Source organism: Triticum aestivum, chromosome 2A, assembly GCF_018294505.1.
Source record: "Triticum aestivum cultivar Chinese Spring chromosome 2A, IWGSC CS RefSeq v2.1, whole genome shotgun sequence".
Lineage (NCBI taxonomy): Eukaryota > Viridiplantae > Streptophyta > Magnoliopsida > Poales > Poaceae > Triticum > Triticum aestivum.
The window spans coordinates 177,409,407-177,553,585 of NC_057797.1; positions in this window are offsets into that span (position 1 = coordinate 177,409,407).

Genomic DNA, 144,179 nt, shown 5'->3' on the forward strand with positions numbered 1-144,179 from the left:
AACACTTTCACAAGTGCGGCACCCCGAACTTATAGCATTATATGCATCAGCTCCATATCATGTCTTTGGTCAAATGTTGGGTTTGCCCGGCTCCTATGTTTTGTTACCTTACGTTCTGCTCTATCGGCTAAGGTAGCGCCAGGAGAACTACTGCGATTGTGCCCCGGTTCTGCTGGGCTAAGCACCTCAGTAGAGAAAGCTAAAAATGACTGTCATGATAAGGCGAGAGACTGGTCGCTATTCGGCGAGGTTTCGAGTCCCTAAAGACTTATGCCGCTTAGAGCGAGGAGCCGTTCCTGTCCGGCTTAAAGGCGTGTATCGCGCCCCGAATTCGGCCTTCCGAATACCAGGGGCTTTGCCAAAATTTAAAATTATAGAATTCTATGGCTAAGTGAGAGTGATAAAGCATTATTAGTCCGGTTGCCTTGTTCGCTGTGCTGAGCACCTCCCTCGAAGGACCCAACAATGGGAACAAAAGTGCTCAGGTTTATCCCGAACACCCCAGCACTTGCAGCATGGGGGCAGAAGTCGAGGACTAGCCATCTCTCAGATTGGATAAACAGCCAAACACAAGGTAATATTTTAAATTCAAACAAGCGTTGCATAGCGCATATGAAACAAGTTTTCATCATACAGGATCACACGAGCAAGTTTACTCAAATATTACATCCTTTGAACATTCGTCCGCTACAAGACGGGCACCCTTCAGGACATGCTCATAATAAATTTCGGGGGTGCGATGCTCCTTGCCCTGCGGCGGTCCCTCCTTGATCAGCTTCACGTTGTCTAGCTTGGCCCATTGCACCTTCACGCGGGAGAAAGCCCGGCGTGCACCTTCGATGCCGACAGACCGCTTGACGACCTCCAGTCGTGGGCAGGCGTCCACAAGCCGCCTCACCAGGCCGAAGTAGCTGTTCGGAAGGGCGTCACCAGGCCACATCCAGACTATAAAGCCCTACATGGCCTTTTCGGCCGCTTTGTGTAGCCCGACCAGCTGTTTCAGCTGGTCGCTCATAGGCACCGGGTGTTCGGTCCCAGTATATTGAGACCAGAACAACTTCTTCGTTGAGCTTCCCTCCTCGGCCTAGTAAAACTGTGCGGCATCCGACACGCTGCGGGGCAAATCTGCGAATGCTCCTGGAGAGCTCCGGATTCGGGTAAGTAATAGGTAATTTACTTTCACATGCTTGCTTTGCATATAGAATGCCTTACCCGCCGCTATTTTCTTCATCGCGTCAATCTTCTGGAGGGCCTTTTTGGCTTCGGCCTTAGCACTTTTCGCGCTCTCGAGGGCCATGACAAGCTCAGACTCTCGCGTCTTCGAGTCAAGCTCCAACGCCTCGTGCTTCGTCACAAGAGCTTGGAGCTCTTGTTGCACCTCGCCCACCCGAGCCTCTTGCCTTTCCTGCTCGGTGCGCTCCTTGGCCGCTTTATCTTCAGCCTTGGACAATGCTTGCTTTAGGATCGCCACTTCGGTCGTGGCCCCTGGCAAATATACAATGATCCTATCATTTTGCAATCGCATCTTCTTTTATATATATATACATATCTATAGACAGGGTATTACTTACCCTTGTTCTCCTCAAGCTGCCTCTTGGCAAGGCCGAGCTCTTTCTTGGACCCCTCGAGGTCCTGCTTCAGTGCGCCGGATGCCAGCAGCGAAGCCTGCATATGCATATTGACATACTTATATTAGACTCCTGCGATGTTGTTTGATCCTCTGTTCGGCTTTTCTTTGTGAACACCGAACAGAGCATCAGGGGCTACTGTCTATGCGGTAATATTTTTCCTATATTTTAAACACTTACCTCAAAGCCTGTTAGAAGGCTGGCACAGGCTTCAGTCAATTCACTCTTGGCGGACTGAACCTTCTGGACCACCACACTCATAATAGTACGGTGCTCCTCGTCGATGGAAGCGTTGCGAAGCGCTCCCAGCAGATTGTCCGGCGCCTCTGGATGGACAGAGGTCACCGGCACATGCGTCTCGCCCCTCTTGGAAGGAGGCCGCCTGCCCGAGTCCGGAACCACTGGAGGTTCCGGCGCGGTGTTCGGCTGAGGGCCGAACTCGGAGCCCTCAGGGCCTTGTCCCCTCTACTCCCGGAGTCCGGAAGGTCGCCTTGAGGCGCCTCCGGGACTGTCTCCTCTTGACCCGGTGCCTCTCGAGACAGCACCTTGGCGTCGTCCGCAGGGCAAGGGGAGGTGGCGGTCAGAAGCAGATCGCTATTCATATCCGACGAGCCCAGGGAGCCGTCCGATGATACATCGATACGGGCTCGTGGCGGCCTGCATAATCATGTTCGGCGTTAGGGAAAGCAGTGCGACAAAGGAATGCTATGAGTTACTCTGGTATCCGAATACTTACGACCTCCCCAAGGGCTTGGCCCTGGGCAACCACTCGTCTTCGCCTTCAACGGCGGCGGTGGAACTGTCCGGAAGGAGAGTCCTTCCCTTCTTGGACCCTTCGCCCCCCCCCCCGGTTGGGGCGGCCTTCCTTTTCTTGTCTCCCCCGCCTGGAGGGGGAGCATCTTCTTCTTCCTCCTCGTCTTCAAGGGAGGAGTGTGCCGTAGAGTCATCAGACGGTGAGTCCGATGACGCCTGGTGTCGGGAACTCTTTCGGGTTCCCTTGGCCTTCTTGGTCTTCTCCGGCACCGTATAAGGAGCCGGAGTCAGCATCTTCGCCAGGAGAGCGTTTGTTGGGCCTTCGGGCAAAGGAGCCGGACAGTCGATCTGTCCGGCCGTCTCCTGCCAGTCCTGTCAAAGGTATGGGAGCTTAGATCCCGCATAGAGTCAAACTATGGAAAACAAGTATCCTGTGAGAGGTAAAATAGCTTACCACGCTGGCTTGGCGCTTCGCGCAGAATCCCTCGGTAGTGGGAGGGGGAACCTCGACACTCTTGAATAGCACCTTCCAGGCATCTTCATGAGTTGTGTCGAAGAGCTTGTTCAGAGTTCGGTGTTGGTCCGGGTCGAACTCCCACAAGTTGAAAGCCAGTTGTTGGCACGGGAGGATCCGGCGGATGAGCATGACCTGGACCACGTTGACAAGTTTGAGCTTCTTGTTCACCATGTTTTGAATACATGTTTGGAGTCCGGTCAGCTCTCCCGAACTACCCCAGGACAGGCCCTTCTCTTGCCAGGAGGTGAGCCGCGTGGGGAAGCCAGATCGGAACTCGGGGCCGCTGCCCATTTAGGGTCGCGCGGCTCGGTGATGTAGAACCACCCCGATTGCCACCCCTTTATGGTCTCCACGAAGGGGCCCTCGAGCCATGTGACGTTGGGCATCTTGCCCACCATGGCGCCTCCGCACTCCGCCTGACGGCCGCTCACTATCTTCGGCTTGACGTTGAAGGTCTTTAGCCATAAGCCGAAGTGGGGCTTGATGCGGAGGAAGGCCTCGCAAACGACGATAAACGCCTAGATGTTGAGGATGAAGCTCGGGGACAGATTGTGGAAATCCAGGCCGTAGTAGAACATGAGCCCCCGGACGAATGTGTGGAGAGGGAATCCCAGTCCACGGAGGAAGTGGGTAAGGAACACTACCCTCTCATGGGGCCTGGGGGTGGGGATGAGCTTCCCCTCATCTGGGAGCCGGTGCGCGATGTCGTCGGGCAGGTATCCGGCTCTCCTCAGCTTCTTGATGTGTCCCTCCGTGATGGAGGAGACCATCCACCTGCCTCCCGCTCCGGACATGATTGGAGAAGGTCGAGGTGGGAAATGCAGACTTGGGCGCTGGAGCTCGAGTGTGCGAAAGTGGATGAGCGAAGGAGGAAGAAGGCATGAATGAAAAGGTGAATCCTTGTCCCTTTATATGGGCGGCCGAAACTATGCGCCCCCACTAGCCTGGTAAAACTCGCTCATCCCCCAAGCGCCGTAATTGATGGCGCGGTTGGGTTACCCACGCCCGTATTGATGAGAATCCCATGATAAGGGGACACGATCTCTGCTTTGACAAGACGTGTCAAAAAACTGCCTCACGTTATGGGCGGGGCTAGTTAAAGGAAACGGTTCGAATAATCACCAGGCCATGACATAATGTCGTGTTGCCAAGACGTGTCAGCAGATTAGATTTGTGGAAGTATTATTCTCTCTACAGTGGTATGTGGAACTTATTTTGCAGGGTCGGACACTATACTTGTATTCAAATTCCTCTGTGATGTATTCGGAGGAGGAACCCGCCTTGCAATGCCGAAAACAATACTGCGCGCCGGACTCATCGTCATTGAAAGCCTGGTTTAGGGGCTACTGAGGGAGTCCTGGATTAGGGGGTCTCCGGACAGCCGGACTATATCCTTTGACCGGACTATTGAACTATGAAGATACATGATTAAAGACTTCGTCTCGTGTCCGGATGGGACTCTACTTGGCGTGGAAGGCAAGCTAGGCAGTATGGATATGTATATCTCCTCTTTTGTAACCAACCTTCTGTAACCCTAGCCCTCTCCGGTGTCTATATAAACCGGAGGGTTTTAGTCCGTAGGACAACATACAATCATACCATAGGCTAGCTTCTAGGGTTTAGCCTCTCTGATCACGTGGTAGATCTACTCTTGTACTACTCATATCATCAATATTAATCAAGCAGGACGTAGGGTTTTACCTCCATCAAGAGGGCCCGAACCTGGGTAAAACTTCATGTCCCCTACCTCCTATTACCATCCGCCTAGACGCACAGTTCGGGACCCCCTACCCGAGATCCGCCGGTTTTGACACCGACATGTGATCGATTCCCCCTCCGGCAGATCTCCAGAAAAGGCCCCAAGATGGGATCTCATGGGTACAGAAGGTTGCCGCGGTGGAAAAGTGGTTTCGTGGCTCTCTGTGATGTTTCTAGGGTATAACAGTGTATATAAGCGAAAGAAGTACGTAGGTTGAGCTACGAGGGGCCCACGAGGGTGGGGGCGCGCCTACCCCCCTGGGCGTGCCCTCCTGCCTCGTGGCCATCTCGTGGAGTTCCAGACTTCGACTCCAAGTCTTCTGGATTGTTTTTGGTCCAAGAAAGATCATCGCGAAGGTTTCATTCCGCTTGGACTCCGTTTGGTATTCCTTTTCTGCGAAACTCTAAAATAGGCAAAAAAACAGAAACTGATACTGGGCCTTCGGTTAATAAGTTAGTCCCAAAAATAATATAAAAGAGCATATTAAAGCCCATTAAACATCCAAACCTTATAATATAATAGCATGGAACAGTAAAAAAAATTATAGATACGTTGAAGACGTATCAAGCATCCCCAAGCTTAATTCCTGCTCGTCCTCGAGTAGGTAAATGATAAAAACAGAATTTTTGATGTGGAATGCTACCTATCATAATTATCAATGTAATTTTCTTTATTGTGGCATGAATGTTCATATCCGAAAGATTCAAAACAAAAGTTTAATATTGACATAAAAATAATAATACTTCAAGCATACTAATAAAACAATCATGTCTTCTCAAAATAACATGGCCAAAGAAAGCTATCCCTACAAAATCATATAGTCTGGCTATGCTCTATCTTCATCACACAAAATATTGAAGTCATGCACGACCCCGATGACAAGACAAGCAACTATTTCATACTTTTGATGTTCTCAAACTTTTTCAATCTTCACGCAATACATGAGCGTGAGCCATGGACATAACACTATAGATGGACTAGAATGGTGGTTGTGGAGAAGACAAAAAGAAGAAGATAGTCTCACATCAACTAGGCGTATCGATGGCTATGGAGATTCCCATCAATAGATATCAATGTGAGTGAGTAGGGATTGCCATGCAACGGATGCACTAGAGCTATAAGTGTATGGAAGCTCAAAAAGAAACTAAGTGGGTGTGCATCCAACTCGCTTGCTCACGAAGACCTAGGGAATTTTGAGGAAGCTCATCATTGGAATATACAAGCCAAGTTCTATAATGAAAGATTCCACTAGTATATGAAAGTGACAACATAGGAGACTCTCTATCATGAAGATCATGGTGCTACTTTTAAGCACAAGTGTGGAAAAAGGATAGTAGCATTGCCCCTTCTCTCTTTTTCTCTCAATTTTTTTATTTGGGCCTTTCTCCCTTTTTATGGCCTCTTTTTTTGTCCAGAGTCTCATCCCGACTTGTGGGGGAATCATAGTCTCCATCATCCTTTCCTCACATGGGACAATGCTCTAATAATGATGACCATCACACTTTTATTTACTTACAACTCAAGAAATACAACTCGATACTTGGAACAAAATATGACTCTATGTGAATGACTCCGGTGGTGTACCAGGATGTGCAATGAATCAAGAGTGACATGTATGAAATAATTATGAAGGTGGCGTTGCCACAAATACGATGTCAACTACATGATCATGAAAGAAATATGACAATGATGGAGCGTGTCATAATAAACGGAACGGTGGAAAGTTGCATGGCAATATATCTTGGAATGGCTATGGAAATGCCATAATAGGTAGGTATGGTAGCTGTCTTGAGGAAGGTAAATGGTGGGTTTATGGCACCGGTGAAAGTTGCGCGATACTAGAGAGGCTAGCAACGGTGGAAGGGTGAGAGCGCGTATGATCCATGGACTCAACATTAGTCATGAAGAACTCACATACTTGTTGCAAAAATCTATTAGTTATCAAAAAGAAGTACTACGCGCATGCTCCTAGGGGGATATATTGATAGGAGAAGACCATCGCTCGTCCCCAACTGCCACTCATAAGGAAGACAATCAAAAAATAAATCATGCTCCGACTTCATCACATAACGGTTCACCATACATGCATGCTACGGGAATCACAAACTTCAACACAAGTATCTCTCAAATTCACAACTACTCAACTAGCATGACTCTAATATCACCATCTTCATATCTCAAAACAATCATAAGGAATCAAACTTCTCATAGTATTCAATGCACTTTATATGAAAGTTTTTATTATACCCATCTTGGATGCCCATCATATTAGGACTAATTTTATAGCCAAAGCATATTACCATGATGTTCTAAAAGACTCTCAAAATAATATAAGTGAAGCATGAGAGATCAATAATTTCTATAAAATAAGACCACCACCATGCTCTAAAAAGGTATAAGTGAAGCACTAGAGCAAAATTATCTAGCTCAAAAGAAAAAGTGAAGCACACAGAGTATTCTAATAAATTCCGATTCATGTGTGTCTCTCCCAAAAGGTGTGTACAGCAAGGATGATTGTGGTAAACTAAAAAGCAAAGACTCAAATCATACAAGATGCTCCAAGCAAAACACATATCATGTGGTGAATAAAAATATAGCCTCAAGTGAAGTTACCGATAGACGAAGACGAAAGAGGGGATGCCTTCCGGGGCATCCCCAAGCTTAGGCTTTTGGTTGTCCTTGAATTTTACCTTGGGGTGCCTTGGGAATCCCCAAGATTAGTCTCTTGCCACTCCTTATTCCAAAATCCATCAAATCTTCACCCAAAAACTTGAAAACTTCACAACACAAAACTTCAACAGAAAATCTCATGGGCTCCGTTAGTATAAGCAAATAAACCACCACTTTAAGGTATTGTAATGAACTCATTCTTTATTTATATTGGTGTTAAACCTACTGTATTCCGACTTCTCTATGGTTCATACCCCCCGATACTAATCATAGATTCATCAAAATAAGCAAACAACACACAAAAACAGAATCTGTCAAAAATAGAACAGTCTGTAGCAATCTGTAACTTTCAAATACTTATGTAACTCCAAAAATTCTGAAAAATTAGGACGACCAGGAAAAAAAGTATATTGATCTACTACAGGTAGAATTGGTATTTTACCGCTCTCTGGTAAAAAATGATAATTATTTTCGTGAGCGCATACTTTCTGTTTTTATCAGCAAGATCAAACAACAATCACCCAAGAAGATCCTAAAGGCTTTACTTGGCACAGACACTAATTAAAACATAAAAAATACAATCATAACAGAAGCTAGATGAATTATTTATTACTAAACAGGAACAAAAAGCAAAGAACAAAAAAAATTGGGTTGCCTCCCAACAAGCGCTGTCATTTAACGCCCCTAGCTAGGCATAAAAACAAGAATAGATCTAGGTATTGCCATCTTTGATATGCAATTCATAAGTGACTCTCATAATAGATTCATAAGGCAATTTCATTTTTTCCTAGGAAAGTATTCTATGCCTTTCCTTGACGGAAATTGGAATATAATATTTCCTACTTTCAGGTCAATAATTGCACCAATCGTTCTAAGGAAAGGCCTACCAAGAATAATATGACATGTAGGATTGCAATCTATATCAAGAACAATGAAATATACGAGCACATAATTCCTATTTGCAACAATAAGAACATCATTAATACTTCCCATAGGTTTCTTAATGGTGGAATCTGCAAGATGCAATTTTAAAGAACAATCATCAAATTCACGGAAACCTAGCACATCACACAAAGTTTTTGGAATCGTGGAAACACTAGCACCCAAATCAAGCATATCATTCATAATCTTTAATCTTAATTTTAATATTAGGTTCCCACTCATCATAAAGTTTTCAAGGGATAGAAACTTCTAGTTCATGTTTTTCTTCATAGGATTGCATGAAAGCATCAACGATATGTTTAGTAAAAGCTTTATTTTGATTATAAGCATGAGGAGAATTTAACACGGATTGCAACAAGGAAATACAATCTATCAAAGAGAAATTATCATAATTAAATTTCTTGAAATCCAAAATAGTGAGTTCATTGCTATGTAAAGTTTTGACCTCTTCAATCCCACTTTTATTAATTTTTGCATCAAGATGTAAAAACTCCAAATCATTGGGACACCTTTTAATTAAAGTTGACTCATCTCCAGTCCCATCTTTATCAAGATTCATATTGGAAAACAAAGATTTAATAGGATTCACATCAATCACTTTTAGATCGTCATCATTATTATCATGAAAACTAGAAGAACACGCTTTCACAAGGCAATCTTTTTTAGCACGCATCCTAGCGGTTCTTTCTTTGCACTCATCAATGGAAATTCTCATGGCTCTGAGAGACTCATTAATGTCATGCTTAGGTGGAATAGATCTAAGTTTCAAAGAATCAACATCAAGGAAAATTCTATCCACGTTCCTAGCCAACTCATCAATCTTAAGCAATTTTTCTTCAACCAAAGCATTGAAATTCTTTTGCGAACTCATAAATTCTTTAACACTAGTCTCAAAATCAGAGGGCATATTATTAAAATTTCCATAAGATTTGTTGTAGGAATTACCATAATTATTAGAGGAATTACTAGGAAACGGCCTAGAATTAAAGTTTCCTCTATACGCGTTGTTACCAAAATTGTTCCTACCAACAAAATTCATATCCATAGATTCATTATTATTCTCAATTAAAGTGGACAAGGGCATATCATTAGGATCAGAAGAAACACTTTTATTAGCAAATAATTTCATAAGTTCATCCATCTTTCCACTCAAAACATTAATCTCTTCAATCGCATGAACTTTTTTACTAGTGGATCCCTCGGTGTGCCATTGAGAATAATTAACCATAATATTATCTAGGAGTTTAGTAGCTTATCCTAAAGTGATTTTCATAAAATTGCCTCCCGCGGCCGAATCTAAAAAATTTCTAGAAGCAAAATTCAATTCGGCATAAAAAATTTGTATAATCATCCACAAATTCAAACCATGTGTAGGAAAATTACGTATCATTAATTTCATCCTCTCCCAAGCTTTTGCAACATGCTCATGATCAAGTTGCTTAAAATTCATAATATCGTTCCTAAGAGAGATGATCTTAGCGGGAGGAAAATACTTAGAGATAAAAGCATCTTTGCACTTATTCCATGAATCAATATGATTTTTAGGGAAAGAAGAGAACTAAGTTTTAGCACGATCTCTAAGCGAAAACGGAAATAGCTTCAATTTAACAATATCATTATCCACATCTTTCTTCTTTTGCATATCACACAAATCAACAAAGTTGTTTACATGGGTAGCGGCATCTTCACTAGGAAGGCCAAAAAATTGATCTTTCATAACAAGATTCAACAAACCTGTATTAATTTCACAAGATTCAACATCGGTAGTAGGAGCAATCGGAGTGCTAATAAAATCATTGTTGTTGGTATTGGAAAAGTCACACAATTTAGTATTATCTTGACCCATTGTGACAAACAATCTATCCAACACACAAGCACACAAGAAGCAAGCGAAAAGAAACGAATGGAAAAGGGGCGAAGAAAAGGCAAAGGTTTTCGAAAATCATTTTAGAAGTCGGGGGAGAGGAAAATGAGAGGCGAATGGCAAATAATGTAATGCGATGGAGAAGAGTTTATGATGGGTACGTGGTATGTCTTGACTTGGCGTAGATCTCCCCGGCAACGGCGCCAGAAATCCTTCTTGCTGTCTCTTGAGCATACGTTGGTTTTCCCTTGAAGAGGAAAGGTTGATGCAGCAAAGCAGCATAAGTATTTCCCTCAGTTTTGAGAACCAAGGTATCAATCCAGTAGGAGACAATGCACAAGTCACCTAGTACCTGCACAAGCAATCAAGAACCTTGCAACCAACGCGATAAAGGGGTTGTCAATCCCTTCATGGTCACTCGCAAAAGTGAGATCTAATAAAGATAGTAAAGTAAATATTTTTTGGTATTTTTGTAGTATAGATTGGAAAGTAAAGATTGCAAAATAGTAAACGAGATGCGATGTAAATAAAAGAGATGCAATATAATAATAAATAGACCCGAGGGTCATAGGTTTCGCAAGTGGCTTCTCTCAAGATAGCATGTATTATGGTGGGTGAACAAATTACTGCTGATCAATTGATAGAAAAGTGAATAGTTATGAAGATATCTAAGGCAATGATCATGAATATAGGAATCACATCCGTGTCAAGTAGATCGAAACGATTCCGCATCTACTACTATTACTCCACACATCGACCGCTACCAGCATGCATCTAGAGTATTAAGTTCATAAGAACAGAGTAACGCATTAAGCAAGATGACATGATGTAGAGGGATAAACTCAAGCAATATGATATAAACCCCATCTTTTTATCCTCGATGGCAACTAAACAATACGTGTCTTGCTGCTCCTACTGTCATTGGGAAAGGACACCACAAGATTGAACCCAAACCTAAGCACTTCTCCCATTGCAAGAAAGATCAATCTAGTAGGCCAAACTAAACAGATAATTCGAAGAGACTTGCAAAGATATCAAATCATGCATATAAGAATTCAGAGAAGAAACAAATAATATTCATAGATAATCTTGTTCATAAACCCACAATTTATCGGATCTCGGCAAACACACCGCAAAAGAGTATTACATCGAATAGATCTCCAAGAACATCGAGGAGAACTTTGTATTGAGAATCAAAGAGAGAGAAGAAGCCATCTAGCTAATAACTATGGACCCTAAAGTCTGTGGTAAACTACTCACGCTTCATCGACAAGGCAATGGTGTTGATGTAGAAGCCCTCCGTGATCAATTCCCCCTCCGACAGATCGCTGGGAAAGGCCCCAAGATGGGATCTCATGGGTACAGAAGGTTGCGGCGGTGGAAAAGTGGTTTCGTGGCTCTCTGTGATGTTTCTAGGGTATAAGAGTATATATAGGTGAAAGAAGTACGTCAGTGGAGCTATGAAGGGCCCACGAGGGTGGGGGGTGCGCCTACCCCCTGGGCGCGCCCTCCTGCCTTGCGGCCGCCTCGTGGAGTTCCAGAGTTTGACTCCAAGTCTTCTGGATTGCTTTCGGTCCAAGAAAGATCATCACAAAGGTTTCATTCTGTTTGGACTCCGTTTGGTATTCCTTTTCTGCGAAACTCTAAAATAGGCAAAAAAACAGAAACTGATACTGGGCCTTCGGTTAATAAGTTAGTCCCAAAAAATAATATAAAAGAGCATATTAAAGCCCATTAAACATCCAAAACAGATAATATAATAGCATGGAACAATCAAAAATTATAGATACGTTGGAGATGTATCATCTAGCATTTGTTTAAATTCAAACACAGGATCACCTTTAGATGGAGGAGGACCTCCTAGAGTTTCAATAGGCAAATTGCGTTTAAGTAGAGGACGTTGTTCAAAGAAAATCTGATCTATTTCTTTCTTTCATGCATATGTAGATCATTTTCATGGTCTAGCAAATATTGTTCTAGTGGATCAGTAGGAGGCACAACAATAGAAGCAAGACCAATTATTTCATCCTTACTAGGCAATTATTTTTCATGAAACTTTCTACTAAACTTGGAAAAATTAAACTCATGAGACTCATCACCAAAACTAACACCGACAGTTTGTTTCTCATAATCTATCCTAGTATTAACAGTGTTCAAGAAAGGTCTACCAAAGATAATGGGGCAAAAGTCATCTTGTGGGGAACCAAGAACAAGAAAATCAGTAGGGTATTTTATTTTCCTACACAAGACTTCAACACCTCTAACAATCCCAATCGGTGATATAGTGTCTCTATTAGCAAGTTTAATAGTAACATCTATGTCTTCTATCTCTGCGGGTGCTATGTCATTCATAATTTCTTGATATAAGGAAAAGGTAATAGCACTCACGCTAGCACCTATGTCACATAAACTATGATAACAGTGATCTCCTATTTTAGCTGAAATAAGGGGCATGGCAACAACAGGTCTATGTTTATCCTTTTTATCAGGTTTGGCAAATCTAGCAGCTTCTTCACACAAGTAAATAACATGCACATCTACATTTTCTTCCAAGAGATCCTTAACCATAACAACACTAGGTTCTACTTTAATTTGTTCATCAGGTTTAGGTATTCTAATATAACTTTTGTTGACCACAGTTGAAACTTTATCATGTTCCTTTATCCTAACAGGGAAAGGTGGTTTCTCAATATAAGTAGTAGGAACAACTGGATCAACATTTTAAAGTATAGTTTCTTCTTTAGCTAATACCGGTTCTTCAATTTCTTCTTTTAATAGGTGGGTGATGTTTAAACCACTTCTCTTTAGGGAGATCAACATGAGTAGCAAATGATTCACAAAAGGAGGCTACTATCTCAGAGTCAAGTCCGTATTTAGTGCTAAACTTTTTTAAAGCATCGGCATTCATAAAAGATTTAACACAATCATACTTAAGCTTAATACCTGACTCTTTACCTTCATCGAGTTCCCAATCTTCAGAGCTGCATTTAATTCTTTCCAAAAGATCCCACCGGAATTCAATAGTCTTCTTAATAAAAGAACTAGCACAAGAAGTATCAAGCATGGATCGATCATTATGAGAAAGCCGAGCATAAAAATTTTGGATAATAATTTATCTTGAGAGCTCATGATTGGGGCATGAATATAACATTGACTTAAGCCTCCCCAAGCTAGAGTGATACTTTCTCCTTCACGAGGACAAAACTTGTATATGTAATTCCGATCACGATGAACTAGATGCATGGGATAATTTTTTTTGGTGGAACTCCAATTTCAATCGATTCCAATTCCAAGATCCAATATCATCACATAGCCTATACCATGCCAATGCTTTTCCCTTCAAAGATAAAGGGAAAACCTTCTTCTAAACATCATCTTCGGGTAAACCTGCAAGCTTGAACAATCCATAAATTTGTTCCACATATATCAAGTGCATATCAGGATATTCGGTTCCATCTCCTGCATAAGGATTAGCTAGCAGTTGTTCTATCATACCCGAAGGAAATTCATATTAAATATTTTAAGTAGGTGCAGTATGTTGAGCGGTAGCTAATTGTGGTTCCAGTCGAGATGAAGCTACCCTGAACAAACCCCTCAAAGGATTGTTTTCCATAGTAACAAGTGACAGTAAATTTCAGCACACTATATAAATATTGCCTTACCAAATTCCACTTACCAAAGGCGCTTCACTCCCCGGCAACGGAGCCAGAAAATAGCCTTGATGACCCACAAGTATAGGGGGATCAATTGTAGCTCCTTTCGATAAGTAAGAGTGTCGAACCCAATGAGGAGCAGAAGGAAGTGACAAGCGGTTTTCAGCAAGGTAATGTCTGGAAGTGCTGAAATTGTAAGTAACAGAGTAGTTTGATAGCAAGATAATTTGTAACGAGCAAGTAATGATAATAGTAGAGAAATTGCAGCAAGGTAGCCCAATCCTTTTGAGGCAAAGGACAGGCCAAAACGGTCTATTATAATAGGCAAAGCGTTCTTGAGGGTACACGGGAATTTTATCTAGTCACTTTCATCATGTTGATTCGATTCATGTTCGCTACTTTGATAATTTGATATGCGGGTGGACCGGTGCTTAGGTGCTATTCTTACTTGAACAAACCTCCTACTTATGATTAACCCCCTCGCAAGCATCCGCAACTACGAGAAAAGTATTAAGAATAAATTCTAACCATAGCATTAAACTTTTGGACCCAGTCGGTCCCTTACGGAATATCAAATAAACTAGGGTCTAAGCTTCTGTCACTCTCGAAACCCATAGTCTAATAACTACTCCACAATGCATTCCCTTAGGCCCAAATATGGTGAAATGTCATGTAGCCGTCGTTCACATGACACCACTAAGGGAATCACAACATTATGAATTACTGCACCTATAGTTCAACCACCTGATTGGAATTTGCCTTTTGAAATTATGTGTGATACTAGTGATTATGTTGTTGGTGTTGTTCTAGGACAAAGATTTGATAAGAAATTGAACGTTATTCATTATGCTAGTAAAACTCTAGACAGTGCTCAAAGAAATTATGCTACTACTGAAAAAGAATTCTTAGCAGTGGTGTTTCCTTGTGATAAGTTTAGACCTTATATTGTTGATTCCAAAGTAATTGTTCACACAGACTTGTTCGTTGGGTTCTCTTGTTACAAGAATTTGATTTGCATATTATTGTTGGGTTCTCTTGTTACAAGAATTTGATTTGCATATTATTGATTGAAAAGGAGTTGAGAACCCCGTAGCTGATAACTTGTCTAGGCTTGAAAATGTGCTTGATGACCCACTTCCTATTGATGATAGTTTTCCAAATGAGCAGTTAGCTACAATAAATGTTGCTAATGGTACTCCTTGGTATGCTGACTATGCTAATTACATTGTTGCTAAATATTTGCCACCTAGCTTTATGTATCAACAAAAGAAAAAATTCTTCTTTGATTTAAGACATTACTTTTGGGACAAGCCACATCTTTATAAACAAGGAGTAGATGGTATTATTAGACGTTGTGTACCTGAGCATGAACAGGGAAAAATCCTATGGAAATGTCACTCCAAAACTTATGGAGGACATCATGCTGGAGATAGAACTGCTCATAAGGTATTGCAATCTGGATTTTATTGGCCTACACTCTTCAAGCATGCCCGCAAATTTGTCTCTTCTTATGATGAATGCCAAATAATAGGTAATATCGGTAAGCGTCAAGAAATTTCTATGAATTATTCACTTGCTGTTGAACCTTTTGATGTTTGGGGATTTGATGACATGGGACATTTTCCTTCCTCTAATGGGTATACACATATTTTGGTTGCTGTTGATTATGTTACTAAATGAGCAGAAGCTATTCCAACTAGTAGTGCTGGTCACAACACCTCTATTAAAATGCTTTAGGAAGTTATTTTCCCAAGGTTTGGAGTCCCTAGATATTTAATGACTGGTGGTGGTTGAGGGAGTCCTAGATTAGGGGGTCTCCGGACAGCCGGACTGTTTGACTATGAAGGTACAAGATTGAAGACTTCGTCCCGTGTCCGGATGGGACTTTACTTGGCGTGGAAGGCAAGCTAGGCAATACGGATATGTATATCTCCTCATTTGTAACCGACCTTGTGGAACCCTAGCCCCCTCCAGTGTCTATATAAACCGGAGGGTTTTATTCCGTAGGACAACATACAATCATACCATAGGCTAGCTTCTAGGGTTTAGCCTCTCTGATCTCGTGCTAGATCAACTCTTGTAATACTAATATCATCAAGAACAATCTAGCAGGACATAGGGTTTTACCTCCATGAAGAGGGCCTGAACCTGGGTAAACATCATGTCCCCTACCTCCTATTACCATCCGCCTTAGACGCACAGTTCGGGACCCCCTACCCGAGATCCGCCGGTTTTGACACCGACATTGGTGCTTTCGTTGAGAGTTCCACTGTGTCGTCACCATAAGGCTTGATGGCTCCTTCGATCATCACTAGCGATGCGGACCAGGGTGAGGCTTTCCTCCCCGGACAGATCTTCATATTCGGCAGCTTTGCACTGCGGGCCAATTCGCTTGGCCATCTGGAGCAGATTGAGAGCTACGCCCCTGGCCATCAGGTCAGATTTGGAAACTTGAACTACACGGACGACATCCGCGGAGACTTGATCTTCGACGGATTCGGGCCCATGTCGGACGCGTCATACAGTATTGACGAGCATGACGTAGCTTTGCCGTTGGACAGTGTTCGAGAGATCGCATCCGCAGCTACTCCGTCCATCAATCTGGAGCAAGTTGCGCCACCCGAGAGCGCAGGGATGGACCCCGCCATGGAGGCCGCACTCTCAGTGGGATAGAGCCGGATACTGACTTCACCCCTTACGAGAGCTGAGGGAGTCCTGGATTAGGGGGTGTCCAGATAGCCGGACTATACCTTCAGTCGGACTCCTGGGCTATGAAGATACAAGATTGAAGACTTCGTCCCGTGTCCGGGAGGGACTTTCCTTGGCGTGGAAGGCAAGCTTGGTGATACGGATATGTAGATCTCCTACCATTGTAACCGACTTTGTGTAACCCTAACCCTCTCCGGTGTCTATATAAACCGGAGGGTTTTAGTCCGTAGGACAACATACAGAACAACAATCATACCATAGGCTAGCTTCTAGGGTTTAGCCTCTCCGATCTCGTGGTAGATCTACTCTTGTACTACCCATATCATCAATATTAATGAAGCAGGACGTAGGGTTTTACCTCCATCAAGAGGGCCCGAACCTGGGTAAAACTTCATGTCCCTTGACTCATGTTACCATCCGGCCTAGACGCACAGTTCGGGACCCCCTACCCAAGATCCGCCGGTTTTGACACCGACATTGGTGCTTTCATTGAGAGTTCCTCTATGTCGTCGCCATCAGGAAGGATGCCTCGCCCTGTCTTTAAAGACGGCACCGTTGCTAAGGGAGCTTTGGCTGTCGGCCAAACCCTCCGGCTAGGTGGTTTTCTTATGACCGCCTGTTCGGCTTCTGCGCCGACGATGACCTCTAGATCCATCGAAAACAATCTTCATGTCAGCTCAGAACTCGCCGAGCAATTAGATCCAATGGAGCTCTCCTCTATAAACGAGCTCTTGGATCGCATCACCGCCCTGGGAGTCGCTACGGATTACGACTAGATTGGGCCTAAACCCGATTTGAGAGAGATTAACTCTCCCCAAGTCACCCATCACGTTGCCGTGATAGAGGGACAATGCGGCGACCCTTCATCTATCTTAAGGACTAGCTACGTCCGGATTCCCGATCCCTCCAAGCCGGATACCCGCGGAGGGGAGGATATCACTCAAGACCTGAACTTAGAGCCAGGCGGCGGGCTGGATTCATTGGACAACATCCAGGAATCCAAATTTCCGAGTTCGGAAATTCCTCGGCCTCTGAGCCTCAGATTGGGTGAGGCTTCGGATTTAATTCCACCCACCCACCCGAACATAAGCGATCTATCCCAAATCAGGCAAGAGCCCGATGAAACAGTACATCATTACTGGGCAAGATTCCTCCTGGTTAGGAACAGGATAAGGGACTACCGCAAGGAAGACGCAATCTCAATCTTCTAAAATAATTGCATGGACAAGGGAATCCTCAACGCCATAAGTCGCCGTGATATTACACGCTTCGCTAACTTAGCGTCCATTGTACGAAAGTACTGTGCGATGGAAAGCGCCTGGAAAACCGAAATAAAATTTTGGGACGATCCGGCCCTGAATACAAACCCAGTCCGAAATAAAAGGGTGCATCATCGCCAGACACCCGGGTCAAACACCAAAAAGCAAAAACCCTCTACAGGGCATGGAACCGTACTGGAAGAATGGCTTAATGGACCCTGTAAAATTCACAGTGTAGAGGACGCCACACCAACTCACAGCCTTAGAGCATGTTGGATACTCCGGCAGGTGGCCAAAATTGGCGAAGATCTCCTAATTCCGGAGGCCACACAAAGCCATCCGAGAGACACCAATACGGTATTAACAGTCTTCGAGACTTTCGCATCAAATAATATGTGAAAAAGGACACTCTGCAGCCTTGCCGGAGTCTACCAAGTAGCAACAAACCCATGGAGTGACACGGCTATTACCTTTAACGCCAGTGATGAACCTAAATTCCGAACAGCCCGAGCACCAGCCGCATTGGTCGTCAGTCCAATAGTGGACGGCTTTCATCTTACCAAGGTACTCATGGACGGCGGCAGCGGATTGAACCTCATTTATGAGGAAACCCTTCAAAAAATGGAAATAGACTGGAACCGCATTGAGCGAAGCAGCGCAACCTTTAGAGGAATAATCCCCAATCGGGAAGCGTGCTATACAGGAAAAATCACACTAGATGTGGTGTTTGGCACGCCGGATAATTACAGGTCCGAAGAAGTCACGTTCCATGTGGCTCTGCGGGAAGCGTTTACAATCTTCCAAGCAATACCCCATTACGGGTACATGAAGCTCAAGATGCCCGGGCCTAACGGGATCATCACTCTCGCTAGTGATCCGGACATAGCACTCTGCGCCGAAAACAAGACAGCCGCACTGGCCCTCGAGGCACTATCCGAAGCCCTAGCGGCTGAGGAACTGACTGCGCTGCGCTCCATGGTGAATAGGGATGATGTGGTACTTGACAAAAGATCCAAGTCCACCTCCTTTAAACCGGCGGACAAAATAGTCAAATTCCAGGTCCATCCAACAGACCCCAATAAAACAGCTTCCATCGGGGCACAGTTAAACCCCGATATAGACGCCGCACTACGAGAGTTCCTACGAGAGAACTGGGACATTTTCGCCTGGCACCCTTCAGACATGCCAGGAATCCCACGCAGGCTGGCCGAGCACAGCTTAAATATCCTAAAAGGATTCAAACCTGTCAAACAAGCTCTTCGGCGTTTTTCCGAAAATAAGAGACAGGCCATGGGAGAGGAGCTAGCAAAGCTATTGGAGGCTGGATTCATCAGAGATATAAAACATCCGGACTGGCTAGCAAACCTGGTGATGGTACCAAAGAAGGACAAATCCTGGCGCCCGTGTGTTGATTTTAAAGACCTTAACAAGGCTTGCCCAAAGGATCCCTTCCCCCTCCCCCGCATCGATCAAATTATCGACGCTACCACAGGACACGATTCGTTGTGTTTCCTCGACGCATATTCCGGCTACCATCAAATCAAGATGGCAGAATCAGACCAAGCCGCAACGACATTTATCACACCATACGGCCCATTCTGCTTCAACACAATGCCCTTCGGGCTCAAAAATGCTGGCGCAACATATCAGCGCATGATTCAGACATGTCTGGCAAACCAGATCGGCAAAACAGTGGAGGCATATGTAGATGATGTAGTCGTCAAAACAAGACATGTCGAATCTCTAGTAGACGACTTGAGGCTCACATTTGATAACCTCCGAACATACGACATCAAGCTCAACCCGGAAAAATGCGTTTTCGGCGTCCTAGCCGGAAAGCTCTTGGGCTTCATTGTATTCGGTAGAGGAATTGAAGCAAATCCAGCCAAGATCCGAGCTCTGTCACAATTGGATATCCCAAAGGACCTCAAACAAATACAAAAGTTAACCGGATGGGTGGCGGCTCTAAGACGCTTTATCTCCCGCTTGGGAGAAAAGGCCCTACCCCTTTACCGCCTCCTTCGGCGCACCAAACACTTCGAATGGACGGATGCAGCCACGGCTGGACTCGATGAAATAAAAGCCATATTGGCAACAAACCCAGTCCTGGCCGCGCCAAACATTGGCGAACCAATGCTATTATACATTGCAGCAACACATCAGGTTGTAAGCGCAGTGCTCGTCGTCGAACGAGAAACAGACGGACACAAATTCCCCCTTCAAAAGCCGGTCTATTATGTGTCCACTGTCCTCACTCCGTGCAAATCACGGTACCCGCATTATCAAAAGATTGCTTACGCGATATTCATGGCATCCCGGAAGCTGTGACACTACTTTCAAGAGTGTTCAATAACAATAGCCTCGGAAGTACCACTTAACGATATTATAAACAACCGTGACGCAACGGGCCGGATTGCAAAATTGGCCATTGAGCTCCTCCCGTTCGACATAACTTATAAGCCACGACGAGCCATCAAGTCGCAAGTTTTGGCCGACTTCATCGCAGAATGGACGGAGGCCGAACTCCCTAAAGAGTACGACACATATTCAAATTGGATCATGCATTTCGACGGCTCCAAGATGTTGGCCGGACTAGGGGCTGGCATTGTTTTGATGTCGCCCACAGGAGACACAGTTCAATACGTACTCCAGATTATGTACACAGACTCCAACAATGCAGCCGAATATGAGGCCCTTTTACATGGTCTCCGGATGGCAGTATCCATGGGCATTCAACGCCTGGAGGTGCGCGGGGACTCGAACCTTGCAATATCCCAAATAAATGGAGACTTCGATGCCAAGGATCCAAAAATGGCAGCTTACCGCAACGCCATCCTAAAAATGTCAGCTCGGTTCGAAGGGCTTGAATTTCACCATATAGCCCGGGAAAATAATCAGGCGGCAGATGTCCTAGCACGCATCGGCGCAAAACACGATGTAGTCCCCCCCCAACATCTTCTTGGAAAGGCTGTTCAAGCCATCCATAGTATGGGAAGGGGAGCCGAACAATAACATCCCGGACCCAACCGCACTGCCCGACACCGAACATTCTGACACAATCGGAGGCTCTAGCAATGAAATAACACCTTCAGCCCACGTAATAATGGTCGTCATCGCCCCATGGACAGAACCATTCCTCGCCTACCTTACTAGGCAGGAACTCCCCGAGGACCAAAATGAGGCACGCTGCATAGTGCGGCGATCCAAAGCCTACAAAGTCCACGAGGGAGAGCTTTATAAGAAAAGCACTACCGGAGTCCTTCAAAGGTGCATCTCCAAAGAGGAAGGGCGGAACCTCCTGGCTGAAATTCATGCCGGACTCGGCGTTCATCACACTACAGCTCGGTCCCTTGTAAGCAAGGCCTTCCGTACATGCTTTTATTGGCCGATGGCCCGGGCAGACGCCCAGGACTTAGTCCAGCGATGCGTCGGTTGCCAGCTCTTTGCAAACCAAAGCCATATGCCACCCACCGCCCTCCAAACTATCCCCATCACTTGGCCCTTCACGGTCTGGGGGCTTGACATGGTTGGACCCCTTAAAGGCGGAACCCACAAGCAAAAATACTTACTGGTCATGGTGGATAAGTTCACCAAATGGATAGAAGCCAAGCATGTTAAGACGGCCGAATCCGGACCGGTGATAGACTTTATATCCGGGGTTGTACACCGTTACGGCGTCCCCCACAACATCATCACTGATAACGGCACGAACTTTACGACCGACGAGGTAAAACTCTGGTGCAAAAACATGGGCATCAAGCTCGATTATGCTTCCGTCTATCACCCACAAACTAACGGCCAGGTCGAACATGCAAATGGTCTTATCATGAGCGGCGTCAAACCCAGATTAGTGCGGTCCCTCAAGGAATCTAACACGCACTGGGTAGAGGAGCTCGACTCTGTACTCTGGGGGCTGTGGACCACGCCGAATCGCACCACCGGATACACACCATTCTTTATGGTGTACGACACAGAGGCAGTTTTGCCTTGCGACATAATTCATGACTCACCTCGAGTGCGCATGTACGAAGAAAGAGAAGCCGAGCTCGGTCGGCAGGACAGTTTGGACGCATTGGAGGAGGAGCGTGACGTGGCAAAAGCCCGTTCCGCATTCTATCAACAGCAGGCTCGAAGATACCAAAGCAGAGAAGTACGGGCCAAAAATTACAACGTTGGCTAATTAGTTCTACGCCTGCCGGACAAGAAAAAGGACAAACTCAAGCCCAAGTGGGAAGGTCCCTTCATAATTGACCAAGTCCTGACTGGTGGAGCGTACCGCCTGCGAGATGCATTGGATAACCGACTCGAGCCGAACCCATGGAACGCAGCCCGTCTCCGAAGATTCTATGCCTAACGCTTCCTCTGTCCATTTTTTATATACTGTCTGTCTTACATTTCTCTCCTTCTCCCCTTCCTTTCTCTTATAGCCTTTAAAGGCTCATCAAATGACGTGCTATTCGCACTCATTAAACCAGGGGGCTTCTTTTAACAGAAGCTTATTTATACGGGCTTCATGCCCAACACATGTGTTACACTTCCGCATGTACCTTTTATTTCACCACTATATGCATCAATATGACTTAAGTTTTGGCCAAGCTGGGTTGCCTGGCTCCTGTGCTTACCCCTACATTCCCGATTATTCGGCTAGGCGGTAAAGGGAGCACCTCTGCGATTGTTACTGCCGGATCAGCCGGATGTGTACCTCAGACTGGGTGAAGCCGAAAGCTAGCGTTCTTAAGGGAGTATTCGGTCGGTGACCTAAAAGATGATTTTTTTCACTTATTTATTTATGCGCCCCCAGATGCTTTTTCCGCGTCTTTTTCGCAGAATGGGCATGCACTTTAGGGCATGCCTCCCAGGGAAAGGAACCCCTAACGGAACTATTCTCCCTGGAAGATGTTTCTTACTAACCATGTAATATAACATAACTAGTCGGGCACTTGTCTATTCACGCACTAATGACCCCTACGCCTGGTCTCCATGCATTCCCCAGTTCTTATATAACCGCATGGGACTTCGGACACACTCCGGACTGTCAGGTCCCAAGGCTGAAGCGAAAAGGTTGGCCATGACAAATGATCTACAATCCGGCTAGAAGGCATTATAAATGTCAATTAAATTACATAGTCATTCTGACTGATTGTATTCCTCTTCAATACCATCTAACAGGCTGTCTAATTTACAGTCCTGCTAGGAATACTTTGCAGCCAATTCTACTTGGCCATATACTAAGCTTACAGGGATCTCCTTCCCATCGGGCCCCACAGGACCGACCTCGGCCATGTGGTTGGGGTCAGCCTTTGTGTACCGCGTCTTCACCATGGCCCAGGCCTCCCTAGCGCCTTGACGGCAGGCCGATATCTTCCACAATCGGAAGCGCCGCTGTGCTCCCTTTAGCTTCTCCACATGCTCTCCAAGACCTTCGGGCATGGAAATGGATGGTCACAAGGCCTGGGCGACGACTTGCGTCGCCTGCTGAACTCGCTCGAGCAGTTGCGAAAGCTCGGGAAGAAGTTCATCCGTAGAACCGGGCATCTCCTCTGCAGGATGACCTGTTAGCACACCTACAGACATTACTCTGTTAGTCGACTTCCCCGCCGAACTTTTTTTTCAAAGGTTCGTTCAAGCACTTACTAAATATGCCGCGCCGAAGCCGCTGATTCTCCTTAACGGAGTCTGACAGCTGGGCACGAACATCTTTCAGGTCGACGCCCAGCTTGGTGTTGGCATCTTGGAGATCGTTCTTCTCCCGCCTCACCTTTGTCAGCACCTTTTCCCCAACCTTCAGCTGGCGTAGGAGTTGTTGCCTTTCCGGACTCAATCCGGCGCCATCTGCAATTTCATTTGTCAGATTATCACCCATGCCGTGCTTCACAAAATACTTATCTTTCGAAGTGTATATTACCAGAGGGGGTCTCCTTGGGCTGCCCTGCCGCGGCTAGTGCGGCCTCAAGTTGGGCTTTGCACTCTTCCAGCTCCTGCGACAGTAGGGAATTCTTTTCTGTAAGAACCTGCATAACATATGATCCTTAAATCAGTTATTCTAACTGTTTCAAGTCTCGAGGGCTACTGGTATATATATATAATTACCAAAATTTTCTTACCCGTATGTCTTTTACATATTGCTCCGTGGCTCTGGCTAGACCATTTTGAGCAGCACGGAGGTACGCATCTCCCGAATTGAAGGCATCTAATGCCTCTCGGGAGAAACAAGCGTCGCGAAGAATTGTCCGGCGACGCCTGTGGTTCATGGCACTCTCCACCTCAGAGTTGGTGGCAGACAACCTGTCCACATCGTCCGTCGGAGGAGCGTCCGGTGCGCGCCTTGTGTTCGCCTCCGCCTCCAGACCAGGCTTTGGAGCCTGGCTGGTGGAGGCGCGATTGGCAGCCTCTCCGGATATAGTCCGGCGAGGTCTCTTTGTCCTGAAGAGGGCACGAGTGTTAACATGCCTTGAAGGTATAACACCTAGGATAAGGGGGCGCGCCATACCTTTGCGCTGATGTCTCGGTCCGGACTGCACCTCTTTTCTGCCCACGGGGCCCTACGGCCCCTCGTTGGCTTGTCACCGCAGGTTCGGCCTCTCGTCTCAAAAACCTCCCCTGCAAAGCTTGGTTGTAATCAGGAAACTGAAAAACACGAGAGGGCGGACCCCTATTCGGGGTACTGGGACTTCGATCTCAGTTACCTGGGAGGCCAGGATTATCCCGGGGTAATCGGCCGTAATGGCCACCAAGGCGTTGTCCTTGCTCAATTGATGGAACACTCCATCAATCAGCTCCACAGATAAGTCTGGATCCTCTTGAGAGGCCGGGTCGAGGGACCGTCCTGGGTCCTCGGGTTGTGGAGGAGGGCTGTTTATTTCTTTAACAGCCTGGTGCAGTTCCTGCGTTAAAGTCGTTAGACTGAATATTTAACAATGGGAATATAAAACGGATGGGCAAGTAAACCACTTACCTAGCTTGGGGGATTGTACATAGAAAATCCACCCTGCGGGTTGACACGGAGAAATTCCTCCTCTTCTCCCTTGTACAAAGCGGACAAGGTCTTTGTTAGGGCCGCAGCCGAATCCGGTCCCTTATGGCCATAGCGGGTGGCATCGTCCTCCCCGTTGAAATCCCACATGGGGTGGCCTCTGTACTGTAGCGGCTGCACCCCTCGCATGATGCATGCGGCCATGACCCCAATCATGGTCAGTCCGAAATGAGCTAACAATCTTATCCAACTCATCAGGTAACAGACGTCCTTGTCACTTTCCCTCTGAGGGCTCCGTGGACGCCAACTTAGGCGCTTCTTTAGTGGAGCACTATCGAACTCAGGGAGGCTGATCCGGTCAGGATCCGGCAGCAGGACGTCCTCTATGTAAAACCATTTCGAAGGCCAGTCCTCAGACGCCTTCTTTGGGGTTCCGGATAGATATCCGGTCCCGGCGATGCGCCACACTTCGGCTCCGCCCACTTGATATATCGACCCCTTCTGAGAGCGGGGCACAAGGCAGAATAGCTCTTTCCACAGCCCGAAATGAGCCTCAACACCCAAAAACAGCTCGCAGAGGGCTACGAAGCCCGCGATATGCAATACGGAGGCAGGCGTAAGATTGTGTAGCTGGAGGCCATAGAACTCCAGGAGCCCCCAGAGAAACGGATGGATTGGAAATCTGAGCCCTCTTATTAAATAAGGGACGAGGCATACACGCTCTCCTTTGGAGGGGTTAGGGGCACTCTCCGCTTGCTCTCCGCCATTATAGATGGCAAGACCGGCTCGAACCGGGACCATATAGGCCGGGGGGAGAAATCCCTTTGTCTGGAGCGTCACTAGCTCGCTATGCGGGATGGAGCATCTCTCCCAATATCCAGGCTGAGGGCTGGAAGGGCGAAAGGAGGAGTTGCGACGGCTGGCCATGGTGGTATGGACCTTTGTCGGATGCGCTCTGATGAACACTCGCGAAGGGGAGAAGGTGTGGTTTGGATCTAAATCCTCATCCCCTTAAATGGGCGGTTCATTTACGCGGCTAGGGGTGTGGATGTAAAAACACTCAGACTTTTCATATTCATTTGACACGTGGGAGACGACCATTGTTGGGCGTAGAAGCCGAGGAGCGCAACATTTACAAGAAACCGGACTTTATTCGACAGGTACACGGAATTTGAAGGAGAACCCGCCTTGCAATGCCGAAGACAATCTGCGCGCCGGACTCATCGTCATTGAAGCCTGGTTCGGGGGCTACTGAGGGAGTCCTGGATTAGGGAGTGTCCAGATGGCCGGACTATACCTTCAGCCGGACTCCTGGGCTATGAAGATACAAGATTGAAGACTTCGTCCCGTGTCCGGGAGGGACTTTCCTTGGCGTGGAAGGCAAGCTTGGCGATACGGATATGTAGATCTCCTACCATTGTAACCGACTTTGTGTAACCCTAACCCTCTCCGGTGTCTATATAAACCGGAGGGTTTTAGTCTGTAGGACAACATATAGAACAACAATCATACCATAGGCTAGCTTCTAGGGTTTACCCTCTCCGATCTCGTGGTAGATCTACTCTTGTACTACCCATATCATCAATATTAATCAAGCAGGACGTAGGGTTTTACCTCCATCAAGAGGGCCCGAACCTGGGTAAAACTTCGTGTCCCTTGCCTCCTATTACCATCCGGCCTAGACGCACAGTTCGGGACCCCCTACCCGAGATCCGCCAGTTTTGACACCGACAAGAGCCGTGTCGCTGAACCACTGGATTTATCTCCGGCCACGGACTCCGAGCCGCTCATATTCGTGCCCGTCGAGTCCGACTGGGTGCCGATCATGGAGTTCACCTTCGTGGACATCTTTCAGCACTCACCCATCGGGGATGTGCTAAATTCATTAAGGTCACTCTCCCTGTCAGGAGAACCTTGGCCGAACTACATCCGGCTAGAATGGGATGCGGACGACAAAGAAATTCGCTGCCCACCCACCACCCACTTAGTAGCCACTGTTTACGACTTAACCGACATGCTCGACTTCGACTCCGGAGACATCAACGGTATGGACGACGATGCAGGAGACGAACCGGAACCACCGCCCACAGGGCGCTGGACCGCTACTTCATCACATGACATATACATGGTGGACACCCCCAAGGAATCCAATGGCGATGAGAAAGCGGAGGATGACCCCTCCAAGAAGCAACCCAAGCGCCGACGTCAGCGGCACCGCTCTAAGTCCCGCCATAGCAAAAACAACGATAATAATAGTCCACGCGACTCTGGAAGAGACGACAACTGCACCACCCTAGTGACAGAAAATGATCAAGATGCAAACTACAAACATAGTACGGATCCAACGTCCGAACACGATGACGCCAAAGATAAGCCTCATCAATACCCGTCTAGGGAAGAAAACAGTCCGGACGAAGATGCACCCATCATCCCAGAAACACACTTGGATCAAGAGAACCTCCGCAGAAGGCTTACTGCCACAACGAGAAGCCTGAAGAAACAGAAGCAAAGGCTCAAGGTCGCACAAGATACGCTCAACATCAAGTGGAACAAAGTAACAAAGTATGGTGGAAGTTACCATCCAAATAGCTATCCAAAGCACAAGCTATTACCAGAATTCGACGATGAGGCCTTAGAGCCCATACAGCCGAAAAGTGATACGGCCAACCGGCCGGATCCACCACCCTGTGAACGCGATAGACCGGCTAACAAAGTCACGCATAAGTCAACACACGTTCTACATGAGAACTTGCATCAAAAATCCGGCGCGACCAGATCTATCTATGGATCTAGGAAGCGCGCTACGATACACAACCAACAACGAATACTACAACCGTTCGAACACTATGGCGCATCCCAATACAGGGGTGCCGCACACCCACTATGTTTCACCGATGAGGTGCTGGATCGCGAATTCCCAGAGGGATTCAAACCGGTGAACATAGAGGCGTACGACGAAACCACAGACCCGAGAGTCTGGATAGAGGACTTCATCCTCCATATTCATATGGCTCGTGGAGATGATCTCCATGCCATTAAATACTTGCCCCTCAAGCTTAATGGGCCAGCTAGGCACTGGCTGAAAAGCCTCCCCAAAAACTCAATTGGAAGTTGGGAGGAGCTCGAGGATGTTTTCCGGGCCAATTTTCAAGGGACTTATGTCTGACCCCCGGATGCAGACGATTTAAGTCATATAATCCAACAGTTCGGAGAGTCCACCCGAAAGCTTTGGAACAGGTTCCTCACCAAGAAGAACCAAATAGTTGACTGTCCGGACACCGAAGCCTTAGCAGCTTTTAAACACAGCGTCCGAGATGAATGGCTCGCCAGACACCTCGGTCAAGAAAAACCGAGAACAATGGCAGCCCTAACAAGCCTCATGACCCGCTTTTGTGCGGGCGAGGACAGCTGGTTGGCCCGTAGCAGCACCAGCGACCCAAGCACATCCAAAGTAAGGGATGGAAATGGTAAACCACGACACAACAAAAGCAAGCGTCGAAATAAAGAAGGTAGCCCAGATAACACGGCGGTAAACGCCGGATTCAGGGGCTCCCGACCAGGTGAGCGCAAAAAGCCTTTCAAAGGCAGCAGAGAAGGACAATCTGGCCTGAACAAAATTCTTGACAAACTCTGTTAGATTCATGGCACCCCAGACAAACCTGCAAATCATACCCATAGAGAATGTTGGGTTTTCAAGCAGGCCGGTAAGCTAAACGCCGAACACAAAGGGGAAGAGTCACCAAGCAAAGACGAGGATGAACCTTGCCAGCAAAGCGCCGGAGGACAAAAAAAGTTCCCACCAGAGGTTAAAAAAGTAAATGTGATCCATGTGACAAAGAGGAGAAGCAATCACGCACTCCGATGCACACGCGCCATAGAGCCCGTCACCCCTAGGTCCAACCCCTGGTTGGCCCACCCGATCACTTTTGATTGTAGGGATCACGATACACATATCCGGCGTGAAGGACTGACAGCCTTGTTGTTAGACCCAATAATAAATGGGTACCATTTCACAAGGGTCCTCATGGACGGTGGCAGTGATCTAAATCTGATATATCAGGACACAGTCCACAAAATGGGGATAGACCCGACACAAATAAGCCACAGTAATACTACCTTCAAGGGAGTAATACCAGACCAAGAGGCCCACTGCACGGGCTCTCTACTACTAGATGTGGTATTAGGTTCTCCCGATAACTTCCGAAGTGAAACGTTAACTTTTCACATCACTCCATTCCGAAGTGATTTTCAAGCACTACTTGGAAGGGCGGCTTTCGCTCGTTTTAACGCAATACCGCATTATGCTTTTCTCAAGCTCAAGATGCCCGGTCCACGAGGCGTCATTACAGTTAGCGGAAACACCAACCGTTCTTTACGTATGGAAGAGGACGCGGCGACTCTAACAGCCGCACACTAGACGGCCTCACCAACCAGAAAAAATGGCAGGTCGTCAAGACCACAGACACGGTTAGACGAGTCCGGCGTTCCATCATACATGCATGAGATTGGTTTTCGAACCCTCATAAAACGATACCAGGGGCTTCCCACGTGTAATCAGGGCCAGCCCGGCTCAACTAGGCCTCTCTGGAATTTTGATAATTCATTCTTCTTTTTGGCACGACAACTTTCACCTAAGCTCTTTCCTTTTACAGGTGACAATCGTGCTACACCCGTCCAGGACATGGCACAACGGAGACACAGGCGCAGATGTGCAGCAGGGACCCGCCCAAAGGTTCCTTTTTAGATTAAGGCCCTGCGTAAACCTTTTTTACTGTCTCTTGTTGCTCACATCCTCCGGATACTCCACACAACCGAGAATGCCGGCGTTATTGGCATGTGGCCACGCCAGGATTTTGCACGCACCTGCACACATGGGGTTTCTTATAAAGGGCATTGTTTAGCCCGATATATGTTATAAAGACCGAACACCTTAGGGAGTGTTCCGCGTCGCGAGTTTGGCCCTATATGCATCAGCTTCGAATCATGTCTTTGGTCAAATGTTGGGTTTGCCCAGCTCCCACTTTTTGGTACCTTACGTTCCATTATATCTGCTAAGGTAGCACTGGGAGAACTACTGCGATTGTGCCCTGGTTCATCCGGATAACCACCTCAATAGAGAAAGCCGAAAACTGACTGTCATGATATAGCGAGAGACTGGTCAACCACTTGATGACTAATCGGAATCTTTGGGATTCCTCCGCATTAAAGAAGGGCCGTTTCCCGGTCATGTACGTACGCGCCCCGTATTCGGACGAGCGCAGAAGTACCAGGGGCTATATAGTAGCCCCACTGTCAAACTCCTCTGGCTAAGTGAAAGTGTTAAAGCAATATAGTCTGATTGACTCATTCACTACGCTATCACCTCCTTAACGGACCAAGACGTTAGATCAAGTGTGGATATGCATCTTTTGTGAACACCCCCGCATTATATGCGTGGGGGCGGAAGCCGACGATTGCAAACTTTTAGGTTATATACATATATACATAAACGGTCGCATAGGAGGCAACATAGTACTTCCGGGAAAAAGTATAAATGCAGCCTTGATTAATTCAGAAAAACATTGTTTGTACAATGGGACTACATGTCACTGGAAAAAAAATTCTTTGAGCACTGAGCCTCTATCGAACGAGCGCCTTCAAGGACTTCTTCAAAGTAGTGCTCGGTAGCCAATCGGCCTATGGCCGAACCCTGTGCCGCAACAGTGGTGGCCTCCATCTCCGCCCAGTATGTTTTGACACGGGCAAGGGCCATCCACGCATCTTCTATGCACGCTGATCTCTTTACAGCATCGATGTGTGGCACATCATCAAGGAATTGTTGCACTAAGCTAAAGTAGCTATTCGGCCTTGGCCCTCCCGGCCACAGGTGATCCACAACGGACCTCATGGCAAGTCCGGACAACCTATGGAGCTCGGCCCAACCGGTCAATCGCTCATTCAGCAGCAGCGGACGGACTGGAGCGTGAAATTGTGACCAGAACAGCTTTTCCACTTCGGGACCTTTCTGATCCTTGAAGTACTCGGCTGCATCAGTAGCACTTGCAGCCAAATCCATGTACGCGTCCGCAGAACTCCATAGCCGAGCCAGAGGAGCATACTTCGGATCTCCGAACTTAGCCTGCAACAAGAAGGGCTTCCCAGACACGATATCTGCAGCTTGATTCAGCTCCTCCTTCGTCGCTCTAATTTTGGAGCGGGCTTCCTTGGCAGCCACCCGGGCCTTCTCTAGGTCCGTCGCCTTCGCCCAGTTTTCTTCTTCAAGAAGCCGGTAACGGTCAGCAGCATCTTTTAACTCTCCAACCATCTTGGCTATTTTTTCCTTGCTCTCGCAATGCACGGCCTATTCGGCCGTTAACTCTTCGGCCACCTTTAAAGCGGCCGCATTGCTACTCCTTGCTTGCTCCTTGGCTTGGGCAAGCTCCACCGAAGGGTCTCCACGGTGGCAGCTCCATCTGCAGTCACAACATATTAAAGATACTGACATCATGCTGCTCTTATTATGTGACAATCACCAGAAAAATCACTCACCCTGTGCCTCGTCAAGCCGCTTGTTGACAAGCACGATGTCGGCATCTGCCACATCTAGTTGCCGCTTTAGTTCGGCAAACCCATCAGTCCGGCTAGCCACCGGAGCTTCAACCACCTGCACCTAAAGGCGGTCTGGTTATTACCTGGAACTATGATCCTCTGTTTGTCTCCATTCTCGACGACAACCAGAGTCTCAGGGGCTACTATCTGCACGGGCATACCTAACGTATGCGGTACTGTCAAAGGCATATATTATTTCATGTACCTCAAAGCCTTTCAGCAGATTCATAAAAGCTCCGTGCAAACCGCTTTCAGCGGAGGAAATCCTTTCAATTACCATACCCATTAGCGTACGATGCGCTTACGAGATGACAGCTTGCCCCAGAAGATCCTTCAGCGCATCCGACCGCACACTGTACGGACCCTTTTTGTTGCTCTCCTCAGGAGCCGGATACTGGGGATGCCGGGCAGCCAAAGGGTTACCCTCTGGCCCTAGTGGATTCGGAGATACCCTTCGCGACGACACTTTGAGGTCGCCTGCTTCTTGAGCTGGGGAGTCCGGGGGAGGCGTTTCGCTCTCCATCATCTCCGGAAGAAGATCCCCCGAAGATGAACTCTATCGAGAAGGGCTGCGATCCGGACTACAATTTATAAGCATCGGTTATTGTCTTCGGGAGTAAGGTAGGATATCTTCACTATTAAGTACTTTTTGATTACTTACACCTTGGTAGAGGGCTGATCCCCGCACGGACATTGTGTGGCAAGAATACCCTCCTAGGCAGGACCCCCTGGCGGAGATTTCTTCTCCCGTTTGGAAACCTTAGTTTCCAGATCTTCAGAGGTAGTCCTCTTCCTTCCCTGGGGAGAGAGAATGTCAGATTCTTCCCCTTGGTTATCCTCCCTCGCGGAGGCGCTCATTCCCTCGATTGGAATAGGTAGCGATGGAGGCCCGCTTTCGCTCTCTTTATTCCCCCCTTCATATTCCTTTGAGGGCACTAGACAAGGTGCTGGCTTGAGCATCTTTTCCAGCACCGGATTGTCCAAGCCCTCAGGAAGGGGGGACGAACACCAGATCATCTTTGCCTTTGTTATCCAGTCCTGGTCAAAGAGCGATTCTTCAGAATGATGTCATGATAAATAAAAGGATAGTGTGTTTGGCCATGGGATTACTTACTTGGGCAGCGGGGCGGTTGCAGCTCAGGCCCACATCCTCGGTAGTGTCCGGACACTCTATTTGGGGTCCGAAGAATGATTTGTACATCTCCTCGTGCGTCATGCCAAGGAAATGCTGAATAGTACGTGGTCCTTCCGGGTTGAATTCCCAGATGCGGAGGGGCCAGCGTTTGCAAGGCTGGACTCGACGAACCAGCATAACTTGCATTACCATAACAAGACTGAAATCTCCCTCGAAGAGATCTTGGATACAGCTCTGCAGTATTGGCACGTCCTTGGCTGGACCCCAGCATAGCCCCCTGCTGATCCATGACATCAGTTGTGGTGGGGGGCCCGAGCGAAAGGTGGGGGCAGCTACCCATTTGGCACTTCAGGGAGCTGTGACGTAAAACCACTCCCATTGCCACAATTCGGACACCTCTAGAAAGGAACCCTTTGGCCATGGAGCGTCAGCAATTTTGCTTATTAAAGCACCTCCGCACGCTACTTACTGCCCCTCGACCGTCTTCGGCTTCACATCGAAGGTCTTCAGCCATAGGCCGAAGTGAGGGGTAATGCAGAGGAAGGCCTCACATACGGCAATAAATGATGAGATGTGAAGAAGGGAATCCGGGGCCAGATCGTGAAAATCCATCCCATAATAGAACATAAGACCCCTAACAAAGGGACCCAGAGCGAGGCCTAGTCCTCGGAGGAAGTGGGTGATGAACACAAGGCTCTCATTGGGTTCGGGAGTAGGGACGACCTGCCCTCAGGCGGGCAGCCTATGCGAAATTTCGGCGGTCAGATATCTGGCCTCCCTCAACTTCTTGATGTCCTCCTCCATGATGGAGGAAGGCATCCATCGGCCTTGAAGGCTGGATCCGGACATGATTGAAGGTCCGAAGCACCTGACCTGAGCTTTGGGTGTTCGAACTCGAGGCGGGGGAAGGATTCGATTGAGCGTGGGAGGGAAAAAAGAAAAAGCCTTGTCCCACTATAAAGGGGGTGAATATCAGGCATCCTCCTCGTGGCCGTTTGAGACTTACCTAAGATCTAGGAGTCATACCAACATGCACGGTTGGGTTACCCACGTTTGTATTGATGAGAATCCCGTGATAAGGGGAACATGATCTCTGCTTTGACGAGACGTGTGAAGGAAACCGCCTCGCGTTATGTGCGGGGCTGGTTGAAGAAAAATGGTTCAAATGATGACCGGGCCATGGCGTGATGTCATGCTGTCAAAACGTGTTAGCAGATTAGATTTGTGGAAATATTATTCTCTCTACGGTGGTATGTGGAACTTATTTTGCAGGGTCAGACACTGTCCTTGTATTCAAACTCTTCTGTGGTGTATTCGGAGGAGGAACCCGCCTTGCAATGCCGAAGACAACACTGCGCGCCAGACTCATCGTCATTGAAGCCTGGTTGAGGGGCTACTGAGGGAGTCCTGGATTAGGGGGTCTCTGGACAGCCGGACTATATCCTTTGGCCAGACTGTTGGACTATGAAGATACAAGATTGAAGACTTTGTCCTGTGTCTGGATGGGAAATTACTTGGCGTGGAAGGCAAGCTAGGCAATACGGATATGTATATCTCCTCCTTTGTAACCGACCTTGTGTAACCCTAGCCCCCTCCGGTGTCTATATAAACCGGAGGGTTTTAGTCCATAGGACAACATACAATCATACCATAGGCTAGCTTTGTAACGCCCTCGATGCGGCTATAGCTCCCACGTGTTGAGGCACGACTTAGAGGCATAACCGCATTGAAAGCAATGTCGCAAGTTAGGCAATCTTCACAACATCCCAAGTAATATAGATAATAAAAGGGGAGATACATAGTTGGCTTACACTCGCCACGTCAAACAAAGTACATAAATAGCATTACATCAGCCAAACACTCATGGCCCGACTATGGCGCCAAAATGAAAGATAAACCCAACATGCGACACGGTCCCGATCACCCCAACTGGGCACCACTACTGATCATCAGGGAAAGACACGTAGTATCGGCGTGAGTCCTTGTCGAACTCCCACTTGAGCTCAAGCGCGTCATCTGGAGCAGAATCATCAGGCCCTGCATCTGGTTTGGAAGTAATCTGTGAGCCACAGGGACTCAGCAATCTCGCACCCTCGCGATTAAGACTATTTAAGCTTAATAGGTAAGGCAAGGCAATTATGTGGAGCTGCAACAAGCGACTAGCATATATGGTGGCTATCCTGTTCGCAAAAGAGAGCAACAAGAGGAGGCAAAGCGCGAGCGAGTAACTAGAGGGCATCATGCGGCAAGCATTACTCCAACACCGTGTTCACTTCCCGGACTCCGCCGAGAAGAGACCATCACGGTAACTCACACAGTTGATTCATTTTAATTAAGTTAAGGTTCAAGTTATCTACAACCGGACATTAACAAATTCCCATCTGCCCATAACCGCGGGCACGGCTTTCAAAAGTTCAAATCCCTGCAGGGGAGTCCCAACTTAGCCCATGACAAGCTCTCACGGTCAACGAAGGAATAGACCTTCTCACGAGATATTCCGATCAGACTCGGTATCCTGGTTCTACAAGACACATCGACAAGTTAAAACAAATCCAGCAACACCGCCTGAATGTGCCAACAAATCCCGATAGGAGCTGCACATATCTCGTTCTCAGGGCACACTCAGATGAGCTCTCCATACAACTAAAACCAAACCTCGAGTTTCCCCGAGGGGGTGCTGCACAGGACTCTAGTTTGGACCAACACTCAGAGGAGCACTGGCCCGGGGGGGTTTAAATAAGATGACCCTCGGGCTCCGGAAACCCAAGGGAAAAAGAGGCTAGGTGGCAAATGGTAAAACCAAGGTTGGGCATTGCTGGAAAAGCTTTAAATCAAGGCGAACTATCAAGGGGTTCCCATTATCACCCAACCGCGTAAGGAACGCAAAAATCCGGGAACATAACACCGATATGATGGAAACTAGGGAGGCAAGAGTGGAACAAAACACTAGGCGAGAGGCCGAGCCTTCCACCCTTTACCAAGTATATAGATGCGTTAAGATAACAAGGCAATATAATGATATCCCAACAAGTAAATAATGTTCCAACAAGGAACAGTCTCCAATCTTCGCCTGCAACTAGCAACGCTATAAGAGGGGCTGAGCAAAGCGGTAACATAGCCAATCAACGGTTTGCTAGGACATGGTGGGTTAGAGGTTTGACATGGCAATTTGGGAGGCATGATAAGCAAGTGGTAGGCATCGTAGCATAGGCATAGCAAAAGAGCGAGCATCTAGCAAAGCAAAGATAGTAGTGATTTCGAGGGTATGATCATCTTGCCTGCAAAGTTGTCAAAGTTGACTGGATCCTTGAAAGCAAACTCAACGGGCTCCTCGTTAGCGAACTCGTCTCTCGGCTCTACCCAAACAAGACAAACAAACAACAAGGACACAATCAACCACGTGCAAAGCTCAAACAATATGATGCAAGGATGGTATGCTATGCGGGATGCGATATGTGATGCGTATGCAATATTTGACAAGGAATGAATGAACCTGGCCTCAACTTGGAAATCCAAGTGTGCCACTGGAAAGGTGAGATGAAATCTCTTGAAAACGATATAAAGAACGCCGGAAACGGAGTTACGGTTTGGAAATGGCAAGCAAATCAAATATGACACCGGTCTGCGATTTACAGCAAGTAGTCACCTAAATGCAACAAGATGAACATGCTACAGCACTCAAACATGGCAACAAAATACATGGAAGGTATCCACTCATGATGCTTAACAAAATAGTAACACTGTGCTACGGCCAATTCATCCATTAACAGGCTCAAACAAGCATGGCAAAAATGCATTTGGTAAACAGATTTCAGACTTGGTGAAAATAACACTTGTCTGGAATTTCAGATCAGGTAGCACACTTTGGAGCATGAAAACTATATGCTACATGACCTGAACATGGAAAAGTAAAGCTTGGCATAGAGCTACTCAAAGAGCTTAACAAAAGTCCCTTAGTGACCTTGAGCAAAAAGGGATCAGAACATACATTTGCAAGCATGTGAACATGACAAAAACATAATTAGTTCTCAGACTTAGTGAAAAACTGGAGCATGCAAAAACAGATATCAAGTAGGCATTTTTACGAGCTCGATGCACTCACTACAGAGCAAGTCATGACAATCTAAGCATACACCCATCAAGAATACACAAAATACAAGCTAGACATGGCAAGAACAATAACATAACATGCACGGATCAACTACAACATCCTTGGCAAAATCGCTAACAAGTAGACAATCTGCCCAGATTCACGAAATGACAAAAGTAGAGCTCGATTGACTCAAGCTAGGGTGCTCCATAATTGCAAACAAAGACATGGATGGATAGAGCACTACAATATTAACAAAACATCCTTACTGATCATCCTCAAAAGAGGCACGGATCACTAGGAAACAACATGAACATATGGCATAATGAGATAAACAGTCCAAGGACTTAGTGGAAATGCTAAGTCCCTGAAATCAGCATTAACGAACGCCCCACTTTGCAAGCTTGTGCTAGTCACCACACACGTCACAAAAATACATGGGTTGCACCTCTGGATAGATGGCAAAACATATAACAAAACTCATGTAGAGCTCAGGGGCATAGCATGCACACAATAATCATGGCAAAAATGACAAATATCTAATTGGAGCAGCAGATCTGACAATTATCTCAAATAGCATTCTTCCAATAGCATTTCGGGCATCAAGATGAACTCAAATGAAAATGATGCAATGAGGTGAAATGATGTGCTCTATGGTACGAACATTTTGATATGCTAAACGTCCAAAACGGAGCTACAGAGAGAGAGTTACGATGCTGTGAAATATGTAAAAAAAATATAGAGGAGAGGGGGAAAGTCAACCGCGCGAGATCTAGGGTTCCCCGGCACGTGAACCGAGGCGAGTCCGGCGACCACTGTAGCTCTGGCGAGCTCGATGGAGCGGCGGGAGGTGAGGGAGAGGTAGATCCGGCCTCTCCCGCCCGGATCCGGTGGCGGGGAGGGCTCCGGACACCGCGGGGATGCGAGGAGGCACGGGGGCTGCCGGCATCGCGGTGCTCCGGCGAAAGGGCGGCGAGCTCGTGGCAATGGCGCGCGGCGGCCGGTGTGGTGGCGGCGGGGCGCGTCGCCGGCGTGCGGACGGAGGAGGGAGAGGCGCGGGCGCGCTGTAGCAACCGGGCCGCGGGGGCTTCTCGCGGGCCTCGGCGGGCCTCGGGCGGCGCGGCGATGTGGGGACCGACCCAGGACGCGTGGCGGCCAGCGATTGGTCGGCGGCGGCGGGCGGACGCGTCCGGCTCCGTCCGGACGTGTCCGGTGGCGGCGGAGACGTTTTTTTAGGGTTTGGAAGGGGAGATCCAGAATTTGGAGGAGGGGGTCTTTATATAGAGGTAGAGGGAGCTAGGAGAGTCCAAATGAGGTGCGGTTTTCGGCCACGCGATCATGATCAAACGCTCTAGATGATGGAGAGGGTTTTGGTGGGTTTTGGGCCAACTTGGAGGGGTGTTGGGCTGCAACACACACAAGGCCTTTTCGGTCCCTCGGTTAACCATTGGAGCATCAAACGAAGTCCAAATGGTAGGAAACTTGACAGGCGGTCTACCGGTAGTAAACCAAGGCCGCTTGGCAAGTCTCGGTCCAATCCAGAAATGTTTAATCCCCACACACGAAAGAAAGGTAGAAATGACCACCGGAGGAGAACGGAGCGCCAGAATGCAAAACGGACAACGGGGAAAATGCTCGAATGCATGAGATGAACACGTATGCAAATGCAATGCACATGATGACATGATATGAGATGCATGACAACGGCAACAACACACGGAGACAAAAACCCGAACCCGAGAAAATGAAATGACTTAACGCCGGAAACGGCAAGAGTTGGAGTACATATTGGGTAAATCATATTCGGGGTGTTACAAGCTTCTAGGGTTTAGCCTCTCTGATCTCGTGGTAGATCAACTCTTGTAATACTCATATCATCAAGAACAATCAAGCAGGACGTAGGGTTTTACCTCCATCAAGAGGGCCCGAACCTGGGTAAACATCGTATCCGCTGCCTCCTGTTACCATCCGCCTTAGACGCACAGTTCGGGACCCCCTACCCGAGATCCGCCGGTTTTTGCACTGACACTAGTTCACACTTTATTAATGGTGCTTTCCGTAGAATGCTTGCCAAGTATGATGTTAACCATAGAATTGCATCACCCTATCATCCTCAGTCTGGTGGTTAAGTTGAACTTAGAAGTAGAGAAATAAAATTAATTTTGCAAAAGGTTGTTAATAGGTCCAGGAAGAATTGGTCTAAGAAATTAGATGATGCACTTTGAGATTATACAACAGCTTATAAAAATCCTATGGGTATGTCTCCTTATAAAATGGTTTAAGGAAAAGCTTGTCATTTGCCTCTTGAGTTAGAACATAAAGCATACTGGGCAGTTAAAGAACTCAATTATGATTTCAGACTTGCCGGTGAAAAGAGGTTATTTGATATAAGCTCATCAGATGAATGGAGAACCTAAGCATATGAAAATGCAAAGTTATTCAAAGAAAAAGTTAAAAGATGACATGACAGAAGAAGTCAAAAGCGTGAGTTTAAAGTCGGAGAATATGTTCTTTTGTACAACTCTCGCCTCAGATTCTTTGCAGGAAAACTCCTCTCCAAATGGGAAGGCCCTTATGTCATTGAGGAGGTTTACCGGTCCGGTGCCATCAAAATAAATAATTCCGAAGGTACTAACCCGAAGGTTTACAATGAGCAACGAATAAAGCATTATATCTCAGGTACCCCTATTAATGTTGAAAGCAATGTTATCCAAACTTTGACACCGGAAGAATACATAAAAGAGTTCTTCCAGAACACTCCAGAATTGTCAAAATAAGAAGGTACGTAATGCGATAAGCAAACGGACTCCGAAAAATCTGCAAAAATATGTTTCATCAGTTTTGGAATATTTTAAAAAATTTGAGATAAAGAAACTTCCAGGAAGCATCCCTTGGTGGGCACAATACCCCACGGCGCGCTCGGCATGCCTGGCGCGCCCAGGTGGGTTGTACCCACTTGGGACACCTCTCGTACTCTATTTTTATTCCATGTACTTACCCTGCAAGATTGAAAATTTATAAATACTTACGGACCTGTTAACCACCGCATCATACACACAAATGTGTACGATCAAGATCAGGGACTCACGGGAAGATATCACAACACAACTCTACAAATAAAATAAGTCATACAAGCATCATATTACAAGCCAGGGGCCTCGAAGGCTCGAATACAAGAGCTCGATCATAGACGAGTCAGCGGAAGCAACAATATCTGAGTACAGACATAAGTTAAACAAGTTTGCCTTAAGAAGGCTAGCACAAACTGGGATACAGATCGAAAGAGGCGCAGGCCTCCTGCCTGGGATCCTCCTAAACTACTCCTGGTCACCGTTAGCGGGCTGCACGTAGTAGTAGGCACCTCCAGTGTAGTAGTAGTCATCGTCGACGGTGGCGTCTGGCTCCTGGGCTCCATCGTCTGGTCGCAACAACCGGGTATAGGAAGGGGGAAAAGGGGGAGCAAAGCAACCGTGAGTACTCATCCAAAGTACTCGCAAGCAAGGAGCTACACTACATATGTATGCATTGGTATCAAATGGAATAAGGCTATCATATGTGGACTGAACTGCAGAAAGCCGGAATAAGAGGGGGATAGCTAGTCCTATCGAAGACTACGCTTCTGGCCACCTCCATCTTGCAGCATGTAGAAGAGAGCAGAAGGTAAGTTCACCAAGTAACATCGTGTAGCATAATCCTACCCGGCGATCCTCTCCTCGTCGCCCTATTAGAGAGCGACCACCGGGTTGTATTTGGCACTTGGAAGGGTGTGTTTTATTAAGTATCCGGTTCTAGTTGTCATAAGGTCAAGGTACAACTCCAAGTCGTCCTGTTACCAAAGATCACGACTATTCGAATAGATTAACTTCCCTGCAGGGGTGCACCACATAACCCAACACGCTCGACATCATTTGGCCGGACACACTTTCCTGGGTCATGCCCAGCCTTGGAAGATCAACACGTTGTAGCCCTACCTAGGCACAACAGAGAGGTCAGCACGCCGGTCTAAATACTATGGCGCAGGGGTATGGGCCCATCGCCCATTGCACACCTACACGTTGTGAGGGCGGCCAGAAGCAGAACTAGCCCCCTTAATACAAGAGCAGGCTTACGTTCCAATCCGGCGCGCGTCGCTCAGTCGCTGACGTCACGAAGGCTTCGGCTGATACCATGACGTCGAGTGCCCATAACTGTCCCCGCGTAGATGGTAAGTGCGTATAGGCCAGTGGCCAGACTCAAATCAAATACCAAGATCTCGTTAAACGTGTTATCTTGAAATAACCGCGAACGCCGACCAGGGCCAGGCCCACCTCTCTCCTAGGTGGTCTCAACCTGCCCTGTCGCTTCGCCACAAAGATCCACTCGCGGGTACTCCTACGAGCTGACCCATCTTTTAGTCATCAAATGTATCATGTATAAAGTATATAGTATATACCCGTGATCACCTCCCGAGTGATCACGGCCCGATAGCATAGCATGGCAGACGGACAAGAATGTAGGGCCACTGATGATAAACTAGCATCCTATACTAAGCATTAGGATTGCAGGTAAAGGTAACAACAGTAGTAGCAAGGACAAACTATGCATCAGGATAGGACTAACGGAAAGCAGTAACATGCTACACTACTCTAATGCAAGCAGTATAGAGGAGAGTAGGCGATATCTGGTGATCAAGGGGGGGGGGGCTTGCCTGGTTGCTCTGGCAAGAGAGAGGGGTCATCAACATCGTAGTCGTACTGGGTAGCAGCGGCGTCGGTCTCGGTGTCTAGCGAGAGAAGAGGGGGAAGAAACAATAAATATAATGCAAACAAATGCATGACGATGCATGACATGACAAAGCGTGATCCTAGGTGTGCCCTAACGCGGTACGAGGTGGTACCGGTGAAGGGGGGAAACATCTGGGAAAGTATTCCCGGTGTTTCGCATTTTCAGACAGATGAACCAGGGGGGAAAGTTGCGTGTTCGCTATGCTAGGGATGCGTGGCGGATGAACCGGCTGCGTATCCGGATTCGTCTCGTCGTTCTGAGCAACTTTCATGTTGAAAATAATTTAATCCAAGTTACGGATTAAAAGATATGATTTTCTAAAGATTTTATTAATTTCTGGAATTATTTTTAATTCGAAAATAATTGCTAAATTGCTAGGCGCACCCAGCATAGTGTACACAAAAGTGTACCCAGTGACTGACAGGTGGGCCAGAGGGACCCAGTTGACCAGTCAACGTTTGACTGGTCAACAGGGGTGGGACCCCCCTGTCATTGACTATTTTAGTTAATTAGGGTTTAGGTTAATTAGTTAGGCTTAATTAGTTATTTTAGTTTAATTAATCAAAATTAATTAAGTTAATTAATTCTTTAATTAATTAATTAATTAATTTTATTTTTATTGTTTTTTTCTTTTTTAAAAATACGTTCTGGGGTGGGGCCCCACATGTCATAGGGCCTGCGGGCCTTAGCGGTTGTGGAGTTAACGGGCGCCGGGCGTGGGCACTGCCCGAGCGGGCGACGGGCGTCGTGTGCAGGAGGTGCAGGCGCAACCCGAGTGAGGTAGTGGGTGCCGGGTCGTCGGGTCCGGGCGCACGGACAGTGGCACGGCTCGCCGGACGGCCGCAGCCGGCAGAGGTGATGTAGGGGCGGCGGCTTGCGCGGCGCAGGCGGCGAAGGGAGCAAGGCGGCACGCGCGTGCGTAGCGGGCACGCGCAGGAAGCAGCAACTGCGGCATGGGGCGAGGCGGGGCGATGGTCGGCGGCGGGAGCAGCGAGGCGCGACCGCGGGCGTGCAGCACTAGCGCAGGGCCGGCGGCGGAGCCGCGTGCGGCAGCAGCGGGGAAAAGGCGTAGGCGAGCGGGGCAAGGGAAAGCGAGGCCAGCGGCGAGGGGACGAGGCCACGACGAGGCGCGCGGGCACACTGGGAGGGTGCGGGGCGCGGCCGTGGCCACGGCAGAGAGGGGCGAGGCAGGGCACTCGCGGCGCATGGCGAGGCCTGCGCCATCGCGGGCGAGGGAGAGAGAGGAGGGGCGTGGGGGCGCGGCCGGAGATGGCGCGAGCGTGCACGGCGGTGGAGACCGGGGCGCGCGGTAACGCCGTGAGCGCGCGCGCGGGTTTTGCGGCGACGAGCGCGAGCGCGCAAGGGAGAGGGATGGAGCGAGGTGCGTGCTCACTGGGGCCGTAGGGGATGGGGCAACGGGGCGCGGGGAGGGGATGGGGACGACGCGCGGCGGGGAAGCAGGCCGGCGGAGAATTCCGGCGAGGCGAGCTTCGGGCGCGGCGGGGCACGACGTCGGTGGTTGTGGGGGGAGTGGGGGGGAGTGGATAAGGGGAGGGGAGGGGGTGGCCGGTTTGGCCAGGTGGGCTGAGGCCCAAGGAGGGGGGCTTGCGGCCTGCCGGGCCGAAGCCTAGGGGGCAGGGGGTTTTCTTTTTTTTTTCTTTTGTTGTTTTGTCTTTTCCCTTTTTCTTATATTTACTTTCTATTCTATTTTAATCCATTTTAAAAATTCTTAGGCACTTTATAAAAATGCGTTTATTACACCATAATTAAATATATGATTTATGGCACTACCGGAACATTTTTGTTTTAATTTTTGAAAACTTTTATTATTTAACTTTATTTAAAATTTGAATTTAACTCGATTTTGAACTAGCGATAGGTTAGCAACAGTAATTGTGGTGATGTGGCATGATTAGCGTTGGATTACTGTAGCACGATTATCCGGGTGTTACAAATCTCCTCCACTACAAGAAATCTCGTCCCGAGATTTAGGAGGTAGAAGGAAATAGTGCGGGGTATTCATCACGCAGGAGGTCCTTGCGTTCCCAAGTGGCTTCGTCTTCAGAGTGATTCGACCACTGGACTTTGAGGAACTTAATCGCCTTCTGACGTGTGCGGCGTTCAGCTTGGTCAAGAATGCGGACCGGATGCTCTTTATAGGAGAGGTCATGCTGCAATTCGAGCACTTCATGATCCACTGCTCGGATTGGATCCTTGAAGCAACGACGGAGTTGTGACACGTGGAACACATCGTGAACCTAGGAAAGGTTCGGCGGAAGTTCCAGTTGATATGCCACTTTTCCACGCCTTTCGAGAATAGTGAATGGGCCAATATAGCGAGGAGCTAGCTTGCTCTTGATCCCGAAGCGGTGAGCACCCTTCATTGGTGTAACTCGAAGATAAGGCTTTTCGCCAGGTTGACAAACCATGTCTTTGTGATGACGGTCATACTGACTCTTCTGACGTGACTGAGTAGTCTTGAGATTCTCGCGAATAATGCGGACTTGCTCTTCGGCCTGTTGGATAATATCCGGACCGAAGAGTGGACGTTCCCTAGTTTCTGACTAGTTCAGAGGGGTCCGACACTTTCGTCCATATAACACTTCGAAGGGGGACATCTTCAGACTAGCTTGATAGCTATTATTATAAGAGAACTCGGCATATGGAAGAGATTCCTCCCATTTCTTGCCGAAGGAAATTACACAAGCTCGAAGCATGTCTTCGAGAAGTTGGTTGACACGTTCAACTTGTCCTTGCGACCGAGGATGAAACGTCGTACTGAACGACAGATGAGTTCCCATAGCTTCTTGGAAACTTGCCCAAAATCTTGAAGTGAATAAGCTGCCACGGTCTGAACTGATAACCAGTGGAATACCGTGAAGTGAAACAATTCTGGCCATGTAGAGAGTAGCAAGCTGACTAGCAGTGATTGTCTCTTTGACCGCCAGAAAATGTGCAACTTTAGAAAGCCGGTCAATGACGACAAGAATAGCATCATTACCTTTCTACGATTTGGGAAATCCAGTGAAGAAGTCCATTTCAACATGGTCCCATTTCCATCCAGGAATAGAGATAGGTTGTAGAGTTCCAGCAGGCCTTTGATGCTCTGCTTTGATACGGCGGCAAGCGTCACACTCAGCAACATAACGAGCAATGTCCTGCTTCCTATTAGACCACCAGAATCTTTGACGAATATCCTGGTACATCTTTGTACTACCAGGATGAATAGACCAAGGCGTATCATGAGCTTCTTTCGTAACCTTTTTAGTCTGATCCAGGTTTTTCCTCGAACGTGGTACCACTAGGCGGCCTTTGAAGTACAAGGCGCCATCATCAGCGATAGATAAGAAGGAGGGCTTTCCTTCTGCTAGATGACGTTTAATCTTATGGACTTCAGAGTCATAACCTTGAATAGTCTTTATACCAGCTACGAGATCTGGTACGACAGCCAGGGTATTTAGAGAACCCTTAGTAACAACACGAAGATTCATCTTCTGAAACTCTAGGGGAGGGGGGCGAGTGCTCCAGGAGGAACAATATGAAGGTTCAGCTTTCTAAATTCTTTGACAAGCAAGGGCTGAACTTTGTGAACCTGGAGGTGATTGCAGTAAGACTTGCGGCTCAAGGCATCAACCATTACATTAGCCTTGCCGGGGGTATAGGATATACCCACATCAAAGTCTGCAACAGTCTCCATCCATCTTTGCTGACGGAGGTTCAGATCTGGCTGAGTAAACAGATACTTCAGACTTTGGTGGTCGGTGAAGATTTTGCAATGATTATCGAGAAGGTAATGTCGCCACTGCTTCAGTGCATGAATGACAGCAGCAAGCTCGAGGTCGTGAACTGGGTAGTTTTCTTCATGAGGGTGCAGTTGACGAGAGGCATAAGCAATCACTCTACGCTCTTGCATTAGGACACAGCCTAATCCTTGATGGGAAGCGTTGTAGTAAATGACAAAGTCCTTCTTAGTATCAGGTGGAGCAAGCACTGGGGCAGAAGTCAACTTGTCTTTGAGAGCCTGGAAACTTCCCTGACACTTGTCTGTCCAGTCGAACTTGACACCCTTATGCAATAGATTAGTCAAAGTCCTGGCAATCTTGGAGAAGTTCTCGACGAATCGACGGCAATAGCTGGCGAGACCGAGAAAACTTCGGACTTGCTTGACATTCTTCGGAGGAGTCCAATCGAGAATAGCCTGAACTCATTCAGGGTTGACGGCAATACCATCCTTGGAGATGACATGCCCAAGATAGGTTACTTTGGGGAGCCAGAATTCACACTTGGAATACTTAGCATACAGTTGATGCTCTCGAAGCACAAGACGAAGATGTTCAGCATGTTCTTCTTTGTTCTTGGAAAATACAAGGATATCATCTAGATAAACCACGACGAACTTGTCGAGGCAATCCATGAATATATAGTTCATCAGACGAGAGAAGGTGGCAGGAGCATTCGTTAAGCCGAATGACATGACGGTGTACTCGTATGATCCATACTGATTCACAAAGGCGGTTTTTGGGATGTCCTCTTCACGAACACGGATCTGGTGGTAAACCAACCTCAAGTCGAGTTTGGAGAACACTGATGAGCCAGCCAGTTGATCATAAAGATCATTGATCAGAGGAAGAGGATATTTATTCTGAATGGTAGCTTGGTTTATAGGACGGTAGTCTTGGACTAATCGGTTTGTCCCATCCTTCTTCTTAACAAAGAGAGAAGGTGCTCCCCAAGGAGAGCAACTTGGGCGAATGAAACCTTTGACAAGAGATTTGTCGATTTCGTCCTTAAGCTCAATGAGTTCATGCGGCGACATCTTGTAGGGTCGTTTGGCTATAGGGGTGGTGCCAGGTTTCAAGTCGATGATGAATTCTCCCTCAAAGTTCTTTTGGGAAGACGTCTTGGAATTCACGAACGACGGGAATGTTTTCAATGCCCTCGAGTGGTGCAGCATTCAACACATTCAAGGCATAAAGCCGTGCCTCAGCGTTCTGAACTAGATGAGCTTGGTAAGAAATTATTTCATCAGAAGGATGTAGCAGATGGACGACCTTAGTGGCGCAAACTATAGAAGCAGTATGCACTTTCAACCAATCCATTCCTAGAATGAGGTCGATGCTACAGGACTTCAGTATGACGGGAGAGGCAAGGAATTCCAAACCTTCGATTTCAACGGGGACGTCGTTGCAAATCATGGAGGTCCAACATTGGGCCGCGGGAGTGTGCACTAATAGCAAAGTGTTCATGTCCTCACATTTAATGTCGTGCAAGCATGCAAAATCTTCTGACATGAATGAATGCGATGCACCTATATCAAATAAAATAGATGCTGGTACTGAATTTACAAGAAGTATACCCATCACGGTAGCAGGCTGGTCTAGAACTTCATTGAGATCAACGTGGTTGGCATGAACACGACCATAAGACCTGGCATTGTTGTTGCGAGGATGGTTGCTTCCACGGCCAGCTTCGGGAAGGGCCAGTAGATTCCGATTCTGATTGCAATCCCTAGCACGGTGACCTGGTTGACCACACTTGTAGCACAAACCATTATTGGGAGTGGGAACAGCAGCTTGGGGTGGTGGAGCTGGGAGCCTTGGCTGCCTAGTTGGTGGAGGAGGCAGATGAGGTGCAGCTGGCTAGTACATGCTGTTGGGAATCCATATCTTACGCTTCTGCGAGGGCGGGCCTGAAGACGAGCCTGTGTCACGGTTGCGACTGTGAGAGCTCTGGTGTTCCTGCAGACCAGTTTCGGCATTGATGGCCTTGTTCACCAAGGTGGCGGAATCAGCAAAGTCATGCACTAGAAGTGCGAGCTTGATATTGAAGGAAATATGCCCTAGAGGCAATAATAAAGTTATTATTTATTTCCTTATATCATGATAAATGTTTATTATTCATGCTAGAATTGTATTAACGGGAAACATAATACATGTGTGAATACATAGACAAACAAAGTGTCACTAGTATGCCTCTACTTGACTAGCTTGTTGATCAAAGATGGTTATGTTTCCTAGCCATAGACATGAGTTGTCATTTGATTAACAGGATCACATCATTAGGAGAATGATGTGATTGACTTGACCCATTTCGTTAGCATAGCACTTGATCATTTAGTTTGTTGCTATTGCTTTCTTCATAACTTATACATGTTCCTATGACTATGAGATTATGCAACTCCCATTTACCGGAGGAACACTTTGTGTGCTACCAAACGTCACAACGCAACTGAGTGATTATAAAGGTGCTCTACAGGTGTCTCCGGAGGTATTTGTTGGGTTGGCATATTTCGAGATTAGGATTTGTCACTCCGATTGTCGGAGAGGTATCTCTAGGCCCTCTCGGTAATGCACATCACTCAAGCCTTGCAAGCATTGCAACTAATAAGTTAGTTGCGGGATGATGTATTACGGAACGAGTAAAGAGACTTGTCGGTAACGAGATTGAACTAGGTATTGAGATACCGACGATCGAATCTCAGGCAAGTAACATACCGATGACAAAGGGAACAACGTATGTTGTTATGCGGTCTGACCGATAAAGATCTTCGTAGAATATGTAGGAGCCAATATGAGCATCTAGGTTCTGCTATTGGTTATTGACCGGAGACATGTCTCGGTCATGTCTACATAGTTCTCGAACCCGTAGGGTCCGCACGCTTAAAGTTCGGTGATGATCGTAATTAGGGTTTTTGTGTTTTGATGTACCGAAGGTTGTTCGGAGTCCCGGGTGTGATCACGGACATGACGAGGAGTCTCGAAATGGTTGAGACATAAAGATTGATATATTGGAAGCCTATATTTGGATATCGGAAATGTTCCGGGTGAAATCGGGATTTTACCGGAGTGCCGGGGGGTTACCGGAACCCCCCCCGAGGGTTATTGGGCCTACATAGGCCATAAGGGAGAAGAGGAGGGCCGGCCAGGGCAGGCCGCGTGCCCCCTCCCCCCTAGTCCGAATAGGACAAGGAAGGGGGGAGGCGCCCCCCCTTTCCTCTTTCTCCCTTCCTCCTTCCTTTTCCAGCAAGGCAAGAGGAGGGAGTCCTACTCCCGGTTGGAGTAGGACTCCTCCAGGCGCACCCCTAGGGCCGGCCGCACCTCCCCCTCTCCCTCCTTTATATACTGAGGCAAGGGGGCACCCAATGACACACAAGTTGATCCTTGTGATCGTTCCTTAGCCGTGTGCGGTGCCCCCTTCCTCCATATTCCACCCCGGTCATATCGTAGCGGTGCTTAGGCGAAGCCCTGCGTCGATAGAACATAATCACCTTCATCTACGATTACTTCCTCTATGTTGTGTCAACGCTTCCGTTGCCAGTCTACGAGGGTACGTAGACAACACTCTCCCCTCTCGTTGCTATGCATCACCATGATCTTGCGTGTGCATAGGATTTTTTTTGAAATTACTACGTTACCCAACAGATATCAGCTTGAAGGCCATCAGGGAACTTCTCCTGTCTGCGTGCATCAGTTGCAATGTCCTCTTCAGCATAGCGAGACAAGTCCAAAAACTCCCGCTCATAAGCTTCAACAGTTTTGTTGCCTTGGGTGAGGTTGCGGAACTCACGCTTCTTCCGGTCCATGACTCCCTGAGGAATGAAGCGAGCACGGAAGGCAGCTTGGAAGTCTAGCCAGGTGATGATTGTTCCAACTGGCAGAGTACGCCTGTGGCTGTCCCACCATTGAGCTGCGGGTCCCTTCAGGAAGAAGGAAGCAAAGGTGACATAGCTGGCAGGGGCTACATCAGCAGACTCCATCTCATAGGTGATGTCACGGAGCCAGTCATCAGCATCCAGAGGCTGAGTTGAGTTGCGATACACAGTTGGGTTCAGGCGCATGAAATCCTACAGAGTTACTAGGGTTGGCTGTTGGTTCATATTGGGGCGAGGAAACTGAGCCATCATATTCTCCATGAACTGGCGATTCATCTCAAGCTATTGGATCATACCAGCCATGTACTCAGGCGGTGGTGGGGTGTTGCCACCACGACCACGACCACCTGGTCTAACCATCCTGCTAATATATAACAGGAGTAGTTTAGCATTTGAGAAATCGCGAGGACAAGAATCATTCATGATGAAACATGCATAATGAAAGGAACACGATAGATACTGCATAGTAGTTGGCACATCTTACCAAAGTGATCATGCATAGAGTTCGGCACACAGAGTTCAGTACACAGACTAAGAACATCGTAGGCGGCATGCAGGCTCGCGGTGAATGCATCTAACACTAACAAGCAAGCCTACATCAGTCCCAGGAGGAACTGTGGAGGTAGGTGTAGCCCGATAGCTGGTAGTGACGCGGAGGGAAGACCTCCACGCGAGTAGCCTGGGTTCTGGGGATACTCTGGTGCAGAACCCGATGTGCGGGTGGAAGGAGAGGACCAAGCGCGGGAGAGTAGCCTCCCACATCTGGCCAGCCGACGCCCTGGGGCATCACGGTCCTGACAGGGTAGATCGTAGAACGCGACAGATCACCAGATCGGATAGAGGGGTGTAACAGCGTCAGAGCACGATACAGGTGCTGACGGGTGGTGTACAACTCGTGGCGAAGAGCTCGGTTAGCTCTATCCAGCCCATCAGCATGCAGAACCAGGTTCTGATGGTAGAAGGGATCTCGGGTGACAGTGGAGTAGGCAGCAGTGTAGTATCCCTCCGCACCAACATCGGATGCGATAGCAATGTGCCTGAAGGGCGAGGTATCCAACTCATGATACTCTCCACGAAGACGTGTCAGAGCAGCATAAGCAGCATCGTGGACCGCCATATCGATAGTCACTCCAACACCATGAGCAGTGTGCAACACGGTAGTGGAGTCATACTCCCGAGAGTAGAGGTGGACGATGGCATGGTACTGCTCCTGGTTGAAGTCCTGATACTCCTCATAGACGGTGTACTCAGGGTGCAAGCGATAACCCAGATATGTCATCATCTCAACCAACACAACAGGTGATCCTGAGGCACCAATGGCCGTCGTGTGGCGCACGACCTGTCTTATGGGTTCCATCTGAAAACAAAGATGTTTCAAAGGAGTCAACTGATAGTGTGGATAATGTTCAATATACTACTCTAATGAATAGCTAGGGCTTATCCAACTTTGGGGTGAACGTGGTCACGGGATCCTAATGTTAGAGTTAGTAAAATCGTTTAACTCGAGTAGGAGAGAGTTCAAGTCCCAGAGTAAGGAGCAAGGAGTAAAAGATCCTAATACCACCCAGATGGCGACGTGGGCCCGTAAGGCACACAACCATGTTAGTAAAAGTTTTAGTAATGTCTAGACTCAACTTCGGCCAAGGAGTGTGGAAGGGGGATTCCTACAGGCAGTCGGCTCTGATACCAACTTGTGACGCCCCCGATTCAATCGTACACTAATCATACACGCAAATGTGTACGATCAAGATCAGGGACTCACGGGAAGATATCACAACACAACTCTACAAATAAAATAAGTCATACAAGCATCATATTACAAGCCAGGGGCCTCGAAGGCTCGAATACAAGAGCTCGATCATAGACGAGTCGGTGGAAGCAACAATATCTAAGTACAGACATAAGTTAAACAAGTTTTCCTTAAGAAGTCTAGCACAAACTGGGATACAGATCGAAAGAGGCGCAAGCCTCCTACCTGGGATCCTCCTAAACTACTCCTGGTCGCCGTCAGCGGGCTGCACGTAGTAGTAGGCACCTCCAGTGTAGTAGTAGTCGTCGTCGACGATGGAGTCTGGCTCCTAGGCTCCATCGTCTGGTTGCAACAACCGGGTATAGGAAGGGGGAAAAGGGGGAGCAAAGCAACCGTGAGTACTCATCCAAAGTACTCGCAAGAAAGGAGCTACACTACATATGTATGCATTGGTATCAAATGAAATAAGGCTATCATATGTGGACTGAATTGCAGAAAGCCGGAATAAGAGGGGGATAGCTAGTCCTATCAAAGACTATGCTTCTGGCCACCTCCATCTTGCATCATGTAGAAGAGAACAAAAGGTAAGTTCACCAAGTAACATCGTGTAGCATAATCCTGCCCGACGTTCCTCTCCTCGTCGCCCTGTTAGAGAGCGACCACCGGGTTGTATGTGGCACTTGGAAGGGTGTGTTTTATTAAGTATCCGATTCTAGTTATCATAAGGTCAAGGTACAACTCCAAGTCATCCTGTTACCGAAGATCACGGATATTCGAATAGATTAACTTCCCTGCAGGGGTGCACCACATAACCCAACACGCTCGATCCCATTTGGCCGGACACACTTTCCTGGGTCATGCCCGGCCTCGGAAGATCAACACGTCGCAGCCCTACCTAGGCACAACAGAGAGGTCAGCACACCGGTCTAAATCCTATGGCGCAGGGGTCTGGGCCCATCGCCCATTGCACACCTGCACGTTGCGAGGGCGGCCAGAAGAAGAACTAGCCCCCTTAATACCAGAGCAGGCTTACGTTCCAATCCGGCGCGCGCCGCTCAGTCGCTAATGTCACGAAGGCTTCGGCTGATACCACGACGTTGAGTGCCCATAACTGTCCCCACGTAGATGGTTAGTCCGTATAGGCCAGTGGCCAGACTCAGATCAAATACCAAGATCTCGTTAAACGTGTTATCTTGAAATAACCGCGAACGCCGACCAGGGCTAGGCCCACCTCTCTCCTAGGTGGTCTCAACCTACCCTTTCGCTTCGCCACAAAGATCCACTCGCGGGTACTCCTACGAGCTGACCCGTCTTTTAGTCATCACATGTATCATGTATAAAGTATATAGTATATACCCGTGATCACCTCCCGAGTGATCACGGCCCGATAGTATAGCAGGGCAGACGGACAAGAATGTAGGGCCACTGATGATAAACTAGCATCCTATACTAAGCATTAGGATTGCAGGTAAAGGTAACAACAGTAGTAGCAAGGACATGCTATGAATCAGGATAGGACTAACGGAAAGCAGTAACATTGTAACACCCCGGATGTAATTTACCTAATTTGTATTCCAACTCTTGTCGTTTCCGGCGCTAAGTTATTTTATTTTCCTCGGGTTCGGTTTTTTGTCTCCATGTGTTGTTGTCGTTGTCATGCATCTCATATCATGTCATCATGTGCATTGCATTTGCATACGTGTTCGTCTCATGCATCCGAGCATTTTCCCTGTTGTCCGTTTTGCATTCTGGTGCTCCTATTTCCTTCGGTGGTCCTTTCTACCTTCCTTTCGTGTGTGGGTGTTAAACATTTCCGGATTGGACCGAGACTTGCCAAGCGGCCTTGGTTTACTACCGGTAGACCGCCTGTCAAGTTTCGTACCATTTGGACTTCGTTTGATACTCCAACGGTTAACCGAGGGACCGAGAAGGCCTTGTGTGTGTTGCAGCCCAACACCCTTCCATTTCGGCCAAAACACACCAAAACCCTCTCCATCTTCTAGAGCGTTCGATCACGATCGCGTGGCCGAAAACTGCACCTCATTTGGACTCTCCTAGCTCCTCCTATGTCTATTTAAAGACCCACTCCCGAAATTTCGGATCTCTCCCCCGAAACCCTAGCCTCCGTCTTCCTCCGCGCGCCGGACAACGTCCGCCGACGCCGGACGTGTCCGACTTCCACCCCCGCCGCCACGTGGCACGCCCCCATTCGCCGCCGCCACACGCCCACATCGCCGCCGCTCCGGCCCGGGAGGCCCAGATCGGGCCCCCGAGGCCCAAATTGCCACCCGCCGCCGCCCGAGGCGTCCTCCCCGCCCGGCCGCCACATCGCCGCCCTTCGCCTCCAACTCCAGCGGCTCGTGCCGTCGCCGGTGGCCGCCGCACTTCTCGCCGGCCGGAGCCGCACCGGCCGCCTCCTCTCGCCGCCCCGGCACCCTCCTCGCCGCCGACGTCGCCTCCTCGCCTCCCCGCCCGGATCCGGGCCGCCCCGGCCTCCACCTCCTCCACGGCGACATCTCCGGCAAAGCCACGGCGATCCTCATCTTCTGTGTGCGAGATCTGGATCAGGTCAAACCCTAGGTTGACCCCGGGATATTTTTCTAAGTCATTTTTTTGCAATATTTTTATGCCATGTTCATCGCATCGTAACTCCGCATTCGTAGCTCCGATTTGCGCCTGTAGCATATCAAAATGTTCGTCTCTGAGAGTACATCATTTCATCTCCTTGCATCATTTTCATTTGAGCTCATCTTGATGCCCGAAATGCTGTTGGAAGAGAGCTATTTGAGTTAATTGTCAGATCTGCTGCACCAAATAGCTATTTGTCATTTTTGCCATGATTAATGTGTGCATGATATGCTCCTGAGCTCTACATGTGTTTTGTTATATGCTTTGCATCTTTATAGAGGTTCTATCCATGTATTTTTGTGATATGTGTGGTGACTAGCACAAGCTTGCAAAGTGGTGCATTCGTTAACGCTGATTTCAGGAACTTAGAATTTCTCTAAGTCCTTGATCTGTTTTTTATCAATATGACATATGTTCATGTTGTTTCCTAGTGATCCGTCCCTCTTATTACGATGATCAGGAAGGATGATTTGTTAATATCGTGGTGCTCTATCCATCCATGTCTTTTTTTGCAATTATGGAGCATCCTAGCTTGAGTCAATCGAGCTCTACTTTTGCTATTTCGTGAATCCTGGCAGATTGTCTACTTGTTAGCGATTTTACCGAGGATGTTGTTGTTGATCCGTGCATGCTATGTTGTTGTTCTTGCCATGTCTAGCTTATACAATGTGTTTTCTTGATGGGTGTGTGCTTAGTTTGTCATGCCTTGCTCTATAGAGAGTGCATCGAGCTCGTAAACATGCCTAATCGTTATCATATTTGCATGCTCAAGTTTTTCACAGTCTGTAATCTGATTATGTTTTTGCCATGTTCACATGCTTGCAATTGTACTTTCTGATCCCTTTTCGCTCAAGGTCACTAAGTCACTTTTGTTAAGCTCTTTTAGTAGCTCCATTCCATGCTTTACTTTGCCATGTTAAGTTCCTGTTGCATATAGTTTTCATGCTCCAAAGTGTGCTACCTGATCTGAAATTTCAGGCTTGTGTTAATTTCACCAAGTCTGAAACCTGTTTGTCATTTGCTCTTTTGCCATGCTTGTTTGAACCTGTTAATGGATGAATTGGCCGTAGCTCAGTGTTCATCTTTTGTCAAACTTTATGAGTGGATCCCTGCCATGTTTTTTTTTGCCATGTTTGAGTGCTGTAGCATAATTATCCCGATGCATTTAGATGGCTACTTGCTGTTTATCGCAGACCATTGCCATATTTGTTTTGCTTGCCATTTCCAAACCGTGTCTCCGATTCCGGTGTTCTTTATATCGATTTCAACAGAAATCACCTCACCTTTCCAGTGGCACTCTTGGATTTCCAAGTTGAGGCCCAGGTTCAATCATTCCTTGTCAATTCTTGCATATGCATCACATACCGCATCCCGCATAGCATACCATGTTTGCATCATATTTGCTTGAGCGTTGCACGTGGTTGATTGTGTTCCTTTTGATTGTTTGTCTTGTTTGGGTAGAGCCAGGAGTCGAGTTCGCTAACGAGGAGCCTGTTGAGTTTGCTTTCGAGGATCCAGTCATCTCTGACAACTTTGCAGGCAAGATGATCATACCCTCGAAATCACTTCTATCTTTGCTTTGCTAGATGCTCGCTCTTTTGCTATGCCTATGCTACGATGCCTACCACTTGCTTATCATGCCTCCCAAATTGCCTTGTCAAACCTCTAACCCACCATGTCCTAGCAAACCGTTGATTGGCTATGTTACCGCTTTGCTCAGCCCCTCTTATAGCGTCGCTAGTTGCAGGTGAAGATTGGAGATCGTTCCTTGTTGGAACATTATTTTCTTGTTGGGATATCATTATATAATCTTGTTATCTTAATGCATCTATATACTTGGTAAAGGGTGGAAGGCTCGGCCTTTTGCCTAGTGTTTTGTTCCACTCTTGCCGCCCTAGTTTCCGTCATATCGGTGTTATGTTCCCGAATTTTGCGTTCCTTACGCGGTTGGGTAATAATGGGAACCCCTTGACAAATTGCCTTGAATAAAACCCCTCCAGCAATGCCCAACCTTGGTTTTACCATTTGCCACCTAGCCTCTTTTTCCCTTGGGTTTCCGGAGCCCGAGGGTCATCTTATTTAAACCCCCCCCCCCCGGGCCAGTGCTCCTCTGAGTGTTGGTCCACCTCGTCAGCCGCCGGTGGCCACTAGGGGCAACTCTGGGCTGGCCTACCGGAAGTTTCGACAAACTGAGTGTGCCCTGAGAACGAGATATGTGTAGCTCCTATCGGGATTTGTCGGCACATTCGGGCGGTGTTGCTGGATTTGTTTTAACTTGTCGAAGTTGTCTTGTAGAACCGGGATGCCGAGTCTGATTGGAATGTCTCGGGAGAAGGTATATCCTTCGTTGACCGTGAGAGCTTGTGATGGGCTAAGTTGGGACTCCCCTGCATGAATTTGAACTTTCGAAAGCCGTGCCCGCAGTTATGGGCAGATGGGAATTTGTTAATGTCCGGTTGTAGATAACTTGAACCTTAACTTAATTAAAATGAATCAACTGCGTGTGTTATCGTGATGGTCTCTTCTCGGCGGAGTCCGGGAAGTGAACACAGTGTTGGAGTAATGTTTGGCGTAGGTTGTTCTATAGTTCTTCGTTCGTGCTTTGCCTCCTCTTCTCGCTCTCTTTTGCAAACAGGTTAGCCACCATATATGCTAGTCGCTTGCTGCAGCTCCACATATTTACTTTGCCTTACCTATACGCTTAAATAGTCTTGATCGCAAGGGTGCGAGATTGCTAAGTCCGCGTGGCTCACAGATTACTTCCAAACCAGATGCAGGGCCCGATGACTCTGTTCCAGATGATGCGCTTGAGCTCAAGTGGGAGTTCGACGAAGACTCACGCCGTTACTATGTGTCTTTCCCTGATGATCAGTAGTGGTGCCCAGTTGGGGCGATCAGGACCATGTCGCATGTTGGGGTTGATCTTTTATTTTGGCACCGTAGTCGGACCATGAGTGTATTGGTTGATGTAATGCTATTTATGTACTTTGTGTGACGTGGCGAGTGTAAGCCAACTATGTACATTTCCCCTTATTATGTATTACATGGGTTGTTGTGAAGATTACCTTACTTGCGACATTGCTTTCAATGCGGTTATGCCTCTAAGTCGTGCTTCGACACGTAGGAGATATAGCTGCATCGAGGGTGTTACAAGTTGGTATCAGAGCCTGCCCCGACCTTAGGAGCCCCATTGCTTGATCGAATTAGTGGACGAGTTTAGTCTAGAATTTTTTTTGAGTCATTTAGGATTTATATATCGGAGAGTTTAGGAATTCTTTTTACTCCCCAGTCCCCTCATCGCTCTGGTATGGCATCCTGATGTAGAGTATTGACTCTTCTCTTCTCAAATTTCACTAAAAAAAATTTAGGATCACACGGGTATCTTGGAATCGTTTCGATGGTTTTGTGACGAGAACATTGTTCTTGGTGCCTCCTGTCATTTAGGGGTTGTGGCAGTGTCCCAGGGAGTTGAGCTCCGAGGTGTTGTCGTCACAATTTTATCGTTGCAGTTCTGGAATACCTGAGTTTAGTTCGCCGACATCGAAAATCTCTTTTATGCAGTTGTTGGTGAGATAACCTCGACGCCACCCAGTATTGGGGCGGGAGTTCAGGAGTATTGCCATAACTTGTATAACGGATGCTTTTCGAAGGTTGAGGTAGATGATTTCTGAAGTTTTTCTCGGTTATGTGTTGAAGGATGGATACAGCTGGATGTAGGATTTGCTAGATTTGGGTGAGATATTATGCTTCCCCTGTATCCCCAACACCTGATTGCATAACCGGAAAGGTTCGGGAGTTTCATAGGTGGGAATTCTTGTAGCTCTAGCTCTTCTTCCACAGATATTTGGTTTGAGATTGGGTGATCTTTACCGAGTATTCGTTCTTGCTCCGTACCTTGTTGATTTATTCCTCTACCTAAATTCTAAGTGGCTTCTCAATTTATGGATATGTGACCATTTCAATTGGAATGCATTCGTTCATTTTGTTCGGATGTGAAGACTATATGTTGCAATTTGAACCCGCTTGATTCAGCTTCAATCTTATCTGTCAATGTGCTAATGGATGTCAACCTCTTCAGGATGGCTCCTCCAACGCGCACGACTCCGAATCCTCATCCGCCACCACCACCCCCTCCTCCGGAGGCATGGCAAGCTGTGATGGCCGCTGCCAATGCAAACACGCAGTTGATCATGCAAATTCTTCAAGAGCGCAATCAAGCGAACCAAGGCAATCAAGGCAACCAGGGCAACAATCAGAACCACTTTGCTACACTCAACCAGTTCCTTGCTAACCAGCCAAAGACCTTCAGCAATTGTGTTGAGGCAACTGATGCTGACGATTGGCTCGTGGACTTGTGCAAGAATTTCGAGTGCAGTAACGTCAGGCCTGAGGACTTTGTCAAGTTCGCTTCCTTCCAACTCAAAGACCAAGCTGCAGAATGGTTTCAGCAGTACAAAGATTCCAGAGGAGGCCGTATGATTACCTGGGATGAATTCCGTCAAGACTTCAAAGCTCATCATATTCCTCAGAGCGTGGTTGAAAGCAAGCGTGAGGAATTCCGCAACCTGAAGCAAGGCTCTATGTCTGTCTATGACTACAACAAGTTGTTTCAGAAGCTCGCCCGCTTTGCTAAGCAGGACGTCCCTGACGAGAAGAGCATGATATACCAGTTCAGGGGTGGTCTCAGAGAAGAAATCCAGCTAGCTCTTGTTCTCTTTGAGCCCTTGAGGTACGATGAGTTTTACAACATGGCATTGAAGCAAGAGGCGGCTCAACTAAAGTGTGATGCTTCCAAGAAGCGAGTCAGAGATGCTACTCCTTCTTCCTCTACTCAAGTGGCCAAGCAGCAGAAGTATTGGCTTCCTCCTCCTCCGTTCCATCAGCCGTATCAACAGAAGAGAAAAGGTGGCAGTGGATCTTCCCACCCACCCAACCCTGGCTTTCAGAACAAGACTTCGTCTCAAGCTTCAAGATCGAGTGCTCCCTATCACCGTCCGCTTTCAGAGGTCACGTGCAACAAGTGCCAACAGAAGGGTCACTATGCCAACAAATGCTTCAATCAGAGGCGTCTCCCTCCTCCTCCTCCTCCTGTGAGATCGGCAAGTACAGCTGTGGTCAAGCATAACCCCAAGCACGCCAAGGTCAACTTGATGAATGCAGCTCAGGCAGAGGACTCGTCAGATGTCATCATGGGTAACCTTCCTGTTAACGATGTTCCTACAAAAGTACTTTTTGACACTGGTGCATCACATTGTTTCATCTCGAGACCTTTTGCATCTAAGCATGAGTTGTCTTCTCAAGTTTTTCATAAACCGTTAGCAGTTGTCTCACCGGGTAAATGTTTGCTTGCTAACCACGAGGTCCCGGATATTTCTATCATGATGGGTGATTTTAAGTTTCTGGCTTCTCCAATGGTCCTTGGTAACTCGGATATTGATCTTATTCTTGGAATGGACTGGCTTTCTAAGCACAAGGCTCGGCTTGATTGTGCAGCCAGGCAGATTCAATTGACTCATTCGTTTGAGGATGTAATTGTCTTTGCCGCTCGGGATAATACCATCCGCCTGTTTTCTCTCAATGAGAAGGGTGAACTCGATGCCATCTCTCAAATTCCAGTCGTTTTCGAATATAAAGACGTCTTTCCAGAAGAGCTTCCAGGAATGCCTCCGCACCGGCCAGTTGAATTCGTCATCGATCTTGAGCCTGGCACGGAACCGGTTTGCAAACGTCCTTACAAGCTCGGACCTGAAGAGTTGAAGGAGCTGAAGAAGCAACTCGATATTCAAGAGCGAATGGGTCTTATCCAACCTAGTTCTTCTCCATGGGGTTGTGGAGTACTTTTGTGAAGAAGAAGGATGGAACGGACCGACTTTGTGTTGACTACCGTCCATTGAACAAGAAGACTATCAAGAACAAGTACCCACTTCCCAACATCAATGAGCTGTTCGAACAACTCAAAGGTGCCCAAGTATTCTCCAAGCTTGATCTCCGTATGGGTTATCACCAGATTCGAATCCGCGAGCAGGATATTCCCAAGACGGCTTTCAGAACAAGCTATGGTTCATACGAATACACTGTCATGTCTTTTGGCCTCGTCAACGCTCCTCCGACTTTCTCTTGCATGATGAACTTTATCTTCAACGCCTACACAAATGACTTTGTCTTGGTCTATCTCGACGACATTCTGGTCTTTTCGAAGAACAAGGAAGATCATGCCAAGCACTTGCGCTTGGTGCTCGATAAGCTCAGAGAACATCAGTTCTACGCCAAGTTCTCAAAGTGCGAGTTTTGGCTCGATGAGGTTCTTTATCTTGGGCATATCATCTCTGCCAAGGGCATTGCGGTGAATCCTGAGAAGGTGTCTGCAATTGTGAATTGGGAACCACCTCAGAACGTGAAGCAACTCCGCAGCTTCATTGGTCTCGCAAGCTACTGTCGAAGGTTCGTAGAGAACTTTTCAAAGATCGCGAAGCCTCTTTCAAACCTTCTCCAGAAGCACGTCAAGTATGTTTGGTCTCCGGAATGTGACATCGCTTTCAACACTTGAAAGAGAAATTGGTCACTGCTCCAGTTCTGACTCCTCCTGATGAATCCAAACCCTTCGAGGTCTTCTGCGATGCCTCTCTTCAAGGTCTTGGTGCAGTGTTGATGCAAGACAAGAAAGTTGTGGCTTATACCTCTCGCCAGTTGAAGCCCAACGAGAAGAACTACCCCACTCATGACCTCGAGTTGGCGGCAGTTGTGCATGCTCTTTTGACTTGGAGACATCTCTTATTGGGAAGAAAAGTGGACATCTTCACTGACCACAAGAGTCTCAAGTACATCTTCACTCAGCCTAATCTTAACCTCAGGCAGACTCATTGGGTCGAAATGATTCAAGAGTATAATCCGAGTATCGAGTATACTCCAGGCAAGGCCAATGTGATTGTTGACGCATTGAGCAGGAAGGCTTATTGCAATAGTCTAATTCTCAAGCCTTACCAACCCGAGCTTTGTGAAGCTTTCCGCAAACTCAATTTGCAAATTGTTCCTCAAGGTTTCCTCGCCAACCTTCAAGTCTCTCCTACTTTGGAAGACCAGATTCGCGAGGCTCAACTTCTTGATGCTATGGTGAAGAAGGTCAAGATTGGGATTGCCAAGAGTCAACCCAAGTACAAGTGCTACTGCCTTGATGACAAGGATACTCTCTTCTTCGAGAATCGTATTGTTGTGCCCAAAGGTGACCTTCGTAAAGTGATCATGAACGAGGCTCACAATTCACTCCTCTCCATCCACCCTGGGAGTACGAAGATGTATCAGGACCTCAAGCAGGCTTATTGGTGGACTCGAATGAAGCGAGAGATTGCTAAGTTCGTGAATGAATGTGATGTCTGCAGAAGAGTGAAGGCAGAATACCAAAGGCCAGCTGGTCTCCTCCAACCTCTTGCCATTCCAGAATGGAAGTTTGACCACATTGAGATGGACTTCGTGACTGGGTTTCCAAAGTCCAAGCATGGCAATGATGCTATATTCGTTGTCATCGACAAACTCACTAAAGTGGCTCATTTTCTACCTATCAAAGAGTCTATCACTGCAGCTCAATTGGCGGAGTTGTATACCTCTTGGATTGTCTCTCTGCACGGTATTCCACAGGTGATCTCCTTAGACCATGGCAGCATCTTTACCTCCAAGTTTTGGGAGTCTTTTCAGAAGGCCATGGGCACCAACATCCGCTTTAGCACAACTTTCCATCCTCAAAGTAGCGGTCAAGTCAAGCGTGTCAATCAGATTCTTGAAGATATGCTCAGGGCTTGTGTGATCTCCTTCGGTATGAAGTGGGAGGATTGTCTTCCATGTGCTGAATTCTCCTACAACAACAGTTTTCAAGCAAGTTCGGGCAAGGCCCCATTCGAAATTCTGTATGGCAGGAAGTGTCGTACTCCACTCAACTGGTCTGAAACCGGTGAACGTCAACTTCTCGGAAATGACTTAATCACAGAGGTAGAAGAGATGTGTAAAGTCATTCGTGATAACCTCAAAGCAGTGCAATCGCGCCAGAAGAGCTACTATGATAGTAAGCACCGTGATTTGGCTTTCGAGATTGGAGACCATGTTTACCTCCGCGTCTCTCCAATGAAAGGTACTTGTCGCTTCGGTATCAAAGGGAAGCTTGCCCCTAGATACGTGGGTCCTTTCAAAATCGTCAGCAGGAGAGGCGATCTCGCCTATCAACTCGAGCTTCCTTCAAACTTTGCAAATGTGCATGACGTGTTCCATGTCTCTCAGCTCCGCAAGTGCTTCAAGACTCCTGACCGCACCGTCAAATTCAAAGACATTGATCTCCAAGAAGATCTCTCTTATCATGAGCACCCCGTGGCTATTCTTGAAGAGACTGAACGCAAGACTCGCAATAAGTCAATCAAATTCCTCAAAGTCAAGTGGTCACGCCATTCCGACCGTGAAGCCACCTAGGAACGCGAGGATCACCTCCGTTCTGAGTACCCGGCGTTCTTGCAGTCCTAGATCTCGGGACGAGATCCTTTTGTAGTGGTGGAGTGTTGTAACACCTCGGATGTAATTTACCTAATTTGTATTCCAACTCTTGCCGTTTCCGGCGCTAAGTTATTTTATTTTCCTCGGGTTCGGGTTTTTGTCTCCTTGTGTTGTTGTCATTTTCATGCATCTCATATCATGTCATCACGTGCATTGCATTTGCATACATGTTCGTCTCATGCATCCGAGCATTTTCCCCGTTGTCCGTTTTGCATTCCGGCGCTCCTATATCCTCCGGTGGTCCTTTCTACCTTCCTTTTGTGTGTGGGGGTTAAACATTTCCGGATTGGACCGAGACTTGCCAAGCGGCCTTGGTTTACTACCGGTAGACTGCCTGTCAAGTTTCGTACCATTTGGACTTCGTTTGATACTCCAATGGTTAACCGAGGGACCGAGAAGGCCTCGTGTGTGTTGCAGCCCAACACCCTTCCATTTTGGCCAAAACCCACCAAAACCCTCTCCATCATCTAGAGCGTTCGATCATGATCGCGTGGCCGAAAACCGCACCTCATTTGGACTCTCCTAGCTCCTCCTATGTCTATTTAAAGACCCACTCCCGAAATTTCGGATCTCTCCCCCGAAACCCTAGCCTCCGTCTTCCTCCGCGCACCGGACAACGTCCACCGGCGACGTGTCCGACTTCCACCCCCGCCACCACGTGGCACACCCCCATTCGTCGCTGCCTCGCGCCCACATTGCCGCCGCTCCGGCCCGGGAGGCCCAGATCGGGCCCCCGAGGCCCACATCGCCACCCGCCGCCGCTCGAGGCGTCCTCCCCGCCCGGCCGCCACATCGCCGCCCTTCGCCTCCAACTCCGGCGGCCCGCGCCGCCCCGCACTGTCGTCGGCGGCCGCCGCATTTCTCGCCGGCCGGAGCCGCACCGGCCGCCTCCTCTCGCCGCCCCGACACCCTCCTTGCCGCCGACGTCGCCTCCTCGCCTCCCCGCCCGGATCCGCGCCGCCCCGGCCTCCACCTCCTCCACGGCGACGTCTCCGGCAAAGCCCCGGCGATCCTCGGCTTCCGTGCGCGAGATCTGGATCGGGTCAAACCCTAGGTTGACCCCGGGATATTTTTCTAAGTCATTTTTCTGCAGTATTTTATGCCATGTTCATCACGTCGTAACTCCTCATCCGTAGCTCCGATTTGCGCGCGTAGCATATCAAAATGTTCGTCTCTGAGAGTACATCATTTCATCTCATTGCATCATTTTCATTTGAGCTCATATTTATGCCCGAAATGCTGTTGGAAGATAGCTATTTGAGTTAATTGTCAGATTTGCTGCACCAAATAGCTATTCATTTTTGCCATGATTGATGTGTGCATGATATGCTTCTGAGCTCTACATGTGTTTTGTTATATGCTTTGCCATCTTTACAGAGGTGCTATCCTTGTATTTTTGTGATATGTTTGGTGACAAGCACAAGCTTGCAAAGTGGTGCATTCGTTAACGCTGATTTCAAGGACTTAGAATTTCTCTAAGTCCTTGATCTATTTTTTTATCAATATGCCATATGTTCATGTTGTTTCCTAGTGATCCGTGCCTCTTTTGAGGATGATCAGTAAGGATGATTTGTTAATATTGTGGTGATCTATCCATCCATGTCCTTGTTTGCAATTATGGAGCACCCTAGCTTGAGTCAATCGAGCTCTACTTTTGCTATTTCGTGAATCCTAGCAGATTGTCTACTTGTTAGCGATTTTGCCGAGGATGTTGTTGTTGATCCGTGCATGCTATGTTGTTGTTCTTGCCATGTCTAGCTTATACAATGTGTTTTCTTAATGGGTGTGTGCTTATTTTGTAATGCCTTGCTCTGTAAAGAGTGCATCGAGCTCGTAAACATGCCTAATCGTTATCATATCGCAGACCGTTGCCATATTTGTTTTGCTTGCCATTTCCAAACCGTGTCTCCGATTCCGGTGTTCTTTATATCGATTTCAACCAAAATCACCTCACCTTTCCAGTGGAACTCTTGGATTTCCAGGTTGAGGCCAGGTTCAATCATTCCTTGTCAATTCTTGCATATGCATCACATATCGCATCCCGCATAGCATACCATGTTTGCATCTTGTTGTTTGAGAATTGCACATGGTTGATTGTGTTCCTTTTGCTTGTTTGTCTTGGTTGGGTAGAGCCAGGAGACGAGTTCGCTAATGAGGAGCCCGTTGAGTTTGCTTTTGAGGATCCAGTCATCTCTGACAACTTTGCTGGCAAGATGATCATACCCTTGAAATCACTTCTATCTTTGCTTTGTTAGATGCTCACTCTTTTGCTATGCCTATGCTACGATGCCTACCACTTGCTTATCATGCCTCCCAAATTGCCTTGTCAAACCTCTAACCCACCATGTCCTAGCAAACCGTTGATTGGCTATGTTACCGCTTTGCTCAGCCCCTCTTATAGCGTTGCTAGTTGCAGGTGAAGATTGGAGATCCTTCCTTGTTGGAACATTATTTTCTTGTTGGGATATCATTATATAATCTTGTTGTCTTAATGCATCTATATACTTGGTAAAGGGTGGAAGGCTCGGCCTTTTGCCTAGTGTTTTGTTCCACTCTTGCCGCCCTAGTTTCCGTCATATCGGTGTTATGTTCCCGGATTTTGCGTTCCTTACGTGGGTGGGTAATAATGGGAACCCCTTGACAAATCGCCTTGAATAGAACTCCTCCACCAATGCCCAACCTTGGTTTTGCCATTTGCCACCTAGCCTCTTTTTCCCTTGGGTTTCCGGAGCCCGAGGGTCATCTTATTTAACCCCCCCCCCCATGCCAGTGCTCCTTTGAGTGTTGGTCCACCTCGTTAGCCGCCGGTGGCCACCAGGGGCAACTCTGGGCTGGCCTACCGAAAGTTTGGACAATCTGAGTGTGCCCTGAGAACGAGATATGTGCAGCTCCTATCGGGATTTGTCGGCACATTCGGGCGGTGTTGCTGGATTTGTTTTAACTTGTCGAAGTTGTCTTGTAGAACCGGGATGCCGAGTCTGATCGGAATGTCTCGGGAGAAGGTATATCCTTTGTTGACCGTGAGAACTTGTGATGGGCTAAGTTGGGACTCCCCTGCAGGGATTTGAACTTGCGAAAGCCGTGCCCGCGGTTATGGGCAGATGGGAATTTGTTAATGTCCGGTTGTAGATAACTTGAACCTTAACTTAATTAAAATGAATCAACTGCGTGTGTTACCGTGATGGTCTCTTCTCGGCGGAGTCCGGGAAGTGAACACGGTGTTGGAGTAATGTATGTCGTAGGTTGTTCTATAGTTCTTCGTTCGTGCTTTGCCTCCTCTTCTCGCTCTCTTTTGCGAATAGGTTAGCCACCATATATGCTAGTCGCTTGCTGCAGCTCCACATATTTACTTTCCCTTACCTATAAGCTTAAATAGTCTTAATTGCGAGGGTGCGAGATTGCTGAGTCCCCGTGGCTCATAGATTACTTCCAAACCAGATGCAGGGCCCGATGACTCCGTTCCAGATGATGCGCTTGAGCTCAAGTGGGAGTTCGACGAAGACTCATGCCGTTACTATGTGTCTTTCCCTGATGATCAGTAGTGGTGCCCAGTTGGGGCGATCGGGACCATGTCGCATGTTGGGGTTGATCTTTTATTTTGGTACCGTAGTCGGACCATGAGTGTATTGGTTGATGTAATGCTACTTATGTACTTTGTGTGACGTGGCGAGTGTAAGCCAACTATGTACCTTTCCCCTTATTATGTATTACATGGGTTGTTGTGAAGATTACCCTACTTGCGACATTGCTTTCAATGCGGTTATGCCTCTAAGTCGTTCATCGACACGTAGGAGATATAGCCGCATCGAGGGCGTTACAAACATGCTACACTACTCTAATGCAAGCAGTATAGAGGAGAGTAGGCGATATCTGGTGATCAAGGGGGGCTTGCCAGGTTGCTCTAGCAAGAGAGAGGGGTCGTCAACACCGTAGTCGTACTAGGTAGCAGCGGCGTCGGTCTCGGTGTCTAGCGAGAGAAGAGGGGGAAGAAACAATAAATATAATGCAAACAAATGCATAATGATGCATGGCATGACAAAGCGTGATGCTAGGTGTGCCCTAACACGGTACGAGGTGGTACCGGTGAAGGGGGGAAACATCCGGGAAAGTATTCCCGGTGTTTCGCGTTTTCGGACAGATCAACCAGGGGGGAAAGTTGTGTGTTCGCTATGCTAGGGATGCATGGCGGATGAATGGGCTACGTATCCGGATTTGTCTCGTCGTTCTGAGCGTGTTGAAAATAATTTAATCCGAGTTACAGATTAAAAGATATGATTTTCTAAAGATTTTTTAAATTTCTGGAATTATTTTTAATTCGAAAATAATTGCTAAATTGCTAGGCGCACCCAGCACAGTGTACACAAAAGTGTACCCAGTGACTGACAGGTGGGCTAGAGGGACCCAGTTGACCAGTCAACGTTTGACTGGTCAACAGGGGTGGGACCCCCCCTGTCATTGACTGTTTTAGTTAATTAGGGTTTAGGTTAATTAGTTAGGCTTAATTAGTTGTTTTAGTTTAATTAATCAAAATTAATTGAGTAAATTAATTCTTTAATTAATCAATTAATTATTTATTTTTATTTTTATTTTTATTATTTTTTTCTTTTTTTAAAACACGTTCTGGGGTGGGGCCCCACATGTCATAGGGCCCGCGGGCCTTAGCGGTTGTGGGGTTAACGGGCACCGGGCGTGGGCACTGCCCGAGCGAGCGCAGCGGGCCACGGGCGTCGTGTGCAGGGGGTGCGGGCGCAACCCGAGCGGGGTAGTGGGCGCCGGGTCGTCGGGTCCGGGTGCGCGAATAGTGGCACGGCTCGCCGGACGGGCGCAGCCGGAAGAGGTGATGCAGGGGCGGCGGCTTGCGCGGCGCAGGCGGCGAAGGGAGCAAGGCGGCGCGCGCGTGCGCAGCGGGCACGCGCAGGAAGCAACAGCTGTGGCATGGGGCGAGGTGGGGCGATGGTCGGCAGCGGGGCGCGGCCGCAGGCGTGCAGCACTAGCGCGGGGCCGGCGGTGGAGCCGCGTGCGGTAGCAGCGGGGGAATGGCGTAGGCGAGCGGGGCAGGGGAAAGCGAGGCCAGCGGCGAGGGGATGAGGCCACAACGGGGCGCGCGGGCACACAGGAAGGGCGCGGGGCGCCGCTGTAGCCGCAGCAGAGAGGGGTGCGGCGGGGCACATGCGGCGCACGGCGAGGCCCGCACCGTCGCGGGCGAGGGAGAGAGAGGAGGGGCGCGGGGATGCGGCCGGAGATGGCGCGGGCGTGCACTGCGGTGGAGACCGGGGCGCGCGGTGACGCGGTGAGCGCGTGCGCGGGGGTTGTGGCGACGAGCGCGAGCGCGCGAGGGAGAGGGAGGGAGCGAGGCGCATGCTCACTGGGGCCGTAGGGGACGGGGCAACGAGGCGCGGGGAGGGGATGGGGACGACGCGCGGCGGGGAAGCAGGCCGGCGTAGAAGTCCGGCGAGGCGAGCTCCGGGCGCGGCGGGGCGCGGCATCGGTGGTTGTGGGGGGGAGTCGGGGGAGGAGTGGATAAGGGGAGGGGGTGGCCGGTTGGGACTGGTGGGCTGAGGCCCAAGGAGGGGGGGGCTTGCGGCCTGCCAGGCCGAAGCCTAGGGGGCAGGGGGTTTTCTCTTTTTTTTCTTTTGTTGTTTTGTCTTTTCCCTTTTTCTTTTATTTATTTTCTATTCTGTTTTAATCCATTTTTAAAATTCTTAGGCACTTTATAAAAATGCGTTTATTACACCATAACTAAATATACGATTTATGGCACCGCGGGAACATTTTTGTTTTAATTTTTGAAAACTTTTATTATTTAACTTTATTTTAAAGTTGAATTTAACTCGATTTTGAACTAGCGATAGGTCAGCAACAGTAACTATGGTGATGTGGCATGATTAGCGTTGGATTACTGTAGCACGATTATCCGAGCGTTACAACGGAGGAGTCTTCTATTCTCTTTTCTTGCTGTTTTCTGACAGATCTATTGGACCACTGCCATGGAAATCCGAGGACAAGACCTCTCCTTCACCACCACCATTATCTTCACCACCAAAAGGGGAATTGAGTATTGGGTATGGGCACTCCCCTTGGCTTTCGCCAAGCATGGGGAGGTGTCCTGGTATTGTATCACCCCCACTACCCTTTTGCTTTTATTTATCTTAGTTCAATCTTTTGCTTTTAGATGAAATAAAGTTTAGTTCAATCCTTTCTTATTTGAAAGTTTGCTTAGTGATCTATCCTTGTAATCATGTGCAAGTTATATAATAAAGTTAGTTTTAGTTTTTGCTTTCTTTACTTTCATGTTGCAAATAAAGAGATAGTAAAGAAAAGAAACAAGAAAGAAGAAAATAAAGAAAGGATAGAGCTAATGAAAAGATTATATACTAATCCTATGGTAAGTGATAGCACCACATAAGGAAAAGTATAAGTAAGAAATTTTTTATTAGAGATTGACAAACATAGCATTAGTCAATGATGCAACTCATGAAAGAATTAATAAGGGAAGAGAAGATTCACATATAGATATACTATCCTAGAATATTTTTTTGTGATTGTGATCCCTCATCAAAATATTATATGCCAAAATTGTTGAAGTTGGACAAGGAAGACACCTTAATGGTTTATGTTTGTTTATATTCACAGAGAAGTCATATTGTCATAGATCCTTTAACATATGATGCTTGCCCCTATCTTTGCTAGCCAAAAATTATGTACTAAGTAGAGATACTACTTGTGCATCCAAAAACCCTTAAACCCAAATCTTTTTCAAGTGTCCACCAGACCTACCTAGGGATGGAACAAGATCCCTCAAGTAAGTTGTCATCGGTGCAAAAAGGCAATAAAAATTGCTTCTAAATATGTGAGATCTTTTAGTGGAAGAGAAAATTGAGCGTTGCGCGAACTTGGATGATAACGAATAAAAGCGACAGACTGCATAATAAAGTTTGTCATCTTAAGGGGCAATGTAACGTGGCATTCTTTTGCACTAAGGGGTTGAGCATGCAAACACATAAGCGCATGGCAACCTCTGCTTCCCTCTGCGAAGGGCCTATCTTTTACTTTTATGCAAAGAGTCAAAGTTTTTCTCTCTATTCCTTTTATTTTTCTCTTTTTGGCAAGCATCAAGTGGTGAGGAAAGATCTAGGCACATATGTCCAGTTGAATTAGATGGCATGAGTTATTAATGTTGGCATCACCCTTGAGGTGAGTATTTTGGGAGGCAAAATCATAAGCCCCTATCTTGCTATGTGTCTAGTTGAAACGTTTTGTTCATGAGTACAAGGTGAGTGTTAGCAATCATAGAAGACTATATGATGGTTGAGTATGTGGACTTGCTTTAAAGGCTCCAACATGTGAATCTTCCTGAAAAGATGATGAATTGTAGTTGCAAAGTTGACTGAGAACATGGTTTGTTGGTTTCTAATAGAGTTTTTGCTTTATACTTCGATTGTGTGATGAACTATTACTTATTCATGGGAAGTATATGATAAAAGTCCTATGTTTAATTTTGTTGTTGTTGTAATAATCAACATGATGCTTCTATGTCCGTATTTTGTTTTTATCGACATGTCCCTCTCAAAGCATGTGGACATGTTTTTCGATTTCAGTTTTCGCTTGAGGACAAGCGAGGTCTAAGCTTGGGGGAGCTGATACGTACATTTTGCATCATGTTTTCTTACTATTATTTACAATGTTTTTATCCATAATAATGCTTTTTGGAGTAATTCTAATGCCTTTTCTCTTATAATTTGCAATGAACACACCAAGAGGGAGAATTCCAGCAGCTGGAAATCTGGACCTGGAAAAGCTACTTCAGGCCACCTATTCTGCACAACTCCAAATGGGCTAAAACTTTACGGAGATTTTTTATGGAATATATAAGAAATATTGGAGCCAATAAGTACCAGAGGGGGGCTACCACGTGGGCACAACCCACCTGGGGACGCCAGCCCCCCTGGCGCCCCTTGGTGGGTTGTGGCCTCCTCGGCCCACCTCTAGTGCCCATCTTCTGGTATATAAGTGGTTTTGACCTAGAAAAAATCAAATAATACTTTTGGGACGGAGTGCCGCCGCTTCGAGGCGGAACTTGGGCAGGAGCAATTTTGCCCTCCGACGGAGCGATTCTGCCCGGGGAACTTCCCTCCCGAAGGGGGAAATCATCACATCATCATCACCAACAACTCTCCCATCTTGCGGAGGGCAATCTCCATCAACATATTCACCAGCACCATACCATCTCAAACCCTAGTTCATCTCTAATATTCAATCTTGTTACCGGAACTATAGATTGTTGGTAGGGGGTGACTAGTAGTGTTGATTACATCTTGTAGTTGATTACTATATGGTTTATTTGGTGGAAGATTATGTGTTCATATCCATTATGAATATTAATACCCCTCTGATCATGAGCATGTTTGTTCTTTGTGAGTAGTTACCTTTGTTCTTGAGGTCACGGGATAAATCATGTTGCAAGTAATCATGTGAATTTGATATGTGTTTGATATTTTGATAGTATGTATGTTGTGATTCCCTTAGTGGTGTCATGTGAACATCGACTACATGACACTTAACTATATTTGGGCCTAAGGGAATGCATTGTGGAGTAGTAAATAGATGGTGGGTTGTGAGAGTGACAGAAACTTAATCCCCTATTTATGCACTTCTTTGCAAGGGATCGATTGGATCCTAGAGTTTAATGCTATGGTTTGAATTTATTCTTAATACTTTTATCGTAGTTGCAGATGCTTGCGGAGGGTTAATCATAAGTAGGAGGTTTGTTCAAGTAAGAACAGCACCTAAGCACTGGTCCACCCACATATCAAATTATCAAAGTTGCGAACACAAATCAAACCAACATGATGAAAGTGACTAGATGAAATTCCCGTGTACCCTCAAGAATGCTTTGCTTATTATAAGAGACCGTTTTAGCCTGTCCTTTGCCTCAAAAGGATTGGGCTAACTTGCTGCATACTTGTTACTATTATCGTTACTTGCTCGTTACAAATTACCTTGCTATCAAACTACTCGCTACTTACAATTTCAGCACTTGTAGATGCTACCTTACTGAAAACTACTTGTCATTTCCTTCTGCTCCTCGTTGGGTTCGACACTCTTACTTATCGAAAAGAGCTAAAATTGATCCCCTATACTTGTGGGTCATCATTTATCCGCCTGCGTAGCCCTCAGTCTGTCCTCCAGCTGATCCGACGATCCTGCAGCCGTAAACAAAATAGTGTATATTTTAAAAAACATTGTTGGTGCAGAACCGTATTTTTTCGGACAGTGATTGACCTTACCATTTAGTGCCTTCTTGGACTTCTCCAGTTTGGCAGTGACAACAGTAAGCTTGGTCTGACATTCTTCAAGCTCCTTGGATAGCATGTCGTTTTTCTCCGTGAGTACCTGATAATACAATGATCCTTAAATCAGTTGGGCCAAACTATTTCAAGTCTCGGGGACTACTAGCACATGAGTCTTGCACCTACAAAAAGCGCTTACCCGCATATCCTTTGAAAGCTGGTGTGTGGCTCTAGCAAGCCCATCCCGAGTAGCTCGGATATATGCATCCGCAGAGTTGAGGGCATGGAACGCCTCTATGGTAAAACTGGGATCGCGCATGGCCTCTTTCCTCCGCCGTTGATTCATCGCACTCTCCACCTCGGAATTGGTGACGGATACATCATCCGAGTCCTCTTGGAGATGACAAGCCCGCATTTTACCCATATCAACCCTAGTCCTTACGGCAGGGTCCGGGGCCGGATTGGTCGATGCACGGCCGGCGAGGTCCCTGGATGTAGTCCGGCGTATGCTCTTCCTGCAAGATGTCCCAACGGAAAATGCCACAATCTGGTCTGTTCACCGGATGCGTATTAAGGACTATACCTCTTTGGTGAAGGAGGGGGCACAGTAGTATCTGGTGGGTTCTACGGTAGGGTGCGTCTACTGCAAATTAAAACTTTCCTACGCGCAGAACAACCAAGAACATGCTGCGGGAGATGGATCGTAGTTTGTTACCACTAGATGCGCAGTGCCGTGCAGCGGAAGAAGAGTTGGGGCAGCGCATCTGCGTGGATCGTGTCCTCCTCGTCCGATATCCCTCGTATAGTCGGTCGTCGGTTCCCACGTACAGTTTCGCTGAAAGCAGCGCAAGTGCACTGCCTCTAACGGTATCCGCGCGTGTAGGAGGAACGTCGTATGGTGGACTGCTAGGTCCGATCACACAACCAGTGGCAAGTGGATGTGTCTATTCGCAACACATGCAAACCCTAGTGACAGCGCCGAAGTGATCAATCCCGTGACTGTGCGGCACCTCCACTTTATATAGGCGTCCGTCGCAGGCTCAACACTTGGGCCTTGCACAGACCCTAAAGCCCATAAGTCTACTCGGCCACAATCTGAATACAACTCGGATCATATCCGACTAGTGTCCTCAGATCCGACCTCATAGGTTCCTTCCCTTAAGCACGCGACCTCTTAGGTTCAAGCCGGCTTGGTCGCAGTTCGGATCACCTCCGAACTGCACAGTTGGTAGCGGCCTCTAGCAAGGCATGCCGAACACCAAACATACTATGAAGCTGGTTAGGCGAACCTGTACATCATACTTCCATTCCTTTTGCCACATGATATATGTTGTCGGGCTCAAGGCGAGTCTGTCATCCTTGTGCTAGCCCGACCTCTTTCTCGTTCCAGTGATGCCGACCACAAACCAGATTATTTCATAATCCTTGTCGCATGGCCATGCTTATCCTGGTCGGATCACATGAGTGGCCCAGAGTATATCTCTCTTGATCGGAGGGGCAAATCCCATCTTGCTCGACCACGTCTCGCAGCATGGTTCTGGACAAACCCGAAACCTACCTTTATAACTACCCAGTTACGGAGTAGCGTTTGGTCGGCCCAAAGCAAGTCTTTCACCATCCCGAGTACATGCGTCAGCTCAGGTCTTAGGACATAGAACATATGTTGTACTCGAGACTCACAGATGACATATCATTGTGTCTCATAGTTGGGTTTGTCCGACTCGGACCTTATCTCGACTCGGATCCGACTACGTCGAATCCGACCAGATCCTTCCAAGTCCATATTATCCGGTTAGCATCCAATGCTCCATGGCTAGTAAGACCAAGCCATCGACCGTGTCATATGCTAGTCTAGTTGGCTGCGCGTCCACATAGCCCTTTCGACTAGGGACCTTTTAGGACAGTCATCATACAATGCATAGTCCCACAAACAAGTCACATACTTGCTGATACACATCATTGATAATGTCCAAGGACTATCTTTATTCATAAACACATAGGAAATATCAGCATACATGATTGCCTCTAGGGCATATCTCCAACAGTCTCACCATTGTCCTTTCTTTTTAAGGACTCACCCTGTGCAGGTGTCGCCTTCCTAGAAGGCACCTTCGATACAGCTCGGCGAGATGAACATCGCCCCTTCAGAGCATGAGACAGTGCGATGGGTGAGGTGCGATGAAAAAACTCTTTCAGATGAGACGTTGAGGGAGTCCTGGATTAGGGGGTCCTCGGATAGCCGGACTATATCCCTTGGCCGGACTGTTGGACTATGAAGATACAAGATTGAAGACTTCGTCCCGTGTCCGGGTGGGACTCTCCTTTGCGTGGAAGGCAAGCTTGGCCGTTCGGATATGTAGATCTCCTCCCTGGTAACCGACTTTGTGTAACCCTAGCCCCTCCGGTGTCTATATAAACCGGAGGGATTTAGTCCATAGGACAACAACAATCATACCATACGCTAGCTTCTAGGGTTTAGCCTCTCCGATCTCGTGGTAGATCAACTCTTGTAATACTCATATCATCAAGATCAATCAAGCAAGAAGTAGGGTATTACCTCCATCGATAGGGCCCGAACCTGGGTAAACATTATGTCCCCCGCCTCCTGTTACCATCCGCCTTAGACGCACAGTTCGGGACCCCCTACCCGAGATCCGCCGGTTTTGACACCGACATTGGTGCTTTCATTGAGAGTTCCACTGTGTCGTCGTCATAAGGCTTGATGGCTCCTTCGATCATTGGCAACGATGCGATCCAGGGTGAGGTTTTCCTCCCCGAACAGATCTTCGTATTCGGCGGCCTCGTACTGTGGGCCAACTCGCTCGGCCATCTGGAGCAGATCGAGAGCTACGCCCCTGGCCATCAGGTCAGGTTTGGAAGCTTGAACTATGCCGCCGACATCCGCGGAGACTTGATCTTCGACGGATTCGAACCCATGTCAGGTACGCCACACAGTCACGATGAGCATGATTTAGCTCTGCCATCGGACAGTGTTCGGGAGATCACACCTGTAACTACTCCCACCCTCAATCCAGAACAGATCGCGTCGTTCGAGGACGGGTGGATGGACCCCGCCACGGAGGCCGCACACTAAGCGGCGATAGAGCCGAATACTGACTTCACCTCCTATGGGACCTGTGTTGCCGGACACTCGGATTCATCCCCGGCCATAGACTCTGAACCGCTCGCATCTGTGCCCATCCAATCTGATTGGGCACCGATCATGGAGTTCACCTCCGCGGATATCTTTCAGCACTCGCCCCTAGGCGACGTGCTAAACTCATTACAGTCTCTCTCTCTCTTTGTCAGGAGACCCTTGGCCGAACTATGTCCGGCTCGAGTGGGAAGCGGACGACGAAGAAATTCGTTCCCCACCCACCACCCACTTAATAGCCACTGTCGATGACTTAACTGACATGCTTGATTTTGGCTCCGAAGACATCGACGGTATGGACGACGATGCGGGAAACGAACAGGAACCACCGCCTGTAGGGCACTGGACTGCCACTTCATCACATAATATATACATGGTGGATACACCCCAAGAAAATTATGACGAGGAACGGGAGGAAGCAGCAAAGGAAAATTCCCTCGAGAAGCAACCAAAGCGACGGCATAAGCGCCGCTCCAAATCCCGCCCCGACAAAAACAGCGATAATAGTGCAAGAAAGAGTAACACCCCGGTCGACCCCAAAGGAGACAACAACCACATGAACCCAGCGGTGGAGCAGGGTGAACCAACGGACGGCGAACATAGTACGGAGCTGCTGTCAGGTCACGACGACCCCGCATCAACCTGTCTCCAGAAACATGAATAGTCCAGACAACGATGCACACATCATCCCTGAAAGACACCTGGAACAAGAGAACCTTTATAAAAGGCTCATTGAAACCACGCGGAGCCTGAAGAAGCAGAAGCAAAGGCTTAATACCGTGCAGAATACACTCAACAGCAGATGGAATAAAGAGCTTGACACGGAAGAAAAGTACGGCGGTAATCACCACACAAAAAGCTATCCAAAGCGCAAGCTGTTTCCTGAATTCGACGATGAGGCCTTAGAGCCCACTCAGCTGGAAAATAAAACGGCCGATCAACCGGACTGGCCACCCCGTGGTCGCGACAGGGTGGCTAATGATGACGTACACAAGTCAGCACACGACCTACGTGAGAACCTACACAAAAAAGTCGGTTTGACCAGGTCCATTTACGGACCTCGGAAGCGCGTTTCGGCACAGAATCATCGCCGCCCAAATGACTATACTGATAGAATAATGGTTCGGAATCAAAACCGAACACTACAACCGTCAGACACACCCAAATACAGGGGTGTCGCGCACCCCTGTGCTTCACCGACGAGGTACTAGATCATGAACTCCGAGAAGGATTCAAACCCGTGAACATAGAGTCATACGATGGAACAACAGACCCTAGGGTCTGGATTGAGGATTTTATCCTTCACATCCACATGGCTCATGGAGACGATCTCTATGCCATCAAATACTTGCCCTTAAAGTTGAAAGGACCAGCTAGGCACTAGTTGAAAAGCCTCCCCGAAAACTCAATTGGAAGTTGGGAAGAGCTCGAGGACGCTTTCAGGGCTAATTTTGATGGGACCTATGTCCAACCTCCGGATGCAGACGATTTAAGTCACATAATTCAACAACCCGGAGAGTCAGCCTGAAAGCTTTGGAACAGATTCCTAACTAAGAAGAATCAAATTGTCGATTGCCTGGACGCCGAAGCCTTAGCGGCTTTCAAACATAGTGTCTGGGACAAATGGCTTGCCAGAAACCTCGGCTAGGAAAAACCAAGGACAATGGCAGCCCTAACAAGCTTTATGACCCGCTTTTGCGCGAGCGAGGATAGTTGGCTGGCCCGCAGCGGCACCAGCGACCCAAACACATCCGAAGTCAGGGATGGCAATGGAAAACCATGACGCAATAAAAGCAAGCTGATATGTCTCCAACGTATCTATAATTTTTGATTGTTCCATGCTATTATATTATCAACCTTGGATGTTTTATATGCATTATTATGCACTTTTATATTATTTTTGGGACTAACCTATTAACCCAGAGCCCAGTGCCAGCTTCTGTTTTTTCCTTGTTTTAGAATATCGCAGAAAAGAAAAATCAAATGGAATCCAATTGACCTGAAACTTCACGGAACTTATTTTTGGATCAGAAGAAGCCCAGAAGACTTGGAGTGCACGTCAGGGGATCAATGAGGAAGCCACGAGGCAGGGGGCACGCCCACCGCCCTGGGCGCGCATCCACCCTCGTGGCCCCCTGACGTACTTCTTCCGCCTATATATCTTCATATACCCTAAAACCATCGGGGAGCACAATAGATTGGGAGTTCTGCCGCCAGAAGCCTCCGTAGCCACCGAAAGCCAATCTAGACCTGTTTCGGCACCCTGCCGGAGGGGGAAATCCGTCTCCGGTGGCCATCTTCATCATCTCGGTGCTCTCCATGACGAGGAGGGAGTAGTTCTCCCTCAGGGCTAAGGTTATGTACCAGTAGCTATGTGTTTGATCTCTCTCTCTCTCGTGTTCTTGAGGTGATACGATCTTGATGTATCACGAGCTTTGCTATTATATTTGTATCCTATGATGTTTCTTCCCCCTCTACTCTCTTGTAATGGATTGAGTTTCCCCTTTGAAGTAATCTTATCAGATTGAGTCTTTAAAGATTTGAGAACACTTGATGTATGTCTTGCCATGCGTATCTGTGGTGACAATGGGATATCACGTGATTCACTTGATGTATGTTTTGGTGATCAACTTGCGGGTTCCGCCCATGAACCTATGCATAGGGGTTGGCACACGTTTTCGTCGTGATTCTCCGGTAGGAACTTTGGGGAACTCTTTGAGGTTCTATGTGTTGGTTGAATAGATGAATCTGAGATTCTGTGATGCATATCGTATAATCATACCCACGGATACTTGAGGTGAGATTGGAGTATCTAGGTGACATTAGGGTTTTGGTTGATTTGTGTCTTAAGGTGTTATTCTAGTATGAACTCCAGGGCTGTTTGTGACACTTATAGGAATAGCCCAACGGATTGATTGGAAAGAATAACTTTGAGGTGGTTTCGTACCCTACCATAATCTCTTTGTTTGTTCTCGGCTATTAGTTACTTTGGAGTGACTCTTTGTTGCATGTTGAGGGATAGTTATGTGATCCAATTATGATATTATTGTTGAGAGGACTTGCACTAGTGAAAGTATGAACCCTAGGCCTTGTTTCCTAGCATTGCAATACTGTTTACGCTCACTTTTATCATTAGTTACCTTTCTGTTTTTTATATTTTCAGATTACAAAAACTATTATCTACCATCCATATACCACTTGTATCACCATCTCTTCGCCGAACTAGTGCACCTATACAATTTACCATTGTATTGGGTGTGTTGGGGACACAAGAGACTCTTTGTTATTTGGTTGCAGGGTTGCTTGAGAGAGACCATATTCATCCTATGCCTCCTACGGATTGATAAACCTTAGGTCATCCACTTGAGGGAAATTTGCTATTGTCCTACAAACCTCTGCACTTGGAGGCCCAACAACGTCTACAAGAAGAAGGTTGTGTGGTAGACATCAAGCTCTTTTCTGGCGCCATTGCCGGGGAGGTGAGTGCGTGAAGGTATATCTTTAGATCTTGCAATCGTGTCTTTTAGTTTCTTGTTTTATCACTAGTTTAGTTTATAAAAGAAAACTATAAAAAAATGGAATTAAGTTTACCTCATATGCTTCATCTTTTTAATATCTTTCGTGAGTATGATGGAAAGGGAAATTGTGCCAAAGTGTTAGAAGAAGAATGCATTAAAATGTTTGGCACTAAATATTTGAATGATGAGCATGATTGCAATGTTGTTAGTATGAACTCCTTGAATATCCATGGTACTAATGATGATTGCACTAGTTATGATGAAAATGTCTCCTATAAACATGTCAATTTTTGTGGAGTACATTGGGTTTGCAAGTACACACTAAATAGGGAAGATAGATCTTGCAAGAGGCATAAGTATCTAGAAACTAAATTGTTGCAAGAAAGTCTTGATGATTGTGCTAAAGAATTCAATATTTTTCGCGCCCCTTGTGAACTTTGCAATGAACATGGTCATTTAAATCTCCAATGCAAAAAAATTTCATGACCGAATCGTATCCAAAAATTGTGATAATTTGATTACCCTTGAGCATCATAAAGAGCTTAGTCTTCTTTTGGGGTATGAGGAAATGAAACATATAACTGAGGGTATTCCAAAGTTTAATCTACATAGATTTCTTGATTTTGATCTAGAGAGGATTTATATGTATTTGTGCGGTGAATTGCATTGAAAATTCTTATATTGCCAATTACATAAAGAAAAGAAAAGAAATAGAAGATGAAGAGAATACTAATGAAAGGGAAGAGACTTCCCAATACCCTCCTATTATTTCTTATGATGAATCAGGTAACGAGGAGGAGCCTCCTATTCAACCAATCTCATTAATAAGGAGCTCGAAAAAGAGGATTGAACCCACACATGATGTGGTGAAGAAGAAGAAAAGAAAAAGAAAGAGAGGTAAAAAGATATCTCTCCCAAATAATGCTGCTCCTATTACTATTGTGCCTCATGAAAATATAATTGTGGAAGATAATGATACTTCTTATGATCTTTAAAATCTTTTTGGCACTTGCTTGGAAGAATATGATAATTTGCTATACTATTGGTGCTATCCATACTATTAATTATGAGAGTGATTATGCTTATGATATGAAAAGGCCCAAGCTTGGGGATGCTATGTTTGATGAAGATGATGTTTTTGAGAATATATTTGCTGCAATTAATGTTTGTCCCAAGCTTGGGGCTGCTACGTTTAATGAAGATGATATTTTTAGTCTCCCAAGTTTTGATCTGCAAATTTATAATGATGATAGCATTCCTCCTACCTATGATGATTATTGTGATGATACATATGCTATAAAAAGTAGTGATGATTATATTTATAAAACTTTTCATGATTATGATTACCCTTTTTCTGAACATTACTCTTTTAATGTGGAAACAATTTATAGTATTCAAGTCTCTTATGATACTCCCACTATCCCGAATGAGAAGAATTTTGCTTATATGGAGAGTAGTAAATTTTCTATGCTTGTAGACCATGAAAAGGATGCTTTATGTGATGTTTATATTGTTTAATTCATTCATGATGCTACTGAAAATTATCTTGAGGGAGTAACATATGCTTGTAGGAATTGCAATAATATCAAGTTTCCTCTATATGTGCTTAAAGTTTTAAAGTTATGCTTGTTCTGCCTTCCTATGCTAGTTGATTATTGTTCCCATAAGTTGTTTGCTCACAAAATCCCTATGCATAGGAAGTGGGTTAGACTTAAATGTATTAGCAATATTCTTCATGATGCACTCTTTATGTTTCAATTCTTATCTTTTATGTGAGCATCATTGAAATCATCATGCCTAGCTAGGGGCGTTAAACTATAGCGCTTGTTGGGAGGAAACCCAACTTTGTTTTTATTCCTCGCTTTTTGCTCCTGTTTAGTAATAAATAATTTATCTAGACTCTGTTATCATTGAGTTTTTCATGTTTTAATTAGTGTTTGCTCCAAGTAGAACCGTTGGAAAGACTTGGGGAAAGTCTTGTTGATCTTGCTGTAAAAAACAGAAACTTTAGCGCTCATGAGAATTGCTGCCATTTTTTATTGGAGAGTGATATTTAGTTAATTATTTTCGCATATGATTAATAGATAAATTACTAAGGTCCAGAAATTTATTTTAGAATTTTTGGGGTTCCAGATCTTTCGCTAGCTACAGATTACTACAGACTGTTCTGTTTTTGACAGATTCTGTTTTTCGTGTGTTGTTTGCTTATTTTGATGAATCTATGGCTAGTAAAAGAGTTTATAAACCATAGAGAAGTTGGAATAAAGTAGGTTTAACACAAATATAAATAAAGAATGAGTTCATTACAGTACCTTGAAGTGGTGTTTTGTTTTCTTTCGCTAACGGAGCTTACGAGTTTTCTGCTAAGTTTTGTCTTGTGAAGTTTTCAAGTTTTGGGTAAAGATTCGATGGATTATGGAATAAGGAGTGGCAAGAGCCTAAGCTTGGGGATGCCCAAGGCACCGCAAGGAAATATTCAAGGACAACCAAAAGCCTAAGCTTGGGGATGCCCCGGAAGGCATCCCCTCTTTCGTCTTCGTTCATCGGTAACTTTACTTGGAGCTATATTTTTATTCGCCACATGATATGTGTTTTGCTTGGAGCGTCATTTTATTTTATTTCGTTTTGCTTGCTGTTTGAATAAAATACCAAGATCTGAAATTCTTAAATGTTAGAGAGTCTTCATATAGTTGCATAATTATTCGACTACTCATTGAACTGCACTTATATCTTTCGGAGTAGGTTGTCATTTGCTCTAGTGCTTCACTTATATCTTTTTAGAGAACGGTGGTGGTTTTATTTTATAGAAATTAATGAACTCTCATGCTTCACTTATATCATTTTTATAGTCTTTAGAACAGCATGGTAGTTTGCTTTGGTTATGAAACTAGTCCTAATATGATGGGCATCCAAGAGGGATATAATAAAAACTATGAGAAGTTTGATACTTGATGATTGTTTTGAGATATGAGACGGTGATATTAGAGTCATGCTAGTTGAGTACTTGTGAATTTGAGAAATACTTGTGTTGAAGTTTGTGATTCCCGTAGCATGCACGTATGGTGAACCGTTATGTAATGAAGTTGGAGCATGATTTATTTATTGATTGTCTTCCTTATGAGTGGTGGTCGAGGACGAGCGATGGTCTTTTCCTACCAATCTATCCCCCTAGGAGCATGCGCGTAGTACTTTGTTTCGATAACTAATAGATTTTTGCATTAAGTATGTGAGTTCTTTATGACTAATGTTGAGTCCATGGATTATACGCACTCTCACCCTTCCACCGTTGCTAGTCTCTCTAGTACCGCGCAACTTTTGCCGGTACCATAAACCCACCATATACCTTCCTATTATGGCATTTCCATAGCCATTCCGAGATATATTGCCATGCAACTTTCCACTGTTCCGTTTATTATGACACGCTCCATCATTGTCATATTGCTATGCATGATCATGTAGTTGATATTGTATTTGTGGCAAAGCCGCCGTTCATAATTCTTTCATACATGTCACTCATGCATCATTGCACATCCCGGTACACTGCCGGAGGCTTTCATATAGAGTCATATTTTGTTCTAAGTATCGAGTTGTAATTGTCGAGTTGTAAGAAAATAAAAGTGTGATGATCATCATTATTGGAGCATTGTCCCAGTGAGGAAAGGATGATGGAGACTATGATTCCCCCACAAGTCGGGATGAGACTCCGGACGAAAATAAATAAATAAATAAAAGAGGCCAAAGAAGCCCAAATAAAAAAAGAAAAGAAAAGAGGCCATAAAAAAAGAGAAGGCCCAAATAAAAAAATAAAATGAGAGAAAAAGAGAGAAGGGACAATGCTACTATCCTTTTACCACACATGTGCTTCAAAGTAGCACCATGATCTTCATGATAGTCTCCTATGTTGTCACTTTCATATACTAGTGGGAATGTTTCATTGCATGTATATTCCAATGATGGGCTTCCTCAAAATGCCCTAGGTCTTCGTGAGCAAGCGAGTTGGATGCACACCCACTAGTTTCTTTTGTTGAGATTTCATACATTTATAGCTCTAGTGCATCTGTTGCATGGCAATCCCTACTCACTCACATTGATATCTATTGATGGACATCTCCATAGCCCGTTGATACGCCTAGTTGATGTGAGACTATCTTCTCCCTTTTTGTCTTCTCCACAACCACCATTCTATTCCACCTATAGTGATATGTCCATGGCTCACGCTCATGTATTGCGTGAAGGTCGAAAAAGTTTTGAAAATGTCAAAAGTATGAAAAAATTGCTTGGCTTGTCATCGGGGTTGTGCATGATTTAAATATTTTGTGTGGTGAAGATGGAGCATAACCAGACTATATGATTTTCTAGGGATAGCTTTCTTTGGCCATGTTATTTTGAGAAGACATGACTGCTTTGTTAGTATGCTGGAAGTATTATTATTTTTATGTCAATATTAAAATTTTGTCTTGAATCTTATGGATCTGAATATTCTTGCCACAATAAAGAGAATTACATGGATAAATATGTTAGGTAGCATTCCACATCAAAAGTTCTGTTTTTATCATTTACCTACTCGAGGACGAGCAGGAATTAAGCTTGGGGATGCTGATACGTCTCCAACGTATCTATAATTTTTGATTGTTACATGCTATTATATTGTCAACCTTGGATGTTTTATATGCATTATTATGCGCTTTTATATAATTTTTGGGACTAACCTATTAACCAAGAGCCCAGTGCCAGTTTCTATTTTTTCCTTGTTTTAGAATATCACAGAAAAGGAAAATCAAACGGAGTCCAATTGACCTGAAACTTCACGGAACTTATTTTTGGATCAGAAGAAGCCCAGAAGACTTGGAGTGTGCGTTAGGGGATCAACGAGGAAGCCACGAGGCAGGGGGGCACGCCCACCCCCCTGGGCGCGCCCTCCACCCTCGTGGGCCCCTCGTGCCCCCCTGACGTACTTCTTCCACCTATATATCTCCATATACCCTAAAACCATCGGGGAGCACAATAGATCGGGAGTTCCGCCGCCAGAAGCCTCCGTAGCCATCGAAAACCAATCTAGACCCGTTCGGGCACCCTGCCGGAGGGGGCAATCCCTATCCGGTGGCCATCTTCATCATCCCGGTGCTCTCCATGACAAGGAGGGAGTAGTTCTCCCTCGGGGCTGAGGGTATGTACCAGTAGCTATGTGTTTGATCTCTCTCTCTCTCTCTCTCTCTCTCTCGTGTTCTTGAGGTGATACGATCTTGATGTATCGTGAGCTTTGCTATTATATTTGGATCCTATGATGTTTCCTCCCCCCTCTACTCTCTTGTAATGGATTGAGTTTCCCCTTTGAAGTTATCTTATTGGATTGAGTCTTTAAAGATTTGAGAACACTTGATGTATGTCTTGACGTGCGTATCTGTGGTGACAATGGGGTATCATGTGATTCACTTGATGTATGTTTTGGTTTTCAACTTGCGGGTTCCGCCCATGAACCTATGCATAGGGGTTGGCAGACGTTTTCGTCGTGATTCTCCGGTAGGAACTTTGGGGCATTCTTTGAGGTTCTATGTGTTGGTTGAATAGATGAATCTGAGATTGTGTGATGCATATCGTATAATCATACCCACAGATACTTGAGGTGACATTGGAGTATCTAGGTGACATTATGGTTTTGGTTGATTTGTGTCTTAAGGTGTTATTCTAGTATGAACTCTAGGGCTGTTTGTGACACTTATAGGAATAGCCCAACGGATTGATTGGAAAGAATAACTTTGAGGTGGTTTCGTACCCTACCATAATCTCTTCGTTTGTTCTCTGGTATTAGTTACTTTGGAGTGACTCTTTGTTGCATGTTGAGGGATAGTTATGTGATCCAATTATGATATTATTGTTGAGAGGACTTGCACTAGTGAAAGTATGAACCCTAGGCCTTGTTTCCTAGCATTGCAATACTGTTTACGCTCACCTTTATCATTAGTTACCTTGCTGTTTTTATATTTTCAGATTACAAAAACTATTATCTACCATCCATATACCAGTTGTATCACCATCTCTTCGCCGAACTAGTGCACCTATACAATTGGGTGTGTTGGGGACACAAGAGACTCTTTGTTATTTGGTTGCAGGGTTGCTTGAGAGAGACCATCTTCATCCTACGCCTCCTACGAATTGATAAACCTTAGGTCATCCACTTGAGGGTAATTTGCTACTGTCCTACAAACTTCTGCACTTGGAGGCCCAACAACGTCTACAAGAAGAAGGTTGTGTAGTAGACATCACAAGCGTCGAAGCAACGAAGACAACCCAGACAACACGGCGGTAAACGCCGGATTCAGGGGCTCTCGACCCAGTCAACGGAAAAAGCCATTCAAAGGCAGTAGAGAAGGACCGTCCAGCCTAAACAAGATTCTGGATAGATTATGTCAGATTCACGACACCTCTGATAAACCTGCAAATCACGCCAACAGAGAATGCTGGGTCTTTAAGCAGGCCGGCAAGCTAAATGCCGAACATAAGGGGAGGGAGACACCAAGTGAAGACGAGGATGAGCCTCACCAACAAAACACTGGGGGACATAAAAAATTCCCACCAGAAGTCAAAACAGTGAACATGATTCACGTAACGAAGAGGAGGAGCACACGCGCGCTCCAAGACGTATGCACCGTAGAGCCTGTTACCCCCAAGTTCAACCCTTGGTCAACCTGCCCAATCACTTTTGATCGCAGGGATCACCCGACTAGTATCCGGCATGGAGGATCGGCTGCCTTGGTACTAGACCCAATAATTGACGGATACCATCTCACCCGAGTCCTTACGGATGGCGGTAGTAGTCTTAATCTGATATATCAAGACACAGTTCGCAAAATGGGGATAGACCCAACAAGAATCAGCCAAAGCAATACTACCTTTAAAGGAGTAGTACCAGGCCTAGAGGCCCGATGCACGGGCTCTATAGTACTAGAGGTTGTATTCGTTTCTCCCGACAACTTCCGAAGCGAAGAATTAACCTTCGACATCGCTCCATTCCGAAGCGGCTATCAAGCATGATACGTCTCCAACATATCTATAATTTTTTATTGCTCCATGCTATATTATCTACTGTTTTGGACATTATTGGGCTTTATTTTCCACTTTTATATTATTTTTGGGACTAACCTACTAACCGGAGGCCCAGTCTAGAATTGTTATTTTTGCCTATTTTAGGGTTTCGAAGAAAAGGAATATCAAACGGAGTCCAAACGGAATGAAACCTTCGGGAACATGATTTTCTCACCGAACATGATCCACGAGACTTGGACCCTACGTCAAGAAAAAAAGGAGGAGGACACGAGGTAGGGGGGCGCGCCTACCCCCCCCCCCCCAAGCGTGCCCTCCACCCTCGTGGGCCCCCTGTTGCTCCACCGACGTACTCCTTCCTCCTATATATATACCTACGTACCCCCAAACGGTCAGATACGGAGCCAAAACCCTAATTCCACCGCCATAACTTCCTGTATCCATGAGATCCCATCTTGGGGCCTGTTCCGGAGCTCCGCCGGAGGGGGTATCCATCATGGAGGGCTTCTACATCAACACCATAGCCTCTCCGATGAAGTGTGAGTAGTTTACCTCAGACCTTTGGGTCCATATTTATTAGCTAGATGGCTTCTTCTCTCTTTTTGGATCTCAATACAATGTTCTGCCCCTCTCTTGTGGAGAACTATTCGATGTAATCTTCTTTTTGCGGTGTGTTTGTTGAGATCGATGAATTGTGGGTTTATGATCAAGTCTATCTATGAAAAATATTTGAATCTTCTCTAAATTCTTTTATGTATGATTGGTTATCTTTGCAAGTCTATTCGAGTTATCAGTTTGGTTTGGCCTACTAGATTGATCTTTCTTGCAATGGGAGAAGTGCTTAGCTTTGGGTTCAATCTTGCGGTGTCCTTTCCCAGTGACAGTAGGGGCAGCAAGGCACGTATTGTATTGTTGCCATCGAGGATAACAAGATGGGTTTTTTATCATATTGCATGAATTTACCCCTCTACATCATGTCATCTTGCTTAAGGTGTTACTCTGTTTTCATTAACTTAATACTCTAGATGCATGCGGGATAGAGGTCGATGAGTGGAGTAATAGTAGTAGATGCAGGCACGAGTCGATCTACTTGCCTCGGATGTGATGCCTATATACATGATCATACCTAGATATTCTCATAACTATGCTCAATTCTGTCAATTGCTCAACAGTAATTCATTCACCCGCCGTAGAATACTTATGCTCTTGAGAGAAGCCACTACTGAAACCTATGGCCCCGGGTCTATCTTCATCATATTAATCTTCCAATACTTAGTTATTTCCTTTGCTTTTTACTTTGCCTTTATTTTACTTTGCATCTTTATCATAAAAATACCAAAAATATTAAATTATCATATCTATCAGATCTCACACTCGTAAGTGACCGTGAAGGGATTGACAACCCCTTATCGCGCTGGTTGCGAGCAGTTATTTGCTTTGTGCAGGTACTATGGGACGCGCGCACAACCTCCTACTAGATTCATACCTTGGTTCTCAAAAACTGAGGGAAATACTTACGCTACTTTGCTGCATCATCCTTTCCTCTTCGGGGAAATCCAATGCAGTGCTCAAGAGGTAGCAAGAAGAATTTCTGGCACCTTTTCCGGGGAGGTTCGTGCAAGTCAAGATTTGACTTCCAACAACGAGCCATTTCTGACATCTACACAAAAGTAAACATACCAAGTACCCATCACAATCCTTATCTCCCGCATTACATTATTTTTATTCCTTGCTTTTTGATACTGTTTAGTAATAAATAATTTATCTAGACTCTGTTTTGGTTGTGTTTTCGTGTTTAAATTAGTGTTTGTGCCAAGTAGAACCGTTGGGAAGACTTGGGGAAAGTCTTGTTGAACTTGCTATAAAAAACAGAAACTTTAGCGCTCACGAGAACTGCTGCCATTTTTATTTGGAAAGTGATATTTAGTTAATTCTTTTTGAAGATGATTAATAGATAAATTTCTCACGTCCAGAAATTTATTTTAGAATTTTTGGGGTTCCATATCTTGCGCTAGCTACAGATTACTACAGACTGTTCTGTTTTTGACAGATTCTGTTTTTCGTGTGTTGTTTGCTTATTTTGATGAATCTATGGCTAGTAAAATAGTTTATAAACCATAGAGAAGTTGGAATACAGTAGTTTTAACATCAATATAAATAAATAATGAGTTCATTACAGTACCTTGAAGTGGTATTTTGTCTTCTTTTGCTAACGGAGCTCACGAGATTTCCTACTTTAAGTTTTGTGTTGTGAAGTTTTCAAGTTTTGGGTAAAGATTTGATGGATTATGGAACAAGGAGTTGCAAGAGCCTAAGATTGGGGATGCCCATGGCACCCCCAAGATAATCTAAGGACACCTAAAAGCCAAAGCTTGGGGATGCCCCAGAAGGCATCCCCTCTTTCGTCTACATCTATCGGTAATTTTACTTGGAGCTATATTTTTATTCACCACATGATATGTGTTTTGCTTGGAGCGTCTTGTATTATTTGAGTCTTTATTTGTTAGTTTACCACAATCATCCTTGCTGTACACACCTTTTGAGAGAGCCATACATGATTTGGAATTTGTTAGAATACTCTATGTGCTTCTCTTATATCTTTTGAGTTATATAGTTTTGCTCTAGTACTTCACTTATATCTTTTAGAGCACGGTGGTGGATTTGTTTTTATAGAAACTATTGATCTCTCATGCTTCACTTAGATTATTTTGAGAGTCTTAAATAGCATGGTAATTTGCTTAAATAATCCTAATACGCTTGGTATTCAAGAATAGTCAAAACTTTCTTATGAGTGTGTTGAATACTATGAGAAGTTTGATGCTTGATAATTGTTTTGAGATATGAAGATGGTGATATTAAAGTTGTGCTAGTTCAGTAGTTGTGAATTTGAGAAATACTTGTGTTAAAGTTTGTGATTCCTGTAGCATGCACGTATGGTGAACCTTTATGTGATGAAGTCGGAGCATGATTTATTTATTGATTGTCTTCCTTATGAGTGGCGGTCGGGGACGAGCGATGGTCTTTTCCTACCAATCTATCCCCCAAGGAGCATGCGCGTAATACTTTGCTTTGATAACTTGTAGATTTTTGCAATAAGTATATGACTTCTTTATGACTAATGTTGAGTCCATGGATTATACGCACTCTCACCCTTCCACCATTGCTAGCCTCTCTAATATCGCGCACCTTTCGCAGGTATCATACACCCACCATATACCTTCCTCAAAACAGTCACCATACCTACCTATTATGGCATTTCCATAGATATTCCAAGATATATTGCCATGCAACTTTCCACCGTTCCGTTTATTATGACACACTCCATCATTGTCATATTGCTTAGCATGATCATGTAGTTGACATTGTATTTGTGGCAAAGCCACCATTCATAATTCTTTCATACATGTCACTCATGAGTCATTGCATATCCCGGTACACCACCGGAGGCATTCATATAGAGTCATTTTTTGTTCTAAGTATCGAGTTGTAATTGTTGAGTTGTAAGAAAATAAATGTGTGATGATCATCATTATTAGAGCATTGTCCCAAGTGAGGAAAGGATGATGAAGACCATGATTCCCCCACAAGTCGGGATGAGACTCCGAACGAAAAATTAAAAAGAAGGAAAGAAAAGAGGCCATAAAAAGGGAGAAAAGGCCCAAATAAAAAAATGAGAGAAAAAGAGAGAAGGGACAATGCTACTATCCTTTTACCACACTTGTGCTTCAAAGAAGCACCATGATATTCATAGTAGAGAGTCTCTCATTTCGTCAATTTCATATACTAGTGGGAATTTTACATTATAGAACTTGGCTTGTATATTCCAATGATGGGCTTCCTCAAATTGCCCTAGGTCTTCGTGACCAAGCAAGTTGGATGCACATCCACTTAGTTTCTTTTTTTGAGCTTTCATATACTTATAGCTCTAGTGCATTCGTTGCATGGCAATCCCTACTCACTCACATTGATATCTATTGATGGGCATCTCCATAGCCCATTGATATGCCTAGTTGATGTGAGACTATCTTCTCCCTTTTTGTCTTCTCCACAACCACCATTCTATTCCACCTATAGTGCTATATCCATGGCTCACGCTCATGTATTGCATGAAGATTGAAAAAGTTTTGAGAATGTCAAAAGTATGAAACAATTGCTTGGCTTGTCATCTGGGTTGTGCATGATTTAAATACTTTGTGTGGTGAAGATAGAGCATAGCCAGACTATATGATTTTGTAGGGATAACTTTCTTTGGCCATGTTATTTTGAGAAGACATGATTGCTTTGTTAGTATGCTTGAAGTATTATTATTTCTATGTCAATATGAAATTTTATCTTGAATCTTTCGGATATGAATATTCATACCACAATTAAGAAGAATTACATTAAAAATTATGCCAAGTAGCATTCCACATCAAAAATTCCGTTTTTATCATTTACCTACTCGAGGACGAGCAGGAATTAAGCTTGGGGATGCTTGATACGTCTCCAACGTATCTATAATTTTTTATTGCTCCATGCTATATTATCTACTGTTTTGGACATTATTGGGCTTTATTTTCCACTTTTATATTATTTTTGGGACTAACCTATTAACCGGAGGCCCAGCCCAGAATTGTTGTTTTTTGCCTATTTTAAGGTTTCCAAGAAAAGGAATATCAAACGGAGTCCAAACGGAATGAAACCTTCGGGAACGTGATTTTCTCACCGAACATGATCCAGGAGACTTGGACCCTATGTCAAGAAACAAAGGAGTAGGCCACGAGGTAGGGGGCGCCTACCCCCCCCCCCCTAAGGCGCGCCCTCCACCCACGTGGGCCCCCTGTTGCTCCACCGACATACTCCTTCCTCCTATATATACCTACGTACCCCCAAACGATCAGATACGGAGCCTGAGGGAGTCTCGGATTAGGGGGTCTCCGGACAGCCGGACTATATCCTTTGGCCGGATTGTTGGACTATGAAGATACAAGATTGAAGACTTCGTCCTGTGTCTGGATGGGACTCTACTTGGCGTGGAAGGCAAGCTAGCCAATACGGATATGTATATCTCCTCCTTTGTAACCGACCTTGTGTAACCCTAACCCCCTCCGGTGTCTATATAAACCGGAGGGTTTTAATCCGTAGGACAACATACAATCATACTATAGGCTAGCTTCTAGGGTTTAGCCTCTTCGATCTCGTGGTAGATCAACTCTTGTAACACCCATATTATCAAGTATAATCAAGCAGGACGTAGGGTTTTACCTCCATCGAGAGGGCCTGAACCTGGGTAAAACATCGTGTCCCCTGCCTCATGTTACCATCCGCCTTAGACGCACAGTTCGGGACCCCCTACCCAAGATGCGCCGGTTTTGACACCGACAGAGCCAAAACCCTAATTCCACCGCCGTAACTTCCTGTATCCACGAGATCCCATCTTGGGGCCTGTTCCGGAGCTCCGCCAGAGGGGGTATCCATCACGGAGGGCTTCTACATCAACACCATAGCCTCTCCGATGAAGTGTGAGTAGTTTACCTCAAACCTTTGGGTCCATAGTTATTAGCTAGATGGCTTCTTCTCTCTTTTTGGATCTCAATACAATGTTCTCCCCCTCTCTTGTGGAGAACTATTCGATGTATTCTTCTTTTTGCGGTGTGTTTGTTGAGACCGATGAATTGTCGGTTTATGATCAAGTCTATCTATGAACAATATTTGAATCTTCTCTGAATTCTTTTATGTATGATTGGTTATCTTTGCAAGTCTCTTCGAATTATCAGTTTGGTTTGGCCTACTAGATTGATCTTTCTTGCAATGGGAGAAGTGCTTAGCTTTGGGTTCAATCTTGCGGTGTCCTTTCCCAGTGACAGTAGGGGCGGCAAGGCACGTATTGTATTGTTGCCATCGAGGATAACAAGATGGTTTTTTTTATCATATTGCATGAATTTATCCCTCTACATCATGTCATCTTGCTTAAGGCGTTACTCTGTTTTCATTAACTTAATACTCTAGATGCATGCTGGATAGTGGTCGATGAGTGGAGTAATAGTAGTAGATGCAGGCAGGAGTCGGTCTACTTGTCTCGGACATGATGCCTATATACATGATCATACCTAGATATTCTCATAACTATGCTCAATTCTGTCAATTGCTCAACAGTAATTCGTTCACCCTCCGTAGAATACTTATGCTCTCGAGAGAAGCCACTAGTGAAACCTATGGCCCCCGGGTCTATCTTCATCATATTAATCTTCCAATACTTAGTTATTTCCTTTGCTTTTTACTTTGCCTTTATTTTACTTTGCATCTTTATGATAAAAATACCAAAAATATTATCTTATCATATCTATCAGATCTCACTCTCGTAAGTGACCGTGAAGGGATTGACAACCCCTTATCGCGTTGGTTGCGAGGAGTTATTTGCTTTGTGCAGGTACTAGGGGACGCACGCGCAACCTCCTACTGGATTGATACCTTGGTTCTCAAAAACTGAGGAAAATACTTACACTACTTTGCTGCATCATCCTTTCCTCTTTGGGGAAATCCAACACAGTGCTCAAGAGGTAGCAAAGCACTACTCGGAAGAACAGCCTTCGCTCATTTTAACGCAATACCGCATTACGCTTATCTTAAGCTCAAGATGCCCGGTCCACGTGGCATCATCATAGTTAGCGGAAACTCAGAGCGTTCCTTACATGCGGAGGAATGTACGGCGGCTTTCGCAGCCGAACACTGAACGACCCCTCCAACCAGAATAAATGATCGGTCGTCAAGACCGCGGACATGGCTAGACGAGTCCGGCACCCCCCTCGCTGTAACAGTTCAGATAAACCCGAGATTGGGTCGATGGATATACCCCCATAGGTGGCTCTAGGGGCTTCCCGCATGTAAAAAGGACTATAGTTCGGTTTGACCTTACTTAGGTTGAATTTCAATGGTCTGTTAATAATAACCAATTTTCCGCACGTAGGCTTTCACCTGGGTTTTTTCTCTCTTGCAGATGACAATCGTGCTACACCCTTCCAGGACACGGCACAACGGAGACACAGGCGCAGACGTGCAGCAGGGCCCCGCTCAAAGGTTTCTTTTTTAGATTAAGACCCTGTGTAAACCTTTCTCACTGTCTCTTGTTGCTTTACGCCCTCCGGATACTTAACACAACCGAGAGGGAAGCTGACGTTATTGGCATTTTCGCCACGTCAGACTAATGCACGTACCTGGAAATTCAGGGTTCATTATGAAGGGCTTTGCTCATCCTGGTATATGTTGTAAAGTCCGAATACCTTAGGGAGTGTTCGGTGTCGCGAGTTTGGCCTTATATGCATCAGCTCCGAATCATGTCTTTGGTCAAATGTTGGGTTTTCCCGGCTCCCGTGTTTTTCTACCTTACGTTCCGCTCTATCGGCTAAGGTGGCACCGGGAGAACTACTGCGATTGTGCCATGGTTCATCTGGGTGAGCACCTCAGTAGAGAAATCCGAAAACTGACTGTCATGATAAAGCGCAAGACTGGTCAACCACTCGATGACTCAGCGGAATCTTCGCGATTCCTCCACATTAACGAAGGACCGGTTTCCCGGTCATGTATGTACGTGCACCGTATTCGGATAAGCACGGAGGTACCAAGGGCTATATAGTAGCCCCACTCTCAAACTCCTATGGCTAAGTGAAAGTGTTAAAGCAATATAGTCTGATTGCCTTGTTCGCCGCGCTATCACCTCCTTCATGGACCAAGACGTTGGATCAAGTGTGAATACGTGCTTTTCCGAACACCCCGGCATTATGTGTGTGGGGGATGAAGCCGACGACTGCAAACTTTCATGTTATATACATACATAAAACGGCCGCACAGGAGGCATCATAATACTTTCAAGCAAAAGTATAAACATAGCCTTTATAATTCAAAGAATATTGTTTTTACAATTGGGACACATGTCACTCGAACATGATACTCTTCGAGCACTGCACCTCTATTAACAGAGCGCCTTCTAGGACTTCTCCTAAATAGTACTCGGTCGAGACCTGGCCTACGGCCGGACCCTGGGTGGCAATAGCGGTAGCATCCATCTCTGCCCAACATGTCTTAACACGGGCAAGAGCCATCCGCGCACCCTCTATGCACGCTGACCTCTTGACGGCATCGATACGCTGCACAGCACCAAGGAATCGTTGCACTAAACCAAAATAACTATTCGGCTTTGGCCCTTCCGGCCAAAGATGATCCAGGACAAACCTCATAGCAAGCCCGGACAACCAATGGAGCTCCGCCCACTCGGCCATTTGCTCATTTAAGAGCAGCGGACGCGTCGGAGCACTGAACTACGACCAGAACAACTTCTCTACTTTGTGATCTTCTTGATCTTTGAAAAATGCAGTCGCATCAGCAGCACTCATTGCCAAGTCCGCATACGCGTCTGCAGCACTCCATAATCGATCCAGAGGGGCATACTTCGGATCTCCGAACTTCGTCCGCAACAAAAAGGGCTTCCTAGCCGTGATATCTCTGGCTTGACGGAGCTCCTCCTCTGTCGCTCTGATTTTAGAACGGGTTTCCTTGGCTGCCTCCACGGCTCTCTTCAGGTCAACCGCTCTCACTTGGCTTTCCTTTTCAAGAAGCTCATATCGGTCGGCGGCATCTTTCAGCTCAACAGCCATCTTGGCTATTTTATCTTTGCTCTTGCGATGAGCAGCCTGTTCGGCTCTTAAGTCTTCGGTCGCCTTTAGGGAGGTCGCATCACTTCTCCTGGCTTGTTCCTTGGCTCGGGCAAGTTCCGCCCGAAGGGTCTCCACGGCTGCAGCTCCATTTGCAGTCACTAGCATCATGCTCCTCTTAATATCTGTTGACCACCCGAAAATACATACCATGTGCCTCGTCAAGCCGCTTGTTCACAAGCGCAATGTCAGCATCTGCCGCGTCAAGTTGCCGGCTTAGTCCGGTAAGCTCGGCAGTCCGGCCAACCACCGGACCGTCAGCCGCCTGCATAGGATAGAAGCGTGATCATTTACTGGGATTATGATTCTCTGTTTGCCGCCTCTCGACAGCAAACAGAGTCTCAGGGGCTACTATCGGTATAGAGCACACCTAGCGAGTGTGGTACCATCAAAAATTTATATATTACTTTGCGTACCTCAAAGCCTCTTAGCAGGCTCGCAAAAGTTTCATGCAACCCACTCTTGGCGGATGAGATCCTCTCGATCATAGTACCCATCAAGGTACGATGCTCCTCTGAGATTGTTGCTTGCTCCAAAAGATTTATTAGTGCGTCCGGATGCGCACCGGATAATCCCAGACTCTTTATGTCACTCCCCTTAGGAGCCGAATACTCCGGACTTTGGGTAGCCGAAGGGATACCTTCTGGCCTTAGCGGATCAGGAGAAATCCTCCGTGATGACACCTCAGGGTCATCCGCCCCAGGAGGCGGGGAGACAAGGGGAGGCGTTTCGCTCTCCATCATCTCCGGAAGAAGATCCCCCGAAGACGAACTCTGTCGGGAAGGGCTACGATCCGGACTGCAAGACATACGTCTCGGTTATTGTCCGCGGAGATAAGGCAAAATATATTTACCAAAAGTACTTTTGTTCACTTACAGCTCGGTGGAGGGCTGACCCCCTTGCGGGCACTGGGCGGCAAGGACGCCCTCCGAGGCAGGGCCTCCTAGCAAGGGTTTCTTCTCTCATTTGGAAACCTTTGTTTCCAAGTCTTTAGGAGCGGACCTTTTCCTTCCTTGGGAAGAGGGAATTTCGGATTCTTCTCCCCGATTATCCTCCTTCGTGGAGGTACTAATTCCCCCAGTTTGGATGAGTAATACGTGAGGTTCACTTTTGGCTTCTTCGTCTCTCCTTTTATCTTCCCCCGAGGGCACTTGATAAGGTGCGTACTCCGGCATCCTAGCTAGTACATGATCTGGCGAGCCCTCGGGAAGGGGGGCCGAACACCTGATCGTCTTTGCCTTTCTTACCCAGTCCTGGCCAAGGGCAATTCTTTCAGAATTATGTTATGGCAAATGAAAAGACATTATGTTCGGTCGTGGAAATACTTACCTGGGTATCTGGACGATTACAGTTGAGACCCGCATCCTCGATGGTGTCCGGACACTTTATTCGTGATCCGAACAACAATTTATATATCTCTTTGAGCGTCCCGCCGAAGAACTGCTGAATAGTTCGCGGTCCTTCCGAGTTGAACTCCCACATATGAAGAGATCGACGTTGGCATGGCAGGACCCGACGAACTAGCATAACTTGCATCATTTTGACGAGACCGACGTCCCTCTTGAGGAGATCTCGGATGCGACTTTGCAATGTCGGCACGTCATTAACCGGCCCCCAGCCTAGCCCCTTGTTGACCCATGACGCTAGTTGTGGTGGGGAGCCCGAACGGAAGGCAGGGGCAGCCACCCACTTAGTACTTCGAGGAGCTGTGTTGTAAAACCACTCCTGCTGCCATAAGTTGGATATCTCCGGGAAGGAACCCTTTGGCCATGGGGCATTGACGCCTTTGCTTACTGTGGCACCTCCGCATTCTACGTGTCGCCCATCGATCATCTTCGGCTTCACATTGAAGGTCTTGAGCCATAAGCCGAAGTGTGGGGTGATGCAGAGGAAGGCCTCACATACGACGATAAACGACGAGATGTGAAGGATGGAATCCTTAGCTAAATCGTGGAAGTCGACCCATAATAGAACATGAGCCCTCTAACGAAGGGATCAAGACTAAAGCCTAGCCCTCGGAGGAAGTGGGAAACGAATACGACCCTCTCGTTGGGTTCGGGAGTGGGGATGACCTGTCCTCGGGCAGGCAGCCTCTGCGAGATTTCGGCGGTCAGATACCTGGCCTCCCTTAGCTTCTTGATGTCCTCCTCTGTGATAGAGGAAGCCATCCACCGGCCCTGAAGGTTGGATCCGGACATGATTGAAGGTCCGAAGTGCTTCGCCTGAGCCTTGGGTGTTGGAACTCAGGGTGGGGGAAGGGAGGGATTGAGCGCGATAGGAAAAGGACAGGCTTTGGCCCCTTTATAAAGAGGGCGAATATCAAGCGTCCTCCGCGTGGCCGTTTGGAACTTGCCTAAAATCGAGGAGTCGTACTAACGAGCACGATTGGGTTACCCACACCCGTATTGATGAGAATCCCGTGATAAGGGGACACGATCTCTGCTTCAACAAGACGTGCCAATAAAACCGCCTCGCAACACGTGCAGTGGCTGGTTGGGAAAAACGGTTCGAGTAATGAACGAGGCCAGGGCGTGATGTCACGTTATGAAAAGTTGTCAGCAGATTAGATTTGTGGAAATATTATACTCTCTACGGTGGTATGTGGAATTTGTTTTGCAAAGCCGGACACTATCCTTGTGTTCAAAATCTTCTATGGAGTGTTCGGAGGAGGAACCCGCCTTGCAATGCCGAAGACAATCTGCGCGCCGGACTCATCATCATTGAAGCCTGGTTCAGGGGCTACTGAGGGAGTCCTGGATTAGGGGGTCCTCGGACAGCCGGACTATATCCCTTGGCTGGACTGTTGGACTATGAAGATACAAGATTGAAGACTTCGTCCCATGTCCGGGTGGGACTCTCCTTTGCATGGAAGGCAAGCTTGGCCGTTCGGATATGTAGATCTCCTCCCTTGTAACCGACTTTGTGTAACCCTAGCCCCTCTGGTGTCTATATAAACCGGAGGGTTTTAGTCCATAGGACAACAACTATCATACCATAGGCTAGCTTCTAGGGTTTAGCCTCTCTGATCTCGTGGTAAATCAACTCTTGTAATACTCATATCATCAAGATCAATCAAGCAGGAAGTAGGGTATTACCTCCATCGAGAGGGCCCGAACCTGGGTAAACATTGTGTCCCCCGCCTCCTGTTACCGTCCGCCTTAGACGCACAGTTCGGGACCCCCTGCCTGAGATCCGCCAGTTTTGACACCGATAGACGTCTCCTGGGTACTTACGTGGGAGGAGGGGAGAAGGTCGGGGTAATCGGCTATAATAGCCACTTCCATGTCGTCCTAGCTCGCTTGATAAAAAATTCCCTCCTTAAGCTCTATAAATATGTCCGGGTCTTCTTCATATTTGGGATCTAGATCCCGATTATGATCCTCTGGCTGCGGAGTGGGGCTGTAGATCCCCTTGACGATCTTTCTCCATTCCTATTAAAAGCGGCCGAATTAGATTTGACAAGCATAACTCTGGAAAAGGATTAAGTAAAGATGATCGTCAAAAAACTTACCCAGTCGATGGGGTTGTACATGGAAAAACCTTCCCGACACTTCAAGCGAGTGAAGCCTTCCTTCTCCCCCTTGAAAAGATTAGCTAAGATGGTGGCCAGGGCGGCAAAGTTGTCCGGACCCTTGCGTAAACAACGAGATGCATCATCCTCCCCGTTGTAATGACACATGGGAAAACCCCTAGATAGGAGTGGTTGAACGCATCGCGTTATTGAAATTGCCATTACCTCAATTATTGATAGCCCGGAGTTGGCAAGTACTCTGATTTTGCTTGCCAACCTCTCGACCTCCGCACTGTCTCCTTCCTCGAGGCTTCGGGGATGCCAGCTGGCGTGCTTCATTAAAGGAGCACTGGAGAATTCGGGAAGGCCGCATCGGATTGGGTTCGGAAGAACGACGTCTTCGATATAAAACCATTCCAAGGGCCACTCTTTGGATGCCTTCTTCGGAGTGTCGGACAGGTATCCTGTCCCAGCTATGCGCCATAGTTCGGCGCCGCCCACCTCGAATATAGATCCCTTTTGTGAGCAGGGAACGAGGCAGAAGAATTTTTGCCATAACTCGAAATGGGCCTCACGGCCTAGGAACAGCTCGCAGAGAGCAACGAAGCCCGCGATATGCAAGATGGAGCCTGGCGTCAGATTGTGTGGTTGGAGGCCATAATACTCGAGGAGACCTCTGAGGAAAGGGTGGATAGGGAATCCTATGCCTCTCAGAAGGAAAGAAATGAAGCACACCCACTCCTCTTTAGAAGGATTGGGGAAATTTTCCTCCAGGGCTTCACCATTGAGGGAAGTTAACCCAGCCCGAATGGAGACTAGATCCGCGGGAGGAAGATATCCCTGCCTCTGAAGTTCATTCAGGTGGGCGTGTGACACCGAGCAGCTTTTCCAGTCACCTTTTTGAGGGCCCTAGGGGCGTGAGGAGGAGCTAGGAGTGGCGGCCATGTTTGGAAAATTTCTTGTGGCAAGTTCTAAGGATTTCCGCGTGGTGTGGAATGGCATCTAAGATCCAATCCCCTTAAATAGACTCCATCCCTGCATGGTCGAGGGGTTATTTATAAAAGATACATGAACTATTCACATTCGTCTGACGCATGGAAGCCGTGGAAACGGCGGCGAAAAACATGATATTTAATATGGAGCCAAACTATCGTCAATCGGAAGTATAATGGAGAACCCGCCTTACAAAGCCGAAGACATAAAGCCGGATACTACATCGTTATTGAAGGCAAGTTCGGGGGCTACTGAGGGAGTCTTGGATTAAGGGGTCCTCGAATGGTCGGGCTATGCGACATGGGCCGGACTGATGGGCCTTGAAGATACGAGATAGAAGGCCTTCCCCCGTGTTCGGATGGGACTCTCCTTTGCGTGGATGGGAAGCTTGGTGACCGGATGTAAAGATTCCTTTTTCTGTAAACCCACTTTGTACAACCCTAGGCCCCTCCGGTGTCTATATAAACCGGAGGGTTTAGTCCGTAGAGGCAATCATAATCATACGAGCTAGACATCTAGGGTTTAGCCATTACGATCTCGAGGTAGATCAACTCTTGTAACCCCTATACTCATCAAAGTCAATCAAGAAGGAAGTAGGGTATTACCTCCATCAAGAGGGCCCGAACCTGGGTAAACATCGTGTCCCTTGCCTCCTGTTACCTTCGATCCTAAGACACATAGTTCCGGACCCCCTACCCGAGATCGGCTGGTTTTGACACCGACATACATAAGAACGGAAATGTTTTTCTGGGATTCACCGAGTGGGATGTACATACGATTGGAAACGATTGGGTTTCGATGCCTCACCCAATCGCACACGAGCTCATTTTTCCCCAGCCTGTGTGCCAGGAGGGCCTATCCCCAAGGGTTTCTAGGTTGTGTGGGAAGGACCCCCCTATTGCCCATAGTCACTTGGTGAGGGTTCCAAATTCCATCGAGGAAAGGGGTTAAAACCCGTTCGTATAGCACCGACGTGTGCTGATACGTCTCCAATGTATCTATAATTTATGAAGTATTCAGGCGGATATATCATCATTCTTGGGTGTTTTATAATCATTTTATAGCAACTTTATATCATTTTTAGGGACTAACCTATTGACCCAGTGCCCTGTGCCAGTTGCTGTTTTTTGCTTGTTTTTTTACATCACAGGAAATCAATATCAAACAAAGTCCAAACACCGTGAAACTTTTGTGGATTTTTTATGGACCAGAAGACCACCAATGGGCCAGATCAGCACCTGGGGGGTGCCCCGAGGGGGGCACAACCCACCAGGGCGCGCCTGGGAGCCCAGGCTCGCCCAGGTGGGTTGTGCCCACCTTGGTGGCCTCTCGCACCCCCACTTTACCCTATAAATTCCCAAATATTCCAAAAACCCTCGGGGTTAACCTAGATCAGAAGTTCCGCCGCCGCAAGGCTCTGTAGCCACCGAAAACCAATCTAGACCCCATTTCGGCACTCTGCTGGAGGGGGAATCATCACCGGTGGCCATCTTCATCATCCTGGCGGCCACCACGATGAGGAGGGAGTAGTCCACCCTCAGGGTTGAGGGTTTGTACCAGTATCTATGTGTTTAATCTCTTTATCTCTGTCTCTCTCTCTCTCTCGTGTTCTTGAGATGTCACGATCTTGATGTATCGCGGGCTTTGTTAATATAGTCGGATCATATGGTGTTTTCCCCTCTCTATCTTGTTGTGAATTGAGTTTTCCCTTTGAGATTTCATTGCTGTCGGATTGAATACTTCTATGGATTTGAGAGCACTTGATATATGTCTTGCATATGAATACTCGTGGTGACAATGGGGTATCATATTGATTCACATGATATGTGTTTTGGCATTCAACTCGGGGATTCCCGCGGTGACAGTGGGGTTATCTATGCATAGGGGTTGATGCACGTTCTCGTCTTTTGTTTCTCTGGTAGAAATCTTGGGGCACTCTTTGAGGTTCTTTGTGTTGGATTGAGTATTATGAATCTGAAATTATTTAGTGTTATTTTAGTACAAACTCTTGGATAGATCGATCGGAAAGAATAGCTTCGAGGTGGTTTCGTACCCTACGAATGATTTCTTCTTACGTTCTCCGCTAGATAGGAACTTTGGAGTGATTCTTCGTTGCACGTTGAGGGACGGTTATATGATCCAATTATATTAGCATTGTTGAGAGATTGCACTAGTGAAAGTATGAACCCTAGGCCTCATTTTTAAGCATTGCTATAGCGTTTTTGTGCCCATTTACTATTTGCTACCTTGCTGTTTTTATTTATTCAGATTATAAAAATACGTTTCTACCATCCATGTTATACTTTTATCACCATCTCTTCGCTGAACTAGTGCACCTATACAATTTGCCATTGTATTGGGTGTGTTGGGGACACAAGAGATTTCTTGTATTTGATTGCAGGGTTGTTTGAAAGAGACCATCTTCATCCTACGCCTCCCATGGATTGATAAACCTTAGGTCATCCACTTGAGGGAAAATTGCTACTGTCCTACAAAACTCTGCTCTTGGAGGCCCAACACGTGTCTACACAAGAACAAGTTGCGTAGTAGACATCAAGCTCTTTTTTGGCGTCGTTGCTAGGGAGGTTAGGTAAGTGGCACTCACATCCCATCAATGAAGCTCTTTTCTGGCGCCGTTGTCGGGGAGGTGATGAGTGCTTGAAGGTACATCTTTAGATCTTGCATTCGAATCTTTTAGTTTCTTGTTTTATCTCAAGTTTGGTTTGTAAAAGAAAACTTCAAAAAATGGAATTGAGGTTGCATCATATTATTCATATTTATAATGTATTTCATGAAAATGATGGAAAGGAAAATTGTGCTCAATTGATAGAAGAAGAATTCAATAGAATTTGGTATAAATGATGAGCATGATTGCAATGTTGTCAGTATGAATTCTTTGAATATCCATGATGCTAATGATATGCAAAGCCATAAGCTTGGGGATGCTATGTTTGATGAAGATGATACTTTTAGTCCCCCAAGAATTGATGTGCAAATTGGTTATAATGATTGCATGCCTCCTATTTATGATGATTGTAATGTTGAAAGTGGATTTGGAGAGGTCATGACTTTATTTAGTGATGAATCCACCATTTTTGATGAGGCTTCAATTGACAATGACAACAAAGTTGCTATCTATGATGATTATGGTGATGACATGTATGTTATAAAGAGTAATGATATCCATAACTTGTTATCATGATTTAAATTTTCACTCTCATGATAGTTATTTTGTTGAGTTTGCTCCCACTACTATTGATGAGAAGAAATTTGCTTATGTGGAGAGTAATAAGTTTTCTTTGCTTTTGTGTCATGAAAAGAATGCTTTATGTGATGATTATATTGTTCAATTTCTTCATGATGCTACTGAAAATTATTATGAGGGAGGAACTTATGCTTGTAGGAATTGCAATAATATCAAGTTTCCTCCCTATGTGTTGAAAGTCTTGAAGTTATACTTGTTTTGCCTTCCTATGCTAGTTGATTATTGTTCCCATAAGTTGTTTTCTCACAAAATCCCTATGCATAGGAAGTAGGTTATACTTAAATGTGCTAGTCATGTGCTTCATGATGCTCTCTTTGTGTTTCAATTCTTATCTTTTATGCGGCCATCATTGAATTCATCATGCCTAGCTTAAAAGGCATTAAAGAAAAGCGCTTGTTGGGAGACAGCCCAATATTTATACCTACTGTTTTGGTGTGTTCACATGATTAGGCTACTGTAGTAATCATGTTTTATTTCTTTCGTTTCAATAAAGTGCCAAGTAAGACCTTTGGGATGGTTTACGGTGATAGTTGATTTGATCTTGCTGAAAAACATAAACTTTTGCGCTCAGGAAAACAATTCTCATTTTTAACAGAAGCATGATAAAATACTTATTCTTTTTGCATAAGATTAATAGACTAATTTTCCAGGTTTTCCTATTTTTCCAGGATTTTTGGAGTAGTAGAAGTGTGGCTGGAGTACATATTACTACAGACTGTTCTATTTTTGACATATTCTGTTTTCAATGCATGGTTTGCTTATTTTGTAGTTTCCATGGCTTATATTTGTCAATATAAATTGTGAAAATGATATGCTACAGTAGGCAATGTGTGATAACAATTATTAATCTTGTCTTTGACGGTACCAAAAGTGAAATGGTTTGCTCTTTATCATACTAACCTATCTCACAAAGTTCCGTTAAGTTTTGTGTGATTGAAATTTTCGAGTTTTGGGTGAGACATCCATATGAGGAGAATAAAGAGTGACAAGACCCTAAGCTTGGGGATTCCCAAGGAACCCCAAGTTAATATCCAACGAAGATCCAAGCAACTAAGCTTGGGGATGCCCCGGAAGACATCCCCTCTTTCGTCTCCAACATTATCGGTAACCTCACTTGGAGATATGTTTTCATTCGTCACATGATATGTGTTTTGCTTGGAGCATCATTTTATTTTGTTAGGATTTGCTTGCTTTTATTTATAATAATATTTTACATATTTCTTTTCAATAAAAATATCAAGTATGGCCTTTGCCATGCTTATTTTGCAAGTCTACATGTTGCTGTTTCAAAAAAGAAAGTTTATCGATGTTGCAAAAATTCCCTAGAAAAGTCAGAATGTGATAAAATGTTGAAACTTTTTGAAAAATAAGATCTGATAAATTTTCTATAGTGTAGTAAATTTTTGTAACTTTTGGAGTTAGGGAAGTATTGATACTCTTGCATTCTTTACAGACTATACTGTTTTAGTAGATTGTTGTTATGTTTTCATTGTTTGCATATGTTTGCTTGTTTAATGATTCTATTTGTGGATAGGAGTATTAAATATGCAGAGGCATTTAGTATGCAATGTTGAATAATAATTTTGGTGATTTTCTACAGTAGAGAATGATAAGGTTTTGCATTGATTTATACTAACTTATCTCACGAGTTCTTGTTGAGTTTTGTGTGGATGAAGTTTTTGTGATTTAGGAAAACCATGATATGAGAGGAATTAAGGAGACACAAAATCTCAAGCTTGGGGATACCCAAGGCACCCCAAAATAATATTTCAAGAAGTCTCAAGCATCTATGCTTGGGGATGCCCCGGTAGGCATCCCACCTTTCTTCTTCAACAATTATCGGTTAGTATCGGTTGAGCTTAAGTTTTTGCTTCTTCACATGATGTATGCTATTCTTGGAATGTCATTTTGTTTTGTTTTGCTTTCTGTTTTAATAAAATACTTAGATCTGACAGTTTTAAATAGGAGAGAGTCCTCAAATAGCTACCCATTTACATAACTACTCGCTTGATCTTCACTTATATCTTTTTGGAGTAGCTTGTCATTTACTCTTGTGCTTCACTTATATCCTATGAGTAAATTGTCGAATAAATTGAATGTCATGAAGTTGAAATCATATCATGCCTAGTGGTAGCTTCACATTGGGTTTAGAAAGTGAAATCATTTGAGGCTTGACACTCACAATATTGGTCATACAAGCAATTCATGAATAATTAGCATAAGGAAGAGAACTTTCACATGCAAATACACCATCTTTGAAATCTTTTGTGATTGTGAGCCCCCATCAAAATATTATATCTCAAAATTGTTGATGTTGGAAAAGGAAGACAACATAATGGTTTATATTTGTTCATATTCACATAGAAGTTATATTGTCATAGATCCTTCAACATGTGGTGCTTTCCCCCCATCTTTGATAGCCAAAAATTCCACACCAAATAGAGATACTACTTGTGCATCCAAAAACCCTTAAACCCAAATCTTATTTTCAAGAGTCCACCATACCTACCTAAGAATATTTGTGATAGCCTGGCTTATTAGGGATGATAGACTACTCATATCAATAAGGAAGTCCTTCTTTTTCAGGAGCCCATTCAGATAGAACTCCAAAGTTAAGAGTGCTCAGCTTGGAGTAGTTTTAGGATGGGTGACCGACCGGGAAGTTGCTCCTCGGTGCGCAGGAGTGAGGAAAAAGTGCGCAGAAAAGACTAGTATTGATCTATGGGGCCAGTCTAGATCCCGCCAGGAGTAACGACCACCGGTGGGTGTGTCCGGGCGTTACAAGTTGGTATCAGAGCCGACCCACGCGATTACACGCATGTTTGCTGACAGGTGCGCGGTCATGTTGTTCATGCGTTTGTGACCCGTCGTGGCACACGACATGGCACATGTACCGGACTGGATGCATAGACATATGTGCCAAGAGGGAACGTTCCTGTGGCTCGACGAGGACGTCGGTTCCTCTGAGTGAGGGTGTATGTGATAGCCTGGCTTATTAGGGATGATAGACTACTCATATCAATAAGGAATTCCTTCTTTTCCAGGAGCCCATTCAGACAGAACTCCAAAGTTAAGCGTGCTCAGCTTGGAGTAGTTTCAAGATGGGTGACCGACCGAGAAGTTGCTCCCGGGTGCGCACGAGTGAGGACAAAGTGCGTAGAAAAGACTAGTATTGATCTATGGGGCCAGTCTAGATCCAACCAGGAGTAACGACCACCGGTAGGTGTGCCCAAGGCGTTACAATATTGAATAAGATCCTTCAAGTAAGTTGTCATCGGTGCAATAAGGCAATAAAAATTTCTTCTAAAAGTGTTAGATCATTTAGTGTAAGAGAAAATTGAGTGTTGTACGAACTTGTGATGGCAAAGAATAAAAGCGACAGACTACATAATAAAGGTCGCTATAATAAGGGGCAACATAACGTGACGTTCTTTTGCGCTAAGGGGTTGAGCATACAAACAAATAAGCGCATGGCAACCTCTGCTTCCCTCTGCGAAGGGCCTATCTTTTACTTTTATGTATTTACTTTCATGCAAAGAATCAAAGTATTTCTCTCTTTTCCTTTTTATTTTTCTCTTTTGGAAAGCATCATGTGGTGAGGAAAGATCTAGGCGCATATCCAGTTGGATATGGGTAGCATGAGTTATTATTGTTGACATCACCCTTGAGGTGAATACGTTGGGAGGCGAAATTATAAGCCCCTATCTTTCTATGTGTCCGGTTGAAACGTTTTGCTCATGTGTATGAGGTGAGTGTTAGCAATCATAGAAGACTATATGATGCTTGAGTATGTGGAGCTCTTACTTAGACTCTATTGAATAAGTTGAATTGCAATTGCTTGGTGACTGAGAACATTGGTTGTTGAGTTTCAAGAGAATTTATTATTTGAACCTTAACATGTGAATTGGTTGCTACTTTAACATGAGAAGTTTTATGAGAAAGAATTGATGTTATGATGCCAGCAAAAGTGATTGAAATTGTCATTGATCAAACTTGTGCACTTTGCTAGCATTCACACTTCATAAATTATTTCTTTTATCATTTACCTACTCGAGGACGAGTAGGAATTAAGCTTGGGGATGCTGATACGTCTCCAACATATCTATAATTTATGAAGTATTCATGCTGATATATTATCATTCTTGGATGTTTTACAATCATTTTATAGCAACTTTATATCATTTTTTGGGACTAACCTATTGACCCAGTGCCCAATGCAAGTTGATGTTTTTTGCTTGTTTTTTTACATCGCGGGAAATCAATATCAAACAGAGTCCAAACACCACGAAACTTTTTGTGGATTTTTTATGGACTAGAAGACCACCAATGGGCCAGAGCAACCCACCTGGGCGGGCCTAGGCCCTAGGCCCGCCCAGGTGGGTTGTGCCCACCTCGGTGGCCTCCCGCACCCCCTCTTTACCCTATAAATTCCCAAATATTCTGAAAACCCTCGAGGTTAACTTAGATCAGAAGTTCTGCCGCCGCAAGGCTCTGTAGCCACCGAAAACCAATCTATACCCCGTTCCGGCACTCTACCGGAGGGGGAATCATCACCGGTGGCCATCTTCATCATCCCGGAAACCACCACGATGAGGGGGGAGTAGTCCACCCTAAGGGCTGAGGGTTTTACGAGTAGCTATGTGTTTAATCTCTCTCTCTCGTGTTCTTGAGATGTCATGATCTTGATGTATCACGAGCTTTGTTAATATAGTCGGATCATATGGTGTTTTCCCCTCTCTAACTTGTTGTGAATTGAGATTTTCCTTTGAGATTTCGTTGCTATCGAATTGAATACTTTTATGGATTTGAGAGCACTTGATATATGTCTTGCATATGAATACTCGTGGTGACAATGGGGTATCATATTGATTCACATGATATGTGTTCTGGCATTCAACTCGCGGATTCCCGCGGTGACATTGGGGTAATCTATGCATATGGGTTGATGCACGTTCTCGTCTTTTGTTTCTCCGGTAGAAATATTGGGGCACTCTTTGAGGTTCTTTGTGTTGGATTGAGTATTATGAATCTGAAATTATTTGGTGTTATTTTAGTACGAACTGTTGGATAGATCGATCGGAAAGAATAGCTTCGAGGTGGTTTCATACCCTACAAATGATTTCTTCTTATGTTCTCCGCTAGATAGGAACTTTGGAGTGATTCTTCGTTGCACGGTGAGGGAGGGTTATATGATCCAATTATATTAGCATTGTTGAGAGATTGCACTAGTGAAAGTACGGACCCTAGGCTCATTTTAAGCATTGCAATACCGTTTTTGTGCCCGTTTACTATTTGCTACCTTGCTGTTTTTATTTATTCCAATTATAAAAATACATTTCTACCATCCATATTACACTTTTATCACCATCTCTTCGCCGAACTAGTGCACCTATACAATTTTCCATTGTATTGGGTGTGTTGGGAACACAAGAGATTTCTTGTATTTGATTGTAGGGTTGTTTGAGAGAGACCATCTTCATCGTATGCCTGCCATGGATTGATAAACCTTAGGTCATCCACTTGAGGGAAAATTGCTACTGTCCTACAAAACTTTGCGCTTGGAGGCCCAACACGTGTCTAGAAGAACAAGTTGCATAGTAGACATCATGTACCAGTGTGAGTTGAGGGATTTGCTTTCTTACTTTGATCTTGAGAAAAAGATAAAGAATAAAAGAAGTAAAAAGATTATATAATGATCTTATGGAGAGTGATGACTTCACATACAAAGAGTGTGATGATTAAAATTTGTTGAGAGTTGACAAACATAGTTTTGGTCATTGTTGCAATTAATAGGAAGTAATAAAGAAAGAGAGGTTTCACATATAAATATACTATCTTGGACGTCTTTTTTGATTGTGAGCACTCATTAAAATATTACATGCTAAAAGGTCGATGTTGGACAAGGAAGATAGCACAATGGGTTACGTTTTCTTATATCCGAATAGAAGTTATATTGTCATGGATCCTCCAATATGTTGAGCTTGCTTCTCATCCTATGCTAGCCAAATCTTTTGCACCAAGTAGAGATAATACTTGTGCATCCAAACATCCTTTAACCCAGTTTTGCCATGAGAGTCCACCATACCTACCTATGGATTGAGTTAGATCCTTCAAGTAAGTTGTCCTCGGTGCAAGCAATAAAAATTTCTCTCTAAATATCTATGATCTTTCAGTGTGAAGAAAATAATCTTTATACGAACTTGTGATATGGAAGAAATAAAAGCGATCGACTGCATAATAAAGTTCTTTATCACAAGCGGCAATATAAAGTGACGTTCTTTTGCATTAAGATTTTGTGCATCCAACCATAAAAGCGTGTGACAACCTCTACTTCCCTCTATGAAGGGCCTGTCTTTTACCTTCTACCTTTATACAGTATTCGACAAAAGGGGGGCCAAAGAATATTCACGAGTATTGGCAGTTGAGTTGTCAATTCAACCACACCTGAAAGACTTAATATCTGTAGCAAAGTTTTTAGTAGCAAAGTAGTATGGAAGTAACGGTAACGGTGGCAAAAGTAACAGTGGCAGTTTTGTAGTGATTGTAATAGTGGCAAAGGCAAAGTAACTTAGCAAAGATCAATATGTGAAAAGCTCGTAGGCAATGGATCGGCAATGATAATTGTGTTGAATGATATTCATCATGTAGGAGTCATAACCTAGGGTGACACAGAACTAGCTCCAATCCATCAACATAATGTAGGCATGTATTTAGTATATAGTCATACGTGCTTATGGAAAAGAACTTGCATGCCATCTTTTGTCCTATTCTCCCATGGCAGCGGGGTCCTAATGGAAACTAAGGGATATTAAGGCCTCCTTTTAATAGAGAACCAGACCAAAGCATTAGCACTTAGTGAATACATGAACTCCTCAAACTACGGTAATCACCGAAAAGAATCCCAATTATTGTCACCTTGGGGTATGCGGATCATAACTCGTAATAGGTGTCTACAACTTGCAAGATAGGATCAAGAAAACAAAAATATTCATGAAAACATAATAGGTCAGATCTGAAATCATGGCACTTGGGCCTCAATGACAAGCATTAAGCATAGCAAAGTCATAGCAACATCAATCTCAGAACATAGTGGATACTAGGGATCAAATCCTAACAAAACTAACTCGATTACATGATAAATCTCATCCAACCCATCACCGTACAACAAGCATACGATGGAATTACTCACGCACAACGGTGATCATCATGAAATTGGTGATGGGGGAAGGTTGGTGATGATGATGGCGACGAACCCCCCCTCTCTGGAGCCCCGAACAGACTCTAGATCAACCCTCCTGATGAAGAACAGGAGGCGGTGGCGGTTCCGTACCATAAAACACGATGAATCCTTCTCTCTAATTTTTCTCTTCCCGAATAGGGTTATATAGAGTTGGAGTTAGGGTCGGAGAAGGTCCAGGGGGACCCACAATCCCTCTAGGCGTGCCCCCAGGCTTGTGGCCTCTGGGTGGATCCCCTCTGGTTAATTCTTGTGCCAATATTTTTTATATATTCCACAAAAATTCTCCGTAAATTTTTAGGTTAATTCGAGAACTTTGATTTCTGCACAAAAATAACACCATATCAATTCTGCTGGAAACATCGTCAGTTCGGGATAGTTCCATTCAAATCATGCAAATTAGAGTAAAAACAAGGGCAACAGAGTTTGGAAAAGTAGACACGATGGAGACGTATCAACTCCCCCAAGCTTAACCCATTGCTTGTCCTCAAGCAATTCAGTTGACAAACTGAAAGTGACAAAGAAAAACTTTTACAAACTCTATTTGATCTTGTTGTTGCAAATATGTCTAGACAGTGTTGAGGTTTTCAGCAAAGATTATGAACTAATCATATTCACAGTTTTGTTTTATCTTGTGATGAATGTCAAAGAATAGGTAATATTGGTAAGCATCAGGAAATGGCTATGAATTATTCACTTTTTGTTGAACCACGTGATGTTTGGGGTTTTGATTACATGGGACCTTTTCCTTCCTCTAATGAGTATACACATATTTTGGTTGGCGTTGATTATGTCACTAAGTGAGTAGAAGCTATTCCAACTAGTAGTTTTGATCATAGCACTTCCATTAAAATGCTTAAAGAAGTTATTTTCCCAAGTTTGGAGTCCCTAGATATTTAATGAGTGATGGTGGTTCACACTTTATTCATGGCGCTTTCCGTAAAATGGTTGCTAAATATGATGTTAACCATAGAATTGCTTCACCCTATCATCCTCAATCTAGTGGTCAAGTTGAACTTAGCAATAGAGAAAAATTAATATTACAAAAAACTATCAATAGGTCCCGAAAGAATTGGTCTAAGAAATTAGATGATGCACTTTGGGCCTACATAACAGCATATAACAATCCTATGGGTATGTCTCCCTATAAAATGGTTTATGGAAAATCTTGTCATTTGCCTCTTGAGTTAGAACATAAAGGATATTAGGCAATTAAAGAACTCAATTATGATTTCAAACTTGCCGGTGAAAAGAGGTTATTTGATATTAGCTCACTAGATGAATAGAGAACCCAAGCTTATGGAAATGCCAAACTATTCAAAGAAAAAGTTAAAAGGTGGCACGACAAAAGAATCCAAAAGCGGGAATTTAAAGTTGGTGAATATGTGTTTTTGTACAACTATCGTTTTAGATTCTTTGCAGGAAAACTTCTTTCCAAATGGGAAGGACCTTATATTATCGAAGAGGTTTATCATTCTGGAGCTATAAAGATCAGTAATGCCGAAGGCACTAATCCAAAGGTGGTTAGTGGGCAAAGAATTAAGCACTATATCTCAGGTACACCTATTAATATTGAAACCAATATTATCCAAACCATGACACCGGAGGAACACTTAAAAGAAACCTTCCAGAACACTCCAGAACCATGAAAAAGAGGAGGTACGTGATACGGTAAGTAAACGGACTCCGAAAAATCCGCAAAAATATTTTTGTCAGTTTTGGAATATTAGAAAAATTAGCAAAATAAGAAACAACAAGGAAGGTAATCGAGGAGGGCACGATACACCAGGGCGCGCTTGCCCTACTGGGCGCGCCCTGGTGGGTTGTGCCCCCTCGGGCACCTTCCCGACCCGTTTTCCTTCTGTATTGCTTGTTTCCCAAGATAAAAAATCTTTATATACCCCCTGGACGTATTGACCACAGCATCACGGAGAAATCTTCTATTCTTGTTTCATGTTGTTTTCTATCAGATCCATCGAGCCAGGCATCATGTCTTCTCCCTCCTCCAACAACGCGTAAGATGATGCTTGGTTGCTACAGGAGGAGCTAGGGGGAGAGGGAGTTTAAGAGGTTGCCATGGAGGAAGACGAAGGGAACTGTAACGCCCTCGATGCGGCTATATCTCCTACGTGTCGAAGCACGACTTAGAGGCATAACCACATTGAAAGCAATGTCGCAAGTGAGGTAATCTTCACACAACCCATGTAATACATAAGGGAAAAAGATACATAGTTGGCTTACAATCGCCACTTCACACAATTACATGAATAAAGCATTACATCATCCAAATACAATCAAGGTCCGACTACGGAACCAAAATAAAAGAAGAACCCCAAAAGCGACACAGATCCCCGATCGACCCCAACTGGGCTCCACTACTAATCAACTAGAACGAAACAACACAAAGGACAAGATCTTCATCGATCTCCTCCTTGAGCTTGGTTGCGTCATCTGCACGGACTCATCGGCACCTGCAAGCTAGTTTGGAAGTATCTGTGAGCCATGGGGACTCAGCAATCTCGCACCCTCGCGATCAAGACTATTTAAGCTTATGGGTAAGGTAAAGATATGAGGTGGAGCTGCAGCAAGCGACTAGCATATATGGTGGCTAACATACGCAAAAGAGAGCGAGAAGAGAAGGCAAAGCACGTTCAAGAAATCTATGATCAAGAAGTGATCCTAAAACAACCTACGTCAAGCATAACTCCAACACCGTGTTCACTTCCCGGACTCCGCCGAGAAGAGACCATCACAGTTACACACGTGGTTGGTGCATTTTAATTAAGTTAAGGTTCAAGTTATCTACAACTGGACATTAGCTGGCATGGCTTTCGAAATCCCTGCAGGGGTGTCCCAACTTAGCCCATGACAAGCTCTCACGGTCAACAAAGGATATACCTTCTCCCGAGACATTCCGATCAGACTCGGTATCCCGGTTCTACAAGACAACTTCGACAAGTTAAAACAAATCCAGCAACACCGCCCGAATGTGCCGACAAATCCCGATAGGAGCTGCACATATCTCGTTCTCAGGGCACACTCAGATGAGCAGTCCGTACAACTAAAACCAGCCCTCGAGTTTCCCCGAGGTGGCGCTGCAAGGGGCTCTAGTTTGGACCAACACTCAGAGGAGCACTGGCCCAGGGGGTTAAAATAATGATGACCCTTGAGTCTGCAGAACCCAAGGGAAAGAAAAGGCTAGGTGGCAAATGGTAAAACCAAGGTTGGGCATTGTTAGAGGAGTTTTATTCAAGGCGAACTGTCAAGGGGTTCCCATTATAACCCAACCGCGTAAGGAACGCAAAATCCGGGAACATAACACCGATATGACATAAACTAGGGCGGCAAGAGTGGAACAAAACACCAGGCATAAGGCCGAGCCTTCCACCCTTTACCAAGTATATAGATGCATTAATTAAATAAGAGATATTGTGATATCCCAACAAAATATCCATGTTCCAACATGGAACAAACTCCAATCTTCACCTGCAACTAACAACGCTATAAGAGGGGCTGAGCAAAGCGGTAACATAGCCAAACAACGGTTTGCTAGGACAAGGTGGGTTAGAGGCTTGGTTCAACAATATGGGAGGCATGATAAGCAAGTGGTAGGTATCGCAGCATAGGCATAGCAAAAGAGCGAGCAACTAGCAAGCAAAGATAGAAGTGATTTCGAGGGTATGGTCATCTTGCCTGAAATCCCGCAAGGAAGAAGAACGAGTCCATGAAGAAGACAAACGGACGTAGCCAACGGATCCTCACAAACACGATGTTACCGGATTACCGAGAAGAAGTACGCCGGAAAGAAAGCAAACAACATAGTAAACAACCACCACATAAACATGGCATGATGCACAAAGTATGATGCAAGTCCGGTTTAATGAAGCATGGCATGGCAAAATGCACAAACAATCCTACAAATTAAGTGGAGCTCAACATACAACTCCGTTGCATATTGACGAAACACCACATTCAAGTTATTTAGTTCGATCTCATTTATGTACCCAACAATATTAAATGTTGTTAAAACATGGCAAGAGGGTGAAGCAAAGTAAAACTACCTATCTAGTCAAGTTTAAATGAGGTCGGAACAACAAACAACAAGTCCGGAAAACCTCATGTGCAATATTATAGGTTTGGTACTGTTCTACCCTAAACACAATTTTAGAGTTATTAAACATGCAAAGTGAGTATACCATGTTAAACTAGACATTTTTCCACCCCATTTACATATAAAGTTTATTAAAATCCGAGTTACGGTTATTTAGTTATGAAATAAATCATTTTAGCAAGTTAATTAAGCAAGTTTAAACAAACAGCATCTTAAGCATTTTAAACATAGAAGAAAGTCGGATATTATTAAACTAGATGAAATTCTAAGCAAGTTTCATATATAAATCATTTTAAACCGATGCACGGTTGTGGAGTTATTAAATGAATGATCATGAAGGGGGTTTTCTGCAAAACATCGTTCTCTGGAAAAAATAGACAAATTCGCAGATCTAAAAAAAATACTACACTAGGCCGAAACTGTCTGGCCCAACAAGAAAAGGAAAAAAAAGGTGGGGCGCTGGGGGTGGCTCACATTGGGCTGAGGCCCAGTTGGGAAGGCAGTCCGCGGGAGGACGCGGTGGAACAGGCCAACGGGGTTGGCCACGTGCACTGGGCCTGCGGCTTGCATCCCAGGCGGTCGAGGAAGCAGGGCAGGTCAACGCTTGGACGGGCGAGCGAGCTGCCGCTGTTCGTTACTGAAGGACATAAATAGCAGCAGGGAAAACAACGAGATGCAGGGACTTGGCGATGCGGCCTCGACGGGGACCCGCCGGGAACTGGCCGGAACGGGACGGAGTGAGATGCAGCAGCAGGGTTCGGACGCCACGGCGGACTCCAACGACTTGGCAGGGCGGCGGACTTGATGGATGGCGACGCGGCAGGAGCTCGGTGCGGGGTCGTGGGGCTCCGGCAGTAGGGAGGCGCGGCCATGGCGAGGCCGGGGTGCAGACGGCGCGGAGACGGCCAGATCCGGGCGGCGCCGCTCCCGGCGAAGAACTTGGCGGCGGCGGGGTCTCGATGATGGGAATGGCGCAGATGAGGCCGCTGGCTGCGGGGCTCCGCCTGTTGACGACCCAAGACAGAGGGAGTGATCAGCGGAGAGAAGAACCAGGGGAAGGAATGGAAAGGAAAAGGAGGAGCGCTCATCTTTCTAACTGAAGGTTCGGTCGCCGGCGGCAGACGGGAACGGCGTCTCCATGGGCTCGGGGACGAGCTCGCCTCAATCTGGATCGGAGCCAGCTGCGGGGCACGGGCGTTGGGGAAAACTGGGGCGCAAGGGAGGCCTCAAGCGCGAGAAGGAGGGCGTGGGTTGGTCTGGTGTTGAACACGAGGGGGATTTGAGAGGGGATGGATTTGGATCGGGAGGAGATCCCGATGTGGGAGAGGAGTGGCGGCGGGGAGGGACAAGCCTCCTAGGTTTTAGGGTCAGGCTAGATTTGGTAGGTGGTGGTCTATTAATATAAGGAAAAGAGGGAGTTTGGATCCTCCGATCGAAATCGGACGGTTCAGAAAGAATAGGCTAGGGAGTCCAAATAATAAAATGGTGATATTTTGTAGACGTTTGGGGATGATCCGGACATAATGGTGACGACTGTCCGGGTCGGGTCCGGGACAGCTTTTCGGACGCACACGCGAGGAGGGCCGCGGGCTGACGAGAGAGGTTAGGTAGGGCCTGGCGGTGAGTGGTGGTGGGCTGAGAAGAGAGAGGGGGAAAGCAACCCGGCAACTGTTTCCGGAGACCGGAAACGTCCGACGTTAGACCAGCTATATTGCTACTATAGTTAATCGTTGGGGCGTCAAACGAACTCTGAATGCGATGAAACTTGATAGGCGATCTATCTACACTATAATAAGACCACACGTCAACTCTCGTCCCATTCCGAGAATATTTTCCGGCCACTTATAAAATACTATTTCGGACATGCCACGGGCGCGTGCAAGTGTGTCTGGGCTCAGAATGGACAACGGAAGGAACTGGGTAAACCCGAACGGATTCAAGTTTTATAAACATGATGATGCAATGCACATGATGACATGATATGAGATGCATGACACGCAAGCGATGACAACACAACAACAGCGAATAACTGGAGGACACCTGGCACATCGGTCTCGGGGCGTCACAGGAACTCACTTGGAATTCACCCTCCGGCCTCCGGAAGGGGCACGTTAGCCGGCATCTCCACTCTTCCAAACCCCCATCAAGCCATGGGATCAACAAATGATCAAGAAATCTCTGAAGCTCAAGAAGGACTCTCTCCGAGGAGGCCTTTGCACAGGTTACAACAAAACATTTTTCACAATTTAATTCACAATTATGGGCTCGGGAATACTCCTCGTATGTACCTACCATCCAATTGGGACATATCCCATCCAAGAGAAAGTGATGCGGGAACATACATGTGGGGACCATAGAATAAACATATAATGGCTGAAGTGAATAGGAACACTGAGTTGCTTCATCGAGCCCTCCGAGAGATCCAAAGTTTAAGAGACGCACTCATGCATATTTTGCAGGATAAGCTTGCTACTACCTCATCACCACCACCATCGTATTCACTACCAGAGGAGACTTGAGTACATGGATATGAGCACTCCCCTTAGCTTGTGCCAAGCTTGGGGGAGATGCCCCGGTATCGTATCACCATCACTTTTATTACCTTTACCTTTTTTAGTTCGATATTTAGTTATCTCGTGAATTAGTTGAATAAAAATTTAGCATGATCTATTTTTGATTATTAGTTTTGTGATCTATCTATCTATGTAATCGAGTGAGAGTTATATAATAAAGTTTAGTTTGAGTTTGCTTCTTTACTTTTATGTTTCAATCAAAATAAAAGAAAAAAATGAAAAATATCATATGCTAATCTTCTGTTAAGTAATGACATCACATAAGGAAAAGTGCAAGTGATAAAATTTGTTGAAAGTTGACAAACATAGCATTGGTCAATGATACAATTCATGAAAGAATTAACAAGGGAAGAGAAAATTCACGTGCAAATACATTGTCTTGGACATCTTTTATGATTGTGAGCCCCCATCAAATATTATATGCCAAAATTGTTGATGTTGGACAAGGAAGACAACGTAGTGATTTATGCCTGTTCATATTCATATAGAAGTTATATTGTCATAGATCCATCAACATGTGGTGCTTGCTCAATATCTTTGCAAGCCAAAAATCCGCACTAAGTAGAGATACTACTTGTCATCCAAAAACCTTAAACCCAAAATCTTGTTTTGAGAGTCCACCGTACCTACCTATGGATTGAGTAATATCCTTCAAGTAAGTTGTCATCGGTGCCAAAAGGCAATAAAAATTGCTTCTAAATGTGTTTGATCATTTAGTGTAAGAGAAAATTGAGTGTTTGTATGAACTTGTGATGGCAAAGTAATAAAAGCGACGGACTGCATAATAAAGGTTGCTATCATAAGTGGCAGTATAAAGTGATGTTCTTTTTCATTAAGAGATTGAGCATGCAAACTAAAAAGCGCATGACAACCTCAGCTTCCCTCTGTGAAGGGCCTATCTTTTACTTTACGTATTTATTTTTCATGCAAGAGTCAAAGTATTCTTCCCTATTCCTTTTTAATTTCTCTTTTTGCAAGCATCATGTGGTGGGGAAATATCTAGGCACATATACCCAGTTGGATATGAGTGAGCATGAGTTATTATTGTTGACATCACCCTTGAGGTGAATAAGTTGGGAGGCAAAACTATAAGCCCCTATCTTTCTATGTTTCCTGTTGAAACTTTTTGCTCATGTGTATGCGGTGAGTGTTAGCAATCATAGAAGATTAAATGATGGTTGAGTATGCGGAATTGCCAAAAGGCTCCGATACGAGACCTTTCCTGAAAATATGATGAGTTGTAGTTGCAAAGTTGACTGAGAACATAGTTTGTTGGTTTTCAATAGAGTTTATGCTTTTACTTTGATGTTGTGATGAATTGTTACTTATTCATGAGAAGTTATATGATAAAGTTATGTGGTAAAGTTTTATGATAAAGTTTGTTGATGTTATAATAATAAGCATGATGCTACTATGTACGCATTTTGTTTTTATCAGCACCTCTCTCTCTCTCTCTCTAAGCATGTGGACATGTTTTTCGATATCGGTTTTTCGCTTGATGACAAGCGAGGTATAAGCTTGGGGGAGTTGATACGTCCATTTTGCATCACATTTTATTGTTGCTATTCATAATGTTTTATGCATAATAATGCTTTATGGAGTAATTCTAATGCCTTTTCTCTCATAATTGCAAGGTTTACACAAAGAGGGAGAATACCAACAGCTGGAATTCTGGACCTGAAAAGGCTACGTCAAGACACCTATTCTCCACATCTTCAAATAATTTGAAAATTGAAGGAGAATTTTTTTGGAATATATGAAAAATATTGGAGCAAATAACTACCGGAGGGAGGTCACCTGGTGACCACAAGACACTAGGGCGCGCCAGACCCCCCAGGCGCGCACTGGTGGGTTGTGGTCAGCCTAGCCCACCTCCAGTGCCCATCTTCTAGTACTTAAGGTCTTTTGACCTAGAAAAAAATAAGAGGAGTAGTTTTGCCCTCCGGTGGAGCGATTCCCCCAGGGGAACTTCCCTCCCGGAGGGGGAAATCGAAGCAATCGTCATCACCAACAACCCTCTCATCTTTGGGAGGCCAATCTTCATCAACATCTTCAACAACACCGTCTCCTCTCAAACCATGGTTCATCTCTTGTGTTCAATCTTTGTACCGGAACCTCAGATTGGTACCTGTGGGTGACTAGCAGTGTTGATTACATCTTGTAGTTGATTACTGTATGGTTTATTTGGTGGAAGATTATATGTTCACATCCATTGTGCTATTTAATACCCCTCTGATTTTGAGCATGAATATCATTTGTGAGTAGTTACTTTTGTTCTTGAGGTCACGAGAGAAGTCATGTTGCAAGTAATCATGTGAACTTGATATGTGTTCGATATTTTGATGATATGCATGTTGTGATTCCCTTACTGGTGTCATGTGAACATCGACTACATGGCACTTCACCATCTTTGGGCCTAAGGGAATGCATTGTGGAGTAGGTATTAGATGATGGGTTGCTAGAGTGACAGAAGCTTAAACCCTAGTTTATGCGCTACTTCGCAAGGGACCGATTTGGATCCAAATGTTTAATGCTATGGTTAGAATTTATCTTAGTACTTTTCTCATAGTTGCGAATGCTTGCAATGGGGTTAATCATAAGTGTGAGGCTTATTCAAGTAAGAGCAGCACCCAAGCACCGGTCCACCCACATATCAAATTATCAAAGTAGCGAATGTGAATCAAATCAACATGATGAAAGTGACTACATGAAATTCCTGTGTGCCCTCAAGAAAGCTTTGCTTATTATAAGAGATCATTTTGGCATGTCCTTTGCCAAAAAAGGATTGGGCTACCTTGCTGCACTTTATTTACTGTTACCATTACTTGTCCATTACAAATTATCTTGCTATCAAACTACCTGTTATCGACTATTTCAGTGCTTGCAGAAAATACCTTGCTGAAAACCACTTGTCATTTCCTTCTGCTCCTCGTTGGGTTTGACACTCTTATTAACCAAAAGGACTATGATTGACCCCCTATACTTGTGGGTCATCAATCGTCAGGAGGACATGGAGTGGATGCGGCCGCCAGCCACGCCCTGTTCTTCTCCCTCTCCCTCCCAGTTCATGCTCCCCTACCTCTTCCCCCATTCTTGAGGTCAATCGTGATGGACTCCTGATTTCTGAACATATATGTTGCTTGTTGTGCTCAACCTATGGGTCATTGAGGTGGGGTGTGGCAACTCGCAATATGACAAGGAGCTACTGCGGTTGGGCACCGATGGTGATGACGCCACCTGCATCAACCTCTACCTGACCAATGTCCAGCTTATTTTCTCTTGGGAGTAAGTGTTGCTGATGCCATTTGAATTTCCAAGCAATCTCGCCCTTTGCAGATTCGTCTGCCCATGTCACTATCCCCCGCAACAAGTGATAACTCGGTAAAGAGCATCGTTGAGAAAAGAAACTTGGAGATACCATGTCAACCATTTCACTTCTGTTGATTGGATATCTGACTATCCCATGACTGAGGTGCTGCCTCTGGCAAAAACTGCATCTGACCATGTGCCTTTTGTGGTTACAATTAAAACTTCTATTCCCAAGTCTAATATTTTTAGATTTGAGAATTTTTGGTTGGAGCTAGAGGGTTTTATGGATTGTGTTGACTCCTCATGGCAAAAACAATCCAGAAAGGGGCACATTACTGCTAGAATAGCTGACAAATTCAAATCCCTAAGGATGTGTCTCAAGAGATGGCAGAAGAACATCTCCAAACTTAAAATTCTTGTCTGTAAATGTAATAAGGTTCTTCTGCTATTGGATGAGCTTGAGGAGCTCAGACCATTATACAGACATGAATCCAATTTTAGAAAAGTGGTCAAAAATCATGTGGAGAAGTTGCTCCACCTTCAATGTCTTTATTGGAAAAAAAGTTGTACTATCAGATATATAAAAGTGGATGGTGAAAACACCAAGTTCTTTCATGCTATGGCAACTGAGAGACATCGAAGGAATTCTATTGTCAGCTTAAAACTACCCGATGGCACTATGGTGACTGACCACTCTCAAATGGAGGGCATTATATGGAATTGTTTTAAAAATAGAATGGGCTCTTCAAGGGGATTCCACATGGGCTTTGATCTCTCCTCCTTAATTGTTCCAGTGGAGGGATTAGATATTCTTACAAAACCCTTTGAGAAGGAGGAAATGGACAAGATTGTCAAGCATATGCCAGTTGATAAAGCTCCAGGCCCAGGTGGTTTTAATGGTCTTTTCTTCAAAAGGTGCTGGCACATTATCTCTCAAGATTTTTATGAACTGGCCCAGGCTTTCTATGATGGTACTGCTCATCTGGAGAATATCAATGATTCATATATCACTCTAGTGCCTAAGAAGCCTTCACCTGAAGAGGTGGGAGACTTCAGGACTATTTCTTTAATAGGAATGGGTCTTAAGTTCCTTTCCAAGATGGCAGCCAATAGGTTTCAAGAGGTGATAATGCAGTGTGTACACAAGAATCAGTATGGGTTCATAAAAAACAGAACTATTCAGGACTGTATTGGGTGGACTTTTGAGTATTTGCACCAGTGTCATCAGTCCAAAAGGCCAATTGTCATACTTAAATTGGATTTTGAGAAGGCTTTTGATTCTCTTGAGCATGAGGCAATTGTCCAAATCTTGAGATATAAGGGCTTCAATGAAAAGTGGATTATTTGGATGAAGAAGCTTTTGTCTACAGGTACCTCATCTGTTCTGCTTAATGGAGTTCCTGGCAGGAAATTCATATGTAAAAAGGGTGTTAGACAGGCTGATCCAGTCTCTCCCCTACTTTTTGTCCTAGCCGTTGACCTCCTGCAGACTGTAATTAATGACATGTTCAGAAGGGGCATCCTTCATCTCCCAATACCCTGTCATGACCAAGACTATCCTGTGATTCAGTATGCTGATGATACTTTGATCATCTTGCCTGCTGACAAGGACCAACTAATTGCTCTAAAAGACATGCTCAAGGTTTTCTCTGTGTCTACTGGTCTTGATGTGAATTATCATAAATCATTTATCATTCCCATCAATGTAGGCACTGTTGTCATGACAGAATTAGCTGCTGCTTTTGGATGCCAGATTGGGAAAATGCCTTTTACCTACCTTGGGTTGCCAGTAGGTACTACTAGGCCCAAAATGGTGGACTTTATGCCTCTGGTGGACTGCATGGAGGAAAGAATGACATCTAGCTCCTCTTTTTTAAATCAGGGGGAGAGATTGCAGTTTCTGAACTCTGCCTTGTCTTCTATGCCCATCTTCTTTCTTTGCAGTTTGGCTATCCCTGCTGGCATTTTAAAGCAATTGGATAGAATTCAGAGACAATGCCTCTGGAGGAAGAATAGGGGTGAGCCTGCCCCTTCTCTTGCTGCTTGGGACCTTATTTGCAGGCCAAAAAACAAGGGAGGCCTTGGTATTCTTAACTTGGGTGTACAGAATATGGCTCTTCTGCTCAAGCATGCAAATAACTTCCTCAATAAAAAGGATCTCCCATGGGTGTCCTTAATTTGGGACTCATACTATCATGACAGAGTGCCCCAAGGAACTTCTGATTGTGACTCTTTCTAGTGGAAGGATATATGCAATGTCATGCAGAACTTTGGAGACTGTGCTTGGGTTCAGGTCAATGAAGGAGACACTGCCCTCATGTGGTCAGACAATTGGCAGCTTGATGATCAAGTCTCTAGTCTCCAATTCAGATTTCCTAGGCTTTTTTCTTATGTTAAGGACCCCTGGATTACTGTTAAAGAGTTTTTGGACTCTCAGGACATGTATCAGCACTTCCATCTTCCTTTGTCCAGTCAGGCCTTTGATGATCTGATCACTCTTCAATCTTTGTTGGAGAGCCATGATAGAGTAACTGGATCCAAGGATATTTGGTTTTGGAGTGGCACTGCCAAGGGATATTCTCCAAAGCTGTTTTACTCACATGCTTTTGCATCACAGTCCTTCAACCCCTTGACAGCTTGGATCTGGAAATCCTCTTGCACAATGAAAATAAAAGTTTTTGCTTGGATGCTTATTATGGATAGGCTGAATACCAAGGATATGGTCGAAAGGAGGCATTGGCATTTGGAGGATGGAGTAAATTGTGTTCTTTGCCCTTTGCAGACTAGGGAAACAAGAGATCATCTGTTCTGCAATTGCAATTTTAGTGTCAGAGTTTGGAACTATTTGCAAATTGACTGGTCTTCAGGTGACTCTATGGCTGAGCTGGTTATCAATGCTAACAGGAGCTTCAGGAAACCTTTCTTCACTGAAGTGGTCTTTATAGCTTGCTGGAATATCTGGATTGTCAGAAATGCTAAGGTCTTCAGACATGAGAGAGCTGGATTTAATAAATGGAGAAGAGCATTCATCCATGATATTGCTTTAATGCAATATAGGGTTAAGCCTGCTTATAAGGATGATCTCCTTAGATGGATCTCATTTCTACCACCTTGAGGCTTGTATTTTCAACTTCTCACTTACCTAGAGTAGCTTGATTACCCCTTGTAATCCCCCTATGTACTTGTACTTGCTCTCCCTATTAATAAAGTTTTGATATGCTATGGGGTTTTTCCCCTACAGTTCCCAGTCAAAAAAAACCAAAGTGCAGTAGTTCTTGTGGAGGCTAACCCATAATAGTTTCCCTTTGAGACCCTCCTTGAAGCCTACATGAATATTGTGACATGATGTGTGTGTGCTGCAAAAGATTAGATAAGCACAACCCCATTCATAAGATGCTAGGAAGCAAAGAAACTATGGAGAAGTTTGGAGCTAGGACTACATCCACATGGATACATGGATGCTAAAGAAGTAGTACAAAAGGTACCAGACCTGCCGGAAGGTCAAAGAGTGCTGGTTACATGCATGCTATGGAGGTGGTGGAGCCGCCGAAACAAGGTAAATGCTAGGGAAGGGGGATATAGTCACGCCACAATTCGGCTTGACATTTCAATTCCGTTGAGTGCAAGTGCATGCAGCTAGCAGCGGCAAGCCAGCAACACAGTTCCTTCTCTGAATCTGATCATCTCCAATTTTCCTTGAATAATTTGCAAGCTACACAAATTTGTAAGCCAGCAACACAGTTCCTTCATCTCTGAATCTGGTCCTGTCCACAGGTAATTTTCTTTGATTCATTCCCAATTTCTTTCCCTAAATTTTACTTAGGTTATTGTCTATTTTTCTATGTTACCATAAATATATTATGGAAGATCTTATTCGGTGATCTTGTTGCTTGTAGATTATGAAAAGGCACAATTGTTTAACAAAAGTTTTTAGTTGGTAGCATAAACGGTTCACTCAATTGTGTTTACAGTTTAGTGTACGTAGTCATCAACCATGGAATGCTGGTTACAATAATGTACTGAGTACTGATTACGTCTACTATAATACTACCTCTATAAACTAATATAAGACATTTTAGATCCCTAATTTAAAATGTCTTATATTAGTTTACAGAGGGGGTAGTATATAAATGGTCCAGAATTTGTATTGTCCTTTAGCTTGGCCCACCTAGTTTTTGTTTGTAGCTCCTCCACTGAGTTACACTTCCCATTTCTGTATACAAATGCTTACTGTTCGACTAGTATCTTAAGCAGATGGTCGACAGATTAGCTAGCTTGAGATTGGCTTCTTAGGTTCATCAGTTTTGGGGCCTTCTTTTCCGGTGGCTCAAAGGCAATGGAGGTGATATCAATCTCCGTAGTTTACTTCTAATGGCTATATGCCATGTAATAATAGAGCAAAAATACTTTTTACTGCTTCGTTACCATGGACTAATTGTGTCATTCTTTACTCCCTATGCCGAAAAGCAAGTAAAACACACACACACACACTTTAATGTATGTTCAAAATTATTATTTTTTCTTCAAATTAAATTACGGTGTGTAAAAAATATATTTGCAAGAAATGAATAATGTTGATATCTTGGATGAAAGCTAACATGATAGTTTGTGTTCTCTCTAGAGGAACTAGATAGACATGTAATGTCAGATGCTTAGTTGATGAACTTTTTCGTAATATACATGTGATATTTAGACAAACCCAAATATATATATATCCCTTTTCCTTACATGCTGGGTATAATGGGCCTTTTGATTTATTTTGAAGAATGGTATTTGTGACTCAAAGAACAAGTCATATCGACGGAGGCGTCGAGCATGGATTTGTAGGTGGAGACGGTGGGGAGGAAGAACAAGAATAAGAAGAAAACTTCTTTGGTGGTAGAAAGGTTAAAACTGTCACCTGAAGTGCATTAGAACTTAAAGGTGTATGTTCGGTGTGAATAGTAATGAGCAACTAGAATATGTGTGCCCATGTGCAATGCACGGGCATTCACCTAGTGAACTTACAAACTTAGTCATAGTATTGTATTTATATTTGACTTTAGCTTGAACTTGAATTAAATAAATAAACTTTAGTAATTATATTGGATTTGTATTTGACTTTATGGAAGCATTAATGGTAATTGATATTTAAATGAACCAACTAAGTCCATTATGAAATAACTCATAATTCGATTCAACTTAGTAGAGACAAACCAAATTGTGAACTCAATTCAATTTGAATTCAAATAAGATGAACCCTAATTCAGATCCAAATTAAAATTGGACGCCAGACCAAGTTATCATTTTCAAATACTTAGTGTATTAAAGCTCATGAAAGGTTAATTAGTTTGAATTGTCATCCAAACTTGAACATGAAATTGGCTATACAAGATTCATAAACCATGACTCATGTTGTTAAGATTCTTATAACTGAATCTGAAAACGTCAACTTAACATCACATACTCCTTATGTGATAAACCCTTTTACTTGAAACTTGATGTGAACCCTTATGCCACATTTATTCCAATTAACGACCAATATGTTGTTTTCCAAACTCTAATGAGTTAACATTTGACACATGATGTCATGGCACAGTCTACACTAACACCATTCACTACACTGTTGTTTGTTAGATCGTTTCGTATGGATGTTTATGGATGCTCTTACTTATGATAGATTGTTCGGAGAGCAAAGAGTTGAAGGAAATATGCCATAGAGGCAATAATAAAGTTGTTATTTATATTTCCTTATATCATGATAAATGTTTATTATTCATGCTAGAATTGTATTAACCAGAAACTTAGTACATGTGTGAATACATAGACAAAACAGAGTGTCCCTAGTATGCCTCTACTTGACTAGCTCGTTAATCAAAGATGGTTAAGTTTCCTAGCCATGGACATGTGTTGTCATTTCATGAACGAGATCACATCATTAGAGAATGATGTGATGGACTAGACCCATCCGTTAGCTTAGCACTGTGATCGTTTAGTTTATTGCTATTGCTTTCTTCATGACTTATACATGTTCCTATGACTATGAGATCATGCAACTCCCGAATACTGGAGGAACACCTTGTGTGCAATCAAAAGTCACAATGTAACTGGGTGATTATAAAGATGCTCTACAGGTGTCTCCCATGGTGTTTGTTGAGTTGGCATAGATCGAGATTAGGATTTGTCAATCCGATTGTTGGAGAGGTATCTCTGGGCCCTCTCGGTAATGCACATCACTATAAGCCTTGCAAGCAATGTGACCAATGAGTTAGTCACGGGATGATGCATTACGGAACGAGCAAAGAGACTTCCCAGTGACGAGATTGAACTAGGTATGATGATACCGACGATCGAATCTCGGGAAAGTAACATACCAATGACAAAGGGAACAACGTATGTTGTTATGCAGTTTGACTAATAAAGATCTTCGTAGAATATGTAGGAACCAATATGAGCATCCAGGTTCCGCTATTGGTTATTGACCGGAGATGAGTCTCGGTCATGTCTACATAGTTCTCGAACCCGTAGGGTCCGCACGCTTAACGTTCGATGATGATATGTATTGTGAGTTATGTGATTTGATGTACCGAAGGTTGTTCGGAGTCCCGGATGTGATCACGGACATAACGAGGAGTCTCAAAATGGTTAGGACATGAAGATTGATATATTGGACCATGTTATTCGAACACCAGAAGTGATCCAAATAAAACTGGAGTGCCGGAGGGTTACCGGACCCCCCCCCCTCCGGGAATTTATGGGCCTTAGTGGGCCTTAGGGGAGAGAGAGGGCCGCAACCAGGAGGTGGCGCCCCCCAAGGGGAGTCCGAATAGGACAAGGGGAGGGGTGCGGCCCCTCTTTCCCTCTCCCTCTCCCTCTCCTTCCTTCTTCTCCTAGTTGGACTTGGAAAGGGGGGAACCTACTCCTACTAGGAGTAGGATTCCCCCCCTTGGGCGCGCCCCTTGTGGCCGGCCGGCCCCCTCCTCCCCTCCTTTATATACGGGGGAGGGAGCACCCCATAGACACACAAGTTGATCTTTAGCCATGTGCAGTGCCCCCCTCCACAATTTTCCACCTCCGTCATATTGTCGTAGTGCTTAGGCGAAGCCCTGCGTCAGTAACTTCATCATCACCGTCAACACACCATCGTGCTGACGGAACTCACTCTCGGCCTCAGCTGGATCAAGAGTACGAGGGACGTCACCGTGCTGAATGTGTGCATATCGCGGAGGTGCCGTGCGTTCGGTACTTGATCGATTGGATCGCGAAGACGTTCGAGTACATCAACCGCGTTACTTAACGCTTCCGCTTTCGGTCTGCGAGGGTACATAGACACACTCTCCCCTCTCGTTGATATGCATCTCCTAGATAGATCTTGCATGATCGTAGGAATTTTTTTGAAATACTGCGTTCCCCAACAGTGGCATCTGAGCCAGGTCTATGCGTAGATGTTATATGCACGAGTAGAACATAAAGAGTTGTGGGCGATAATAGTCATACTGCTTACCAACATGTCATACTTTGATTCGACGGTATTGTTGGATGAAGCGGCCCAAACCGACATTACATGACCGCGTTCATGAGACTGGTTCTACCGACGTGCTTTGCACACATGTGGCTAGTGGGTGTCTGTTTCTCTAGCTTTAGTTGAATCGAGTGTGACTATTCCTGGTCCTTGTCGAAGGTTAAAACATCACACTTGATGAAAAATTGTTGTGGTTTTTGATGCGTAGGTAAGAACGGTTCTTGTGAAGCCCGTGGCATCCACGTAAAACTTGCAAAAACAAAGTAGAGGACGTCGAACTTGTTTTTGCAGGGCATGTTGTCATGTGATATGGTCAAGACGTGATTATATAAATTGTTGTATGAGATGATCATGTTTTGTAACAAAGTTGTCGGCAACTGGAAGGAGCCATATGGTTGTCGCTTTATTGTATGAAATGCAATCGCCATGTAATTGCTTTACTTTATCACTAAGCGGTAGCGATAGTCGTGGAACCAATAGTTGGCGAGACGACAACGATGCTACGATGGAGATCAAGGTGTCAAGCCGGTGACGATAGTGATCATGACGGTGCTTTGGAGATGGAGATCAAAGTCACAAGATGATGATGGCCATATCATATCACTTATATTGATTGCATGTGATGTTTATCTTTTATGCATCTTATTTTTCTTAGTACGGCAGTAGCATTATAAGATGATCTCTCACTAAATTTCAAGGTATAAGTGTTCTCCCTGAGTACTACAGTTCGTCGTGCCAAGACACCAGGTGATGATCGGGTGTGATAAGCTCTACGTTCACATACAATGGGTGCAAGCCAGTTTTGCACAAGCAGAATACTCGGGTTAAACTTGACGAGCCTAGCATATGCACATATGGCCTCGGAACATTGAGACCGAAAGGTTGAGCGTGAATCATATAGTAGATATGATCAACATAGTGATGTTCACCATTGAAATCTACTCCATCTCACGTGATGATCGGACATGGTTTAGTTGATATGGATCACGTGATCACTTAGATGATTAGAGGGATGTCTATCTAAGTGGGAGTTCTTAAGTAATATGATTAATTGAACTTTAATTTATCATGAACTTAGTACCTGATAGTATTTTGCATGTCTATCTTGTTGTAGATAAATGGCCCATGCTACTGTTCCTTTGAATTTTAATGCGTTCCTGGAGAAAGCTAAGTTGAAAGCTGATGGTAGCAACTACATGGTCTGGGTCCATAACTTGAGGATTATCCTCATTTCTGCACAGAAGAATTATGTCCTGGAAGCACCGCACCTGCTGCAGGAGCAACTCCAGATGTTATGAATGTCTGGCAGAGCAAAGCTGACGACTACTCGATAGTTCAGTGTGCCATGCTTTACGGCTTAGAACCGGGACTTCAACGACGTTTTGAACATCATGGAGCATATGAGATGTTCCAGGAGTTGAAGTTAATATTTCAAGCAAATGCCCGGATTGAGAGATATGAAGTCTCCAATAAGTTCTATAGATGCAAAATGGAGGAGAATAGTTCTGTCAGTGAGCATATACTCAGAATGTCTGGGTACCACAATCACTTGATGCAGCTGGGAGTTAATCTTCCGGTTGATAGTGTCGTTGACAGAGTTCTTCAATCACTGCCACCAAGCTACAAAAGCTTCGTGATGAACTATAATATGCAAGGGATGGATAAGACAATTCTCGAGCTCTTTGCAATGCTAAAGGTTGTGGAGGTAGAAATCAAGAAGGAGCATCAAGTGTTGATGGTCAACAAGACCACTAGTTTCAAAAAGAAGGGCAAAGGGAAGAAGGGGAACTTCAAGAAGAACGACAAGCAAGTTGCTGCTCAAGTGAAGAAGCCCAAATCTAGACCTAAGCCTGAGATTGCGTGCTTCTACTGCAAAGGGACTGGTCACTGGAAGCGGAACTGGCCCAAGTATTTGACGGGTAAGAAGGATGGCAAAGTGAAAGGTATATTTGATATAAATGTTATTGATGTGTACCTTACTAATGCTCGCAGTAGCACCTGGGTATTTAATACTGGTTTTGTTGCTCATATTTGCAACTCGAAACATGGGCTACAGATTAAGCGAAGATTGGCTAAGGACGAGGTGACTATGCGTGTGGGAAATGGTTCCAAAGTCGATGTGATCGCAGTCGGCACGCTACCTCTAAATCTACCTTCGGGATTAGTATTAGACCTGAATAATTGTTATTTGGTGCCAGCGTTAAGCATGAACATTATATCTGGATCTTGTTTGATGCGAGACGGTTATTCATTTAAATCAGAGAATGATGGTTGTTCTATTTATATGAGTAATTTCTTTTATGGTCATGCACCCTTGATGAGTGGTCTATTTTACTGAATCTCGGTAGTAGTGATACACATATTCATAGTATTGAAGCCAAAAGATATAACTTTAATAATGATAGTGCAACTTATTTGTGGCACTGCCGTTTAGGTCATATTGGTGTAAAGCGCATGAAGAAACTCCATGCTGATGGGCTTTTGGAATCACTTGATGCTTGCGAACCATGCCTCATGGGTAAGACGACTAAGACTCCGTTCTCCGGAACAATGGAACGAGCAACAGACTTATTGGAAATAATACATACTGATGTATGCGGTCCGATGAGTGTTGATGCTCGTGGCGGGTATCGTTATTTTCTGACCTTCACAGATGATTTGAGTAGATATGGGTATATCTACTTGATGAAACATAAGTCTGAAACATTTGAAAAGTTCAAAGAATTTCAGAGTGAAGTGGAAAATCATCGTAACAAGAAAATTAAGTTTCTATGATCTGACCGTGGAGGTGAATATTTGAGTTATGAGTTTGGTCTTCATTTGAAACAATGCGGAATAGTTTCGCAACTCACGCCACCTAGAACACCACAGCGTAATGGTGTGTCCAAACATTGTAACCGCACTTTATTAGATATGATGTGATCTATGATGTCTCTTACTGATTTACCGCTATCGTTTTGGGGTTATGCTTCAGAGACGGCTGCATTCACGTTAAATAGGGCACCATCGAAATCCGTTGAGACGACACCATATGAACTATGGTTTGGCAAGAAACCCAAGTTGTCGTTTCTTAAAGTTTGGGGTTGTGATGCTTATGTGAAAAAGCTTCAACCTGATAAGCTCGAACACAAATCGGAGAAATGTGTCTTCATAGGATACCCAAAGGAAACTGTTGGGTACACCTTCTATCACAGATCCGAAGGCAAAATATTCATTGCTAAGAATGGATCCTTTCTAGAGAAGGAGTTTCTCTCGAAAGAAGTGAGTGGGAGGAAAGTAGAACTTGATGAGGTAACTGTACCTTCTCCCTTATTGGAAAGTAGATCATCACAGAAATCAGTTCCAGTGATTCCTACACCAATTAGTGAGGAAGCTAATGATGATGATCATGAAACTTCTGATCAAGTTACTACCGAACCTCGTAGGTCAACCAGAGTAAGATCTGCACCAGAGTGGTATGGTAATCATGTTCTGGAGGTCATGTTACTTGACCATGACGAACCTACGAACTATGAGGAAGCGATGATGAGCCCAAATTCCGCAAATGGCTTGAGGCCATGAAGTCTGAGATGGGATCCATGTATGAGAACAAAGTGTGAACTTTGGTTGACTTGCCCGATGACCGGCAAGCCATAGAGAATAAATGGATCTTCAAGAAGAAAACTAACACTGACGGTAATGTTACTGTCTACAAAGCTCGACTTGTTGTGAAAGGTTTTCGACAAGTTCAAGGAGTTGACTATGATGAGACCTTCTCACCCATAGCGATGCTTAAGTCCGTCTGAATCATGTTAGCAATTGCCGCATTTTATGATTACGAAATTTGGCAAATGGATGTCAAAAATGCATTTTTAATGGACAACTTAAAGAAGAGTTGTATATGATGCAACCAGAAGGTTTTGTCGATCCAAAAGGTGCTAACAAAGTGTGCAAGCTCCAGTGATCCATTTATGGACTGGTGCAAGCATCTCGGAATTGAATATACGCTTTGATAGTGTGATCAAAGCATATGGTTTTATACAGACTTTTGGAGAAGCATGTATTTACAAGAAAGTGAGTGAGAGCTCCGTAGCATTTCTGATATTATATGTGGATGACATATTGTTGATCAGAAATGATACTAAATTTCTGAATAGCATAAAAGGATACTTGAATAAGAATTTTTCAATGAAAGACCTCGGTGAAGCTGCTTACATATTGGGCATCAAGATCTATAGAGATAGATTGAGACGCTTAATTGGACTTTCACAAAGCACATACCTTGATAAAGTTTTGAAGAATTTCAAAATGGATCAAGCAAAGAAAGGGTTCTTGCCTGTGTTACAAGGTGTGAAGTTGAGTCAGACTCAATGCCCGACCACTGCAGAAGATAGAGAGAAAACAAAAGTCATTCTTTATGCCTTAGCCATAGGTTTTATCATGTATGCAATGTTGTCTACCAGACCTGATGTGTGCCTTACTATTAGTTTAGCAGGGAGATACCAAAGTAATCCAGGAGTGGATCACTGGACAACGGTCAAGAACATCCTGAAATACCTGAAAAGGACTAAGGATATGTTTCTCGTTTATGGAGGTGACAAAGTGCTCGTCGTAAACGGATACGTCGATGCAAGCTTTGACACTAATCTGGATGACTCTAAGTCACAAACCGGATACGTATTTTTATTGAATGGTGGAGCTGTCAGTTGGTGCAGTTCTAAGCAGAGCATCGTGGCGGGATCTACGTGTAAAGCAGAATACATAGCTGCTTCGGAAGCAGCAAATGAAGGAGTCTGGATGAAGGAGTTCATATCTGATCTAGGTGTAATACCTAGTGCATCGGGTCCAATGAAAATCTTTTGTGACTATACTCGTGCAATTGCCTTGGCAAAGGAATCCAGATTTCACAAGAGAACCAAGCACATCAAGAGACGCTTCAATGCCATCTGCGATCAAGTCAAGGAGGGAGACATAGAGATTTGCAAGATACATACGGATCTGAATGTTGCAGACCCATTGACTAAGCCTCTCTCACGAGCAAAAAAATGATCAGCACCAAGACTCCATTGGTGTTAGAATCATTACTATGTAATCTAGATTATTGACTCTAGTGTAAGTGTGAGACTGAAGGAAATATGCCCTAGAGGCAATAATAAAGTTGTTATTTATATTTCCTTATATCATGATAAATGTTTATTATTCATGCTAGAATTGTATTAACCGGAAACTTAGTACATGTGTGAATACATAGACAAAACAGAGTGTCCCTAGTATGCCTCCACTTGACTAGCTCATTAATCAAAGATGGATAACTTTCCTAGCCATGGACATGTGTTGTCATTTGATGAACGGGATCACATCATTAGAGAATGATGTGATGGACTAGACCCATCTGTTAGTTTAGAACTATGATCATTTAGCTTATTGCTATTGCTTTCTTCATCACTTATACATGTTCCTATGACTATGAGATTATGCAACTCCCAAATACCGGAGGAACACCTTGTGTGCTATCAAATGTCACAATGTAACTGGGTAATTATAAAAATGCTCTACATGTGTCTCCGATGGTGTTTGTTGAGTTGGCATAGATCGAGATTAGAATTTGTCACTCCGATTATCGGAGAGGTATCTCTAGGCCCTCTCAGTAATGCACATCACTATAAGCCTTGCAAGTAATGTGACCAATGAGTTAGTCACAGGATGATGCATTATCGAACGAGTAAAGATACTTTCCGGTGACGAGATTGAACTAGGTATGATGATACCGATGATCGAATCTCGGGCAAGTAACATACCGATGACAAAGGGAACAATGTATGTTGTTACTCTACTGCAGGATGCTGCTAACGCGACACTACGATCAGAGACCCTTCGAGAAACTATGTGCGATGCAATAATTGCAAATGGTGCTGTAGGAAAACCATCAGAAATGTATAAAACGTTTGCGATGATGGATGCATCAAACACGGTTCAGATTTTATTTGCGTGTGCTATGAAGGGCATACGGTTCAGTTCAATGAACTATTTGCGATGAGGAGGAACAAAATAAACGGGCAGCCAGATGAAGGCGTGTGCGATACACGGCATACGGTTCACTCGGATGAACTGTTTGTGATTAGGCAACACAAAAGAAACAGTGAGCCAGATCAAAGGTGTGTGCGATATACGACACGCGGTTCACTCGGATGAACTATTTGCGTTGAGACATGAGAACATAAATGGTTCAAATGAACAAGATGTGTGTGATACGAGGCAAACAGGTCTGTAATCGGAGACGTGTGCGAATACCGATAACAACACAGATGATTACTGCTAACAAGCCGTGTGTGTTGTGAGCAAACGATTGCTGGTATACAACTGTGAGTGATTGATGAAAACATCACCGACGGGTTCCATTGTTTAGTCCGTGTGCGATGTGATTTTCTTCGTCCGCACAACATCTACGATCTGTCTACATCATCAACATATATACTTAAAAAGACAGCATTGCATAACCAAATTAAGCATACAATTACACAAGTGACTACCCACATAACATTTCCACACACGAAAGAAAGGAATTACATGCATACTAAAGTAGGAGAAACGAGGATCTAATCATCTACTTATTGTTGTGACGACGCTTGCCATTGCTCTGCTTCCGACTGGATCCCTGGCCATTTTGGGGAAGGAGGGACTTCCTCATGTCAACGATCCACCTGTACATGTTGTAGCTCGTGTACGCCTCCTTCGGCCGCGTACACGACATGAGTTTTGTCTAGTTTCTCCATCCAGGCCGAGTGCTAGGCATGGTTGTCCTTGTTGCACGAACCCTTCATGTCTCTGTAGTAGGGGTCGATGATGGCCTCGGCAAGGTGAACCAGTGAGTCCTTCTCATGCTCCTTGCTGCCCCTGATCTTGTATTGGCCCTGGATGTCGACAAGATTCTGGCAGGCGATGCCCGAATTCTCGAGCGCCTTTACATCGTTGGTGATGTCCACCGTATCGAACATGTAGTGGGGGTTGTTGACAAACCTGGCGAAACGCTCGCAAGGCCTTGTGGCCAGGCAGTAGTGGTAGACGAGGACGTGGTGGCGCATGCACATCTGGGCGACGGCGACCTTGGGACGAGACCCGGCACGAGCGTGGGTGTACTCGAGGTCGAACCCGACCACCTTGTACTTCTCCTCGGCAAGCAACAGCTCCATGATGTGGATGGAGTGTGTCGGTGTCAAAATCGGTGGATCTCGTGTAGGGGGTCCCGAACTATGCACCTAAGGTTGATGGTAACAGGAAGCAGGAGACACGATGTTTTACCGAGGTCCGTGCCCTCTTGATGGAGGCAATACCCTACGTCCTGCTTGATTGATATTGATGAGTATGAGGATTACAAGAGTTGATCTACCATGAGATTGTAATGGCTAACACCCTAGAAGTCTAGCCTGTATGATTGTGATTGCCTCTACGGACTAAGCCCTCCGGTTTATATAGACACCAGAGGGGACTAGGGTTGTACAAAGTCGGTTATAGAGAAAGGAATCTTCATATCCGAACGCTAGGCTTACCATCCACGCCAAGGAGAGTCCCATCCGGACACGGGAGAGAGTCTTTTGTCTTGTATCTTCACAGCTCATTAGTCCGGCCCATGTCCAACAGGTCGGACGCCCGAGGACCCCTTAATCCAGGACTCCCTCGGTAGCCCCTGAACCAGGCTTCAATGACGAGGTGTCCGGCGCGCATATTGTCTTCAGCATTGCAAGGTGGGTTCCTCCTCCGATCACTTCAAAGTACCTGACTTAAAGAGCTGTATTCGGCCTCCCATTTAATGTCACACCCATCATCTTTTGTGCCTCCACACCTTCTGCTTCCACGTGTCGAGCGAATACGAGAGGTCGGGGTATTTTTTGCACATAACCCTGTGGCCACGTAATAAAGGCCTCTATTTAAAGGAATTGGATCTCAGATCCATTCCACACCCAGCAGAAAATCCTCAAAGTCTTGCCAGGGGAAACCATTCAACATGGCTAGCATCCCCAGTTCTTCCTCCCGCCCTCACGGCTATGAAAAAGGCGATTGGGAGAGATGTTATGTATCCCATGAGAAGTTGGTTAAGCTCCAAACACAGGGATTCCTCCCCCCCCCCCCCCCCCGCGGATCTGGTCCCTGTTCAAGTAGGATTGACCTCCTTCACAGGCGAAGTTCTGGCGGAAAATTTCCCCAATCCAACCAAGGGGGAACGGGTGTGCTTCATATCCAACTTGTTGAGAGGCATCGGGTTTCCAATCCACCCCTTCCCCGAGGTCTTCTGGAGTACTATGGTCTCCAACTGCATAATCTCACGCCCGGTTCCATTCTGCATGCCGCAGGCTATGTTGCCCTTTGCGAGCTATTCCTGGGCTACGAGGCCCATTTCGAGCTATGGAGGAAACTATTCTACCTCGTCCCTCGCTCCCAAAAGGGATCTATATTTGAGGTGGGCGGCGCTGAAATATGGCGCATAGCCGAGACCGGATACTTATCCGGCACGCCAAAGAAGGCGTCTGAAGAGTGGCCCTCAGAATGGTTCTATATTAAGGACGTCGCTCTCCCTGACCCAGTCCGAATGGGACTTCCCGTATTTACCAGTGCTCCATTGAAGAAACACCACAGCTAGCGCCCTCGGAGCCTCAAGGAGGAAGATAATACGGAAGTCCAACAATTAATGGGCAAGATAAGGACACTTGCACAGTCCGGATTATAAATAATTGATGTAATGGCCATTTCCATTGTGCGAGGTGTTGAGCCGCTCCAATTCAGGGGCTTCCCATGTGGCACTACAATGGGGAAGATGACGCCTCACACTGTGGGTGAAAGGGTCCGGATTCCCTTTCCGCCCTGGCCGCTATACTAGCCGATCTGTATAAAGGGGAGAAAGAGGAGTTCACTTGTCTTACGCTTCGGCAAGGATTCTCTATGTACAATCCTCCTAGCTGGGTGAGTTTTAATCCCATTACTCTACTCAGTCCTCTCCCTGAGTCATGCTTAATTGGCATTAACCCTTCCATTTGTAACAGCAATGGCGGAAGGTTATAGCAGGGATCTATAGCCCCGCTCCTCAGTCGGAGAACCGTAACCGGGACCTTGACCCCAGATACGAAGAAGATCCGGACATATTTGTAGAGCTCGAGCAGGGAGTATTCTACCAGGCGAGCTATGATGGCACAGTAGTGCCAATCGTGGCCGACTATCCCGGCCTCCTTCCTGCCTCACATGTAAGTAATCAAGGGAAACCTTCTTCGAAAGAGTTTCCTCATTATGCCTCACTCACCGCACTATCTCGTGCTCCAAAGGGGAGGTGCTCGACGCCTCAACGTGCATCAGAGGCATCTCCTAGGAGAGCGGCACTCGCGTCGAGCAAGTCTCCGAAGAGGAAGGCGAACGACAATGCGGCAGAACCTTCATCAAAGAGGTATGATTTTTTTACTCATGCCTCCTGGCAGTCACATCAAAATGGTGACATTATCCGCTGTGTCTTATCAGGAAAAGCATTCACCGGACTATGTCCAGGGATCCTGTCGGCCATGCCTCCACAAGTCAGGTTCCAGACCCTGCCTTAAAGGCAAGGGCTGATATGAGAGTGACGCTGGATTGTCCTTCGGCAGAGGATTCGGATGATGTATCCGTCACAAACTCTGAAGTGGAAAGTGCCATGTATCATCGGCGTCAGCGGGACGCTCTTCGCAACCCCGGCTTTACAAAAGAGGCATTCAACGCCTTCAGCTCGACTGATGCATACATCCGAGCTGCTCGAGATGGGCTTACCAAAGCCACAGACCAGCATTTGAAAGATATGCGGGTAAGTACATATTTGTATAAATCTAATAATTATATACCAGTAGCCCCCGAGACTTGAAGCAGTTGATACAACTGATTAAAGGATCATTGTACAACCAGGTGCTTACAGAGAAGAACAACCTGTTGACTCAAGAGCTGGAAAAGTGTCGGACCCAGCTACTTGCTGCCACCGCCGAACTGAAGAAATCCAAGAAGGCATCGCCTCATAATGTTCCCCTCCATCGAGGAAACATAATCATATACCGGTGATATTAATATTGTTGTGTTTCCGCTGACAGGATCAGTAGATCAGCTGAGGGAAAACTGAAAATCGCCTAGGCTGGTGAACAGGAGGCCAAAAGGCAACATGGGGCAGGCGAACGTGTGCTGACGCGGGTCAGGGATGAAAAGAACAAGCTGCAAGATTCCAATACAGTGTTGGGCGAAGAACTAAAAGATGTGCGAGCCCAGCTAGCTGACGTTGTCAAGGAGAATAGGAGGCTACAAGGTGGCATATTCAGTATGTGTTTAACTTTACCTTTATGAATTCAGCGAAGAAATGATCTAACAGATTTATGTCTGCAGGTATGCTGACCGGCCATCCCGAAGAGGAAATGTCCGGCTCTCAAGGCGACCTTCTGCAAGAGCTGTCCCAACTGCATGAGCGAGCTCAGCAAGCAATGCGGAGTATTGCCAAAACTTTGTGGCCATCCGCCTCTCCTCCAGGAAGTATTGAGGAGCTTGTGAAGCTATTCCGGGGAGCTTGGCGGCGCTTCCGATTATGGAAGATATCGACCTGCCGAGAAGGTGCGCGAGAGGCCTGGGCCATGGTAAAAACATGGTACACCAAGCTTTATCCTAATCATATGGCCCGGGTCGGACCTTGGGGGTTAGATGGAAAAGAAATTCCAGTCAGCCAGGTGTATGACCAGGTAAAGATAGCCGCCAACTATTCCCAATAGGATTGTAAGCTAGATAACCTGTTAGATGGCATAGAGGAACAAGTTTTTGAGTCCAAATGACTATGTACTTCAATTGAAAATTTTGTCCCTAGCCGGATTGTGAAACGATTGTCATGGCAGACCTTTTCGCTTCGACCTCTGGACCCAAAGGCTCGAAGTGTTTCCGAATACCCGCTCAGTAATATAAATCGGGGCATGTGTGGAAACCAGGCGTAGGGGTCATAGTTGCTTGAATAGACAAGTGGTATCTGGCTAGCTATGTTATATTACATGTTGATTGTAAGAAACATCTTCCATCAAGAATAGTTCCATTAAGGGTTCGTTTCCCTGGGCAGATATGCATTAGTATGCATGTCTGAACTGTGATTGAAAAATCGCAGTATACGTAACATCTGGGGGTTCATGGTGTAATGAAGGTAAAACGTCTGTAGTTCACTGACCGAATATTCCCTTAAGAATGCTAGCTTTCGGCTTCACCCAGTCAGAGGTACAAGTCCGGATGACCCGGCTGTAACAATCGCAGAGGTGCTCCCTTTATGCCCTAGCCGAACAAAAAGGAACTAGGGCATAAGCACAGGAGCTAGGAAACCCATCTTGGCAAAAACTTAAGTCATAACAATGTATATAATGGCGAAGAAAAGGTACATATGCGAAAGAGGACACATATGTGTTGAGCTTGACGCTCGGAAAATAATAATAAGCTTCTGTAAAAGAAGCCCCCAGGTATTATGAGTGTATACATTTAAGTATGGGAACATCGTAGGTGTGTTGTTTGGCCGCATAAGAGCTGAAGAGCTAGAGAAAAATTAAAGAGGGTAAAAAATGAAAATAAAGGGAGAAGAAGATGAACAAAGAGTATGGCTCTAGGCGTAGAATCTTCGGAGTCTTGCGGCATTCCATGGGTTCGGCTCTAGGCGATTGTCAGATGCATCACGCAGGCGGCATGCTCCTCCAGTGAGAACCTCATCTATGATGAAGGGACCCTCCCACTTGGGCTTGAGTTTGTCCTTTTTATTTTCTGGCAAGCGTAGAACAAGTTCACCAACATTATAAGTCTTGGCCCGCACTTCTCTGCTTTGATATCTGTGAGCCTGCTGTTGATAAAATGCGGAACGGGCTTTTGCGACATCGTGCTCTTCCTCCAGGGCATCTAAGCCATCATGACGATCAAGCTCGGCCTCTCTCTCTTCATACATGTGCACTCAGGTGAGTCATGAATAATATCACAGGGCAACACAGCCTCTGCGCCGTACACCATGTAGAAGGGTGTATATCCAGTAGTGCGATTGGGCGTAGTCTACGGCCCCCAGAGTACGGAGTCGAGCTCCTCAACCCAGTGCTTGTCTGATTCTTCCAAAGACCGCACTAGTCTAGGCTTAATGCCACTCATAATAAGACCATTAGCTCGTTCGACTTGACCGTTTGTTTGTGGATGATAGACGAAGGCGTAATCGAGCTTAATGCCCAGGTTAGCACACCAGGCTTTCACTTCATCGTCTGTAAAGTTGGAGTCGTTATCGGTGATGATGCTATGTGGGACTCCATAACGGTGCACAACTCCGGATATAAAGTTTATCACTGGTCCGGCTTTGGCCATTTTAACTGGTTTGGCCTCTATCCATTTGGTGAATTTATCTACCATGACCAGCAGATATTTTTTCTTATGGATTCATCTTTTAAGGGGTCCAACCATATCAAGCCCCCAGACCGCAAAAGGCCAGGTAATGGGGATTGTTTGTAGAGCGGTGGGAGGCATATGGCTTTGGTTGGCGAAAACCTGGCATCCGACACAATGTTGGACAAGGTCCTGTGCATCTGCTCGGGCCGTCGGCCAATAGAAACCTGTACGGAAGGCCTTACTTACAACGGCCAGAGCCGCGGCGTGGTGACCACCAAGACCAGCGTGAATTTCGGCCAAGAGCTGCCATCCCTCTTCTTCGGAGATACATCTTTGAAGTACTCCGGTAACGCTTTTCTTGTAGAGCTCTCCGTCATGGACCATGTAGGATTTCGAGCGTCGGACAATGCAACAAGCCTCATTCTGATCCTTAGGGAGCTCTTGCCTATTAAGGTAGGCCAAGAAGGGTTCGGTCCATGGGGCAATTACTGCCATGATAAGATGGGCCGATGGTGTAATTTCGATGGTTGAACCCCCGATGATATCAGTATTGTGTTCGGAATCTGGGGGTCTAATCGGGTCTGGACTGGTGTTGCCGCTCTCCCCCTGCCACACCACAGATGGCTTGCAGAGCCTTTCCAGGAATATGTTAGGTGGAACGAGGTCATGCTTGGCGCTGATACAAGCAAGGACATCCGTCGCTTGATTACTTTCTCGAGCCACATGATGAAACTCGAGCCCCTCGAACCGAGCCGACATTTTGAGAATGGCATTACGATAGGCCGCCATCTTCGGATCTTTGGCGTTGAAATCTCCATTTATTTGGGATATTGCGAGGTTTGAATCCTCGCGCACTTCCAGGCGTTGTATGCCCATGGAGACAGCCATCCGAAGACCATGTAATAAGGCCTCGTATTGGGCTGCATTGTTGGAGTCTGTGTATAATATTTGGAGTACGTACTGAACTATGTCTCCAGTTGGGGACGTTAAGACAACGCCCGCTCCTAAGCCCGCCAGCATTTTGGAGCCATAGAAGTGCATGACCCAGTTGGAATATGTGTCGTACTCTTTAGGGAGTTCGGCCTCTGTCCATTCGGTGATGAAGTCAGCCAGTACTTGGGATTTAATGGCCCGGTGCGGCTTGTATGTTATGTCGAATGGAAGGAGCTCAATGGCCCACTTTGCAATCCGGCCCGTAGCATCGTGGTTGTTTATTATGTCATTGAGTGGTACTTCGAAAGAAACCATGATTGAGCACTCTTGAAAGTAGTGTCGTAGCTTTCGAGATGCCATGAAGACCGTGTGTGCTATCTTTTGGTAATGAGGGTACCGGGATTTGCATGGTGTGAGGATAGTGGATACGTAGTATACCGGTTTCTGAAGTGGGAATTTGTGTCCGTCCTGCTCGCGCTCGACGACGAGCATCGCGCTCACCACCTAGTGTGTTGCTAAGATGTATAATAACATGGGTTCGCCGACGTTCGGCGCGGCCAGGATTGGGTTGCTCGCTAAAAGAGCCTTTATCTCTTCCAGTCCGGCCATTGCCGCATCCGTCCACATGAAGTGGTCGGTGCGTCGGAGAGGCGATAAAGCGGCAATGTTTTTTCTCCTAGTCTGGAGATAAAGCGGCTTAAAGCTGCCACACATCCGGCTAGTTTTTGGACCTGTTTAAGGTCTGTTGGTGTAGCCAATTGAGACAAAGCTCGGATTTTGGCTGGATTTGCCTCAATTCCCCTATTGGAGACGATGAAGCCCATCAGTTTTCCGGCGGGAACGCTGAAAACACACTTTCCTGGCTTGAGCTTGATGTCATATGTATGGAGGTTGTTGAATGTGAGACGCAGATCATCTATCAATGACTCGACATGCCTAGTTTTGATGACGACATAGTCCACATATGCTTCAACTGTCTTGCCGATCTGTTTCTCCAGGCATGTTTGAATCATGCATTGGTAGGTGGCACCAGCGTTTTTAAGTCCAAAGGGCATAGTGTTGAAGCAAAACGACCCGTATGGGGTAATGAATGTCGTTGTGGCTTGGTCGGACTCCTTCATGTTGATTTGATGGTATCTGGAGTATGCTGTCTTCTTGGGGTCCGTCGGGTGTACTTGAAATTTGACTATTTCGTCTGCTGGTTTAAAGGAGGTGGATTTTGGTAGCTTGTCCAGGATTACGTCGTCCTTATCCACCGTGGAGCGCAACGCGGTTAACTCTTCGGCCGCGAGGGCTTCAGACAGTGCCTCGAGGGCCAGGGATGCGGTTTTGTTTTTGGCGTGGAGTGCTATGTCCGGATCACTGGCAAGAGTGATAATACCATTGGGCTCGGGAATCTTGAGCTTCATCTACCCGTAATGAGGTATAGCTTGGAAGCATGTAAATGCATCTCGCCCCAATAGGGCGTGATATCCACTGTTGAAAGGGGCCACTTGGAAGGTTATCTCTTCGGACCGATAATTCTCCGGCGTGCCGAATACCATGTCGAGCATGATTTTTCCCACGCATTGCGCCTCCCGACTGGGAATGATTCCTCGGAAGGTCGTGCTACTTTGCTCGATGCGGCTGAGGGAGTCCTGGACTAAGGGGTCCTTAGGCGTTTGGCCTGTTGGACATGGGCCGTACTATTGGGCCATGAGGATACAAGATAGAAGACTTTCTCCGTGTCCGGGTGGGACTCTCCTTTGCGTGGAAGGCAAGCTAGGCGGCTGGATGTACTATTTACTTTCTATGTAACCGACTTTGTATAACCCTAGTACCCTCCAATGTCTCTATATAAACCAGAGGGTTTAGTCCGTAGGGACGATCATAATCACATAGGATAGACTTTTAGGGTTTTAGCCATTATGATCTCGAGGTACATCAACTCTTGTAATACGCATATTCATCAATATCAATCAAGCAGGAAGTAGGGTATTACCTCCATAGTGAGGGCCTGAACCTGGGTAAACATCGTGTCCCCTGTCTCCTGTTACCATCAACCTTAGACGCACAGTTCGGGACCCCCTACCCGAGATCCGTCGGTTTTGACACCGACATTGGTGCTTTCATTGAGAGTTACACTGTGACGTCGTAGTCAGGGTTGATGGATCGCCTTGTGATCAAGGACAATATCATCGCCGAAGGAGCTCTGGCCTCGGGCCAAACCCTCCGGCTGGGTGGCTTCATCATGACCGCCCGTTCGGCCGGTGAGCCGACGATGACTTCTTGGGTCATCAAAAATCGCCTCCAAATTGACTTTGAATACTCCAAACGGATGGATCCAACGGAATTGTCGTCCTTGAACGAACTCCTGGATCGCATCGCCGCCTTGGGGGTCGCTACAGACCACGATTGGATTGGGCTTAAACTCGATCAGAGAGAAATCAAATCTCCACCGATCACCCATCAGATAGCGGTAGTAGAGGAGCAAAACAACAACTCTCCCTCTATACTGAGGACGAACTATGTTCGGATCTCCAAGCTCGAAGAGCTGGATACCTGTCCGCAGAACGGCTTGCCTTGTTCTCCGAACCCGGAATCAGACGGTAGACCTGAAAAATCGGTCGATCTCCCGAAGCCCGAACTATCAAGCTCGGAAATTTCTCAAACTCCGGATCCCAAATTGGGTTAGGGTTCGGATTTAAATCCACCCACCCACCCATATATATGAGATCTCACATATCTACGGCAGCAGTCTCAGGAAACAGTCCATCACTTTTGGGCCAGATTCCTCCTTGTCAAAGACAAGATTAAAGATTGCCGCGATGAAGACGCGATCTCAATATTCCGCAGTAATTGTACGAATGAAGGGATCCTCAACGCTATCAACCACCGTCACGTGTTACACTTTGCAGACTTGGCAACCATAGTATAGAAATACTGCACAATGGAAAGCGCCTGGAAAACTCAGGCAGCTCACTGGGAACCACCAGTTTTCACTCAACCCTTCATCCGGGCAAAAAGGATGCACCCTCACGGGCGTCCAACACGGTAGTAAAGAAATCTAAACCCATTACGGGGCGCAAAACCATTCTGGAGGGATGGCTCGATAGGCCATGCAAAATACACACAACACCAGATACCATACCTACCCACAGCCTTAGAGCATGTTGGATACTCCGGCAAGTGTCCAAGAGTGGCGAGGATATCCTCACCAAAAATACCTCAGAGCAACCCCACCGGAAGACGACGACCTCAGGGTATTGACGGTCTTTGAGACTTTCTCTTCAAACAATTGGCGCAAAAGAGCCCTGCTTGACCTCACCGAAGTCTGCCAAGTCACAGCAATAAACCCCTGGAACGACACATCCATAACTTTCAACACCAGTGATGAACCAAAATTCCGGACAGCCCGGGCACCAGCCGCCTTGGTCCTCAATCCAATTATGGACGGTTTTCGTCTCACCAAAGTGCTCATGGACGGCGGCAGCAGATTAAACCTCATCTACGAGGATACACTCAATAAAATGGAAATAGACACGAGCCGTATCGAGCAAAGTAGCACGACCTTCCGAGGAAACATTCCCAGTCGGGAGGCACGATGCACGAGAAATATTACACTTGACGTGGTATTCGGCACGCAGAAGAACTATCTGTCCAAAGAGATAACCTTCCAACTGGCCCCGTTCAACAGTGGATACCACGCCCTGTTGGGGCGAGATGCATTCACACGCTTTCAAGCCATACCTCATTACGGGTATATGAAGCTCAAGATGCCCGGGCCCAATGGTATTATCACTCTCGCTAGTGACCCAGATATAGCCCTCCGCGCCAAAAACAAAACAGCATCCCTGGCCCTCGAGGCACTATCTGAGGCCCTCACAGTCGAAGAATTAAATGCGTTGTGCTCGACGGTGGATAGGGACGACATAATCCTTGATAAGCGCTCCAAATCCACCTCCTTCAAACCAACAGACGAAATAGTCAAATTTCAAGTCCACCCGACGGACCCAAAGAAGACAGCCTCCATCGGGGTACAGCTGGACCCAATGGTAGATGAAGCACTACGAGCGTTCCTACGCGAGAACTGGGACATATTCGCCTGGCACCCTTCTGATATGTCAGGAATCCCACGCAGGTTGGCCGAGCATAGCCTCAATATGTTGAAGGGATATAAGTCGGTCAAGCAAACACTGTGGTGCTTTTCCGAACCCAAACGACAAGCTATGGGGAGGAGCTAGCCAAGTTAATTGAGGTCGGATTCATCAGAGAAATAAAACACCCGAACTGGCTAGCAAACCTGGTGATGGTGCCAAAGAAGGATAAATCCTGGCGCCTGTGCGTCGATTTCAAAGACCTCAACAAAGCTTTCCCTAAGGATCCCTTCCCCCTCCCCCACATTGATCAAATTATTGATGCCACGGCAGGACACGACTCACTGTGTTTCCTCAACGCATATTCTGGATACCATCAAATTAAAATGAAGGAATCCGACCAAGCCGTAACGACATTTATTACCCCATATGGGCCTTTCTGCTTCAACACTATGCCCTTTGGGCTTAAAAACGCCGGTGCCACCTATGAACGCATGATTCAAACATGTCTGGAGAAGCAAATCGGCAAGACAGGTGAAGCATATGTGGACGACATCGTCATCAAGACCAAGCACGTTGAGTCATTAATAGACGACCTACACCGCACATTCGACAATCTTCGGACATATGACATTAAGCTCAATCCGAAAAAATGTGTTTTCGGCGTCCCCTCTGGAAAACTGCTAGGCTTCATTATTTCCAGTAGAGGAATTGAGGCAAATCCAGCCAAAATCCGAGCTTTATCACAATTGGCTGCACCA